The 144,179-nt window shown below is 39.4% G+C and overlaps 1 protein-coding gene across 5 annotated transcripts; it reads right to left on the bottom strand.

Moving 5' to 3' along the window:
- Positions 1 to 27,080: 27,080 nt before the first annotated feature.
- CNOT6 (CCR4-NOT transcription complex subunit 6) lies at positions 27,081 to 124,306 on the bottom strand. 5 transcript variants are annotated; one of them, XM_064279289.1, is made up of 13 exons: positions 124,046 to 124,299; positions 87,298 to 87,324; positions 76,468 to 76,581; positions 59,910 to 60,096; positions 58,195 to 58,280; positions 41,200 to 41,304; positions 41,050 to 41,118; positions 39,714 to 39,871; positions 38,917 to 39,071; positions 38,159 to 38,313; positions 37,043 to 37,273; positions 34,687 to 34,889; positions 27,081 to 31,167 (listed from the first exon to the last, which is right to left on the bottom strand). In XM_064279289.1, exons 3-13 carry the CDS (start codon positions 76,577 to 76,579, stop codon positions 30,955 to 30,957), a joined length of 1,674 nt encoding a protein of 557 aa, XP_064135359.1. In that variant the 5' UTR covers positions 76,580 to 76,581; positions 87,298 to 87,324; positions 124,046 to 124,299; the 3' UTR covers positions 27,081 to 30,954. The 5 variants fall into 5 exon arrangements, 4 of the variants coding, with proteins under 4 accessions (XP_064135359.1, XP_064135358.1, XP_023408175.1 ...); XR_010321038.1 differs by lacking the exon at positions 87,298 to 87,324 and adding an exon at positions 32,164 to 32,322 and having other exon boundaries at positions 31,054 to 31,167; positions 124,046 to 124,306; XM_064279288.1 differs by lacking the exon at positions 87,298 to 87,324 and having other exon boundaries at positions 124,046 to 124,298.
- Between the last annotated feature and the right edge of the window lie 19,873 nt (positions 124,307 to 144,179).

The following is a 144,179-nucleotide window of genomic DNA, read 5'->3' as shown; positions in this document are numbered from 1 at the left end:
GGGGGTGGAGCAGGTCTCTGTGCTTGTGCCGTACCTGACTGGTACGCTGGCTCCAGGCTCTGGAAACAATCGCTGCTTCCCCGTATTAGTTCGTTCTCCGTCTCTAAATCTGTGTTTGTTGTTCAGGGTTCGTAGATTGTTACGTATGTGATCGATTCACTTGTTTTTCCGTGTCTTTGTTGTAAGAGGGATCCGAGGTAGCGTCTGCCTAGTCCGCCATCTTGGCTCCGCCCCCCAGGCTATCAACCCAGTAGCTTTTGAGCAGGGTATTGTTCAGTTTTCAAGTGTTTGATTTCTTTTCCCTCCTTTTTCTGTTATTGATTTCTACTTTTATGGCCTTATGGTCAGATAAGATTCTTTGTAATATTTCTATGTTTTGGATCATGCTAAGGCTTGCTTTATGACCTAATGTGTGGTCTATTCTACTGAATGTTCCATGTACACTAGAAAAGAAGTATACTTGGCTACTGTTGGGTGGAGTGTTCAGTATATGTCTATAAGGTCAAGTTTGCTGATTGTGGCATTTAGATCTTCCGTGTCTTTATTGAGCCTCTTTCTGGATGTCCTGTCCTTCACTGAAAGTGGTGTGTTGAAGTCTCCTACTGTAATTGTGGAGTTGTCTGTCTCACTTTTCAGTGCTGATAGAGTTTGTATTATTTATCTTTTACCCCTGTCATTGGGTGCATAAATATTTAATATGGTTATATCCTCCTGGTATATTGTCCTTTTAATCATTATATAGTGTCCTTCCTTATCCTTTGTGGCGGATTTAACAGCCTATTTTGTCAGAAATTAATATTGCCACTCCTGCTGTTTTTTGATTGTTGTTTGCTTGTTATATTTTTTCCATCCTTTGAGTTTTAGTTTGTGTCTCTAAGTCTAAGGTGTGTGTCTTGTAGGCAGCATATAGATGGGTAGTGTTTTTTAATCCATTCCGTCACTCCCTGTCCCTTTATTGGTGCATTTAGTCCATTTACATTCAGCATAATTACGGATAGGTACGAATTTACTGCTGTCATTTTGATGTCTTTTTGTGTGTGTTGTTGACAGTTTCTTTTTCCCACTTAATTTTTTGTGCTGAGTAGTTTATATATTGTCTTTTCCTCATATTCTTTCTTCTTTATTTTGTTTCTGCTGAGTCTCTATTTTTTTCTTTTCTTTTGATGCTTAGGATATTTTGTCTCCTCTGTGGTTACCTTAATATTTACCCCTATTTTTCTAAATTTAAACCTAACTCTTATTTCTTTGTATCGCCTTGTCTTCCTCTCAGTAAGATCTATGACTACATTTTAGTCCCTGTTTCTTGTTTTAATGTTGTCTTCTTTTACATAATAACATTGCTGTTTCTCTGTTTTGAGTGTTTTTTTATCTTGACTTATTTTTGTTATTTCCCTGTCTAGGTGGACATCTGATTGCTCTGTCCTGTGTTCTAGTCTTGGGTTGATACCTGATATTATTGATTTTCTAACCAAAGAACTCCCTTTAGTATGTCTTGTAGTTTTGGTTTGGTTTTTATGAATTCCCTAAACTTATGTTTATCTGGAAATGTCCCAATTTCACCTTCATATTTGAGAGACAGTTTTACTGGATATATGATTCTTGGCTAGCAATTTTTTTCCTTCAGTGCTTTATATAAGTCATCCCATTGCCTTCTTGCCTGCATGGTTTCTGTCAAGTAGTCCAAGCTTATTCTTATTGACTGTCCTTTGTAGGTGACTTTTCGTTTATCCTTAGCTGCTCTTGAAATTCTCTCTTTATCTTTGGTTTTGGCAAGTTTGATTATAATATGTCTTGGTTACTTTCTTTTGACATCTACCTCATGTGGAGTTCGATGAGCATCTTCAATAGATATCTTGTCATCTTTCGTGATATAAGGGAAGTTTTCTCACAACAAATCTTCAACAATTCTGTCTGTATTTTCTATTTTCCCTCCCTATTCACGTACTCCAATCACTCATATGTTATTTCTCTTGATATTTCCCACATGAGTCTTACGGTTTCTTCATTTTTTTAAATTTTTTATTTGATTGTTCTTCAAATATATTCATGCCAAGTGCTTTATCTTCAAGTTCACCACTTCTGCCTTCCAGTTGCTCAATTCTGTTCCTCTTTCTATTGTCTAATTCTTTAATTTTATTGTTAATCTTCTCAATTTCTGATTTCTGTCTCCTTATGGATTCTTGGAGCTTATTAAATTTTTCATTATGTTCTTGAATAACCCTTTAATTACTTCAACTGCTTTATCTCTGTGTTCCTTGGCTTGTTCTTTGTATTGCCTCATTTCCTTCCTGATGTCTTGAAGGGTTCTTTATTAATCTTTTGTATTCTGCCTCTAGTAATTCCAGAGAGGCACTTTCATCTAGAAGATCCCTTGATTCTTTGTTTTGAGAGCTTGTTGAGGTAATCATAGTTTGTTTTTTTATGTGACTTGATATTGACTGTTGTCTCCAAGCCATCTATAACTTATTGTATTAGTTTATCTTATGTTTCCTCACTGTATCCTAGCATCTTGCTTTGTTTTGTTTTGATATGCCCAAACAGGTTGCTTGAGTGAGCTAGCTTGCTTATTTTCACCTTTGGAGCTCTGATGTCCTGTCCCCAGATGGCTAGAGCTGTTATCAAGTATATCAGTCTAGGAGTCCATTCACTTTTCTTGTATGACTTCAGCTCAGGTGTCCAGGTAGCTGATCATCAAATGTGTGGTACAGGCTCTGTCCTACAGTCTTACAGGGGCAGGGATAGTTGGCGTAGGTACTTGTACCTGGTTGCAGTAGGAGGTCAATCTCTGAACAAGGCAGGTGGCTGAGAATCATCCCCCAAGTGTCTCTGAGGAAAGCTTGTCCCTATTCCATAGAGTGTACAGGTGGATGGGTTCTGCAAGTGGACCATGGGCACCCAATGTTATTGGTTGTAAGGACTGGTAGGTACCAATTATTCCTGGACCCCTGTCATGGGTGGCTGGGTTACCTGAGTGGAGCCACCAGTCCTTAGGCCCCTGTTGTGGGTAGGTGAGGACCCTGTTTAATAGGCAAAGTGTTGTCAAACATCAAACACTCACCTCTTCACCACACAGCTGAAACAGTTATAGTCTGCCAACAAAGGCCTAGTCTCCTGAAATAGGCCCACATAGGTCAATGCAGTGGGGAATGGTACTCAAATTCCATGGACTGTTTATGCCTGGACAGGTACCACTTCTGTCCTGAGCTCTCCAGGTTAGTGGAGCTGGCAAATTATCTTTTCTTCCAGTTGTGAATTTATTCCTTCTCCAAGGCCAGAAGGATGGCTCCAGGTGCTCAACAGGGCCTATCTCAGGCCCAGGAAAATCAACAGCCATTGAAGCTGGCTTGGGGGCAGGGGACGAGGTACAATATATGCAAGTACTTAGCTTTTGCCGAGAGCACCATCCTTCTCTGGTTCCGGAGGTGTGAGTAGGCTGTGCAGCTGGCTGCTCCTCTTTGAGGAAACTGCAGCCTAACGCTACTACCGTCCTGCCACAGCCACTCCCAGTAATGGTGCATGAGGGAACCCAGCAATTCAGGTCCGGCAACTCCTCTCTGCTTCTGAACCAGCTCTCCCATCTCCTGCTGCTCCGTCCATTTTCTAACTTTGCCTTTGATGTTCAGGGCTCCTAGCTTGTCATAAATATAATTGTTTCACTGTTTTTTTCGGGTCTTTGCTGTAAGAGGGAATCGTTGGAAGTGTTTGGCTATTCTGCCATCTCAGCCCCGTCTCTTCATGAATTTGTATAGTCATGGTCTCACACAATATTTGCCTTTCTGTGGTTGACTTATTTCACTCAGCATAATGTCCTCCAGATTCATCCACGTTGTGAGATGCTTCAAAGATTCTTCATTGTTCTTTGTCATTGCTTAGTGCTCCATTGAGTGTATGTACCATAATTTGTTTATCCATTCATCTCTTGATGTTCATCTGTGTTGTTTCCATCTTTCTGCTACTGTGAACAATGCTGCAATGGACATGGGTATGCATATGTCTATTCCTGTGATGGTTCTTATTTCTCTAGGATATATTCCTAGGAGTGGGATTGCTGGGTCTTACGGTATTTCTATTTTTAGCTCTCTAAGGAAGAACCATACCATTTTCTAAAATGATTGTACCATTTTACATTCCCACCAGCAGTGCATAAGAATTCCAGTCCCCCCACAGCCTCTCCAACATTTGTTAGTTTCTGGGCTTTTTTGGTTTTTTATTCACTTCAGTAAAGCCAGGATGAGATAGTTTCTCTGGTGGTTTTGATTTGCATTTCTTTAATGGCTAGTGATCTTGAGCATTTCCTCATGTGTCTGTTAGGCACTTGAATGTCTTCTTGGTCAAGTGTCTGTTCATTTCCTTTGCCCATTTTTAATTGGATTATTTGTCTTTTTGTTGTAGAGGAATTGGGTTTTCTGCAGATTTTAGAGATTGGAACTTTGTTGGATTTGTCATAGCCAAAATTTTTTTTCCCAAACTGTAGGTTCTCATTTAACTCTTTTGGTGAAGTCTTTTGATGAGCATAAGTGTTAATTTTTAGAAGATCCTGGTTATCTAGCTTGTTTTCTGGTGTTTGTATGTTGTTAGTTATGGTTTGTATTCTGTTAATGTCATGTATTAGGGACTCTACCATTGATCTTATTTTCTCTTCTATGATCTTTGTAGTTTTTGATTTTATATTTAGGTCTTTGATCCATTTTGAATTAGTTTTTGTATATGGTTTGAAGTATGGGTCCTGTTTCATTTTTTCACAGATGGGCTTCTGGTTTTGCCAGCACCATTTGTTAAAAAAAGATGGCTTTTTCCCCATTTGATGGGCTCTGGGCTCTTCTTGAAGATTAGGTGACTACAGGTGGGTGGACTTACCTCTGGGTTGTCAATTCTGTTCCATTGGTCAATGTATCTGTCATTGTACCACTACCAGGCTGTTTTGACTACCGTAGCTGTATAGTAGGTTCTGCGGTCAGGTACTGCGAGTCCTCCTACTGTATTCTTCTTCTTCAGTAGTGCTTTCCTTATCTGGGCCCTCTTCCATTTTCATATAAAGTTAATGATTACTTTTTCCATCTCTTTAAAGAATGCTGTTGGCATTCAGACTGGGATTGCATTGTATTTGTAGACTGTTGTCATGGATTGAATTATGTCTCCCCAGAAATGTGTGTATCAGTTTGGTTGGGCTGTGATTTCCAGTATTGTGTGGTTGTCCTCTATTTTGTGAATGTAATTTTATGTTAAGGAGGATTAGGGTGGAATTGTAACACCCTTACTAAGGTCACATCCCTAATCCTATGTAAAGGGAATTTCTCTGGGGTGTGGTCTGCACCACCTTTTATCTTACAAGAGATAAAAGGAAAGGGAAACAAGCAAAGATTTGGGGACCTCATACTAAGAAAGCAGTACCAGGAGCAGAGCACATCCTGCGGACCCAGGGTCCCTGCACAGAGAAGCTCCTAGTCCAGGGAAGATTGATGAAAAGGCTGACAGAGGAAGCATCCCCTTAGAACTGACATCCTGAATTTGGATTTTTAACCTACTTTACTGTGAAGAAATAAATTTCTCTTTTTTAAAGCCATCCACTTGTGGTGTTTCTGTTATAACAGCACTAGATAACTAAGAATTTGGTACCAAGAGTGGGATGCTGTTCTAACAGATTCCTAAAATGTGAAAGTGGATTTGAAAGTTCGAATGGATAGAGGAGTGGCAGTGGCAGAGGACTAGCAGCAGCAGAGGACCAGCAGCAGCAGAGGACCAGCAGCAGCAGAGAACCTGCAGTGGCAGAGAAGTGGCAGCAGCAGAGAACCGGCAACAGCAAACCCAGAACACCAGCGCCAGACAGCCCTGGAGCCAACCCACAGAGTGACAGAGCTGAGTGCCTGTGTGCAGGAGGCTTCCTGGCAGAGAGAGGTGCCTCCAGGCACATATCAGTGGAGCTAGGCTTGCCTACTCACAGCACAAGAGTGCTGAGTGCCTATGTGCAGAAGACTTCCTGGTGGAGTGAGGTGCCTCCAGGCACTTATCAGTGGAGCTACTAAGCTTTGGAACACTTGCCCCAGAAGGGCAGATGTGGGTGTGAGGAGCGAAGAGGCCAACAAACCAGGAAGCAGAAGATGAAGAAACAAGGAACAGGAGGCAGGGCCAAGATGGCGGACTAGGTGGACGCTACCGTGGATCCCTCTTGCAACAAAGACTCGGAAAAACAAGTGAATCGATCACATACATAACAATCTACGAACTCTGAACAACAAACACAGACTTAGAGACGGAGAACGAACAAATATGGGCAGACAGCGATCGTTTTCAGAACCAGGAGCCAGCGTACCAGGCAGGTGACCTTCGGAGCCCGATCTGGGGCAGAACCCAGGGGGGCAGACGGCACAGACAAGGGGCCCAGCCCTACCCCCCGAACTCATCCCGGGAGGGAGCCTAGCCAGTTGGCGTGGGTGGCATAGTGGCGCAGCCAGTGGGAGAAGCACCCGGGAGGCAGTGACTGATCTTGGAGCGGGAAGAGCAGCGTCCCAGCCGGGGAGCCGTCCCGCCGGGAGTTTGGCGGGAAGCGGGCGTGGCGCAAGCGTGGGGATCAGCTATATTTCCCTAAAGCGACCCCGGGGGCGGGCCCAGCCGTTCGTGCGGGCCACGTCCACCCAGTTCGCGCTAGCGGTGCGGCGCACTGGAGGGAGAAGTCCCCGGAAGTGACTGCTCTCGGAGAGGGGAGAGCAGTATCCCAGTCGGGGAGCCGTGCTGCTGGGATTTTGGTGGGCGCGGGCGGGGTGTGAGCGCGTTCCCCTGAATAGACCCCAGGGGCGGGCCCAGCCATTCGTGCGGGCGACGCCCACCCAGTTCACTCGAGCGGAGCGGCGCGCCGTAGGGAGAAGTCCCCAAGAGGAAGTGACCGGTTTGGAGCGGGGAGAGCAGCGTTCCAGCCAGGGAGCTGTCCCGCCGGGATTTTGGAGGGTGCGGGTGGAGCGTGAATGCGGGGATCAGCTCTATATTCTGAGGTGCTACACTCCTAGCTCTCTGATCCCACCCCCACCCTCCCCAGGCGGCTCCATTAACATCCGAATACCCAGAGCCAGAGGGAGAATTCAGATAGGGATCTGACTGCATTTTTTTTTAGCTGATTACCTGGGAAAACTAGTTTCCCAGTGATGGCTCGGAGACAGCAGTCCATATCAAACCACATAAAGAAACAGACCATGACAGCTTCTCCAACCCCCCAAACAAAAGAATCAAAATCTTTCCCAAATGAAGATACAATCTTGGAATTATCAGATACAGAATATAAAAAACTAATTTACAGAATGCTTAAAGACATCACAAATGAAACTAGGCTAACTGCAGAAAAAGCCAAGGAACACACTGATAAAACTGTTGAAGAACTCAAAAAGATTATTCAAGAACATAGTGGAAAAATTAATAAGTTGCAAGAATCCATAGAGAGACAGCATGTAGAAATCCAAAAGATTACAATAAAATTACAAAATTAAGCAACGCAATAGGAAGTCAGAGGAGCAGACTCGAGCAATTAGAATGTAGACTGGGACTTCTGGAGGACCAGGGAATCAACACCAACATAGCTGAAAAAAAATCAGATAAAAGAATTCAAAAAAATGAAGAAACCCTAAGAATCATGTGGGACTCTATCAAGAAGGATAACTTGCGAGTGATTGGAGTCCCAGAACAGGGAGCGGGGACAGAGAAAATAGTTGAAGAACTCCTGACAGAAAACTTCCCTGACATCATGAAAGACGAAAGGATATCTATCCAAGATGCTCATCGAACCCCATTTAAGATTGATCCAAAAAGAAAAACACCAAGACATATTATCATCAAACTTGCCAAAACCAAAGACAAACAGAAAATTTTAAAAGCAGCCAGGGAGAAAAGAAAGGTTTCCTTCAAGGGAGAATCAATAAGTTCAGACTACTCAGCAGAAACCATGCAGGCAAGAAGGGAATGGGACGACGTATACAGAGCACTGAAGGAGAAAAACTGCCCACCAAGGATCATATATCCAGCAAAACTCTCTCTGAAATACGAAGGAGAAATTAAGATATTTACAGATAAACACAAGTTTAGAGAATTTGCAAAAACTAAACCAAGACTGCAAGAAATGCTAAAGGAGATTGTTTGGCCTGATGACCAATAATATCAGGTACCAGCACAATACAAGGTCACAAAACAGAACGTCCTGATATCAACGCAACTCAAATAGGGAAAGCACAAAAACAAACAAATTAAGATTAATTCTAAAAAATAAATAAACAAAATAATACACATAACAGGGAATCATGGAAATCAATAGATAAATGATCACAATAATCAAAAAGAGGGACTAAATATAGGAGGCATTGAACTGCCAGACGGAGAGTGATACAAGGCGATATAGGACGATACAAGTTAGGTTTTTACTTAGAAAAATAGGGGTAAATAATAAGGTAACCACAAAAAGGAATATCAATTCCATAACTCAAGAAAAAAGCCAAGAAAAACGTAACGACTCAACTAACATAAAGTTAAACGTTATGAAAATGAGGATCTCACAATCTACCAAGAAAAACGTCTCAGTACAAAAAAGTATGTGGAAAAATGAAATGGCCAACAACTCACATGAAAAGGCTTCAAAATGACAGCACTAAAAACTTATTTATCTATAATTACGCTGAATGTAAATGGACTAAATGCACCAATAAAGAGACAGAGAGTCACGGACTGGATAAAGAAACACGATCCATCTATATGCTGCCTACAAGAGACACACCTTAGACTTAGAGACACAAACAAACTAAAACTCAAAGGATGGAAAAAAATATATCAAGCAAACAATAAGCAAAAATGAAGAGGAGTAGCAATACTAATTTCTGACAAAATAGACTTTAGACTTAAATCCGCCACAAAGGATAAAGAAGGACACTATATAATGATAAAAGGGACAATTGATCAGGAAGACATAACCATATTAAATATTTATGCACCCAATGACAGGGCTGCAAGATACATAAATCAAATTTTAACAGAATTGAAAAGTGATATAGGCACCTCCACATTTATAGTAGGAGACTTCAACACACCACTTTCGGAGAAGGACAGGACATCCAGTAAGAAGCTCAATAGAGACACGGAAGACCTACTTACAACAATCAACCAACTTGACCTCACTGACTTATACAGAACTCTCCACCCAACTGCTGCAAAATATACTTTTTTTTCTAGCGCACACGGAACATTCTCTAGAATAGACCACATATTAGGTCATAAAACAAATCTTTGCAGAATCCAAAACATGGAAATATTACAAAGCATCTTCTCAGACCACAAGGCAATGAAGCTAGAAATCAATAACAGAAAAACTAGGGAAAAGAAATCAAATACTTGGAAAATGAATAATACCCTCCTGAAAAAAGACTGGGTTATAGAAGACATCAAGGAGGGAATAAGGAAATTCTTGGCTAGACTGACTAAAGAAAAACAGGAAAGGAAACAAATAACCCAAATAAGAAACGAGAAGGACCACATCACAACAGAGCCGAATGAAATTAAAAGAATCATTTCAGATTACTACGAAAAATTGTACTCTAACAAATTTGAAAACCTAGAAGAAATGGATAAATTCTTGGAAAAATACCACTTACCTAAACTAACACATTCAGAAGTAGAACAACTAAATAGACCCATAACAAAAAAAGAGATTGAAACGGTAATCAAAAAACTTCCAACAAAAAAAAGTCCTGGCCCAGACGGCTTCACTGCAGAGTTCTACCAAACCTTCAGAGAAGACTTAACACCACTACTACTGAAGGTATTTCAAAGCATAGAAAATGACGGAATACTACCCAACTCATTCTATGAAGCTACCATCTCCCTGATACCAAAACCAGGTAAAGACATTACAAAAAAAGAAAATTATAGACCTATATCCCTCATGAACATAGATGCAAAAATCCTCAACAAAATTCTAGCCAATAGAATCCAACAACACATCAAAAAAATAATTCACCCTGATCAAGTGGGATTTATACCAGGTATGCAAGGCTGGTTTAATATCAGAAAAACCATTAATGTAATCCATCACATAAATAAAAGATAAAAACCACATGGTCTTATCAATTGATGCAGAAAAGGCATTTGACAAAGTCCAACACCCATTTATGATCAAAACTCTTACCAAAATAGGAATTGAAGGAAAATTCCTCAACATAATAAAGGGCATCTATGCAAAGCCAACAGCCAATATCACTCTAAATGGAGAGAACCTGAAAGCATTTCCCTTGAGAACGGGAACCAGACAAGGATGCCCTTTATCACCGCTCTTATTCAACATCGTACTTGAAGTCCTAGCCAGGGCAATTAGGCTAGACAAAGAAATAAAGGGTATCCAGATTGGCAAGGAGGAAGTAAAGCTATCACTATTTGCAGATGACATGATCGTATACACGGAAAACCCTAAGGAATCCTCCAGAAAACTACTGAAACTAATAGAAGAGTTTGGCAGAGTCTCAGGTTATAAAATAAACACACAAAAATCACTTGGATTCCTCTACATCAACAAAAAGAACACCGAAGAGGAAATAAGCAAATCAATACCATTCACAGTAGCCCCCAAGAAGATAATATACTTAGGAATAAATCTTACCAAGGATGTAAAAGACCTATACAAAGAAATCTATAAAACTCTGCTACAAGAAATTCAAAAGGACATACTTATGTGGAAAAACATACCCTGCTCATGGATAGGAAGACTTAACATAGTAAAAATGTCTATTCTACCAAAAGCCATCTATACATATAACACACTTCCAATCCAAATACCAATGTCATATTTTAAGGGGATAGAGAAACAAATCACTAATTTCATATGGAAGGGAAAGAACCCCCGGATAAGCAAAGCATTACTGAAAAAGAAGAAGAAAGTGGGAGGCCTCACTCTACCTGATTTCAGAACCTATTATACAGCTACAGTAGTCAAAACAGCCTGGTACTGGTACAACAACAGGCACACAGACCAATGGAACAGAATTGAGAACCCAGATATAAATCCATCCATGTATGAGCAGCTGATATTTGACAAAGGACCAGTGTCAGTCAATTGGGGAAATGATAGTCTTTTTAACAAATGGTGCTGGCATAACTGGATATCCATTTGCAAAAAAATGAAACAGGACCCATACCTCACACCATGCACAAAAACTAACTCCAAGTGGATCAAAGACCTAAACATAAAGACTAAAACAATAAAGATCATGGAAGAAAAAATAGGGACAACCCTAGGAGCCCTAATGCAGGGCATAAACAGAATACAAAACATTACCAAAAATGATGAAGAGAAACCAGATAACTGGGAGCTCCTAAAAATCAAACACCTATGCTCATCTAAAGACTTCACCAAAAGAGTAAAAAGACCACCTACAGACTGGGAAAGAATATTCAGCTATGACATCTCAGACCAGCGCCTGATCTCTAAAATCTACATGATTCTGTCAAAACTCAACCACAAAAAGACAAACAACCCAATCAGGAAGTGGGCAAAGGATATGAACACACATTTCACTAAAGAAGATATTCAGGCAGCCAACAGACACATGAGAAAATGCTCCCGATCATTAGCCATTAGAGAAATGCAAATTAAAACTACGATGAGATTCCATCTCACACCAACCAGACTGGCATTAATCCAAAAGACACAAAATAATAAATGTTGGAGAGGCTGCGGAGAGATTGGAACTCTCATACACTGCTGGTGGGAATGTAAAATGGTACAACCACTTTGGAAATCTATCTGGCGTTATCTTAAACAGTTAGAAATAGAACTACCATACAACCCAGAAATCCCACTCCTTGGAATATACCCTAGAGATACAAGAGCCTTCACACAAACAGATATATGCACACCCATGTTTATTGCAGCTCTGTTTACAACAGCAAAAAGTTGGAAGCAACCAAGGTGTCCGTCAACGGATGAATGGGTAAATAAATTGTGGTATATTCACACAATGGAATACTACGCATCGATAAAGAACAGTGACGAATCTCTGAAACATTTCATACCATGGAGGAATCTGGAAGGCATTATGCTGAGCGAAATGAGTCAGAGGCAAAAGGACAAATATTGTATAAGACCACTATTATAAGATCTTGAGAAATAGAAAAAACGGAGAACACATACTTTTCTGGTTACAAAGGGGGAGGGAGGGAGGGAGGGAGAGGGTTTTTTATTGATCAATCAGTAGATAAGAACTGCTTTGGGTGAAGGGAAAGACAACACTCAATACAAGGAAGGTCAGTCTAATTGGACTGGACTAAAAGCAAAGAGGTTTCCGGGATAAAATGAAAGCTTCAAAGGTCAGCGGAGCAGGGGCTGGGGTCTGGGGAACATGGTTTGAGGGGACTTCTAAGTCAAGAGGCAAAACAATTCTATTATGAAAACATTCTGCATCCCACTTTGAAATGTGGCATCTGGGGTCCTAAATGCCAACAAGCGGCCATCTAAGATACATCAATTGGTCTCAACCCACCTGGAGCAAAGGCAAAGGAAGAACACCAAGGTCACACGACAACTAAGAACCCAAGAGACAGAAAGGGCCACATGAACCAGAGACCTACATTATCCTGAGACCAGAAGAACTAGTTGGTGCCCGGCCACAATCGATGTCTGCCCTGTCAGGGAGCACAACAGACAACTCCTGAGGGAGCAGGAGACCAATGGGATACAGACCCCAAATTCTCATAAAAAGACCATACTTAATGGTATGACTGCGACTAGAGGAATCCCGGAGGCAATGCTCCCCAGACCTTCTGATGGCACAGGACAGGAACCATCCCCGAAGACAACTCATCAGGCATGAAAAGGACTGGTCAGCGGGGGGGAGAGAGATGCTGATGAAGAGTGAGCTAATTAAATCAGGTGGACACTGGAGAGTGTGTTGGCAACTCTTGACTGGAGGGGGGATGGGAAGATAGAGAGGGAAGACGGCAAAATTGGCACGAAATGAGAGACTGAAAGGGCTGACTCAATAGGGGGAGAGCAAGTGGGAGAAGGCAGTAAGATGTATGTAAACTTACATGTGACAGACTGATTGGAATGGTAAATGTTCACTTGAAGCTTAATAAAAATTAAGTAAAAAAAAAAAAAAAAACAAGGAACACAAGAAGCTGAGCTGCCTCAGTCTCAAAAGGTATGGCCATGACTTCTGGGGTTCCAAAGGGTGGAGCCATGGCCTCTGATGTCTCTAAGGGTGTAGTCACCACTCAGATGGACTAGGAGAATGGCGTGCCTAAAGCCAAGGAGGCAGAGTTGCCGTCCCAGTAGGCCTGGAAAGTGGAGCTGAAGCCCAGAGCAGAGGGCCTCCACTCAGAATCCGTAGTATGGCCAATACCTAGAGTCTGGAGGACAGGGCTATTGTTTAAATTGTCTCAGAGAACAGAGGATTATTTTCAAAGCCTTGAGGGCTAATGTAATGTGTTCTGCTGACTTGCTTTGTGCCTGTTATCCCTCTTTTCCTCCAATTTCCCTCATTTGTAGTGGAATGTCTAGCCTATGCCCGTTCTGCCATTGTACCTTTGGAAGCAGATGATTGAATTCTAGATTTCACAGATGAAGTGGAATTTTTGGATTTTGGACTTGGAGTTAAGACTTTTGCTATGATATGATGTGATGAGTATGTTTCTACCGAGTAATCAGAGTGTAGTCTTATTGTTTTCCCTCTGTATGTGACTTTTCATATTTCTCGAGGTGCTCTCAGGATTCTTTCATTGTCTTTGGTTTCAGCAAGTGTAATTACGATATGCCTTGGTGATTTTGTTTTGGGGTCTATCCTATATGGGGTTTGTTGAGCTTTGTTTTTTGAATGGTCAGGTTTTCATCTTTCATGATATTAGGGATGTTTCCTGTCAGCAATTCTTCAGTGATACTCTGTGTTTTCCATTTTCTCCCCCCGTTCTGGAACTCCGATCACTCGTGAATTTTTGCTTTTGATTGTATCTGACATCATTCTCAGGGTTTCTTCATTTTTCTTTGTTCCTTTCTCTGATTTTTCCTCAAAGTGGTATCCAAGGGTTTGTTTCAAACCTGCTCCTCAGAGCTTCTATGACACCGTCCATTTCTGAAATCTTGTTTATCTTTTGGATTTCTAATTGCTATTTTTGTATGATTTCTAGTTGTGAATTTATTTTGTATTTTTTCCTGTATTATTTTCCTGAATTCTTCCATTTTTTTAGTCTGTCTTTTCCATGATTTTGTCTGACTTTTCATGATTTTGACTATTTTTTCCTCATTTTTGTCTGCTTTTTCCTTCAACTCTTGGATAGCTCTGAATATTAGAGAGTTGAATTCCTTATCGTTTAGTTCCAGTGCCTTTTCTTCTACTCGAAGGTCATCTGATGTTTTATTTTGGATACCTACTGGAAGCATTCTGTGCTGTAATATGTTTTGATATTGTCTGCTGTCTTTGGGACATTCAGTAGTTATTTTCTTCATTTATTGGCTGTAGATCTGTTTGTTTCATCCAGCTTTTTTGTTTTATTTGGTTATGTCTGAGCATGCGGGCTGGGCATTCTTTGTTGTTTTCTCATCTGTGGGGACAATACTTCTAACCTCCTTGTACAATGGGCAGGGCCAGTCGTTCAACTTGGTGCAGTAGGGCAGGTTCAGCAGAAGGGGAGGGGCTGGGATGGGTTGTTTGTAGCATTTACTGAGGTCGACAGGGTGAGGCCAAGGGTCAGTGCAGGGAAGGTTCTGGTATACCGTCCCTGTGCTGCTCGGTGGGTGATGTTCAGTGTACAGTGTAGATAGGCAGATAGGGAGGAGGTTGTGATGTGTGGAGCTAAGTGAGTGTGGGACAGAAGAGAAAGAGGAGAAAGAAACAGGAGCCAAAAAAAAAAAAAAAAAGTGCTAAGGGAGTCTGCCATTGGAGCAGTGCAGACCTGGGGAAGCCTTGTGCTGGTGGCTTTCTAGCCAGGCAGTGAGGCACAGCCTGTCAAGAAGGGACAGATATGCAACACACTGCTAGATGGGTGGGAGAAAGTAAAGGAAGGAAGGGAGAGAGAGATAAGAAACCAAATTTTAAAAATAAAGGAGAGAGAAAGGCGCATGCAGCTAGGTGATTGGGAGAAAGGAATGGGAGGAATGTAGAGAGACAAGAAACCAAGAAAAGAAAAGAAAAAGATGCCAGGTGGTTGGGAGGAAGGAAAGGAGGGGGGTAGACAGAGACAAGAGACTGAGAAAAAAAGAAAGTCAAGAAAAAAATGCCACAAGGGAGCCCACAAGAAGCGGGTCCCCAGCTGAGTGGCACTGTGCAGCCTGTCAAGAGGGAGCGGAGATGGCACACAGCATCAGGTGTTCGGGAGGAGGGTAAGGAAGGAAGGAAGGGAAATACAATAAACTGAGAAAAAAAGAAGAAAGAAAAAAATGCCCCAAGGGGGCCCACCAAAAGGGAGTCCCAAGATGAGTGGCACTGCACAGCCTGTCATAGAGGAGCAGAGATGGCACATGGTGCTAGGTGTCCAGCAGAAGGGTAAGGAAGGAAAGTAGAGGGAGACAAGAAGTTGAGGGGAAAAAAAGGTACCCTAAGGGAGCCCACTGGGTGGTGGCAAGGACCAAGGAAGTGGCTCCCCAGACGTGCGGCACTGCACAGCCTGTCTAGATGGGGTGGAGATGGCACACAGTGCCAGGTATTCAGGATACAGGAAAAGAAGGAAAGTAGAGAAATACAAAAAACCGAGAAGTGAAGAAAAACAGAAAGGCAGCATGGAGAGTAGAGGGGTTCCCCAGCCCAGCAGGGCTTCACAGCCTGTTGAGAAGAAGCAGAGATGGCACATGGAGCCAGGTGTTCGAGAGAAAGGAAGGGAAGGAGGTGAAAGAGAGAAGAAACCAAAAGAAGCCAAGAAAAGCAACAATAGCAATAAAAATTGGCACCGAAGAAGTCAGCCAGTGTGGGAAGGGTGAATCCAAGAAGCATGGACCCAGTGCCTCCCCCACTGAGTGACCATAGCCCACCAGGAAGCTGTGGAGGCCAAGCAGGGGGAAAATGGCTGGGGGGTGGGAAAGCATGTATTGCTGGTTACCAGGTGCTCTGTCTGATGCTGGGAGCTCCTTGAAGCTGTCTTCCCATACTTCTTGTCCATCAATCTCAGTGGCTGAGGAGTCCAAGATGGCGAATCCATGCTGCATTAGCTGATAGGGGACCTCCACTCTGTATCTCTCCTTTCTCTCTGTCCTCTGTCAGTTTCTTATTCCATCCAGTGCTTGATTGAGTTCTTTATCTCTTCTTTTGACACTTAGGGTTCCAGGATTGACTTTTGTCTCTGTTTTACTTAGTTTTTTGGGTCTTTGCCATGGAGGGAAGGTGTGGTGCTTCTGTCTATAATGCCATGTTAGCTCTGTCCTCCTGTTTGTTTAATTCTTTTAGTATAACTAAACACATCCACCATATGAACACACAACTAGGTAATTAGCCAAATGACACGAACTTCCTATTTTTGTCTTAACTGTCTAAAAATTTATAAATGAAATATTTGAGCCAGAACTAGCCAGAAAATTACTTCAATTGGGACAATTTTGCTTACTGGACTTAACATCATAGTCCTTATAGTGAATAGCTATGACTTACACAAAATCAGAGATGAGCCATACTCATACCCATCCACTCCTGGGATCACTAAATTTTTCGGACAACTGGGGAAATGTAAGCACAGATTGGGTATTTGATGATATTAATATTTTAGGTGGAATAATAGTATGCTTTCATTTTTTAAAAAAGAGTTCTTAACACTTTGAAATATATACCAAAATATGAAATAGGATGTCTGGCATTTGCTACAAAATAACCCAGGGTGTGCACAAAAGGTGAAGTTCTACTTGGCCACATACTGATAATTGAAGCTGGGTGATGGATAAATCAGGTTCACTAAATTGTTCTTCCCACTTCAGTAGGTGTCAGAAACATTTCAAAATATAAAGCTAAAAATAAAAACTTAAAAATACAACCGAGAGAATATACATAACTGATAAACGGTAAGTATCCAACACATGTAAAGAACTTCTATGAACTGATAACAAAAGGACAAAATCCCCAGTAGACATAAATAATAATAACATGAAACAGCAAATACGGAAAGACGCCCAGTAAAATGTAAATTGAAACCACAATGAAATATTTCATAACCACCAGATTGTCAAAAATTTGAAGAAAAAAAAAAAAGCCTAAATAAGACAAGCATTAGCAAAGCTGTGGAGCAATGAAAACAATCCTGTGAACTGTCAGTGAGAGTGTAAACTGAAACATTTTGGAAAGGGTTAAGCACATCGAGCAAAATTGAACACAGCCATGCCTATCGCACAGCAACACTATCCCTAAGATTTATATTTTACAGGAAGTCTGGAACACCTGCACCAATGAACACCTACCAGAATGTTCAAAGCAGAATAGTTTGTAAGAGGGGGAAATAAAAAAGGAAACTAGAAATAAAAATACTTGCAGAAAGACATCCTATGTTCATGGATTTGAAGACTTAATATTGTTAAGATGTCAATACTACCCAAAGCAGTCTACAGATTCAAAGTAATTCTTATCAAAATTCCAACAACCTTTTTTGCAGATATGGAAAACCCAATCCTTAGATTAATATGGAGTTGCAAAGGCTGTGAATAGCCAAAACAATCTTGAAATAGAAGAAAAAAGATGGAGGGCTCGCACTTCCCAATTTCAAAACTTACAAAAAGCTAATCAAAATAAGTGTGTGGTACTGGTATAAGGACAGACATACAGAACAAGGGAATAGAATTGAGACCCCAGTAATAAACCTATACATCTATGGCCAACGGATTTTTGACAAGGGTGACAAGTATATTCAATGGGGAAAGAATAGCCTCTTCAACAAATGGTGCTAGGACAACTGGATATCTACATGCAGCAAAGTATGAGGGTTCCAATTTCTCAACACCTTCTCCAACACTTATTTTATATTTCCTGATAATAGCCATCCTGGTAAGAATGAAGTGCTATCTCATCGTGGTTTTGATTTGTACTACCCTAATGACTAATGACATTGAGCATCTTTTCATGTGCCATTTGTCTATCTTCATTGGTGAAATGTCTATTCAAGTCCTTTGCCCATTTTTAATTATCTTTTTGTTGCTGAGTTGTCATTGTGGTTTTGATTCACATTTTTAAAATGATTAATGATGTTGAGCATCTTTTCACGTACTTGTTGGCTATTTGTCATCTTTGGCGAAACGCCTATTCAAGTCTTTCACCCATTTATTGACAGGGTTGTCTTTTTATTGTTGAACTGTAGTTATTTATGTATTCTGGATACTAAAATTTTATCAGATAGGGTTTCCAAATATTTTCTCTCATTCTTTAGGTTATTACTTCACTTTGTTGGTAAAGTCCTTTGATGCACAAAACTTTTAATTTTGATAAAGTCCTATTTATCTGGTTCTTTTGTTGCTTTTGCTTTTGGTGTTGTAAGAATTTATTGTCAAAAACAAGGTCTTGAAGACTTACCTTAATATTTTCCTCAAAGAGTTGTATGGTTTTAATTCCTACATTTAGGTCACTAAACCACTTTTACATCTGTCAGTTTGTCATACTGTTGTGGTTTGCATGCTGCTTGAGGCATGATGCTGAAAGCTATGCCACCGGTATTTTAAGTACCAGAAAGTTCACCCATGGTAGACAGGTTTCGGTGGAGCTTCCAGACTAAGACTAGGAAGAAGGACCTGGTGGTCTGCTTCTGAAAAAAATTTGCCAGTGAAAACCTTATGAATAGCAGCAGAACATTGTCTGATATAGTGCTGGAAGATGAGTGCCTCAGGTTGGAAGCCACTCTAAGTAAGACTGGTTAGAAGCTGCTGTTCAAAGTAGGGTTGACCTTAATGACATGGATGAACTAAAGCTTTTGGGACCTTCATATGCTGATGTGGCACCACTCAAAATGAGAATAGATGCAAACAGCCATTAATAATCAGAAAGTGGAATATGTTATGTATGAATCACGGAAAATGGAAAATAATCAAAAATGAAATGGAATGCATAAAAACCAATATCCTAGGCACTAGTAAGTGGAAATGGACTAGTATTGGCCATTTGGAATTGAACAGTCATGTGGTTTACTATGCTGGGAATGATAAATTGAAGAGGAAAGGCGTTGTATTGTCAAAAAGAACATTTCAAGATCTATCCTGAACTACAACACTGCCAGTGATAGGATAATATCCATACGTCTACAAGGAAGACCAGTTAATACGACTATTATTCAAATTTACGCACCAGCCACTAAGGCCAAAGATGAAGGAATTGAAGATTTTCACCAACTTCTGCAGACTGAAATTGATCAAACATGAAATCAAGATGCATTAATAATTACTGGTGACTGGAATGTGAAAGTTGGAAACAAAGAAGGATCGGTAGCTAGATGATACGGCCTTGGTGATAGAAATTACGTCAGAGATTGCATGATAGAATTTTGCAAGATCAATGACTTATTCACTGCAAATACCTCTTTTCAACAACATAAATGGCGACTATACATGTGGATGTCACTGGATGGAATAGAGAACAATCAAATCAACTATATGTGTGGAAAGAGGCAATAGAAAAACTCAACATTATCAGTCAGAACAAGCCTGGGGCCAACTGCAGAATAGACCATCAATTGCTCCTAAGTTCAATTCAAAGCTGAAGAAAATTAAAACAAGTACAACCTTGAGTATATCCCACCTCATTTTAGAGACCTTCTCAAGAACAGACTTGACACACAGAACATTAATGACCAAAGACCAGGTGAGTTGTGGGATGACATCAAGGACATCATACATGATGAAAGCAAAGGTCATTAAAAAGACAGGAAATAAAGAAAAGACCAAAATGGATGTCAGAAGAGACTCTGAAACTTGCTCTTGAATGTAGAACAGCTAAAGTGAATGGAAGAAATGATGAAGTAAAAGAAATGAACAGAAGATTTCAAAGGGTGGCTCAAGAAGACAAAGTAAACTATTACAATGAAATGTGCAAAGACCTGGAGTTAGAAAACCAAAAGAAAAAACATGCATGGCATTTCTCAAGCCCGAAGTATTGAAGAAAACATTTAAGCCTCAAGTTGCAATACTGAAAGATTCTATGGGCAAAATATTGAATGAAACAGGAAGCATCAAAAGAAGATAGAAGGAATACAGAGTCACTGAACCAAAAAGAATTGGTTGACGTTCAAACATTTCAGGAGATAGCATATGCTCAAGATCAAGAGTTGATGGTATTGAAGGAGTAAGTCCAAGCTGCTCTGAAAGCATTGGTGAAAAGCAAGGCACCAGGAATTGATGTAATATCAGTTGAGATGTATCAACAAACGAATGTAGCACTGGAGGTGTTCACTCATCTATGCCAAGAAATTTGGAAGACAGCTACCTGGCCAACTGACTCGAAGAGATCCATATTTGTGCCCACTCCAAAGAAAGGTGATTCAACAGAATGTGGAGATTAACAAACAATATCATTCATATCACACACAAGCAAAGTTTTGCTGAAGATAATTCAAAAGCGATTGCAGTACTTGGACAGGGAACTGCCAGAAATTCAAGCTGGATTCAGAAAATGACACAGAATGAGGGATATCATTGCTGAAAGCACAGAACACCAGAAAGATGTTTACCTGTGTTTTATTGACTATGCAAAGGCATTCAACTGTGTGCATCATAACAAATTATGGGTAACATTGCAAAGAATGAGAATTTAAAATACTTAATTGTGCTCATTTGAAACCTGTGCACAGACCAAGAGGCAATTGTTGGAACAGAACAAGAGGATATAGAGTGGTTTAAAACCAGGAAAGGTGTGCATCAGGGTTGTATCATTTCATAACATTTATTCAACCTTGTACATTGAGCAAATATCTGAGAGGCTGGGCTATATGAAGAAAAATGCAGCATCAGGATTGGAGGAGGACTCATTAACAACCTGTGATATGCAGATCACACAATCTTGTTTGCTGAAAGTGAAGAGGACTTGAGCACTTACTGATGAAGAGCAAAGACTACAGTCTTCAGTATCGATTACACCTCAATATGAAGGAAACAAAAATTGTCACAACTGGACCAGTAAGCAACATCATGATAAACGGAGAAAAGATTGAAGTTGTCAAAGATTTCATTTTACTTGGATCCGTAATCAATACCCATGGAAGCAGCAGTCAAGAAATCAAATGACATATTGCGTTGTGCAAATCCGCTGCAAAAGACCTCTATAAAGTATTAAAAAGCAAAGACGTCACTTTGAGGACTGAAGTACTCCTGACCCGAGCCATGGTATTTCCACCCACCGAAATGCATGCGGAAGCAGGACAATGAATAAGGAAGACCAAAGAAGAACTGACACCTTTGAATTGTGGTACTGACAAAGAATATTGAATATATCAGGGACTGCCAGAAAAATGAACAAATCTGTCTGGAAGAAGTACAGCCAGAATGCTCCTTAGAAGCAAGGATGGGGAGATTTTGTCTCATGTATTTTGGACACGTTATCAGGAGGGATCAGTCCCTGGAGAAGGACATCATGCTTGGTAAAGTAGAGGGTCAGGTAAAGAAAGACCCTCAACAAGATGGCGAGATGGACTGACACAGGGGCTGCAATGATGGGCTCAAGCACAGAAAGGGCTGTGAGGATGGCAAAGGCAGTGTTTCATTCTGTTGTACATTAGGGCAACTATGAATTGGAACTGACTCAATAGCACCTAACAACAAACAATTCATTTCCAATCAATTTTCATATGTGGTGTAAGGCAGGAACCAGGGATCCAACTTCATCCTTTTGCATGTGGAGATCCAATTTCCCAGCACCATTTGTTGAAGAGATTGTTCTTTTCCCACCCAATCAATGCTCTTAGCACCCTTTTCGATGGGCTTTTCTTTATGGGTAGTTTTTTCATTACTAATTCAATCTGTTTACTTATTATAGGTCATTTTACCCTTTTTTGTGTCATGTCTTTTTTGGCCCTCTTATTCCTTCTTCGGAGCCCTGGTGGCACAGTGGTTGAGAGCTACAGCTGGTAACCAAAACATCGGCAGTTCAAACCCACCAGCTGCTCTCGGAAACCCTTTGGGGAAATTCTACTCTGTCCTAGAGGGTCACTGTAAGCTGGAATTGACTCGATAGCAATGGGTTTGGTTTTGGTTTGGTTTGATTCCTTCTTTACTACTCTCGTTTACATTAAATATCTTCTAGAGCAATATTTTCTTTCTTTTCATGATTTTTGCACTAGATTTCACTCAATATATCATTTAAAAATAGGTTCAAACACTTCAAAGTTTTCCATTAAGTTCCAAAAAATCATTAAAACTTTTTTTTGATCCATATGAAAAGTGGGTTTCACTTCTTAGAATTGATTTAACTTTGTAGCAGCAAAAGCTTATGAGTTTTTCTCCAAGTTACGAACATACCTGTGTAAGTAAACTAATTCTTGTGCCAACTCAAGGCTATTAATAAATTCAAAGGCATACTGCATACTTGGAAGGGCAACTCTAAAAAAAAACTTACCAAAATGTTCAAATTTTTCTTGTAGTTCAGGCAGCCAATTTACAAAATGTTGTCAATTACAACTAAAATCTATAAATAATGTCAGAAAAACTGTAAAATCAGTATTCTTGATTGGTATTATAGTTTCAATTTCAATGTAAATTCATGAACCTATCTGTCAAGGTCACAAATAAGCTTTTCCTTTCCTTGAAGCTTCAATTTTTGTTCATTCATACGATATAGTAGTGAGAAAATATGTATCACATTACCATATTTTTGCTTTTGATTATTTAATATTTGGCCAGCATTCCTTCTGTTTCAAAATAATCTTAAATTGGAAATAAGAGTAATCTATAAAACTTCTCTACAATTCAACCAACAAAAACGAATAAAGACATCATCATTAAACTACTATTTCTTTGAACAATTTCAAAACTGGTGATGATGCATTGATCTCCACCTATACACCGAACAATTTTAACAACTGTGTCCATGACACTCTCAAAGATTCTCCTTCAGAACACTCAGCACAACTATTTTCAATGTGCATCATAGGGTGGAACAAAACATTAAAAGAGACATCAGTTTCATTTTAATTTCTAGTAAATTCAGATTTCCGAGCTAACTGGAGCACTGCCTGTAGTGATACACTAATTTTTTTCACATCTACCTGAAGTTCTTTGGCAGATATGAAAGATTTAAGAAATATCTATGCCATTTATTTGAATTTTCAGCCTGAGAATTCATTTTTTATAAAATTGGAAGTCTTTTAAGACAAACTATACCCAATGTATTAACTGGACAAGGTCTTTTATATCACAGAACTCATATAAAGCTAAAGAAAAGTTCTTTCAATTCTTCACTCTCTGAATTATCTGTGATCTTTAATATTTGCAAAGATTACAGTGATTAAAAAAGTGATCTTTAATATTGTTAGAAAGGCCCTGTATTCTACAGGTAACCAGTAGCTTAATTTGTAACTGACAGGCTTAAGTTATTCCCCCTCCTCCCATCACACCCACGGTCTGTGAGTTCCTGATAAGGTATTCTATGAGAAGCCCAAGGTTGTCTTACTTGCTCCTCTGCTCAAGGCCACTTCACTAGTGATTTTAAATGTAAAATGTCCGCACTTGTTTAACTAGAAAAATTAATTACATTAGTGAAAATGGTATCTCAATTTAAATACCAATTGTGACTTTCATAGGTATCACAGTAACTCATACTGACTATCCAAATAAACATTATAATGTTACTTTGGTGAGTAGTCATATATCATTAGAATCAATTCTTTGATACTGACTGATCATGTGTTCCACACAACACCATGTTATGTAACGCAAGTTTACGTGAAATGTCCTATCAAAATTCTTCTGTTAAACAGGAAAATATTTTGGTCACACTAGCCATATTTCAAGTGCTCGAAAGCCACATGTGGCTAGTGGTCACTATATTGAATAGCACAGATCCAATCCTTTCCCCTGGAGCCCTGGTGGCATAGTGGTTAATGGCTTGACTGCTAACCAAAAGGTTGGCAGTTCAAATCCACCAGCTGCTCCTTGGACACCCTACAGGGCAGTTCTACTCTGTCCTAGAGGGACACTATCAGTTGGAATCGACTTGACAGCAATGGGTTTGATTTGGGATTTAATCCAAGAGGAGAAACTTGACTAGGCTTAAAATTCTTGGATTCCTTCAATTTGTTATGTTTTGTTCTATTAACCCACTTCTAATTCCTGGTCTTACCAGTAACCTAGGAAAGGCAAAAAACCAAAACCTAACCCACTGCCATCGAGTCGATTCTGACTCATAGTGACCTCATAGAACTGCCTCACAGGATTTCCAAGGAGCACCTCGTGGATTCGAACTGCTGACCTTCTGGTTAGCTCTTCACCACTACTCCACCAGGGTTTTCTCATATGAAAGGCAGTCTTTTGCATTTAACATTTCAATAACAAACATTCTAAAGGAAACAGGCTAGAGAATCAAATTAGCATTAAATGCTATTTTTTGTTTTTCCACTGGAATTACTCAGTGGTTCAATAGAGACATACTGGATCTCTTCTGCAGACTAACATCGAAATTAAAAGACAATGAGAAATGAAGATGCAGCTTGAGAAGCAAAATTCTTTTGAGTAAACATTCTGTCAGGTTAATAAAGGAAAACAATGCCTTGGTGGTGAAGACACAGGAAATCCTGAGTCAGAGTCTGGCTAGTGAAAACAGTGAGTAGACTGGACTAAGAATCACTCAAGCAGCTTTTTCAAAACTCACCATCTTTTCAGGAATTGAGGTTCTCACTGCCCTCCAAGGCCTTCTGAGCTTATCATTTGTCAACTGGACCACTCCAGAAGCCAGGTAACTACACTGACATCAATTAGTCTTATTCTTTTAATCCATCCTCCACACTCCTGCTAGAGCCACCTTTCTAAAACACAAGTTTGGTAATGCTACACCCATCACCTTGTATGGCTCTCTACCACCACCTCCAGGATAAAGTTTAAACTTTAGCACGTGGTTCAAGGTTCAAAAGACTCTAACTTCACCCATCATATTGTATCCAACAATTCCACTAGTGGACTCTCCACCCATGTACTGACATCAGCTTCTACATCCATCCCATTCATAGCTATGCCGTATTTTCAAGAATTAAATAATGCTAGGAAATAAAGTTGTGCTGGCTAGGACTGTCATGAGGGGCAAAATACCAGAAGTCTAATTAAGCAATTGTGCAGAGTCAGCTCTCTGAGAGCCCAGCAGCTTAGCCTCATTTCGCTAAACCAAAAAACTAAACCCACTGCCATCAATTCTGACTCATAGTGACCCTATAGGACAGAGAATTGCCTCATACAGTTTCCAGGGAGCGCCTGGTGGATTCGAACTGCTGACATTTTGGCTAGCAGCCATAGCTCTTAACCACTATACCACCAGGGTTTCCTCATTTTGCTAGTAAGGCTGAAATGTATACCGCAGTAAGTGCTCTTGCAGCCGGCTTCAGATCACACTGATATAAAGCAAAGTTTCTTGTGACAGGCCCAAAATAATTTAATAATTGGAGTGATTTGAAGTTTGTCATTTGAAGAAAATGAAAAGATTGACATCTCTTTATTCATGTAATATATAACCTGTATATTAAAATTATCTTCACAATATTTATGGAAGCTTATTTTAAAATCAATTTAAATTTTAATGCCTAAGTAATACTTCAAGAAGGGAATTCTCTATATAACATTTATATCTAAAACCTAAAAACTTTAAATATATTTCAGTTCATGTTTCCTTAGGTACTTGTTCCGCTACATTTATACAGTAACGTGGGCATACTTCACTAATTTTACACTTTTGTGCATGCTTTAGGTGAGGTTACAGAGCAAATTAGTTTCTCGATAAATAGTACACAAATTGTTTTGTGACACTGGTTACCAACCGCGCAATGTGTCAACAGTCCCCCCTTCTCCACCCCAGGTTCCCTGTTTCCATTCATCCAGTTTTCCTGCCTTCTTGTCTTTGCTTTTGGTCTGGTATGCCCATTTAGTGTTGTACACATGATCGAACAATGCACATTCTTCATGTGTGTTATTGTTTGCCATACAGACCTGTCTAATCTTTGGCTGAAGGATGAACCTTGGGAGTGACTTCAGTACTGAGTTAAAATGCTGTGTGGTGGGGCGGGCCGAGGGCATACTCTCAGGGTTTCTCCAGTCTCTGTCAGACCAACAAGTCTGGTCTTCTTGGTGTGTGTGTGAATTTGAATTTTGTTCTATATTTTTCTCCTGCTCTGTCCAGAACCCTCTACTGTGATTCTTGTCAGAGCAGTCGTACACTTATCTTTTGACAATTATGAGGAGGAACAGAGTCTTATGGGTAGAGGTAAAATTATATATTATATAATTTTATTATATAATAAATTATATAATAAAGCATTAGGTTTCAAAAATGCCTACTTTAAAAACTGAATTTTCAGCAAATCTCCATCTTATCTAAACTGTCTTCTGAATTTAAATGTAAATGATTTTTTCCAGTATCTACATTAAAATAGAAGTAGCTTCTAAAAAAACAAACGGACTTAAAATTTTCCGCAACTGTAAGTCAACATCTCTCAGTATCTAAACAGCTGGAAATTCACACATTTTTAGTTTATACATACAACAAAATATACAAATAAAACATTTTAATGAATTAGTACAACCCCACCAACACAGTATTTGCTGCTATATTAAAAGCATTTATTTTAAATATGTCAACCCCCTTCCAAAAGATGGAGGACACACAAACTCACTTCTTATATTACGAGGTATATGGTAACAACAACAAAAACATCTTAAATGCAAAAAGACCATCAGTGGCCTAAATAGAAAATTGAACTTTGGCAAAGATATGAGTGTTATTCAGAATAACACAGCCAATAACGAAATACATACGTTTACACCACCTCTCCATACAATGGCCCTGTCCCCATTTACTTTTCCTTTGAAAGGGAGAGCTATAATGCTGTCCCAGACGACCTAAAATTTTAAATATGTGTCTGCTGATTAACATTTATTCTACTCAAACCTCAGAACTACAACTATAGAAATTACACTTTTAAAATACTTTGAACAGATACAGAATTTATTGGTTGGCTATGAGTAGGAAAATACATCAGTAAAGAAAAGAGACCCTGTATATAAATATAATAACTAGCGAGTTACAATTTGACCAAGAAGGTTCCACTGAAAAGAACAGTAAAAGCCCTTGTTACCACCAGCTCATATTGTACATATTCCCGTTTCCCATTACCCTTACCAAAGAGCTGCAGAGGCAAATGCAACATTCTTTGAGCTGAGTGCAGATACTGTGCTGGGTTTTGATATATGAATGGTAAACAAGAGTTAGTCCAGTGCATTACACAATATAACGTACTGTGAATAAAGACCAGATATTCTATTTTAGACACTAACATACAGAGATATCTGCATAATTAAAATTTATGTAACCAAAAAGAAGAGCAAAGTGAACTCTCTTAAAATACTGTTTACCTGGGGGAGACATTTGCACTAAAGGCGTTCTTTAAATTATCTGCAGCATTTGTACTGGATATTTGAATTGTTCCCTTTATTAAAAGAACAAACTGCTGTAGCTGTTTTCCCTAGGCTGGCTTTTGTCCTTATGTGATATAACCCCAACTAAAATAACTATGGAAACTGGTTCTACGAATTTAAATAGTTAAAAAAAAAAAAAAAAAAGGAACGCTAAACGTTGAATTTATTCTTGAAAACCTGAATCTTAGAAGAACTTTGAAATTTCCGTTTCAACATTTAGAAGTGCATTCCACCCAATTTAATAATGTCCTTAGGTTTCAAAGTGCTAACCCAAAATTCCTGGTTGTCATCAACTAAAATATAAAAACAAAAACACACTTCTTGGATATGTTTTTTGCCTATCTTCTGGGACTACAAAAGCTGTAACCAACAACTTATTTCTACAACTTTATGCCATAAATTAATTTTGATGAACATTATTTAAATTCTTAAAGCATAAATAACCACAAATACAATAAACCATATGTACTGTACTTCAAGAGACTTACAAGGAATTGAGTGCCGCCAAATTTCTGATATTTGAAACAGAAAACATACCCCAATTTTCTCTAAAACATTCATAAGATGGGTTTATCTACCAAGAACACTGAAATTATATTATGGCGGTAATACCATATTACATACACTTTAGTTACACAATTTTTGAAAAAAACCTGCACTGTGAAAACATGTAGTTTTTATTGCATTTTAGTAAGTATGGGTTATCAGAAATTATTCAGGACACAGAAAATAGTTAACGCACAAAACTTTGCTTAACAAAATTATTGTAGTCTATTTTGGTGTGACCATCTACTCCCTAGAGATTCAAAATACTTCTTGAAGGTTACAGTTGCAAATCTACATTCTTGGTTCCATTTATCACTATCTAACCCCTAAATAAGTTGGAGAAGCTGCTCAAACTGACCCACAGAACGCATTATGCCTGAAATAGGCAAGAACAAATATTTTCAACATACAACAGGCCGTTGTATCTTATTATGCTGCTCCCAAATTAAATATATTCAGACAATAATACAAGATGAAAATCTTTTGTGTAAAGCTCAAACCTTTATCACGTAACAAGTGCACTCTAGTTCCAGCATCTATGAAAAGAATAACATCTGCCATTAACAAACACAAAATGAGTAAGTGCTTCACCCTCTCCCCGTTCCATAAAGCTTTCTGGACCTGTTATTACATAATGCAGATCATAGGAAAAGCAGTTTCCTCCATCTGATCAGTACAACCAGCTCCAGCTCACCCTCACTGGAAATTGTCATGACGCACATTACCAACAGTGTTCAGGAAAAGTGAGTAAAAACACTTTGTATTCACACTTTACAAAAAAATAAAATAAACCCCCCCCCCAAAAGCTATATATCAGTTCTACATCAATAATACCAGCTTCCCAATGTACTGATTATAAACTGGACGTGTTTGGTGTCAGCACAACTTAACAAAAATCAAAACATAAAAAAGCATCACAACAAAATCTTAAAAAACAAAACAAACAAACAAAAATATCAAAGGAAAAACCAGGTCCCAGACAAAGATTCAAGATCAAAACCTCTCTGGAATATCAAAAAAAAAAAAAAGAATCTTTGAATTTTAACAGCATGTAATTTTATTTGCTCTTAAAAACAGAGTAATAGGCACATTTAAGTGCTGAACATTTTTCATAAATTTTAAGTCATTATCCAAAATGACTCATTCTCTGTATATAAAAATTGTTAATAACATTCAACTATTTTTTTTTCTTAATGCTCACATGGTATCTTTTGCTCCCCTGCCTGCAGCTGAAACAAAAGCAGTTAGACAAAACTCCCTCTGAATTGAATTCATATGATTTTTGAGAGAAGAATAAATGAACAAGAACAGAACACATCTGAGTTAACTCTGCAAAGTTAAAAGCTGGCTTTAAATCTCTGACCTACTAATGGCACTATGAGCAAAATACAGGGTACAATATAACTTTTAACTTGGTTGACGTATTGAAATGACTTAGTCACTTTAAAAATGATCTGAAGAATTGCCTTAGGGACCTGTTTTGTAAATACATCTAATTTATACTGCTTCATAAACGGAAAATTATTTTTCTTTAAAAAAAAGGGAATGATTAAAAAAAAAAGAGACTAAGGAATACATGGAAAACAAAAAGATTCACATGATAGTAGTATTTCTGGGTGATGAGCAGCACTGTGCAGTGACATCTAGAAGCAGTGCTTGGGTCTGGTGAGCAAAGACCCAAGGACCCACCGTCTGAACGCATTCCAAAATGTGATATCCAATGCTTCACAATGGAAAAAAAGCCATAGCTCATACAAAAGCACTTTTCGTAAAATTGTCACAAATGTTTAACAATATTTAAAAAAATACAAAAGAGGATGCACAGATTTTCTCTGCATGCACAGGCAGTGCTTGGTGAGAAGAAATGTAGGCAGGCACAGGGGAGACAGGATAAGAAGGATCTCAAAAAGAAGTTAAAAAGCTGTACCTTAGCAGCTACAATTTTTTAACTTAAAAAAGTTAAAAAGTTTTAAAAACATCAGAATGTACATATATCAGCCATTACATTCAGTCCATAAATGCCTACAGATCATTTACTGCTCAGCTTATCTGTCCTGGTAGATAGTTTTTGTAAAAATTCAAGAATTCATGGATAAGTTGTCTCTGGTCCCAGACAATGTCCTAAGTTTTAAACAGATTTAAATTTAAAAAAGCAATGTTCTCAATTTAAAAATAAAGTAGTACAAAAGGGCTAACAAAACCCTGACAGTGCAAATCATTAGCAGAGAAAGTCTGTTGCAACTTCTTTTACAAGCTGGCTTTTATAACATATGAAACAGGTAAAAAGAATTTGCCTTACTTTACAATACAATCATTTCCAAATCTGATTTTTTTTTAAAGTACAAAATTTCACAAATCAGGTCTTCTGTAGATCATATACAATCATAAAGGCTAAATTCAAATTCTGTATTTTACAAATGAGTCTGAGAAAGGAGTGAAGTATGGAGGAGTGATCTCTGGATGTTACTACTGGCCTCAAAAAAGTAGTGCTACAGAGTTCTGTGCAAAGAGAATATGCTGTTCAGACATTTTCCTATTTCAAGGCATGAAAATATTATATTGAATAGAAGAAACAGGAAAATTACTTGTGACAAATTAAAGATAGGTACAAACACACCAATCCCTGTCTAACAGTATATAAAGCATATTGGGCTCAGAATTTGTCTGTTGCTAGCACCTGGCTTTCATACTATCTTCCTTATCAAATAATCAGACTGAAAATTCAAATCATCATTAAAAAAAAAAAAAAAAAACCCTAGGGCCATACCTCACTCCCCTGTATTCAAATTTTTACAAGTTGACAAATGAAATTGAGGTTGTCTTCTGAAGGTATCTGACTACCTCCTGCCAGGAAGGTGAATGCCATTGACTTGGGGTAGGAAAGGCAGTAAAAGCTCCAGTTGTGCAAAAAGTGAGAAATGGTCAGAAGGGATGAGTGGGTGTGGACAGCCGCTGATGTTGTTCTCAAGTAGCCAATGGTGGTCCAGAGGTCCCAGGATGCCTAAAGTGTTCAGTTGAGGTTTAGAATAGAAGATGTAGTCAATTATACCCTGAAAAACAGGAGGGGAAAAAAAAAAAAAAGACAAGGAACGCACATAAGATATCACTGAAATACCGAGAGCTTTCAAGACACATCTGCACAGTCAAGGTTGGGAAACAAAACAAACTTCCTAGCTTGTAAGAAGAGGCAGTCCTACATAAACCAAATGGCCCCCTAAATGACAAATCCAGTACTAATGAAGAGTTTAGGGATGAAATCGTTCACCCATCCTCCTAGCTGGATCTTTACAGAATCTCACGAGTCCAAAAGGCCCTTTATGATATGGCCTCTGCTTCTCATTCCTAACTTACGTATGCCACTTCCCCCTGCTCACTACCCCGTTGCCATGCTATCCCTCCCTGCCCTGCCCATTTTTTTTTTGAAAAGGAAAATTCCTTGAAGGCGCCAAGCTCCTTCCTGCCCCAGGACCTCCATATATGCTGCCCCCTCTGCTTGGAACACTTTCTTCTACTTGCCATCTAGCTAATTCCTACTCAATGTTTAAGTATCAGGTTCATTCACTTTCCAAAGACCTTCCTGAATTCCGCCAGCCACCCACTTAATTCCTCTCATCACGTCCAATTCTCTTCCCTTGATAATGACTATCCCAGGGTGTAATGATAAAATACACATTTGTGTGTTTGATAGCTGTCTCCCCGACCAGACCATCAGCTCCAGGAGGAAGGGCTGTATCTCTAGCCACCCTGCCATAGCCTCAGCAGCACCTAGGCAGAGCGTCTGGCACACAGACAAGTAATTATTGCTTTGCCCCCTTCTGTACCTTCTCTGAAGGCATGTCTGATCTACATGCTCTTCGCCAAATGCATTTAAGCACATTCAAGCATCTTCTTCCTATCTCTATGCTAGCAACATGAAAAAAAAAGAAAAATCCCTTAATCACCCCCACCCTTTGGGCATCATCCCCTCCCCTCCTTTTCAATCATTCTGTTTGAAAGAGTAGAAGTTGTTTTTTATTACTGGATCTCCCAGTTATTCTTCAACTCACCACATTCTAGTCTCTCTGCCTAGCTCTCCAGGGAGACATGTCTCACAAGTATCTTTCTGAAGCTTCACACTGGCTCCTCTTCCCTCAAAAGGCTTTCTTTCCTTGGCATTATAGCTTCTACACCATCCTGGTTTTCCTCTTCCATCTCTGGTTATTCCTCTGTCACATAAATGTTAGTTTTCTCCACAGTCTACTCCAGTCCCTATTCATACTACACACTCATCTATTCCCAGTGTTAAATTACTATTTACAGTACTGTAGTACTAAAGTTGAATGACAGAAACAGGTCTCATCAGTTTCTCCAAGGGTTCTAAAATGCCTTTCCTTCCAAAATTAAGGACCAGTTAATACTATTAATTTCTACATCTCTGTCTCCAGTGCCTGTTTATCTCCTCAGTTCAAATCTGTATATTTTTAGGACGCCTTCCATCTTGGAAGAACAGCCAGAATGCTCCCTAAAAGCCAGGATGGTGAGACTTTGTCTCATGTACTTTGGACATGTTATCAAGAAGGACCAGTTGCTGGACATGGGCATCATGCTTAGTAAAGTAGAGGGTCAGCAAAAAAGAGAAAACCCTCAATGAGATGGACTGACACAGCAGCTGCAACAATGGGCTCAAACACAGCAATGACTGTGAGGATGGTACAGAACCAGGCCTTGTTTCATTCTGTTGTACACAGGGTCACTATGAGTTGGAACCGACTCAATAGCACCTAACAACACCACCTCCTCACCCATGCTGAATTCCAATATGCCAAGCCTCTTGTAATTCCTAATGCTTTTTCATAAGCTGCTTGTACTCTCTGCTTTAAGGAAGCATTCTGCTTACCAACTCTTAACCTGGCTAATTTCTTCAAGATTCAGTTTTGGCATCAGTTCTTGAGAAACATTCCATGACCTCCCAAGGCTAGGGGTTGCATGCTCCTGTGACACCCTTTGTCACATTAGACTGTAACAGCCTGTATACCGGCAGCCAGTCTTTAGCCTAAACTGTAAGCTAGGCTAAAAAAAAAAAGACCAAACTGAAGGAACAGAGACTAGTATATGAAGACCAGATAAAAGAGATAAGAGATCAGAGACTAAAATATCATCAGTAAATAGAAAGAATGTAAACAGTGGAATGAAGCAACACCACTTTGTCAGGGCAATACTGAGAAATAAGGGAAATAATTTAACGCACTGGAGCGTTAATCTGTCATTACATACTCCAACTCCAATCCAGGATGGACTTCAGTATTAAGGTAACAATTAATGAAAGAAAAGCTCAGAGGACTTTAACTCTAGTATTATATGAAGATGAGATACACAGAAAGGTAAACTCAAATTTACCTTCAAAATCTGATACCTAATTTTTCACTTAAGCACTTCCTACCAATACAGTTTTAACAGCAATTAATAAACTAATTTCAGACAAAAATTATACTGGGGAAGAGATTCAAGCAATGATGTACTGTACCTTATACCAATGAATTATACTTTCTAATGACGAGAAGGGAAACTCAGGAGGTACAGTGAAGATCAACTATCTTCACATTCTATAAAACCAACATGCTAATAAAAGTTTTGCTTGGCTTTTTTCCTTTAATATTAGAATTTACAGTGAGGCCTTCATTTTAAGTTCCAGTTACAATAGTGTTACCAACCTTACTGTTGTTATGGTATACTAACTCACTTTCCTGGAAATTACTCACTCAGCAGCCCAACCTCAACTACTGGTGTCACAGTGAGAATGATGAGAAAAAGGGGGCACTCGATGAACAAAGCAGGGGTCATAATCTCTATGCTCAAAGGTAGATGGGCTCCTAAGACTCTACCTCAGCTCTTAATTACACTCTAATATACAATCTAGTATGAATGATTACTTTACAAGAAGGCCAGAAACAAAAACTTAGGATTTAAGAGAGTAGAAGTGCAAACATGGCCAAAAAGGACAGTTGAAGGAAAGTGACACAGCCCAAAACAATCAATGATATTAAAAATGACAACAGAGTCACTGAGAAAAGGGTCCATACTGTAAAGAGTTAACTGCGTAAAAAGGCATATAAGTATAAAGCATATTGTAGAAGCATTTAAAAATAGTTAATACAAAACATTTTGGCACTAGAAGGAATACGGTTTCAATTAAATTAAATTAAAAAAGGAGAGATGGAATACCTCACCCAAACTGACGACAAATTAGGTATCATGAAACTACATATTCAGCTATTAGTATTGGGCATGTAAGAAATGTAATTGCTAAAAAAAAAAAAAAGGTGAAAGCTACCTCGGGAATTAATTTACTACCATTATTTCATCTGATTTCTTATCCTGGAAATTATCTTAATAAGTGTCTGTAAAGCTAAGAATGAGACACCACATCACCTGGAATTCCATAGAGGGGTAATAAAAGAATATTGGTGTCAACTAATGCAAGATTGCTTAATTCCAATGTGAATACACATCCATATTTTAAAGATATATGAAGTTAGAAGACTTTCTAGAAAAATGAAGGTTTTAAAAAGCTCATCAATCTTAAAGCTCACCTTGAAATCAAATGTATAATTTGTGTAAGGCATCAGGCCATTCTCGTAGGCACTCTTTAATTTAAAACCATGAGTGATCCTTCCATTGGTTGTTCCATTCTTCCCGTTACAGCTGAAGTTTGTAAGACTTTCATTATATCTCAGTTCCTTAAAGTCTTTATGATTTGTTTCTACTCCACCAGTGCTCAAATATTCCACAACACCTATAATAAGGTTTTTCACTGTCAAGTTATAATATATAGTGTACAAAAATAAAAAAGATCATACAATAGTAAATAGTTTTAAACACATATATCCTTACTTTCTCAAATGCTTCATTTTGTCTTTTTACATTTGTCAGTACTTGTCCAAATCCATTTTCACATACCTTCAATCAGTGTACTGAAAATATTCTTTCCATTTAATACCATATTATTCATGTTCATATGTATCTTCTCAATTATCTTTTTTTAATGGTTGCATATTGCAACAGGGCTGGTGTATAATATTTGATAAACTAGTTCTCTTATTTTTAAAATTTGAGTTGTTTCAATTTTGTTAAAAGGTCACACCACCATCAACTTCTTAGTGCACAGCTTTCTGCTTATGCTAAATCACTGGTATAAAATTCCAAGATCAGGACTGAATACAGTTATCCTCTACTTTCTGAAGGTTTGCTTTACTCCACTTTGCTTTTATGAAATGCCTACATAGTACCTGTTTTTAGTAGCCAAAAGAAACCTGAAGAGGATTTTCACTCTTATGAAAAAAGGTGAAAAGTGGAAGTAGTGTTCAGCATTTGTTTTGCAGTGAGCCATTAAAGAGGCAGTGTGCATCTGAGCATCGAGCCGCCATATCTTTGAACTGTGTCTACGAGCACCTGTGCTTTATCTCAATTTATTTTGTGCGTCCATTTGGAAGATATGTCCTAAAGTATCAGAAAAGCTACCATCATCGCCACTGCCACCTCTCAGCCTTCCAGTGTGCTTGCTGTCTTCCCAATTCTGGTTAAGTGAAACTACACTGTACATACATTATTTCTACTTTATATAGGTTGGGTTTATAGGTTGTGTATTTATATTATTCCTGCTTACTATATGTTGGTGTTATTTTAGGTTTTGTGTTATTTAGTATGATTTGGTAGGTTACTTTTTAGGTGAGGGAGTGCTCAAACATTCTTCCCATATAAATTAATGGTAATTACCTCTTCACTTTATGCCATTTTGGCTTATGAAAGGTTTCATAGGAACGTTCTACTTTTGGGTAGCGGGGGAAACGTGTATGCCATTTTATAATATCACAAACTATGGAAGAGGATGCTACCAGTTACTTACTGAGAAACTTCATTTCTGGGCACTATTTTCTAAGCGTAAGATGAGCACTTGCCCCTTGTATCGTTTTAGCTATATACAGCAGAAAGTATATAGAGATACTGCCAGAGAATAATCCTCAACTGCTTCAGTAGAAGTAATCCCCAGGTAACTTGATGACATAGACCTTAGATACCTTTACACTCCTGAAAAAAATTTTTAACATAGTTTCTATTTTCTTAATGGCTCATATCTACGATAGCAATGATGTGATATTGAATTTAACCACTCCAAAGTGTGTGTGTGTGCACGCATGTACATATGCATGCACATACAAGCAAAATCCCAAGAAAAGTATCCTTACGTGTATGAGAGAGACTAAACGAGGAGGTGAAAACAAAAAGGAAAAATATTTAGTGTCTTTTAGCTTATTATCATAAGGACTACAGTTTAGTCACTGTACTATCTATGGAGAAGAATTCAAGAATCAGGATTTCTGTAGTCTACAGAATTTTTATTGTGATAAAAATCAAGACCCTTGTTTTGTTGTTGTTGTTGTTAAAACTACTTGCATGATCTGTGTAATAAATAAAGGGCCTAAATTTCCACCTGAGGTATAGTTTTCTAATCAGACTCACCCAAAGTAATAAAATTTGAGATTCTGTATTATATGGCCAAATTTAAACTGTAATTATATTAACACATGGTAGAATCCCAAAGAAGCTGACCTAATAACTTTTTCAGAGTCTGGATTTCACTGGACTTGAAGATAATAGAATACAATTGTATGTTCTTTAATGAGGTATTTCAAGTTAACACCTACGTGCTCACCAAAGATGATTAATGTCCTTCCTCCACATTAGGTTTTCATAATACTGTTTGATTTTCAAAATAGTTCCCCATCTCACACACACACAAAAAAAAAAACTTTTTTTTTTTTAACCTGATTCATGACTGCCACTACAAACTCAATTTTTGTATGGACTAAACTTGGAATTATCAGAAATACATTACAAAAACATTTTGAGCTGAAAAGTCTTTCTATATAAAAAACATTCTTTTCTTACCAGAGTCTGGCAAAGAATTAAGATCTGCACATAAGACAAGTGGAATAGTTCCAAATTCTCCCAATACACTGGATTTGAGACTTCGAGAGGCTTTATCAATAATGTTCTTTACTTCTGAGAGGAACATCATAGTTTGTACCAGCTTCACATCAGAATATTCAGGGTCCCAATGCATATGAGCGTTAGCCACAAGAATAAGTTGTTTTTCTGTTCCAAGATGTGGCTTTCCGGCTATATTAGATAAAAAGAAAACAAGCAAACAAACAAAAACCCACCCATCAGCCCACATACCCTTAGAGTACCTGAAAGCTAGTGATCTCAGAGTCATAGAATAAAGAATTTACCTAACAATTTCCCAGAGAAACAGACATCTAAATCTCTGGTTGAACATTTCCACGAAAAGGCATTCACTATTTATATGAAGACAGTTCATTCTACTTGGGGCAGCTTTGATTCTGAAACAACTCTGTCCTCCGTAAAACTTTTGGTCTTAAATGTCCTAAATCACACCTCACGAAATTAAATCTACCTTTTTTTTCTTTCTTAGCTATATTTAAGACAGTTATTAAATTCTATTTTTCATCTTTTCTATCCTTCAGGTTAAGTATCCCAGTTCCAACTGCTCCTCAAGTGACAAGAAGTTTAAGTTCTTAACATAAGGTCATTCCAGATATACTCTTAACTTGAAACAAGTAGTCCATTTATCTAAAACTCAGGATCAGGAAGAGAAGCCTACAGGGTATTCCTGTCATCAAGAAGTTATGGAAGGGTATGGAGTTCTTATATCTGAACAGTTATTTTAACTAGTATTTACCTCAACATTTCTTTTCTGTGAAAAATTCTTGAGAAAAAAAAAAATGTATATATACATTTTCCTGCTTTATGCCCTTTAAGGTTTGAAATACTTTTCTGGGCAATGCTTTCTCATCTTAAACTTTACAGTAGAGAAAAAAGGACATGCTATTTTTAAAAGATTTAGAATTCTCACTGAGTTTCTTCAGGTGTTAAGACCATTAATACATAACGGATCTTCTGTTCTCTACTTTTTGAGAAGATCTTAAGCCTTACATTTAAATTTGGGAGGTCAATTTCACAGGAAGTGAAAGGATCACTCACATGACATTTCAATCAATTCCTTTCGAAGTTCTAGCAGTACTGCAACTCCAATGTTATCTTTTGTCATGACTCTGTTCAGCATAGCTTCAGACCCTTCTGAATTTGCCATTGCTAGCTGATTAAATTCAACAGTGTGTTTCTGAACCAAAGTAAATCTAAAACAAAAACAAAAACACACACACAAACACAGAATTGGGAATACCAATATATTAGCTTTGTGGGAAATGTAGTGCTCCCAAATTTCCTTAACAGATATGATGGCACTTAAATCACATCATGGAAAATCCTCTACACTTCACACCAAGCTTCCCATATTAACTTTTAAGTTGTTCTCAGTCTGTCACTGATACAAACAGCATCTCCAACACCTTTACTACTAAGATAATGTAGTCATCTTCTGTTTAGGTTTCATGTTGAAATACTCCAACTTGCAATTCTTAAAAACAATTCTTTTCCAAACTATGTGTTTAAGAGTCCCTCTACCACCCTAGAGGGAATGTTAGCTACATGGTGCTTCAATTAACAATTGGAGTTAAACCCTAGTAAACACCTGAAGAAACAACAGTACTTTAAACATGTCTCCAAAACAAAATTATTTCTGACTAAAAAAGAAACAAAAAACCCAAGTCGATAGAGTTTTTTTCTTGAGAAATAATTTGGTGTCTCATTCTCTTACTTGCCAACTAATTTCCACAATCTTAGTCCCAGCCTTGCAAATATTGAAAAAAAATTTCTTTTTTAAAAATAAAATGGCTTACTTTTCTGTCTTGAAGAATATTGCACAGCCATCAACATGTTTTCTTTCTTGTTCTGACATTGTTCGAGCTCTAGACTTAGGACTAAAGAATCCACTATAGCCACGTTCTTTCAGTTCTACCAGAAAAAAACTGTAATACTGTTCCGTTTCAACCTCCTAAAAATTGTAAATGGCAAGGTTATTTCATAAGACAAAAATTAGTTCTACGCATTAACATTATACACAGTTTGAGAGCTTAAAATAATTTCAAAGGACAGATTTGCTGAATAAATAACGTAGCATCTTTCCAATGTAATTTATCTGAAACTAATCAGAACACCTACTTGCCATATTATAGTTACTAATTGCTAGTTCTTTGGAGTAAAGGAGTGGAAAGACGCACTTCACAGATCACGATTTCAGGCACACAGGGAGAAAGTAACTTGGCTGAAGTCATGTAAATTAGTAACACTAGTGATAAAGCAAAATTCTATCTTGGCAATGTAGTAACAATTTCAATAACACTACCACCCAATTAAAAAAATGGTGTTGAGGGACATAAGGTGAATATTTAGTTGCCACAACAAATGCTCAAAACTCAACTTAGCCCATTTGCTTAATTTGGAAGCACAGTGCCGAGAAACAAACAGGTAGACAATGCTCCCAGGGTTCACTGAAAACTGAAAAAGCTATTGTTTTAAGAACTGCTAAAGCTGGGACTTTAAATCTGTCCGTGTAATGTACTCCAAGTTTCTGCTTGCTTTTATTAATGATGGGGGATTTGTGCAATTTAAACAGAAACTCGTCTGCATAACTTACCTGAAGACTTATGATATCAGCATTGCAGCTCACGATTTCTTGAATAATGGCCTTTTTCCTGTAGTCCCAATTTAGTGCCCATGATGGACAGTAGCCGTATAACTGCCGGGTTGCATATTTATCACAAAGAACATTATAGCACATGACAGAAAACAAGGCTGTAGGAAAGATAACTTTACTTATTCACACATGTGGCAGGAAAAAAAAAATTTTTTCAGTAATAGTTTCATTTAAATGCTTAAGTTTGACTTATTCATTCAGTGCATATTCACTGACAAGCTACATATTCACTAGTAAGCCACTATATACCAGACATGGGGGACATAAATAAAGATGGATAGCAAAAGGAGGATAGATATGTGAACAAATTACCATATGATGTGTTACCTGCTACAGAGGTACATACAGGAGGTTTGGAAGCTGTAAGACTAAGATCTTGAGCCCTTCCACATCTAAGACCAAGGCTTCTCATTTCTACCCTCCTCCCACCACTCCACCAACATTAACGTAGAATGTGGAAACTTGAAAAGCGGTCTGCTTACTAGCATGTCTAATTGTCTTCTATAGAACCAACCAGTTGCCGTTGAGCTGACTGACTTATGGTGACCCCATGTGTATCAAAGGAGAACTATGCTCCACAGGACTTTCAATAGCCACTTTTTGGGAAGTTTAAAACCAACTACTGTAATACATGCAAAAGAAATGGCTATCACAGATCAAATCCTATTATACACACCATGGAAGCTCCCCAAATATTTTGACAGAATTTAGGTTAAGAAGAAATGAGAGGTCATTAGTTCAATTTCTCTCTCAAGTGAGGGTTTTGGCTGTCTTATCATTTTGTAGTGTCAAATACACTTGGAACATGGATTTGTGTTAGGGTTTGGAAACTTCCAAGAAAGAATGAGTTTGGCGTATTTATATACAACTGAATTTAATCAATACTTTATAGCAGTGGCACTACTGACATTTTGAGCAGGATAATTCTTTGTTGTGAGGGACTGTTCCATGCACTACAGAATGTTTAGCAGCATCTCTGGCCTCTACACATCAGATGCCAGCAGCCTGCCCTCTCCCCCCCTCACCCCCTAGTTGTGACAACCAAAAATGTCTCCGGACATTGCCAAAAGTCCCCTGGGGGATAAAACTGCCCCCAGTTGAGAAGCACAGCTGTATAGCATACTTTATACCACATAAGCAAGAATCAAGTCATTTATTATTACCTTCCAAACCCAATCAACCTTAAGTATTCTACCTTAATGATGCCTATAATCTACATCATGTCAACAATAGTATCATGTTTATAGAGACCAAGGAAAAAAATAAGGCTACCAACCAGTTGGCCTTGTTCTGTCTGGTTCTTGTAACATAATCCAAGATCTTGGAGGTGGCTGTTCTGTTGAAACTAGTTGAATATACAATACAAAATTAAGCAATATCCTTATATGTCTTCGTAATAAAATAATTTAAACAAACGACCACTTACTTCTTTTTGCAGTACCTGCCAAATTATCAAGCAAATAGTTCAGTAGCCTTCTTGTGCCATCTGGTTCCTGATAGAGGTTCAATATATCCAGGGTAAGTGGATTTCCTGGAAATAGTTTAAAAATAGGTTAAAACGAAATGGAAAGAAGTATTAAAATATTTCTAAATTTAATAAGTACCAAAATTATCAGATCAGTTGTAACAATGTATATAGTTATTACACATTATTACCAACCTACCAAACTACAGAGAATATTTTTTTCAGTTTTTGATGTGAAGAATAAAAACGATTCAAAGCTTATTCCATGGATATATTCGCAAAAGGTAATTATTAATGATTGTTATCTACCTAGAACATCTACTAGTGCTCTGTATTTGATCCTGCCTGGTCAACCCTATCAATAACATAGATGGCATAACGATCAACAGCGAGTGAAAATGGACTGAGGGGGCAGGAAGAGGGCTTAGAGAAGGGAAAGATGACAGCTGGTATAATGAACCAGACCATCAAAATTCAAGAATGTGCCGAAGTTCATGAGAAAACACTCTAACTACAAATGCCATCTTGCACTTGGATATTTAAAGAACCTACTGAATAAAGTAACAAGATGTGGTAGACTTGGCTTAAGAGTTAACTTACTATGGGAGGGAGAAAAATCCCAGGGCCTTGAGCCATCTGTAAATTCAATAACTGTGTTTTAAGTGCCAAATGCAATGATTTACATAAATCTCTAAGTCTCAAATCCTTTCAGGATTTCTTAGGTGTTGCAAGGTATGGAATCACCTTGCAAAAAAGCAATCTTGTCTTTGTTTTCAGTTTGTTCTAGCTGGACCACCTCTGAGGCTAATCAATGGGGGCTGACCAGACCAAAAGGGACCACATGAGGACCTGATGCTGACCAAACCTCATGAGACACGGCCATATGGTAAGGCTGATAAGAACCCTGAGGCCTAAGGCTCAGATGGAGCCTCCTGAATGGTGACCAAGCACAGAAGAGGGTGGTGCGACCCTCTTTGGGACATGGAAGCTCTTCGCTGTGACTCCTGGACCTCAACCTATATGACTCTCCATTTGCACCCTTTTTGACTGTAATAAATCTGTAACCATAAGTATGGTATACTCTGTGAATACTGTGAGTTATTCTAGCAAATTAACAAGCTCACAAGGGCAGTGAGAGTCAGCAGAGGCTGGCATCTCCCTGTATGGCAGTCTGAAAGACAGTGTCTTTCTAAGAGATGAACTCTGACCTAGTTTGGGTGGCTAAGGTCTGAGAAATGCCGCATGGGCAGCTGGTCTGAAAAACAGTGCCCATCTAACTTGTGAGCTCTGACCCAGCTCTAGGTGGCTAGGGTTGGGGAGCAGGTGAGCCACATGAGGGGCTGGCGATGAGGATGGAGAAGTGGGAAGCTGAGGGCTGCATTTCTTTTCACCCTTTGAGAATTGGATTCATGCTGATCCTTAGCACAGTTAGTAATGAAAGCAGGATGTACCCACCATGACCCTTGCTTAGTATAGGTATATATGAGGACTAACAGTACCTTGATCAGAAGACCAAAGTTCCTATCCATACTACACAAGTGGTGTGTCATGCTTTGGATGCCACAGCCCTACTTTAAGAGAGATTAGATAAATTCTATAGATTGAAGAAAGAAACTAAAATGTTCAAAGCTCTTAATCATGTCAAATGAAGAAAAATGAAAGGATATGGGATATAAGAATGATCACAGCCCAGAGAAGAACTTGACTCAAATGGCAGAATGAGAACAGGAAAGGCAAACTCAGAATAGAAGAGGTTGGTAAACAGTAACCAGTAAACCGGTTGCTTCTGAGTCAATTCTGACTTACGGTGATCCCATGGATGTCAGAGTAGAACTGTGCTCCACTGGGTTTTCAACGGCTGATTTTTCAGAAGTAGATAGCCATGCCTTTCCTTAAAGTGCCTCTGGGTGGACTCAAAGCACCAGTCTTTCAGTTAGCGGACAATCTTGTTACACATATGCACCACCCAAGAACTCCTGGTAAACATTATAACTATTTAAAATGAAATAATATTTAACGATATTCTATCACCCCATGAGGTTGTGGAGTATCATCAGAAGAAGGTGGATGACATGGATGGGAAGAAAATCCAAGTTAGTTGACCTTTAAGATCTCTTTAAATTTTAGAATTCTAGGATTCTAGGAATTATAATAAGTACAACAGTGCTCAAAAAATGCAAAGTATTCTTTTACAGGAAGACAAATTACAATAGTACCATTTCCTTACATGTACACAGTTTTTTATTGCTATCAAAGCTCTTTCATATTTTCATTTAGTCACAATCTTGTGATACATGTGCAGTGAAAACTTGAAATTACCTGGACCCCGTGTTAGGGATGGCTTGAGAAAATGAAGTCAATTAAAATCCATCAGTACCAGTTATGTAGCACATTCTAATGTGACCTAAACTGGTGCTGCCTTATTACTTTCTAGTCAAAAAATGTTGATTTGAACCCACCTGGAGGTGCCTCTAAAGACAAGCCTAGTAGTCCGCTTCTGAAAGGTCACAGCTTTGAAAACCCTACAGAACAGTTCTACTCTGCACACATGAGGTCTCCATGAGTCAGAATCAACTCAACAGCAACTAACAAAAAATACTTACAGGTGACAACTGACTACTTACACTATGTAACTATGTAATCCTTCCTCTAAAACCCTTCTTTATAAATCAAAAACCATCTCAATAGTCATCTATTTATAACTCTCTAATAAATGCAATCAAAGCCAAATGGTATATTTCCCCCAAAGTCTGCTTGCTTTTTGGAGTTCTTTTAAATTAAATCTGCTCATCATTGCCTAGAAAAATAAATACATACAAGGCAAAATTAACAACAACAAAAAAGTTCTAGAATTAAAGCATGATATTGTGGCTTCAGAAGAAAGAAACAAAAGTGAATGAGAGATACCTGGTTAAAGATGATACACTTTTCTCTACCCTTCCTGCTACGTACAACTAAAAACACTGAACATTAGTATAAAATAAACATAAGAAGACTGGAATGTGGAGAAAGCTGACTGGCTAGAGGCCTCAGGATCCAAGGACAACATGGTGATGAGTTCTCTGGGTTTACTTTTTGCACACACATGGAGCTGAAGCAACATGGAACACCAGATGGATGCAGACAAAAAAAAAAATGTCCCAACAAAAGCTAAATGGCCAGGAAAGGGCAGCCTATCAGGATAAAACCTTTAAGCAATAATTGCTCTACTCCAGGAAACACTAAAGAAGGTGTGGCCCCATCCCTACCCATACCAGCAAAGGCAAAGTGAGGAGCCTAGACTTCCATATCAGCCCTGAAATGAGAAGTCTGTGTCTCAGGAGTCAACAGAGGCTGAGGGGAACCCAGACTTCCCCCAACATAGTAGTGTCAGAAAATGTCAGCTAAATACAGAAGGTTTAAATAAGATCCAGTCTCACAGCATAATATGACTATATCCCAATTTCAATTGGGAGAACCAGGAACATTTAAAACTGAATGAAAAAAGATAAGAGATTCTAATACCAAGATAAAAGAAATGTGAGAATTACCTGACAAAGATAAAACTACCATGATAAAAATGCTTCAATAAGAAATTACAAACACAATTGAAATAAATGAAAAACAAAAAATACAAAGACGCAGCAAAGAAAAAAATTCTCAACATGTAAACAGAAGATATAAAGAAACAAATGGAAATTTTAGAAATGAAAAAGACAACAAATGAAATCAAAGGTTCAGTAGATAGGCTCAACGCAGAATGTAGGGAGAGGGGGAAGAACAAGTGAACTAAAAAGCAAATTAGAAATCACCAAACACAAACAACAGAAAAAAGATGGGGGGAAAAAACAGAACTATCTCAGGGATCTGTCATTTGTGTCACTGGAACCCTGGAAGGAAAGGACAAAGAGAACAGGGATGAAAAAGTACTCCAACCTACAGATTCAAAAACCTGAACAAACCCCAAACAGGATTCCACATCAAAACTAAACTTCTGAAAACTAAAGACAGGGAAAAAAAAACACTTTAAAGGGAAAAACAACACTATTGGGGGCGGGGGCGGGGGGGACAATTCGAATGACAAAGGATTTTTCATCACAAATCATGGAGGCCAGAAGGAAGTGGCACAATATTTTTCAAGGCTGAAAGAAAAGAACTGTCAACCCAGAATCCTATACCCAGTGAAAATATCCTTCAGAGGGAAAAGGATATAAAGATATCCTCAGGGAAGGAAAATCAAGAATTTGTTGCCAGCAAACCTATGTCACAAGAACCACTAATGGAAGATGTCTAAATAGAAAATGATAAGGAAAGCTGGAATATTCAAAAAATAAAATACAATAAACAGAAAATACAGGCAATTTTTTTTTGCCCCTCCAAAAAAAACCTTTTTTTGGCCAAAGAAGGCTTGCCTTCTCTTGAATTTTCTAAATCATGATTCTCATAAAACCCGTTGCCATCGAGTCGATTCCAACTCTTAGCGACCCTACAGGACAGATGAGGACTGCCCCACAGGCTTTTCAAGGAGCACAATTCGAACAGCAGACCTTTTGGGAAACCCTAGTGGCATAGTGGATAAGAACTACAGCTGCTAACCAAAAGATCAGGAGTTTGAATCCACCAGGTGCTCTTTGGAAAACCTATGGGGCAGTTCTACTCTGTCCTATAGGGTCGTTATGAGTCGGAATTGACTTTACCGCAATGAGAAATCATGATTATGGACTAAAAATAATTTATAAAGAAATAAATGAAAATTTATAACAGATGTAGTTCTAAATATATGCAGAGAATACATTTAAGACAATTATAAATGAGAGAGGATAAAAGAACATAAAGAAAGTTCAGGTTTTTACACTTTACTCAAACTGGCAAAATGATGACACCGGTAAACTGTGATCAGTAATATATACATATATGTGTTTGTGTGTATGTATAATGTAATACCTAAAACAATCACTAAAAAAACCACATAAAGAGACACACTCAAAAATACTACTGACAAATCAAAATGAAACTCTAAAAAATGTTCAAGTAGCTCTACAAAAGAAAACAGAAACAAAAATAGGAAGAACAAAAAGAAAACGAACAAAAAAAAAATTAATGTAAGTGGTCCAAATATACCAATTAAAAGAGATTGGTAGAGTGGATTAAAACACATTACCCAACCTGCTGCCCACAAAAACTCACTTCAAGCATAACAATACAAACAGGTTCAAAATAAAAGGACGGAAAAAAGATACACTATGCGAACATTCATTGAAGGAAACCAGGAGCAAACAGTAATGAAAGGAAAGCAGGAGTAGCTGCATTAATATCAGATAAAGTGAACTCCAGAAGATATAAAATTATTAGAGACAGGGAGCAACATTATGTAATGATAAAGCATAATCCTCCAAGACACAGTAATCCTAAATGTGCATCCAGTAAACAAGAAGGGTAAAATATTTGGAAAAATGAAAAAACTAATAGAACTGAAAGCAAAATACATAAATCTACAATTATAGTTGGAAATTTCAACACCTCTCTCTCAACAACTGATAAACCTACACAGAAAACAAGCAAGCAAATAGAAGAACTCAACAACATCATCAGTTCAATAGATGTTACACTGATATACAGAACACAATAAACATTTATAGTACACTCCACCCAGTAACAGTAGACTATACATTCTTCTCTAGTGCCCAAGAAACACATACCAAAATAGGTTATATCCTGGCCGTAAAACAAACTTCAACCAATACAAAAGGCCTGAAGTTATATAGTGTGTGTTCTCCAATCATAATGGAATAAAACTAACAATCAGTAACAGAAAGAAAACAGGAAAATCTCCAAATACTTGGAAATTAAACAATATACGTTTAAATAATCCACTGGTCAAAAAGAAAGTCTCAAGGGAAATATAAAAATGCACTGAACTGAATGAAAATGAAAACACAAATATCAAAATTTATAGGACACAGCTAAAAGCAGGGCTGAGAGGCAAATTTATAGCACTAAATGCACAAATTAGTAAAGAGGAAAGTTTCACTTCAGTCATCTGTGGTCTCAATTCAAGAACCTAGAAAAAACAAAATAAAAGCAAGCAGAAGGAAATACTAAAAGTAAAAGGAGAAATCAATGAAACTGACAACAGAAAAACAATAAAGTAAATCAACAAAGAGCTGGTTCTTTGAAAACATCAATAAAATTGACAAACCTCTACCACGACTGCCAAAGCAACAAATAGAAAAGATAGAAATATCAGGAATGAAATGCGGTATCACTACAGACCCTACAGGCATCAAATGGATAAAGGAATACTATGAACAACTCTACACAAACTTAACAAAACAGATGAAATCAACCACATCCTTGAAAAATAAACTATAACTCATCCAATATGAAAAAGATAATATGAATACCCCTAAACTATTAACCCCCACGTGCCTGTCTGTCATACTGTGGGGGCTAGAATGCTGCAGTGATACTAGAAGTTACGCCACCAGTATTCATATACCAGCAAGATCACCCACGGTAGACAGTTTTCAGCTGAGCTTCCAGACTAAGACAGAGTAGGAAGAAGAATCTGGCAGTCTACTTTGAAAAAAAATTAGCCAGTGAAACTTATAAATAGCAGCAAAACACTGTCTGATATAGTGCCAGAAGATGAGTCTCTCAGGTTGGAAGGCACTCGAAAGGCAACTGGGAAAGAGGTGCCTCCACAAAGTTGAGTTGACCTTCATGACTTGCACAGAGTCAAACTTTCAGGATCTTCATTTGCCGATGTGGCACAGCTCAAAATGAGAAAGAAAAAAAAAAAAAGGCTGCAAAGATACATTAAGGAATGCACAAAGTATGAATCAAGGAAAATTGGAAATTGTAAAAAATGAAATGGAACACATAAACATCAGTACCCTACACATTAGTGGGCTGAAATGGACTAGATATTGACCATTTTCAATAGGACAATCATATGGTCTACTATGCTGGGAATGACAGATTGAAGGGGAAAGGTGTATTCATCATCAAAAAGAACACTGCAAGATCTATCCTCAATTACAATGCTGTTAGTGATAGGATAATATCCATATGCCTATAAAGAAGACCAGTTAATATGACTATTCAAATTTACACACCAACCATTAAGGCCAAAGATAAAAGAAATCAAAGATTTTTGCCAGCTTCTGCAGTATGAAGCTGATCGAACATGCAATCAGGATGCATTGATAATTACTGCCTTTTGGAATGCAAAAGCTGGAAACAAAGAAGAATCAGTAGTTGGAAAATATGGCCTTGATGACAGAAATGATGCTGGAGATCACATGACAGAATTTTGCAAGACCAATGACTTCTTCATTGCAAATACCTTTTTTCAACAACATAAACAGGGACTCTACTTTTGGACCTTGCCAGATGGAGTACACAGCAATCAAATTGACTACATGTGTGGCAAAGGACGATGGAAAAGTTCGATATCATCACTTAGAACAAGACCAGGGACTAATCACCAATTGCTCATATGCAGTTCAAGCTGAAGCTGAAGAAAATTAGAACAAGTCCACAGGAGCCAAAATACGACCTTGAGTATGTCCCACCTGAATTTAGACCCCATCTAAAGAATACATTTGACACAGTGACCACCAATGATCAAAGACCACATGACTTGTGGACTGACATCAAAGATATCATACAAGAAGAAAACAAGATCACAAGAAAGGCAAGACCAAAATGGATGTCAGAAGAGACTCTGAAAGTTGCTCTTAAACATCGAGTAGCTAAAGCAAACAGAAGAAATGATGAAGTAAAAGAGCTGAACAGAAGATTTCAAAGGGCAGCTCAAGAAGACCAAGTAAAGTATTACAATGACATGGGCAAAGACCTGGCATTAGAAAACCAAAAATGCTCGCCATTTCTCAAGCTGAAAGAATTGAAGAAAAAATTTAAGCCTAGGAATCTATGGGCAAAATACTGAATGACCCAGGAAGTACCAAAAGAAGTTGGAATGGATACACAGAGTCACTGTACCAAAAAGAACTGGTTGGCACTCAATAATTTCAGGGAGTAGCATATGATCAAGGACCAATGCTACTAAAGGAAGAAGTCCCAGCTGCACTGAAGACACTGGTGAAAAGCAAGGCTCCAGGAATGGACAGAACATCAATTGAGATGTTTCGATAAACAGATGCAGTGCTTAAGCGCTCACTCGTCTATGCCAAGAAATTTGGATTCTGTTAAGGCTTGCTTTATGGCCTAAATATGTGGTCTATTCTGAAGAACGCTCCATTTGCATTGGAAAAGAAAGTATGTGTTCCATTTGCATTGGAAAAGAAAGTATACTTGGCTGCTGTTGGGTGGAGTGTTCTGTATATGTCTATGAGGTCAAGTTGTTTGCCTGTTGCATTTGGATTTTCCATGTCTTTATTGAGCTTCTTCTGGATGTTCTGCCTTTCGCCTCACCTAAAGTGGTGTGTTGAAGACTCCTACTATTATTGTGGAGCTATCTATCTCTCTCTTCAATGCTGTTAGAGTTTGTTTTATGTATTTTGGAGCCCTGTCTTTGGGTGCATAAATATTTATTATTGTTATGTCCTCCTGGTATACTGACCCTTTAATCATTATATTCTTATCCTTTGTGGTGGATTTTGTTTTAAAGTCTATTTTGTCAGAGATTAATATTGCCACTCTTGCTCTTTTCTTGTTTGCTTGATATATTTTTTTCCATTCTTTGTGTTTTAGTTTTCTTGTGTCTCTAAGTCTAAGGTGTGTCTCTTGTAGGCAGCATATAGATGGATTGTGTTTTTTTTAATCCATTCTGCCGCTGTCTTTTTTGGTGCATTTAGTCCATTTACATTCAGTGTAATTATGGACAAGTGTGAGTTTAAACCTTTCATTTTGATATCTTTTTTTGTGTGTGTTGTTGAGAGTGTGTCTACTTAATTTTCTGTGCTGAGTTGTTTTTCATTATGTACTTTTCCTCTTTTTCATTGTTGTTGATTTTGTATTTGCTGAGTCTTCATGTTTTTCTTGTTTTTTATTTTGATGTGTAGGGTTGTTAGCTTCCTTTGTGGTTACCTTAATATTTACCCCTATTTTTCTAAGCTTAAACTAATCTTCTATTTCTTCATATTGCCTTAACTTCCTCTCCTATGAAAGAGCTATGATTTTTTAGTCCCTCTTTTTTGTTTTAATGTTGTCATCTTTTACATAATGATGTCTCTGTTTCCCTATTTTGGGTGTTTTAGCTTTTATTTATTTTTGTGATTTTCTTATCTGGGTTGATATTTGGTTGGTCTGTCCTGTGTTCTAGTTTTGTGCTGTTATCTAGTGTTAATGACTCTCTAACCAGAAGACCCCCTTTAGTATTTCTTGTAATTTTGGTTTGGTTTTTACAAATTCCCTAAACATCTATTTGTCTGGAAATGTCCTAATTTTGCCATCATATTTGAGAGACAGTTTTGCTGGATATATAATTCTTGGCTGCCAACTTTTTTCCTTCAACACTTTATTTATGTCATCCCATTGCCTTCTTGCCTGCGTGGTTTCTGATGAATAGTCAGAGCTTAGTCTTACTGACTCTCCTTTGCAGACCTTTCGTTTATCGCTAGCTGCTCTTAAAATTCTCACTTTGGTTTTGACAAGTTTGATTATAATATGTCTTGGTGACTTTCTTTTGGGATCTACCTTGTGTGGGGTTTGACGAGCATCTTGGATAGATATCTTCTCATCTTTCATGATATCAGGGAAGTTTTCTACCAACGAATCATCAACAATTCTCTCTGTGTTTTCTGTTATCCCCCTCCGTTCTGGTACTCCAATCACTTGTAGTTATTCCTCTTGATAGAGTGCCACATAATTCTTAGGGTTTCTTCATTTTTTAAATTCTTTCATCTGATTTTTCCTCAAACACGCTGGCGCCAAGTGCTTTATCTTCAATTTCACTAATTCTGAATTCCATTGCCTCTATTCTGCTCTTATGACTTGCTGTTGAACTCTCAAATTCTGAAATTTTGTTAATCTTCTGAATTTCTGTTCACTGTCTCTCCATGGAAACCCTAGTGGCGTAGTGGTTAAGTGCTATGGCTGCTAACCAAAACGTCAACAGTTTGAATCCACCAGGCGCTCCTTGGAAACTCTATGGGGCAGTTCTACTCTCTCCTGTAGGTTCGCTATGAGTCAGAATCGACTTGACAGCAGTGGGTTTGGTTTTTTTTTTTTTCTTTTGGTCTGTCCATGGGTTCTTGCAGCCTATTAAATTTGCCATTGTACTCTTGTCTAATCTGCTTAAGTTCCTCTAATGCTTTGTCTTTGCACTGCCTGCCTGATATCCTTCCTAACCTCTTGAAGAGTTCCATATATTAATCTTTTGTATTCTACCTCCAGTAATTTCCAGGAAGTTCTCTTCATTCGGAAGATTTCTTGATTCTTTGTTTTGGGAACTTACTGAAGCCATCATGGTCTGCCTCTTTATGTGATTTGATATTGACTGTTGTCTCTTAGTCATCAATAAGTTATTACATTTATTTATTTAATGTCTGCTTACTGTGTCTTAGCCTCTTGTTTTTTGTTTTGATATGCCCAAATAGGCTGCTCAAGTGAGCTAGTTTGATTATTGGAGCTTCTGAAGCTCTAATATCCTGTTGTCAGGTGGTTAGGCTGTTACTAGGTATATGAGCCCAGGAGTCCATTCACCTTTCTTGTATGGATTCAGCTCAGGTGTCCAGGTAGTCAGTCACCAAGTGTGTGGTGCAGGCTCTCACCTACAGTCCTAGATAAGTAGGGGTGATTGGTGTAGGCACAGGTATCTAGGTGTAGTAGGGGGTCACATACTGAGCAAGGCAGGGGGCTAACAACTGCCCGAGTGTCTATGAGGAAAGCGAGTCTCTGTTCCCTAGAGCATGTAGGTGGGTGGGTTTTGCAGCCAAACTATGAGCACCCAATGCTGTTGGCTGTAAGGACTGGGAGGCACCACTTATTCCTGGATCCCTGTTGTGGGTTGCCAGGTGTTGTAGGTGGAGCCACCAGTCCTCAGAACCCTATTGTGGGTAGGTAGGGACCCTTTTGTTCTTTTGACAGTCCCTGGTATAGTCAATATTCTTCATCAACACCATTATTAAAAGGTATCAATTCTTCTGTTTTCCTTATTCACTGTCCAGCTTTCGTACCCATATGAGGCAGAGTGGTGTCAAACGTCACGAATCTGCCTCCCTACTATGTAGCCGAAACAGTTCAAGTTAGATTTCAGATATATACCCTGTTGTATTGTGCTAATGAGGGCCTACGCTGTCGAAATAGGCCCACACAGGTCTATGAAGGGGTGAAAAGCATTCAATGTCTGTGGAGCCATTATGCCTGTGCCTAGGCAAAGGAGCTATTTCTGCCCTGAGTTCCTGGCATAGCGGGGGAGCCGGCAGATTATTTTTTCCCATTTGTTAATTTGTTCCTTCTCCAAGGCCAGCAGTACAAAGACAGGGAACTGCCAGAAATTCAAGCCGGATTCAGAAGACGATGTGGACTGAGGGATATCATCGCTGATGTCAGATGGATCCTGGGTGAAAGCAGAAAACACCAGTAAGATGCTTACCTGCATTTTATTTACTACGCAAAGGTATTCCACTGTGTGGATCATAACAAGTTATGGATAACACTGTGAAGAATGAGAATTCCAGAACACTTAATTGTGCTCATGCAGAACCTGCACACAGACCAAGTAGCAATCCCTGGAATAGAACAAGGGGATACTGAGTGGTTTAAAACCAGGAAAGGTGTACATTAGGGTTGTATCTTTTCATCATGTTTATTCAATCTGTACACTGAGCAAGTAATCAGAGAGGCTAGGCTATATGAAGAAGAATGTGGCATCAGAACTGGAGGAAGACTCATTAACAACCTGCGATATGCAGACGACACAGCCTTGTTTGCTGAAAATGCAGAGGACTTGAAGCACCTACTTGATGAAGATCAAAGACTATAGCCTTCGGTATGGGTCACACTTCAACATGAAGAAGACAAAAATCCTCACAACTAAACCAATAAGCAACATCACGATAAACAGAGAAAAGACTGAACTCGTCAAGGATTTCATTCTACTTGGCTCCACAATCAACACCTACGAAAGCAGCAGTCAAGAAATCAAATGATACATTGCGTTGGGCAAATTTGCTGCAAAAGGCCTCTTTAAAGTATTAAAAAGCAAACATGTCACTTTAAGGACTAAGCTGAGCCCTACCCAAGCCAAGGTATTTTCCATTGCCTCATATGCATATGAAAGCTGGACAATGAATAAGGAAAACAGAAAAAAAATTGATACCTTTTAATAATGGTGCTGACGAAGAATATTGACTATACCATGGACTGTCAAAAGAACAAACAAATCTGCTTGCAAGAAGTACAGCCAGAATGCTTCTTGGAAGCAAGGATGGCAAGACTTCATCTCACATACTTTGGACATGTCATCAGCAAGGATTAGTCCCTGAAGAAGGACATACGCTTGGTAAAGTAGAGTGTCAGTGAAAAAGAAGATGACCCTCAACAAGATGGACTGACACAGTGGCTGCAACAATGAGCTCAAGTGTAACAGAAGGATCATGAGGGTGGTGCAGGACCAGGCAGTGTTTCATTCTGTTGTACATGGGGTCATTATGAGTCAAAACCAACTCAACGGCACCTAACAACAACAATTATTAAGGACACTGAATTCATAATTTACAAATTACCCTCCCTCCCCCTCAAAAAAAATCTCCATGCCCAAGTGGTCTCGCTAAAGAATTCTAAAAACATAAATGGTGCCCTTGACTACTAACCTAAAAGACCTCTTTCAGGTGTTAAAAAGCAAAGATGTCACCTTAAGGACTAAGTTGCGCCTGACCCAAGCCATGGTATTTTCTAATCACCTCATATGCATGCGAAAGCTGAAAAATAAGTAAGACCAAACAAGAATTGATGCCTTTAAATAATGGTGTTGACAAAGAATCATGGGCTGCTCAAAGAATGATCCAATCTGTCTTAGAAGAAGTACAGCCAGAATGCTCTCCTAGAAGCAAGGACAGTGAGACTACTTACTCTGGATATGTTATCAGGAGGGACCAGTTCCTGGAGAAGGACATTATGCTTGGTAAAGTAGAGGGTCAGTGAAAAAGAAGAAGGCCCTCAGTGAGATGGCTTGACACAGTGGCTGCAACAATGGACTCAAACACAGCAACAATTGTGAAGATGGCACGGGACTGGGCAGTCTTTTATTCTGCTGTGCATGGGATCGCTATGAGTCGGAACCGATTCAGAGGCACCTAACAACAACAACTGACCTAAAGGTTGGTGGTTCAAACCCACCAAGTGACTCCATAGAAGAAAGGCCTGTCAACATGCTTTTGTAAGATCACAGCCAAGAAAACCCTATGGAGTAGTTCTACTGTTTAACACATAGGGTTGTCTTGAGTCAGAATCAACTCAATGGCAACAAGTTTGGTTTTCTCGTTTTTGTTTACCACCAATTTTATATAATCTCTTCTAGAAAACAGATGACGAGGGAACACTTTCAAATTCATTTTATGAAGCCAGTATTACCCTGACACCAAAACCAGACAAAGAAAGTAGAAAAAAGAAAACTACAAATACTGTTCATGAATACAGAGGCAAAAATTTTTAAAATAACTAAGAGAATAAAAAATTAGCACCAATCTACAAAAAGAATTATACACCGTGACCAAGTTTGATTTATTTCAGAGATACAAGTATGGTTCAATATTCAAAAATCAATTAATGTAATTCACTACATTAACAGGTTAAAGAGGAATTATTACATGATTGTATCAATCAATGTAGGAAAAAAATTCACAAAATTTGGCACCCAATCATAATAAAAAATTCTTCAAAAACTAGAAGGGGGAATTTGATAAAGAGCGTTTTCAAAAAATATACTGCTAACACTAAATGGTGAAAGACTGAATATTTTCTAAGATGGGGAACAAAGTAAGGATGTCTGTGCTCACCATTCTTATTCAAGATAGTGGTGGAAGTCCTAGTCAGTGCAATAAGAAAAGTAAATGCATATACATTGGAAAGGTAGAAATAAAACTGTCCCTATTTGCAGGTAACATGATTTTCTATATAGAAATCCAAGAAATCTTAAAACAAATGAACTAAAAAACCTTCCTAGAACCCCTAGAAGCAAGTTCAGCAAGGTCACAGGACAGAAGATTTAAAAAAAAAAATAATAAGCCTTTATAGGTCGGAAATGTTCTGTATATCTTAACCATATCAATGTCAATATCCTGGTGGCAATTATTGTAATAATAATTTTGAAAGATGTTATCACTGACGGTAACTGGGTAAGGAGTACAAGGGATCACTCTGCATTATTTTTTATATCACATCTGAATCTACAAGTATTGCAAAATAAACACTAAGTAAAAAAAAGGAATGAGTATCTAAGGTCAAAGTCCTTTCTTTCACTCTAAGCACAATTCTGAAGGGCATGGGAAAATGTTTAAAAAAAGTAAAACATGATAGCTAGCTCCATGCTATCAACTTTAAAAGAAAATAACATGAACTCATTCATGAGACAAACATTTTGGCTACGCGTGGATGTATTATAGCAAATAGACATTATTTTGAACTAAGTAATGACTTTAATGTATGTTCTCTTTTCCAAATAATTAATAGGTACCATGAGAAATCAATGATACAAGTTTCCAGAGACAGCAAGGATGACATAGTTGCTTTAGATAGCGAAGTAGCTGGCACAACATCAGAGTTCAAGTATAAGCTGCAAAAGCTCAAGAAAATAACATAGGGTTTGTCCAAAGATGCTGATATCAGTGAAAAGAAGACGGCTATTACAGACAGACGTGTAACACTGTACAAGATATCTGAGATAAAAAAAAGTCTATGAAACTATACTTCCAAGGAAGAAACATAAAAACTTATATCTTTCTGAATGAAAGTGCCAGGGTCACTGAAAACAACCAAAACCAGCTGCAGAGTTCATTCCAACTCATGGCGACCCCATGTATGTCCCAGTAGGACTGTGCTCCACAGGGCTTTCAATGACTGATTTTTTCAGAAGTAGATTGCCAGGCCTTTCTTCTGAGGTGCCTTTGGGTAGACTTAAACCTCCAATCTTTTGAGTTAGCAGCCAAGTCTGTTAACTGTTTGCACCATCTGGGAACTATTGAAAACAAAGGTACCATAAAGACTACCCCTTCCCAAGTGTTCATGTTCAAAGGCTTTTATGTACCTTAAAATTAGTATAAAAATTTGTGATTGATGACCCTAACTTCTAATAAAGTTTGTGGGTTCTTAACGGAATAAATATGGATTAAGGTTCATAAGAAATATACTATAAAATTATAAAACCTTGAACTGGAAGGACATACAATAGTAGATATCTCTGCAATGAGAAAAGGACAAGAAGAGGAACAAAGAGGCCCTCAACATTCTGTAATGTTCTATTTCTTTTGCATTAAAAAAATGGCACTAAAGTGACAAAATGATATTTGTTAATTTTGGTGGCCAGGATATGAACACAGTTTGCTACACTTTGTATTTTTCTGATCTTTAAACATGGGGAGAAAAAAAAAAAACCTTAGGCCTACAATAGGGAAATAGTATAGTAATAGGCATCTTTGGGTCACTTTTCACTGTCCTCCTTTTTAAAAAGCCTCAGCCAGTCCAGGCTATGCAGAAAAAAACTTTACAAAGAATCATTTTCAAAGATTATATTTGCTAAATATGGTTTTACACACTTTTGTAAAAATATATTTGTATTTTTTCATTTAGTTTGGGTTTTTGTGAATAATATTGTTATTTTTATGATATGAAATGGATTAACAGAAATAAAACTTCATTTTGTAACTGGATTTTTAAGAAATAAGTGTGTAAGTCATGATGACCTGATCTTGTTAGCTTCCTAGGAATCAATTATAGAATAAGTTGGACATACCTACCCAAGACTGGTGTTACAGAATGAATTATGTCCTCTAAAAATACAGGTTGTAAATCCTAACCCCTATACTTGTGGAGCCCTGGTGGCACAGTGGTTAAGAGCTCAAGTGCTAAGCAAAAGCTGGCAGTTCGAATCTACCAGTGGCTCCTTGGAAACGCTATGGGGCAGTTCTACTCTGTCCTACAGGGTTGCTGTGAATTGGAACTGACTTGATGGTTTGGTTGGTTGTAATCCCATTTGGGAAAAGGGTTTTCCTTGTTATGTTAATGAGGCCATGTCAGCCCTGTGTCTTAAACCAATCACCTTTGAGATATAAAAAGCAGACAGGCACAGAGAAGTAAGCACAAATGGAGGGAAAGATACATCCCAAGGAAATGAGGAATAGAAGCTGAAAATAAACAAGGATCTTTTCCAGAACTGATAGAGAAAGCAAGCCTGCTCCTTGGGTCGGTGCCCAGAATTTGGACTTTTAGCCTCCTAAACTGTGAGAAATGCTGGCAGCATAGTGGTTAAGTGCTATGGCTGCTGACCTGTCAAAGACTCACTTAATGTGATAAAAAATTTACAAGTACTAACACGTTGTTAAGTGACTTAAATCTTGCTGGATTTAAAACAATATTTCCTAATAGTTCTTACTGCACCAATAAATGTCCCCACACTCTAATAAATTAAATTCTCATACATCAAGTTTCAGAAAATATGCTCAAATCTATTTTTTAAGATTTGAATATATGGAAAAAAAGTTGTTTACATGATAAAGTACCTGAAGTATGGCCTCAGAAATGTACTGCCAGAACACAGAATTAATTAAAAACAGAGGCTACAGAAGCAAGGCTAGGCCATACGCAAAAGAATTTTCCCAAAGAATCAAGAACACAAAAACTAGTACAGCCCACAGCTAGACAGGCAAGAAAGACAACCACTGGGATATATCTAAGAAACAGATGAGGTTTAGGAATAAGTGAGCCTGTAAATCCTCTGGCAAAATCATTCTCTCTCTCACTGCTTCTCTAGATTCAAATACACCATAAAAAGCACAAACATGAAGTCATTACCTTTCAGGCCTAAAGTCTGCAACTGAAACAGTTTTCCCAGCTCAAAAGGTAGAACTCGTAACAGGTTGTTATTTAAATGGAGTTCCCTGTTGATGTAAAAATTACAGGAAGTCAAAAGACACATTAACTTTTAACTAACAGCTAAAATATACAATTTCTAGGAATATAAATTTCTAAGAATGACAAAATTTCATTATTATAGTCCATTGTCTAGCACAGTGTTCTCAAACTATACGTGGTAAAAGATCAAACTGTCACAGACTGATACTTTGAGAAAATATAGGGAAAAAAAAATAAGTTACTATAAAAATGAAATCAGAAAAAGACAGAAAATATATACCCTGATTTTTAAAAGTTATTAGATTCAATAGGTATAAAGTCACTCTCAATTGCTGTATTTATCTCACTGCAGACTGGAAACACAGCTTACAAATTGGTACCAGTCCACAGAGCACCCTATGACTCCAGGATCTACCATACTTGGGATCTACTGTACAGGTTTAAGAAAGTGAAAATGATTAAAAAAAAAAAAAAAAAACAGCCTAACATGAGAACTGTTAAAAGAGAATTCAAATGATCATATAGTACCAACTCAAAGGAGCTTGTGACAGCTGCACAATTACATTTATGATTCCTATTTTGCCAAATTTATTAAAGTTTCATCTTAGAAATAATAAACGACATGTTAACTACTAATGATTATTTTAATTATTCGTTTTGCATAGAAAGTCATAATATAAATATCAAAGAAATCTTCAGTAGAGGGGAAAATAACCAGACACCCAACATTGCAACAGTTGCAATTTTCTACATTTATTAATTTTTAAGTGTAAAGAACTATTTCTGTAATCTTTGTTTCTTAAAATTTAAATGAACACTGGTTACTCCTGAGCAAACCAGAGGATGGTGAGGCCATAACTAAACAAGAAAAACTGGTTCTGAATAACTGGTTCTGAATAACTTGTAAATGGCAAAGTCAAGATTCCAATCTGAACTATGACTCTGAATTCTATGCTCTGTCCTATACACCTGACTATATAAAAAAAAAAAAAATTTTTTTTTTTTTTTAATATATATAATCCCCCAAATTCAATTGAGGAAAACCCTAGTGGCGTAATAGTTAAGAGCTACAGTTGCTAACCAAAAGTTCGGCAGTTCAAATCCACCAGGCGCTCCTTGGAAACCATATGGGGCAGTTCTACTCTGTTCTATAGGGTTGCTATGAGTCAGAGTCAACTCAACAGCAACAGGTAATGGGTAAATGCAATTAATTTAGCTTCTTTCAAGTCCAGGCTTTAATGTTGTCATGCACACAAGCCCTGGGACAGCAAAAAGGTTTCATGGTTTCCTGGACCCTGTGTTAAGAATCCTACATTACCCCAGGATTTAGTAGGAAAAAAGCAGCACAATGATGAGAAATGTCTGTCATAGGTGAGTGTGTATGTGTGACTTAGCAAGTGCCTTATATTTGTTTACCCCACTTTATCTAAAAATTCTGGTACAAGAATAGACATAATAAAAAAATTTCAGGCAATAGATCTACCTGATATATTCCTAGCTGACATTCAATCATTCCAGAAAACTTTACACAAAAGATATAGTTTTGTGTACTTTTGTTCAACTATCATTAAATTGATAGTGTTTTTCATAACAAATTAATATCATTATTTTGTTTTAGGGAGCTTACAGTTACATTCTAAGTTGAATCTGTATACCTGAGTGATACCATGTTTCCGAGTTCTGCTGGTAAACTACGAATTTTATTAGAGGATAGGTCCAGATACACCAGATTGTGAAGCTTGGCAATGTCTGAAGGAATGCGGGACAGGGAATTGTCACTCAGATGCAAAGCTGTCAAGTGAGTTAGTGACCACAAAGATGAGCTTAAGCTTCTTACTTTCCCTGTAAGAGAAAAAAACGCAGGAGGAGGATTATACAATGTTCTCTACAATTTGGTCCCTAGATTAAATAAGATTTAGCAGTTTTGATGAATAAAAATAATTTATTATCCTAGGAACTGTGGGAAGTAACAGGGAAAACCTTACCTGTTCTACAACAATTCACTGCTATAATTATGTTATAAACTCTGCACCTAGCAGATTAAATTAAAGAAAAAAAAAAACAATACTTAGATTGCATTTTTATTTTTAAGAGCGCGATAAAAAAGGATTCCTTTTTTAAAACAATCTTGGAGTTGTGGACTGACATGTAAAGAGCTTGAAGGTTGTCACTCCCATCCTCACAAGAAAAAAGCTGAACAAACTGAAAATCAACAACTCTTCCTAGATCCGTCAGAGATTGAAATCACAGGGCAAACTGCTACCCTCAAAACTAGAGACAAAAAGCTAGATACAGACACAGCTTACCAGGAACAAAAGCCCACAGCTGGAGCCAGGACATGTCAGGACACTTACACTGTAAATGATGAATTGCTGGAGGCTCAGTGTGGACTAGCTTGGGAGTTAGGAAATGGCAAAGCAATGGGGAAGAGGAGGGACAGCCTTCAGACCCCCCCTTCCCCCACTTTACTGAGTTTTACCTACAGGAGTTCCACAGGCTATTCACTCTGAAGACCACAGTAAAATTCCCCCGTCCAACAGGGTAAGGGAATAAGTTACCATTTTGAAAAACACAGTGAAGTCTGTGAGAGCTGAGTCTCGTTGGGACTGCCTTGTTTTTCTGGGTCTCGCAAGTTTTCCACCTTTGACAGAGTGAAATCTTACCACTTTTCTATTGGAAAATAAATTTGAGTTTTCCTTCTCTAACAGGTTTCTGCCTTGCAAAAGTTCTGGCTCTTACAGGTTTTACTGTACCAGAACTCTCTATTCCCCTTGTTAGGCCTGGCTTCAAGGCAAAACTATTTTACCAGAGCCTACCAGACTTGAGGAAGCCCTGGGGGTGTAGTGGCTAAGCGCTACGGCTGCTAACCAAAAGGTCAGCAGTTCCAATCCACCAGGCACTCCTTGGAGCCTCTATGGGGCAGCTCTATTCTGTCCTTCAGGGTCACTATGAGTTGGAAATCAACTCAACAGCAATGGGTTTGGTTTTTGGTTTTTTTTCCTAACTTGAGTTTTACCAAAGCCTAACCAACCTGAAAGAACCCTAGTGGTGTAAACAGTTAAGCACTAGGCTGCTAACTGAAAGGTCGGCAAATTGAACTCACTCAGCGACTCTGCAAGAGAAAGACCTGGTGATCTGCTTCCATAAAGATTACAGTCAAGAAAGCCTACGGGGCAGGTCTACTGTCATATGGGGTTGCTATGAGTCAAAATCAACTTGACATCACCTAATAGCAACAACAATCAACCTGGGGAAAGGGAAATACCCAACTCTAGCCCCTCTAGACTCTGTCTTATCTAAAGAGGTAGGTGGGGGACCAAAAAAAAAAAAACTGAGACGTACTTGTGAAGGTCCTGGCCCAGAGAAACAGGCCCACTAAAAGACTTACATGTAATTATAGGGCTATAAAATGCTTTTCTTCCACCAGAACTTACCACATCAATAGGGCTCCTGCTCATGGACTCCAGACTTTCTAGAGCCATGGGGGCTAGATGAACCCCTGAAACTATTACCCTGAGATAATCTTTAAAAGTTAAACTGAAAATATCCCCTTAAGTCTTCTTAAAACCAAACAATAGTCTAGTTTAACCAGTAAAAAAATGTCTGCCTTGAGCATTATGGAGCCCTGGTAGCACAGTGGTTAAGAGCTCAGCTGCTAACCAGAAGGTCAGCAGTTCAAATTAATCAGCTGCTCCTTGGAAACATTATGGAGCAGTTCTACTCTGTCATATAGCATCACTATGAGTCAGAATCAACTCAACGGCAACAGGTTTTGGGCATTATGTTCTTTTAAGATCTATCTATGTGGGATCACACTGACAACAGCCAATCAAAAAATAGGAACTTTAGGGGGCAGCAAGTTTATGCTACTAGGGGAGGAACAACTCAGAAAACGAGGGTGAGAATGGTTGCACAACTCGAAGAATGTAATAAATGTCACTGAACTGTACATGTAGAAATGGTCAAATTGGTGTACGTTTTGGTGTGTATCTTCTCAACAACAAAAAAGTCTGCAAAAAATCAAATCAAATAAAAAAATAGGGCTCCTGTATATTAACAGGGGACAGGGCTAAAAAGAGCTGCAAGACTCAGAACCTATTTAAGAACGAGTCTCTATGGAAACCCAAGGAAAACAGAGGAGAAAAAAACAAGGACACTTGAGGAAATTTTAAATAATCACGCAAAATTTCAATAAACAGTAAATACAGTGAAACTCCTGGCCAGATAAACATAAAACTTCATACTAAACACGTATCTACCTCAGTTCCTTTTACCTGATACATCATGCAAGCTATCAAAAAAAAGTTACAAAGCATACCAGAAGGCCAAAAACACTGTTGGAAGAGACAAATCTAACATCAGAATCAGACTCAGATATGAGAGAAGTTTTTGAATTATCAGACCAGGAATTTAAAATAACTATGATAACATGGAGTCCCTGGGTGGCAGAAATGGTTAAGCGAGTGACTTGCTGAAGATTGACAGTTTGAACCCACCCAGAGGTGCCTTGGAACACAGGCCTGGCAATCTGCTTCTAAAAGTTCACAGCCTTGAAAATCCTACGAAGCAGTTCTGCTCTATACATATGGGGTCACCATGAGTCAGAACTGACAGCACCTAACAACATGACCCATATGCTAAGGACTCTAATGAGAAAAGCAAACAACATGGAAGAATAAATGTGCAACATAACAGAGAGATGCAAACTCTAAGAAAAAATCAAAAGCAAATGCTAGAAATCAAGAATGCTGTAGCAGAAACGAAGAATGCTATCACCAGACTGAACAAAGCCAAGGAAAGAAAAAATGAGCTTGAAGATACTTCCGAAACTAAAAATCAAAGAGAAAAAAGAATGAAAAATACAGAAGAGAATATCCAAGAACTATGAGTTCGAATCGACGCAATGGCAATAAGTTGTTTTTTGTTTCTTCTTTGGTGAGAGAATTAGAAAAGGTATGACATATGCATAATGAGAATACTGGAAGGAGAAGAAACAAAAGAAATATTTGAAGTGATAATGGCTGAGAATATCCCAAAATTAATGCTAGACACCAAACCAGAGATCTAGGAAGCTCACAGAACACAAAGCAGGATCCCCCCCGATCCCAGTGATGTCGAGTCAATTCCGACTCATAGCGACCCTGTAGGACAGAGTAGAACTGCACCATAGAGTTTCCAAAGAGCGCCTGGTGGATTCGAACTGCCGACCCTTTGGTTAGCAGCCATAGCACTTAACCACTACGCAAAGCAGGATACTGAAAAATCTATGACTAGGTGTATCATATTCAAACTGCAGAAAATCAAAGAGAAAACTCTGAAAGAAGTCAGAGGAAAAAAGTCACCTACAGTGGAACAAGGGTAAGAACTGTATCAGACTGCTCTCTTTAGAAACCGTGCAAGCAAGAAGACAGTAGAGTGAAATATTTAAAGTGCTGAAAGACAACAGGCACAAACATAGAACTCTGTATTCAGTAAAATTATCCTTCAAACAAAAACTAATTTATCACCAGTAGACCTGCCTTTTAAGAAATACTGAAGATTTTCAAAGAAAAAATGATACAGAGGTCAGAAAATTGGATCTACATAGAGTGTTAAGGAATAAATGAAGGTAAAGTAAATCTCAAATTTTTCTTATTCTTAACTGATCTAATAGATAACAATTTGTGTAAAAAATAAAAGCAACAATGTATTCGGTGATTACAGTACGGAAAATGAAATGAATGACAGTAATGTAATAAGGGATGGGAGGAAACTGGGAATACTCTGTTATAAGGTATAAGGGTCTTAAAAGCTTGTGAGTGGCCATCTAAGAGTCTCCACTGCTCCCACCCTATCTAAAACAAATGAGAATGAAGAAAATCAAAGACACAATGAAAAGATTAGTCCAAAGGACTAATGGACTACAACTACCACAGCCTCCAGCAGACTGAGTCCAGCACAACTAGATGGTGCCTGGCTACCACCACTCTGATGGGGATCATAATAGAGGGTCCCGGACAAAGCTGAAAGAAAAAGGTAGAACAAAATTCTAACTCACAAAAAAAGACCAGACTTACTGGTCTGACACAGACTGGAGAAACCCAATGAGTACGGCCCCTGGACATCCTTTTAACTCAGTACTGAAGTCACTCCTGAGGTTCACCCTTCAAAGATTATACAGGCCCAGAAAACAAAACTAGACTAAATGGGCACGCCAGCTCAGGGACAAGGACGAGAAGGCAGGAGGGGACAGGAAAACTGGTAATGGTGAACCCAAGGTCAAGAAGGGGAGAGTGCTGGCTATGCTCTGGGGTTGGCAGCCAGTGTCACAAAACAATATGTGTATTAATTGTTTACTGAGAAACTAATTTGCTCTGTAAACTTTCATCTAAAGTACACTTAAAAAAAAAAAAATCACGAAAGGAGATAATCTGAAGATAAACTGAATCAATAATTAATAACCTTCCAAAAGAGAAGACACTAGGCCCAGATAGTTTCTGGTGCTTGGTGAATTCTATCAAACATTTAGGGAGGAAACGATACCAATTCTCTATAATCTGTTCCAGAAAACAGAAGCAGAGGGGACACTTCCTAACTCATTCTATGAGGCCAGCATTACCCTAATACCAAAATCAGACAAAGAGATTACAAGAAAGGAAAACTACAGACTAAATACCTCTTACAAACACAGATGCAAAAATCCTCAACAAAGTTATTAGCCCAAGCGTCCATCGACAGATGAACTGATAAACAAATTGTGGTATACACATACAATGGAATATTATTTAGCCATTGTCATGGATTTAATTGTGTCCCCCCAAAATGTCTGTCAACTTGGCTAGGTCATGATTCCCAGTACTGTGTAACTGTCCATCATTTCATCATCTGATGTGATTTTCCTATACGTTATAAATCCTATCTCTGTGATGTTAATGAGATGGAATTGGCAGCTATATGTTGATGAGATCTACAAAATTAGATTGTGTTTTAAGCCAATCTCTTTTGAGATGTAAGAGACAGAAGGGAGCACTGAGACGGGGGACCTCATACTACCAAGGAAGAAGCACTGGGAACATAATGTGTCCTTTGGACCCGGGGTTCCTGTGCTGAAATTTTCTTGACCAGACTGATGACAAGTACCTTTCTTCAGAGCCAAGAGAGAAGAGAAAAACTTCCTCTGGAGCTGACACTCTGAATTTGGGCTTGTATTCTACTAGACTGCGAGAGAATAAATATCTCTTTGTTAAAGCCATTCACTTGCGGTATTTGTTATAGCACCACCAGATGACTAAGACAGTCATAATGACAAATGAAGTTCTGACACATGCTACAACATGGATGAATTTAAAAAACATTATGTTGAATGAAATAAATCACATACAACAGACATATGATCTCACTTTTATGAAATATCTAGAATAGGCAAATGTCTAGAGACAAAGGGAAAGGGAGGAATGAGAAGTTATTGTTTAAGGGGTACTGAATTTCTGGTGTTGGAAAATTTTATAAACAACGTAGTAGTGATGGTTGCACAACACAGAGAATGTAATTAATGTTCCCGATTGTGAACCTAAAAATGAGCAAAATGGTAAGTTTTGTTTTATGCATGTTTTACTACAATATATATTTTTTAAAACTAGCAATCCAACAATGTATAGAAAGAATTATACACCATGACCAAGCGGGATTTATTCCACATATGCAGGTTGGTTCAACATCTGAAAATCAATTAATGTTATTTATTACATCAACATGCTAAAGAAAACTTGTGATCATATTAAATGATGCAGAAAAAGCATGTGACAAAATCTAACATCCATTAATGACAAAACTTTCAGCAAACTAGGAACAGAGGGAAACTTATTCAACTTGATTAAAAAAACACAAAAAATACTACTGCTAACATCCTATTTAAATGGTGAGAAACTAGACACTATCCCTCCAAGACTGGGAACAAGGCTAGGATGTTCCTTCTCACCACGCCTATTCATTAAAAAAAAAAAAAAATTTTTTTTTTTTTTTATAGCTACTGAAAATCCTAGCTAATACAATGAGACAAGAAATAGAAATAAAAGGTACACAGATTGAAAAGGAAGAAATACAACTGTCTTTATTCACACATACGATTTTCTATGTAGAAAATCCCGAAGAATCAACAATTATAGCAAGGTAGCAGGATTGTGGTGCAGTGAATTACTTATTATGGTCCTTCTAGTCATAGTCTTTGCAACTGCCACACAATGACTGAGTGGGACCATGCAAATAAGGTGTACGGAACCCTAACAAGGTATAGTGGTTGGTGTGTGTTGGTTTGGTTAGTATCGTGCTGCTGCCCTCCCTTTCGTGATCTGATGTAATTATCTTAATTACCCTCCACTTTATATGTTGTAAAGCCTAATTTTATATTTTAATGAGGCAGGATAAGTGTGGGGCATATCTTGAGTGACAGCCTTGCAGGAGGATCAAGTTCCACCCTTACTCAAGTCACACCCTTCCCTGGGGTGTGGTCTGCATCCAGCATACGTATGTGGGTGCTCTGGTAGGGTTCTATCTGCATCTGGATCCTGCACCTGGCTTGTCATTATCTGATCTTTGGTTCTTAGGACTTTAGCCAGCGGCCTGCCATCTAACCTGCCAATTCTGGGGTTTGCCAGCTTCTGCAACCCTGTAGCCTATCATCTGACATTATTCATCAGCTTCCCCAACTTTGTGCACCAGCAGCCTGTCTTCTGGCCTGCCCACTGGGGTTTGTAAGCCTCTGCAGCCACGTAAGTCAGGAGAAGCCTATGCCTGACCCAAGGATTTGGGACTTGCCAACCTCCACAATTGTCTGAGCCATTTTCTTGGTATAGTTCGTGAATTCTGTGAGATTTCTGCAGTGAATTATGGAACCCAAAGACGAGAGGAAGAATACTGAGGGGAGGGGGAGCAGCTGATGTTAGAAACGATAGAGTGGTATAGCAATTTGGAAAAGTTGGACACTTGAGACATCTGTAACCTCTACTTCACAGGAACCAGCTTTGTGCTGCTCCTTTAAAAGAAATTATTCATTTAAGAATATTAGTATATAAAAGTCAATTGCTCCCATATACCAGCAATGAACAACTGGAATTTGAAGTTAAAAACAAAAAAATTTATACATATTAGCACCAAAAAACAAAACGAAAAAAAACCCTTAGATATAAATCTAACGAAATATGTAAAAAATCTACATGAGGGAAACTACAAAACTCTGATGAAAGAAATCAAAGAAGATCTAAATAGAGTTCATTGACAGAAAGACCCAATATTGTGAAGACTCAATGCACCCCCAATCAAAATCCCAGGAATTATACACAACAACAACAATAACCTTTTGGAAAAGGTCAATGAGCAAAAAAGAGTCATCTTTTGAGAATCTGATATGTATTTATTTCTTCTCCATAAAATTGTACATTTTCACATTTGCATTCGATTTTAAGCAGCTTAGTGACTTCAGGATAGCTGGGGAGTGTCCTGGTCACAGGTTAAAAAAGTGACTTCATCCTAAGGTAACTAGAATCCTTTATTACTAAATACCAAGAACAAGAGGAATCTAATTAGTGTTCCCTGAAATCAGAGGGGTGATTAGCAAACACTAAAGAAAGTAGGCATGATCAATGTTGTTGCTGAGTGCTGTCAAGCCGATTCCCACTCACAGTGACACCACGTGACAGAGGAGAACTGTGTCATCGGATTTCTTGGCTGTAATCTGTATTGAAGCAAACCACCAGGTCTTTCTGCTGTGGAGTCACTGGGTAGGTTCAAACTGCCGACCTCTCAGTAAGCTGCCTCGCACTTTTTTTTTTTTTTTTTTACCAGCATACCTACCAAGAAATCAAAATCACTACCTGCACATTTACAGAGTAGAAAAAAATAACAAGGAAGAAGAAATGTAGACTGAAAAAAACTCTGACATTTGGGAAGAAATAGGGGAATTAATTGGAAAAAGTGAGTTTAAGCTTTTCCCAAGTCACACTCCTGATGAAGTTAAAGACCATGATTTCAGACTCTTAGCAATGGAAACCCTGGTGGTGTAGTAGTTAAGTGCTACAGCTGCCAGCCAAAGGGTCGGCAGTTCGAATCTGCCAGGCACTCCTTGGAAACTCTATGGGGCGGTTCTACTCTGTCCTATAGGATCACTATGAGTCAGAATCGACTCGGTGGCACTGGGTTTGGTTTTGGCTTGGGGGCAAGGGAAATTACAATCTCACAAAAGGAAGGAAGACTATAATGAGACTTGCAAACTGGATTAAGAGGAAGAAAAGAAACCAGATTAAATTACACAAAGGGTACTAGGGAGAACACATGGCAGAATAATACCACAACAATGCTTAACTTAAAAGTAAAGTTGTTGAGGAAACTTAATATACCGAAGCATGTGAGTTAACAAATTGGAAGTAAACGCAACTGCAAAGGCACCTTCACTGAATATTTACATGGAAGGATACAGCTTGTTCAAATTAACAGCTCTAATTTAAGTAAAAGAAAATTAAAACTGAAAGTAAGAAGCCTAAAACCTAAGAATGGAAAGACTAAGGCGAGTATTAGGAAAAAGATAAAAGAAGAGAGAAAGGTGAGAATTTTACGCTCAAAATAAAATGAACACTGCAGTGTAATGTGGAAGAAAAGACTGATACATTCAGGTCAGGAGACTTCACATGTTATTTTGTGTTTTACCACTAAGTAGCTCTAGCTCTATCATTTAATAAGTGTTTCACCATAGGAAAAGGAAATTTTTAGAACAAAGTTCCATCACTAACATCTGAACTAGCTGCACTCTCTGTACTTTTCTAAAAAATCTACCTCATTTTTAAAATAAATATGCGTATTAAATAACTCAGCAGTGTTCAAAAGTACCCAAATTCTACCACCCAGATATAAGTACCATTACATCATTCCAGGCAACCGGGTATACATTAATATACAAAATAAACAGGTTCAGAAAAGGAGGGTGAGAATGGTGGTATAACCTGCAGAATGTAATCAATGTCACTGAACTACACGTGTACAACGACATAGGTAGAAATTGTTGAATTGGTGTATGTTTTACTGTGTGTATTTTCAACAACAAAAATTAATTATTTAATAAAATTCTTAAAAAAAAAAAAAGGGGGGGGCACAGAAATGGATTAAACTATAAATGCTACCATAATTTCATTTAACCAAAGGCGGGGGGATAATGGATCTATAAATCTTCAAACATTTTTCCCCTTAAGCTCCTCCAAATTAATAGGCATTCTAAAAGAAATTAAAGGTTAGAATCATCATAGTTTTAACTGCATATTTCTCTTTTATACCTGTTTCCCTACAATGAAAGATAAAAAGGTTATCATCTTACAAATACATCCTTGCTCCTGAAAAGTGATGACTTCTATAACTTCATGAGGGATAACTTTGACTACAAGAATCAGCATGAAACTGGTACCTATCAGAGATCAAATATACCACCACTTTCTGACTTTCCCGTTTATTTTTGACATCAGCCATCCCGCAGCACTCTTTCTCTACTGAGTTCGATAATTCATTACAATATCCACAAAACTCACAGGAACACCATAACTGTGATAACAACTTTAATGTAACAGAGAAGTATATAAACAAAGGATGCACAGGGCAAGACCCAGGAGGGGTCCCCCAAATCATTGTATTAATTTTTTCATCATCAAGAGTTTATAGCATCTCCAGAGAGGATAAGCAAATGTCCAATAAGCACATGAAAAGACGCTCAACATCACTGCCATCACAGGAAAATTCAAAGCAGAACCACAGTGAGATACCTCTTCATTCACACTAGCACAGCTAAAGTAAAAAAGATAATAACGTGTTGACAAGCATGTAGAGGAATCAGTAGCCTCATACACTGCTGGTGGTAATGTAAAATGGTGTAGCTGCACTGGGAAACAGTCTGGCTGTTCCTCAAACAATTAAACATAGCGTTACAATGTGACCCAGCAATTCCTTTTCCGGGTACATACTGAAGAAAAATGAAAACATATGTCCCCATAAAATCCTTATATGAATGTTTATAGCAATACTATTCTTAACAGCCAAAAGGTGGGACCAACTGAAATGTCTATCAACTGATGAATGGGTAAAAGAAGTGTGGTATACCCATATAAAGGAATATTATTCATCAGTAAAAGGGAATGAAGTACTGACAAATGCTACAAAAGATGGAACACTGAAAGCACTAAGTGAAAGAAGACAGTCACAAATGACCACATATTATATGATTCCATTTATACAAAACATCCAGAATATGCAAATCTATAGAGACAGAAAGTAGATTAGTGGTTGTCTAGGCTGAGGGGCTGGATGGAAATGGGAAGTGACTGCTAGTGAGGGTGGGGTTTCTTTAAGGGGTGATAAAATGTTTTAAAAGAGATTGTGGTGATGGCTGCACAACTCAGTGAATATACTAAAAACCACTGAGTTTTACACTTTAAATGGGTGAACTGTATAGTATGTAAAATATATCTGAATAAAAGTTATATTTAAAAAGTTTACGGCATAATAAAGACCAAAATTAATATACAGAAAACAATAATTTTTGTATACAGAATAATCAGATAAAAGAGTAATGGAAGAGAAGACACTATAATAAAAACTAATGTTGAAAGGGAGCCCTCATGGCGCAGTGGTTAGGAGCTCAGCTGCAAACCAAAAGGTCGGCGGTTCAAATCCACCTGCCGCTCCTTGGAAACCCTATGGGGCAGTTCTATTCTGTCATACAGGGTGACTATGAGTCACATGCGACTCGACGGCTATGGGTAATGTTGAAAGAGAAGAACAAAGGAGGAGGTCTCACATTTCCTGATTTTAAACATATAAATACAGCTACAGTAATCAACACAGCCTGGTACTGGTATAACAACAGACACACAGACCAATGAAACAGAACTGAAAGTCCAGAAATAAACCCACACATATATGGTCAACTGATTTTTGACAAGGGTGCTAAGTTCATTCAATGGGGAAAGAAGTCTCTTCAATAAATGGTGTTGGGAAAACTGGATTTCCATATGCAGAAAAATCAAACAGGACTCACACCACACACAAAAACAAAATCAAAACTGATTAAAAAATTGTGGCCTTAAATTCTCCAAATTAGATAAAACCTATAAACCCACAAATCCAAGTAGTTCAACAAAAGAAAGAAAAAACAACACCCAAGGGCCCATAATAATTGCACTGCTTATAACCAATCTTAAAAAGAAAAGCCAGAAAAAAAAGGTATTCTATAAAAGAACCAAAGAATGACAGCAGACTTCTCATCAGGAACAAGGCAAACAAGAAGACAGTGCAGCAACATCTTTAAAATACTAAAGAATAAAAACTGTCAACCTAGAATCCTATGCCCAATAAAATTATCTTTCAAAAATGAAGGCAAAATAAAGACCATTTTCAGACAAAAACCCTAGGGGGGCGGCGGGGGGGGGGGGGGGAACAGCCGATCTCTAGTATAACCAGAAATATTAAAAGAAGTCCTTCAGTGAGATGAAAATAACAGACAGAAATCTGCCTATACAGAAAGGAATAAAGAGCACTGGAAACGTAAGATATATGAATAAATAAAAAAGACTTTATTAACTGACTGTTTAAAGGAAAAATAACGAAGTATTGTGACATTTATACATAAATGACAACAAAAGCACAAACACCAGGAGAGGAAGTACACTGTAGTAAGAATCTTATACTATATGGAAAGTGGTATTATATTACTTGATAAGTTAAAGATTTATTAACTGATAAATACCTTAAACTAAAAAAAAAAAAAAAAAAACCCATTGGTCATCTAGTCAATTCTGACTCATAGTGACTCTACAGGACAGAGCAAAACTGCCCCACAGGGTTTACAAGGAGCTAGTGGATTCGAACTACCGACCTTTTGGTTAGCAATCGAGCTGCACCAGCAGGGCCCCATAAACACTAAACCAACCATTAATTACACAAAACAAAGAGGTATTGCTAATTAGCCAACAAAGAAGAAAAAATGGAATCTTAAAATATACTCAGTCTATTAAAAAAAAAAAAAAAAAGGAAACCAATATGAGAAAAGCAACAAAGAAGAGATAGGAGAAACAGAAAAGAAACTGCAAGGCAGCAGATTTAAACTCAAACATATAAATAATCACATTAAATGCAAATGTGTCTAACGGAACTCAAGGGCAGGGAAACTAACATGTATCCATTGGAAAGCACCAATTTGAGAACATCAGCTGCAAATGAGATGAGTCTACCCAATTCAACAACAAGTGACTGCAAAGTATCTGTGGTAAATCTAATAGTGTGGAACAATGGGCTCCAAACTGACCAACCAGGGCTCCATATTGAGAAAAAAATGCCAAGAATGGAATTAAAATTGAGCTGGACAGAAGTGAAAGGGATGAAGGAAAGAGAAGTTCCAGATAAAGGGGAAGAGAACAGAACAAGAAAGTCTTAAGAAGCAAGTTCCCACAGTTGTAAACAATCTATGAAAGCAACAGAAGAGGGAGTGCTGAAGCTAGAAAAACTATTCTGAATCACATCTCCTTCAAAAAATTCAGAAAAACTAAACTGAAATAAAAATGAGCAGCAGAAAACTATTGAAGTCAAATCCCATAAGTTATTATATACATATTAAAAGTTATTAAAGAAAAAAGAACATAAGGACCTGAGTAACTCTCTACAGACAATGAAAGCATATCACAGCATGCCCACAAATCTACATTAGCTACTATTTCAAAATATGCTAAAAGATATTAACAAATGACAGAAACAATACAAGAAAAACATAAATCAGATTTAGAAAAGCTAAACTAGAAGAACTTAATAGTAAATAACCACAAAAGAGAATGCTTTTAGAAAAATATCAAAGGAGGAAAAAATTTTAAATCATCCCTTCCCCCCTCAAAAAATGAAGAGAGAAGTAAGGATTAGAGAGAAAGTGACAAATATACAACATACAGAGAATAGACTTCTTTGAAGAAGAAAATCAAAGCAAGGGATCAGAACAAATACTAAAAATTGTAATTCAAGAAAATTTTACTGAAAAAAACATTTCAAACTACACACTGAAAGAACAGGCTGAGAATATCAACACAGAATAACCAACACCAAGGAATATTCTAGTAAAACAACTGATTTTAACAAAGAAAAAAAATCCTTTAGGCATGTAAGCAAAAACAGAAAGTGACTCATAGCGGTAAAAAAAGTTAGATTATCACCAAGCCTTGACACCAGACACCCCTCCATAAAACAAACACACAAAAATTGGAGTAACATATTTAAGATACTTAAGGAAATAACATGAACTGAGAATTTAACATTAGGCAAAACTGACTTTCAAATGAACCCTGAAAACATGCTGAGTCAAATAAGCCAATTACAAAAGGACAAATATTATATGACCTCACTTACATAAAATGACAAGAACAGGCAAATGTATAGAGACCAAAGTTTACTGGTGCCTTTACCAGGGGAGGAAAAGAGGGGTAGAAGGGGAACCACTGTTTAGGAAGCAGAGTTTCTGTTCACGGTAGTGAAATCTAGTGTTGATTAAGGGCAATGGTTGTACAGCCAATTAATGTAACTTATATAGCACTAAGGTATACACCTAAAAAAAGATGAACTGGCAAATGTGTGATACATAGTTTTACAGCAACAACAAAGAGCAGTTGCTGATGCTGCTTATATACAACCAAACACCTCATGGGATTTGATTTCTTGTGTCGGCGGTTTGCTGTTGTTAGGTGCTGTCGAGTTAGTTCCTACTCACAGAAACCCTACATATAACAGAATGAAATGCTGCCTGGTCCTGCACCATCCTGACAATCATCGTTATGCTTGAGCCCGTTGTGCAGAACAGCACATGTGATAACTGCAGGTCCAAGATTCAACAACCTCAGATCCCTAGGACTTTTTATTACAAGACCTTAAGGAACTGATGCTAAATCATGTACATAAAATAGTAACTATCCTGGCATGAAATGAATTCAGCCTAACTTCAAGACACAGGAGTTTATGTATTAAGGGCTGATTAAGACAATAAAGTGACCTTCTTGTTGGTGGCTTTTTTAATTACAAGGTCTCATTCTATAGACCTATTCAACCAGTAGTGTGTCTTCCATGAGGATAGCTGGTAGCAATATGACTGTCAAAAACGTTACTCTATCTTGTATCCCACTTCGATCTTGTACCCAAGGAAAATTTAGAATAAGCAAGAGACTCAAAACTGCCAAGGAGTCCCCGAAATGAGGTAGTGGGAGAGGGGAGTGAAGGAGAATCTCCTTAGCCTCAGAGATATAATCTCATTGACCTAAGTGAGTGAGTATGTTTCTAGTTTATCCTTATGTTGAGAAAGGGGAAACTTCCCCACAAGCAAAGGATCTGTAATTCAAAAGCTGCTAATACAGGCTGAAAAAAAAGACAAAAGACACAGTTAAATACCAATCCTGCAGAAACTAAAATGGAAAACTGGAGTGGGGACTACCTGAGCTTTAACGATAACTAGTAAATTAGGCCACCACTCATCTGTCAGTTCATCAAACTGTGATGGCTTTCACGCTGCTGTGATGCTGGAAGCTATGCCACCGGTATTTCAAATACCAACAAGGTCACCCATGGTGGACATGTTCAGCAAAGATTCCAGACGAAGACAGACTAGGAAGGAGGACCTGGTGCTCTATTTCTGAAAAAACTGGCCAGTGAAAGTAGGTGGTCAGTGAAAAAGAGAAAGACCTTTTTCCAAAAAGGTAGACTGACACAATGGCTACAACAATGGGCTCAAAGACAACAATGATTGTGAGGATGGCACAGGATCAGGCAGTGTTTTGTTCTGCCACACACAGGGTCATTATGAGCTGTAACCAACTCAATGGCACCTAGCAACAACAAAGTAAATGAGAGAGCATATTTCTCTTTGGGCTCCCCAGATACAGCAAGTCAAATTTTACAGGAGAGGTAGAAGAAGGATTTTTCACTCTCCACCACTACAAATCTACTTTATTTACTTGAACTCAACTTAATTAATGCCAGTACTCTAGAAATAAGAAGAGAGAAAAGAGGAGACCCACGTGGGTACCTACCTCTACTATGGAAGACATTTAAAGTCACCCAACAGGTGAACCAGAGTTTTGAGCTGTCAAGGGAAGAATGCTATTTTCATTACTTCCTTTTTGCCTCCTGTATAGGTCAGAATCGACTCAACGGCAGTGGGCTGTTTTTTTTATAGGACTTTTATTCTTAGGCTTGGCAGTTAGAGTTTATCTATAATTTTTTTTTATACTTGTACACTCCCTTCTTCTCACTCCCTAATATATCATAAGCTGCATAAGGATAGTAACTGTGTGTTTTCATCTATCTATTTTTTTTATCTTCCATATGCCTAGGACACCACCTGACAAAAATATTCTATACATAATATATGCTCAGTATGTTTACTGCATTAAATAAAAAAAAAAAAATCAATGGCAGTCAGATGGAAGAAAACTTTTTGGGTATTATTTCATAAGGCAAAAATCATGACAAGCTGGAAGGAAAGTATAAGGAGGCATATTAGACCAATGCTAAGAGAAAATTTCTTTAGGGTTGCCTCAAGAAGTAATAATATCCCTTCATCACCTCTGGAGTATTAAGGAACAGGCTGAATGCCCACTGGCAGGGATGCTGGGGAAAGGATATCTTCTGTGGGTCTGGGGGCTCATGTATTACTCTGACTGTGTCTAGACCGCATTAGTTGTACAAAGGAACTTTAAGATCTGCTTCAAACTCTTCAGATTTTGTGTTTCTGAAGAAGGCTGTCCTCAGAGACGCAGGCTGAAAAGCAAATGAAGAAAATAAGGAGACATGAATCTATCCCAAAACGCTACACTAGAACAGGCCTTTCCTATTCTCCTGGAAATCTATTATTTGATAATATAAAAACTCAATCCTACTTTATCAGAGAATTAAACATCAGAATAAACCTTTGAATACTAGGCATTTCACATGTGTTATTTTCATTTCATCTTTGATATTAATATTTCCATTTTATAAAAGATGAATACACTGATAGTAAGAGGTGAATAGGTTTTGAGCTTTGGCTTAAAACACATTCTTTCCACTGAATGTTCCTGCTTCTAAGATATATTTGTGAAATACAATCACTGCTTGTTTTGTGTATTAATATTAAAAAACTTAATTTTCTATCATATCTTACTTTCCATACCATAAATTCATGCTTCCATGTCTTACCACTTATTTCAAGCTCTGCCCAATGTGATTTCTTTCCATTTGCTGCCTCCTCAGAGGACATAATCGTGTACATCCTCCGAGGGTCAGGGGGCTCGTATTTTTCTTTGGGCATGTCTGTTGAATTAAGAAAAGAAACCAATCAGTATTCTGAAGAATCAAATAACCAAATCTAACAACAACTTTTTAAAAAGTAGACACCCATATTATGGTCTCTTAATACTCCTTGGGAAAATAGATGATTTCAGGTCTGGGACAGGAAAGATACAAAATAAGCCCGGGACGCTAAGGCATTGTGGTTGTGAAGGATATAGTTGCCAATGTGAAAAGGCTATCACTGGCCAAAGATAAAACAATGTGAATATTAAAAGAATGATGACAATGAGTCATTACGAACTGTATGAATTCATAATTTTAATCAAAAAAAGGTAGAAAGAAGAGTTCAATTACCTGAATATTGGAACATAAAGGGAAAGAATCAAGCATTTATCCTGCACTTCTGGCCAATGTGATAAGCAAATGTTCTTCTTAATAGAATTCCAGCTGATAAATGTAGTAGTTACATAACTAGAAAATCTTAAGTTTGCAACCCCTAATGAAATAATGAATCTAGACAATGACTATCAATGGTTGATAGAACCATTAAATGAAAAAAAAAATTTTTTTTTTAATGGCTAGGTCCGGTTCTAACACCTGAATCCAATATTAATCTCATCACTAGGACACCCAGTCATCATATGCCTCATGACATGATAAATAGGAAGGACACAACGTTACCTATGTTCTTGCCTCCTCACCAAAAAAAAAAAAAACTCTAATCAAATCAAGCCTCTAGATTTGCTAACAGTTTACAGAGAATGAGGCGGATAGAGGGACATGTTAAAAATTACACCACAAGAATATAGCCAGCCTGATGCAGAATATGAAAAGTTCTGTAAGACAAAAGATCCAGTTTCTTCGACAAATTAATGGCATGAAAAATGAGGAATGAGAAGAAAATGGTATGGATTAATTTAAGAGTTACAGCAATTATTGGTTGATTTGTGTCCCCCAAAAAGATACATTCCTCATCCTAACCCCCAGTACCTGTGAATGTGACCTTAATTAGAAATAACGTCTCTGCTGATGCAATTAGTTAACGTGAAGTCATTAGGGCTTTAATCCAATACGACTGGTGTCCTTATAAAAAGAAGAAACGCAGACATACAGGACAACAGCTATATGAAGGTGAAGACACAGAGATTAGGGTTATACTGCCGCAAGTCAAGAAACAGTTGGGACCACCAGAAACAATAAGAGGCAAGGATTCTTCTCCTAGTGCCTTCAGAAGAAGTATGACCCTACAGACACCTTGATTTCAGAGTTCTAGCCTCCAGAACTGTGCGAGAATCAATTTCTGTTGTTTTACGTTACCCAGTTACTGGTACTTTTAAGGCAGCCCTAGGAAATTAATACAGCAATCAACTGTAACGTGTAGACCTTATTTGGCTTCTGATTTGAACGAATCAAGTTTAAAAAGACATTTTTGAGAATCAGGGGAAACTGAAAATGGACTAAATATTGTCGTTGTTATGTGCCATCAAGTCAGTTCACAGTGGCCCCATGTACAACAGAATGGAACACTGCCTGGTCTTGCACCATCTTCAGAATCGTTGCTATGTTTGAACCTGTTGTTACAGCCACTGTGTCAACCCATCTCGCTGAGGGTCTTCCTCTTTTTCACTGACTCTTCTTTACCAAGCATGCTGTCCTTCTCCAGGGACTGGTCCCTTTTGATAACACGTCCAAAGTACGTGAGACGAAGTCTCACCATCCTTGTTTCTAAGAAGCATTTTGGCTGTACTTCTTCCAAGACAGACTTGTTTTCTCTGGCAGTCCATGGTATATTCAATATTCTTCATCAACGTAATTCAAAGGCATCAGTTCTTCTTAGGTCTTCCTTATTCATTGTCCAACTTTCACATGTATATGAGGCAACTGAAAATGCCATGGCTCGCGTCAGGTGCACCTTAGTCCTCATAGTGAGATCTTTAAAGATTTTTAAACAGGTCTTTGGCAGCAGACTTGACCAATGCAAAACATCATCTGATTTCCTGACTGCTGCTTCCATGGGTATTGATTGTGGATCCAAGTAAAATGAAATCCTTGACAACTTCAATCTTTTCTCCATTTATCATGATGATGCTTATTGGCCCATGTGAAAGACTTTTGTTTTCTTTAAGTTGAGGTGTAATCCATACTGAAGGCTGCAGTCTTTGAACTTCATCAATAAGTGCTTCGAGTCCTCTTCACTTTCAGCAAGCAAGGTTGTACCATCTGCATAACTTAGGTTGTTAATGAGTCTTCCTTCAATCCTGATGCCACATTCTTCTTCATACATAGACCAGCTTCTCAGATTATTTGCTCAGCATACAGACTGAATAAGAATGGTGAAAGGATACAACTCTGACACACGCTTCCTGATTTTAAACCATGCAGTATCCCCTTGTTCTGTTTGAACAACTACCTCTTGATCTATGTTCAGGTTCCTCATGATCACAATTAAGTGTTCTGGAATTCCCATTCTTCACAATGTTATCTATAATTTGTTATGATCCACACTGTCGAATGCCTTTGCACAGTCAATAAAACACAGGTAAACATCTTTCTGGTATTCTCTGCTTTCAGTCAAGATCCACCTGACTTCACCAATAATATCCCTAAATGTTCGATGATATTAAAGAAGTATCGGTCATTTTGCATATGATTTTTTCTTTTCTTAATCCTTATCCACTATATACGTACATTGCAATGTTTAGGTGAAACGAAATATCACTCTCTTGCATTTTCCTTCAAATCCCTCGCCCTTCTCATTTTATATTATTCAGTTGGATAAATCATAACCCTGGGTTAACCAACTTTCTACCTACTTTATCAATCTACAAAGCTAGACACAGGTGGAGAAAAACTTACAAACGTGAACTAAAAGTAAAAAAAAAAAAAATTTTTTTTTAGCCAGTCAGAAATTACCTCAAATGGGCTCTTAACACTGCCCAGAAATTATACTGTAAATTTTCCTAGTCTATCCATCTCCTGTACAACTTCTTTCTTCAAACATCTAACATCTCCTCCCCCACTTGACCCCTCATCTAAGGACCTTACTTCTATTTTCTCAGTGAAACAAGAAACTATAAGAGGCCTTTCTATGATCTCCCACCTACTGAACTCTTTTACTATTGACAAACTGCTTGCTCTCTAAGCACTTAATCCCCTTATGCACTGAATCCTACTGTATCATCTTGCCTGTTTAAGGACATTACTCCAGGAATTCTGTCCTACCTTAATTAATTTTCCCCTCCCTACAAGGCCTTTTCCCTCAGCACATATACACAGCATTGTTTCCCCTATTAAAAAGTCTTGACTCCATTTACCGCTCTAGCTACCACCCTTTTTGCCCCTCATTCTCTTTACAGCAAAAATCCTCAATAGAGCTGTATGTGCCTTGTCTCCTATTTCCCTCTTTCATCTTAAACCCATTCAAATCAGTAAGTGAAAAAACAATATCCAAAGATACACTGTATTTTATCAACTTTAAGAAGCAAATTTTCATTTTTAATATCTCTTAAGTGGGAATGCATTCTATAATCTATGGTGTTAATCATTAAACTTGTAGTTACTTCCCAAAATTATTGCCGAGATAATCTTTAAAAACCTTAAACTTTAAACAAAGACTATCCCATGCAGTCATCTTTAAACCAAACAATAGTTTAGTTAGCTTAATTAGTAAAAAATGTTCACCTTATAACATTGTGCTTTTTTAAAGAATTATCCATATGCGATTAAACTGATAACAGCGATTCAAAAGGTTAGAGGAGAAGCTTAGGGGGCAGTGAAATTATGTTAATGAGGTGGAATAATTCAAAAAAGATAGCAAGGACGGTTGCATAACTTGAAGAATGCAATCAATGTCGCTGAATTTTGCCTGTAGAAATTGCTGAACTGATGTATGTTTTGCTGTATACATTTTCATTAAAAAAAAATTAAAAATTAAATTGCAGATTTTTTATCCTAGAGGTATATAAAATAATGATGTATTTTACTATCAATGACATCTCTGATTTGATTTTTCAAAAATGATAGAATAAAATTTTCCTAAAATACAAGAAGAACTTAATCTGTAGGTTTAAACAAGCTAACTACACACTAAAGAAAATCACTGTCAGTGATTTCTCATCTATAACACTGTCTTAGTTATCTAGTGCCTCTAAAACAGAAATACCACAAGTGGATGCCTTCAACAAACAAAATTTATTTTCTCAGTTTAGGATGCTAGAAGTCCAAAATCAGGGTGTCAGCTCTAGGGGAAGGCTTTCTCTATCAGGTCTGGGGTTGTAAGGGGGACGGGGAGAGCTGACACTTGGAAAGAAGAAGAGACAAGAAGTGGTGACATTCCTCATTAAGATGGTCCCTACATAGTTAAACCTTAAGCCAAGGAACTAGCCTCCACAGGCATTCCTGTCCTGGCTTTTAAATGTTAACAGAGACAGATAAGAGACAAGAAGGGTATAAAACCATAAGAAAAGGACTATCAGGGCACTTCGATTCTTTCTCTGAGTAGCCCACTTGACACTTCCTAGTCAAGTGTACTTTTACTGCTAACCCCCTGCTTGCTAATAAACCTCTGCTCGCTTGGCACTATTTGTCTCCGTGTTTGAATTCTTTCCTACACTGAAGACAAGAACCGAGGCCATTCTCCGGTAACAGGGTCACTGTCATTGTCTCTCCAGCTTCTGTCTCCTGGTTCCTTGGAGATTTCCATGTGGCTTGGCATCAATCTTCCCGCATCTCTGCTTGCTTGATCTGCTCATTTTATATTTTATAAGAGACTGACTCAAAACACACCCTACACTAATCTTGCCTCATTTAACTTAACAACAAAGACAATCCATTCCCAAATGGGATTATAACCAAAGGCACAGAGTTTAGGATTTACAACACATATTTTGGGGGACACAACTCAATCCATAACAAACACTGAATGCTGGAAGACAATGAAACATTTATAGAGTGCTGAAGGGCAAGGATTATGACTTTAAAATTCTATAGATTTCTGGTTCTAGTAATGGCAGAAGAGCTTGAATTGGATTAATCCTCTGCAGGTAACAATTATCAATTTGAACAAATTTTAACAACTCTCTGAAGGAACCAGAGAGCCCCCCACCCCAAAACAAACAGAAACTACATGGGATTTGACCCTTGAAAGAAAGTAACTGCAATCAGTGAGAGCCCTGAACTGTAATGAGTGAGAGCCTTATCTATTCAGCATTTCCCCTGAAGGTAATTTTCAGTCCAGGAAGCATGTAGCAACAAGAAATCAAGCACAAAGACGCAGTTTTCTAGCCTGAGGTAACAAAGATAAAATTCAGTGTTGCCAGACCACCTGAACTAACGAGGGGAAACGCTGGAAACCAGGGAGTTGCCCTAAAATCTGCACAGAAATGTCTCAATTCTTTGAATGACCCCTGAATTATACATGCATGGAGATTCCAAGGTGCCCTGTGAAAAGGTGCTAGCAGGTTGAGAAGGCTGAGAAGAAATTTCTCTGGCTGCCCACAAGGGTGAAAAAGTTTGGAGTTTGCAAAGTTAGAAGGGCCAGGTTTACACGTTCCAGTTTCCCTTTGAAAAACTTCAAAAAAGGCCTCACCTTAGGAATAAAGATCACATACTAGCACTAGGAGGAGGAGATCTGCCCTAAGACTAAGATCAAATTTAACTGCCCAGTAGAATAGAAATCAACACTTCAGAGGAAAACAACACAATCCTGAGTCTCTGTAACATATAATCCCGTAATATCCATTAATCAAATGATGACCCACAACCAAGAGAAAAGGCAGTTAATACAAAATGATCATAAGATGACCCAGATGTTGAAGTTAATAGCAAGAACTGTAAAGCAACTAGTAAAATTTGTTTGATGACTTAAAGGAAAAGATGGTTATAATCACTGAACAGATGAGGAATCTCAGCACAAAATATAAACTTTTTAGAACTAAAAAATACAATGTCAAAAAGGAAAAAAAAAAAAAACCTAACAGCAGATTGGACGTTAAAGAAAGGGTGAGTGGACTGGAAGACCAGTCAAAATTACTCAACCTTGAGAATGATTCATGTAATAGGAGCCCCAGTTAAGAGAAAAGACAGGCAGAAAAATTACTTTAAAAAATGTCAAGAAACTTCTCAATAGAAGCAATGCAAACCAGAGGGCAATGGAAAGACATATTTAAAGTTCTGAAAAAGAAACAAAAGTGAGGGCAGGGGAAGGTTAATCTACAATTCTATATCCCATGAAAATATTCTTTAAAAAATTAAGGTGAGACATAAAGACAAAAGATAAACAAAAGCTGAAAGAATTCATGACCATTGTTGCTGTTGTTGTTAGTTGCCGTCAAGTCAATTCTGACTCATGGCAACTCCATGTGTTACAGAGCAGAACTGTTCCAAAGGGTTTTCTCGGCTATAATCTTTACGGAAGCAGATCGTCATGCTTCTTCTTCCGCTGCACCGCTGGGTGGGTTCAAACCACCACCCTGTAGGTTAACACCTAGGGACCTTCATCACCATTACACCTGGACTATAAGAAATGCTAAAGGTAATTCTCAAGGCTAAATGACCTGGATAATAACTATAAGGACTGATGAACACTAAAATGATGGTATATACGTGGAAAAATATATGTTCTTTTTTAAAGTTCTATTAAAGGAACTCTGTCCATTGCAAAAAATTACAATATGTATTTTTAAGTTTATAAAGTATGTAGCTTTAAAATACATGTCACAATAGCTCAAAAGACAACAGTGCAAGGTGAGTAGAACATTGCTGTTGTAAGGTTTTTACATTTAATGTGAAGGAGTAGCTTAATATCAGCTCTACTTAGACATGGATGTATATTATAATCCTTAAATTAACAGCAAAAATACTAAAAGGTATAGCTAAAAAAAATAAAGGAATTAAAATAGGATACTAAAAATAATTTGGTTAACCCAAAAGAACAGAAGAAAGGAAAAACAGAGGGGGGGGGGGGAAAACAGATGGGCCAAACAGAAAATAGCAAGTGGCAGACTTAAGTTCAACCATATTAATAATTACCTTAAAGATAAATGGAATAAAATTTGAAAAAATGGAATAAGCACACCAAATCTAAGGCAACAACTGACAAATGATTAAAAAAGCAAGTGGAATTCTTATAAACTGCTGGTCAGAGGGGAGAATGGTCCAATCGCTTCAGAAAACTGATGCTTTCTTATACAGTTATATACACACCAACTCTGTAACTCAGCAAATCTACCCTTAGGTATTTACCCAAGAGAAATAAAAATGTATGTCCACAAAAAGATGTGCACATAAATCTCCTTACAGCCCTACTCACAACTGCCAAAAACAGAAAACAACTCAAACGTCTACCAACAGTGAACGGATAACCAATTTTGATACATCCAGGTGAATACTACTAAGCAATAAAAAAAGAATGAACACACAACAATGTGGATGAACCTCAAACATTATATCAAATTAAAGAGAACCAAGAGATTCCATTTATATGAATTTATGGTGATAAAAGGAGCCCTGGTGGCACAAGTTAAAGCACTCAGCTGCTAACAGAAAGGTCAGCAGTTTGAACCCACCAACCTCCAAGAGACAAAGATGTGGCAGTGTTGATTCCGTAAAGATTTACTGCCTTGGAAGCCCTATGGGGCAGTTCTACTCTGTCCTATAGGGTCGTTCTGAGTCAGAATCTACTCCACAGCAGTAGTTGCTTAGGAGGGGTGACAAGAATTTTCTGGAGTGATGAAAATATTCAATATCTTGACTGGAGTATGGCTTATATAGTACGTATATTTATCAAAACTCAAACTGTATACTTAGGGTCTGAACATTTCATGTAAATTTTACCTGAATTAAAGAATATTCTATACTCAAACACTTGGTCAGGTGTGATGACAAACAAAAGGACATTTTCAGATAGTCAATAAGAAAACATACAACCCATGTGCTTTTTCTAAAAAAAAAATTACTCTTTACTACAGCATTGTTTATGTCAGAAAACGTACAAATAACCTAAATGCTCATCAATAAGAATATATAGATAAGTAAGTCACTGGGGAGGAGCCTGGTGGCACAGTGCTCAGCTGCTAACCAAAAGGTTGGTGGTTCAAATCCATCAGCCACTCGACAGGAGAAAGATGTGACAGTCTGCTTCCGTAAAGATTTACAGCCTTGGAAACGCTACAGAGCAGTTCTACTCTGTTCAATAGAGCCACTAAGAATCGGAATCAAATGTTCATCATATGACATATGAATAAGTAAGTTATTGTACAGCCACACTACGGAAAATCATACAGCTATGAAAATAATGACATTAGTAGGCTGTTGGTATTATATTTATTTACTTCATATTGTAGGATTAAGCAAACAAGCACCGTTCATGATGTTAAGAATCAAGATTTTCAGAGTAAGAGAAAAAAAAATCAAGGAAATTAAATGAAAACAAACACCAATACTAAAATTGACTGGAGAATATCAATATAAACTCATTAATTTTTAATTTGTTTCTAACTACCCACTGATATGTGCTAAAAGCAGCATTACTTCTGGAATTACATGGGTTGGAACTGACTCCACAGCAATGGGTTTGATTTTTTCAATCCTTAATTTTGATCCCTACTACCAAGAAAGCAAAGTTCTTTGTAAAAATGACCAATTCCAAGTCTAGGGAAGAAAAATGCTTAAATTGAGCATAAGACAAAAAAGCTAAGTCCCACAGACTCATCATGTCAACGTGACACAGAAGCCAGGTGGGAAGAATCCCCACTGGCCAAAGTTGTGACAATATGAGCAAAAAAGTCATAATTGCAACGGATAAAACACACTTAATGAATAAATGTCTGAGTCCCTCAAAAAAAAAAAAAGCCAAAATAGAAGAGGGAAAACATGATCATATCTGTGCTGTAAAAAACAGAGCAGGCAGTGATGTAAAAGATGGGTAAATACCAGAGGAATCATGCAGTAGTTAAGGCAAAGAGAAGAATGAAAGAGAGAGACAGACAAACACAGCAGTGCAAGCTAGCCACCATTTGAGGCAGCTATTAAACTATGAAAATTGGTAATTGAAAGATAAAGATTTAAGCATTTATCTTTTCAGTAGAAACTGTATTTCAGAGTAATCAAGCAGCCCAAGTTGAAGGAAAGGCCTACGTTACAAAAGTACAATAGCTACTAAATGAAGAATTAAAAAAAAAAGCAACATCATTTTGTAATTCCTTATTCAAGTAAGAACAATAAATTGGGTTAAAACCATTAGCTGAATCACTGACACTTATGCAATGCTTAAGTAACACCACCACCCAGACTACATTCTGATAATAAGATAGAAAATGTTTAATGGAGAAACAAATTATTACTTCCTTCAATCTTAGCATCACTAATGGTGGGACAATCACATACTTTGTCTCTTACGTGATGAAATATGAAGTATGCATCAATATTTGCCTTGATTAAGAACTAGAGGAACTGACCAGACGACACCAAAGAAGCAAAGCAGGTGGGACTTTCTGCAAGATAACCGGTCTGCTTCGTTCAACAAGCTGGTGTCATGAATGTTCTGGATTTGAAAAGAATTTTTTAACGGATGTAATCAGATGCAGTGAATGATGCCTACACTGGGTCCACAAGTCAGCAACGAAGGACATTTTTTGGACAAGAGGCATTTAGTATCTAGCTTGTATTTATAATATTGAAGAATTATGATAATATTATTTTGGCCATGTATGAAAACACGTTTTTGTTAAAAGCCACTCTGAACACCTGTAAAAAGCTGAACTGGCAAAAGCTGTGTGAAAGATATATTTACAACAACGATCCAAAAAACAAAAAAAAGTGGCTGTTGAGGCTGCTTATATACAACCAAAAACCTCAAGGGATTTGGTTCCTTGGTTTGGAGGCTTACGGCCATGGTTTCATGGGATATCACAGTTCATTGGCCCAATAACGTGTGCTTCTGTTATACTTCTTAATTCCCTGCATAGTGCCTGGGGTCTTAAAAACTTATAAGCAGTCATCCAAGGCACAACAGTTGGTCTCTATCTACCTGGGGCAATAGAGAAAGAAGGATATAGAACGTGTGGCTAATTGCCTCCATGAACAACTGTCTCCTCTGCCATGAAACCAGAACTGGATGGTGCCTGGCTACCATTACTGACCATTTTGATCAAAGATTCTCTAGAAGAATCATGATCAAAAGGGGGAAAATGTAGAACAGAATTTCAAATTCCCAAAGAGTTCAGGCTTTCAGGAGCCACAGAGGGTGGATGAATTCCTGAGATAATCTTTAAATCTTAAAACAAAAATATCCCCTGAAGTCTTCTTAAAACCAAACAATAGTTTTGCTTAACTAGTAAAATATGTCCACCTTGAGCATTGTGTTCTTTTAAGAACTATCTATATATGAGATCAAATTGACAACAGCAACTCAAAAGATTAAATAGGAAACTTAGAGGCCAGTGAGTTTATGTTAATGGGGGAGGAACGACTCAGAAAAGGAGAGTGTACAATGATTGCACAATGATTGGAATCAATGTCCCTGAATTGTACATGTAGAAACCGTTGGATCGGTATATGTTTTGCTATGTATATTCTCAACAACAAAAACAAACATTTTTTTAAAAAGTCAATCTGAATTAAATAATTTATATTAATTATATTGGCCAAATTTTTTCAAGGAAAATGAGGCTGGATTATTGCCAATCTCAAATGACAAAATGCTGAATTTGACATCTCTCTTTTCTTTTACATGCTCACCATTTTCTCTTCCGTTCTTTGTGTTTACTTCTTTCCCAAACGTAACGGGGGGTGGGGGGAGGATGTAGAGGAAAGGAAGAGAAGAAAAAGGAACAAAATTAACTCCTGTGCAAAAATACCCGTTTATTTGACTTATCAGATTCCTCGCACAGCTACTACAAGTTAGGGCATGTATGAAAAGGTAGCATCACTAACCTTTGCACCGATTTACTTCTAATCCAATTTTTTAACAGCTATTAACCAGTTTTTCACTAAATTTTAATTTTTGCCTCCTGAGGATGTCTTAACTTGTCTTCCCTATCTTCCCTGTTACCAAAGTTAATTTAGACCCTCCTCATTTTTTGACTTCAACTATTAAGCAACCTTCTATTTGAATTTCTGGACTCTACCCACGCAATCCAACCCCCACAATACCGTGGATTATCTTCCCCATATATGCCTGCTCATGTCACTCTCCTGCTTAAAAACCTAAGGTGGCCCTTCCTGTCTACCCAGAGTTCAAACTTCAAAGTCCTTTACAATCTGGACTTCAAACTAAACCAAATTCACTGCCGTCAAGTTAATTCCAATTCATAGCGACTCTGTAGGACAGAGCAGAACTGTCCCAGGGGACTTTCAAGGTTGTTATCTTTATGGATAAGGAGCCTTGGTGCCGCAGTAGTTAAACCCTCAGCTGATAACTAAAAGGTATGCGTTTCAAACCAACCAGCCGTTCCAAAGGATAAAGATGTGGCAGTCTGCTTCCACAGTAACTATGACTGGGATGGCAGGCCTATCACATTCTTTAAATTATTCACCTTCTGTTTTTGGCAAATGTATTCGTTGAAATTGACAAGTTAAACATGTGTATGATGGGACTCTAAGAAAAACCAACTAGCTCCCTTGGACTACAGCTCTAAGCCTTTTTAAGCCTCGATTCAGTTAAGGTCCTTCTATATTTCACTTTAAATCAAAACCATCTTAATTCTCAATTTCATCAAACTTGTTTCCTTCTCTTTCTACCCAAGTTTCCACCATGTAGTAGCCAGTTAATGATAAACCTCATTCAGGAGCCATCCTTAGTGGTCAAACATTTATCAAGGTATTGTGGCAAAAAAAAAAAATTTTTAAGGGCAAACTAACCCTTTAAAAAAAAATGACTGAGGCGGGGCCAAGACGGCCAAATAGTCAGATGACTCCTTTGGTCCCTCTTACAACAAAGGTCTGAAAAAACAAGTAAATCAATTATATATGATAATCTAGGCGTACTGAACATCAAAGACAAAGTTGAGGAACTGGACTGAGCAGCAGGGGAACAGAGAGACAGTTCAGAAGTAGCAAAGTGCCAGTCTGACCTAGCTGGCACCCTGCAGGCTGGACCATTTGGTGTACACAGGCTGAAACGAACAGTAGCACTTGGGACACATTTTTACCACACTGGGAGAAACTGAACAGCAGAGAGTCTGCACAAGCCTCTGGAGCCAGGAGGAAAAGGTGCTGGATCTGCAAAAGTTAAGTGGAAGCATCTAACCTAACACACGGGGTCAAAATAACCCTTTTGCCTCTGGGAGTGCCTCTCGTTCCCTCAATCACCCGTTTCCAGCTCTACTTGTCGGTGCCGATGCAGCAGTGTTCAGCCATTGCTGTCCCCCCGGGCTGGAAGTGAAACTCCTAGTGCCCCAGCGAATCTCTCGCTTTGGAGAGGGAACAAATAAACAAATGAACAAACAAAAAAGGAAAGCCCCAGCTCATCTAAGCTGGGACCTCAGGGTAAACCAAATCCAAACCACTCTCCTGCCTTAAAAAAAAATCACCACACCCCCTAAGCAGGTAGGCACTGCCCCTTTGCCTAGGCACACGCATAAGGGGTCCATGGACTTCAAATACCTTTAACCCCTACCTAGACCTGTGTGGTCCCATTCAACAGCGCAGGCCCTTATTAGCATAGTACAGCAGGGTATATACCTGACGCCTATTTTAAGCTGCAGCAGCTAAGGGGGAATGGCAAATTCGTGACATCTAACATCACCCTGCCCTTTAGTTAAGCGGGGTTCTCACTTACCCACATCAGAGTCCTGAGGGTTGGCAGCTTAAGCTTAACCCACTATAACTAGCTAGCCACGACAGGGGTCCAAGGATACTTCCAGCTCTACTTTGGTCCCAGTCCTTACAGCCAACAGCATGGGGTATCCAAAGTCCAGCTACAAAACCTACCTGCCTACACACTCTAGGGAACAGGGACAAGCCTTCAACCTAGGCACTCAGCCCTCCACCTTGCTCCGCACATAACTCCCTACTGCAGCCAGATACCTTTGCCTGCTCCAGTCACCCCTATGTAGCCCTGCCTGTCTAGGATGGAATGTGACAGTCTACACCACACACTTGATGACCGATGACCTGGACACCTGAGCTGAATCCACACAAGAAAAGTCAAAGAACTCCCAGGCTCACATATCTAGTAGCAGCTCTAACCACCTGGTGACAGGATGTGAGAGTTTCAAAGACGCCAATAATCAAAACAACTCACACAACCAGCCTATCTGGGCATATCAAAACAAAACAAGAAGCTAGGACACGGTAAGCAAACATACAATAAATAAATTTAATAGCTCGTTAATAGCTCAGAGACAAAAGTGAATATCAAATCACAAAGTGACAAACCATGATGGCTCCAGCGAGCAGGCAAAACAAAGAACCAAGAAACATCTCAGAGAAAGATAAGATCTTGGAATTACCTGAGGTAGAATTCAAAAGATTACTCTACAGAGCTCTTCAAGAGATCAGGAAGGAGATCAGGGAAAACACAGACCAAGCCAAGGAACATGCAGACAAAGCAACAGAAGAATTTAGGAAAGGTATTTAAGAGCAAAATGACAAATTTAACAGGCTGCTAGAATCCATAGAGAGACAGCAAACAGAAATCCATGAGATTAATAAAATTTCAGAATTAGACAACTCAATACAAAGTCAAAGAAGCAGAGCTGAGGCAATGGAAGTCAGAATTAGTGAGACTGAAGATAAAGCACTTGAAAGCAATTATTTGAGGAAAAATCAGATAAGAGAGTTTTAAAGTTGAACAAACCCTAAGAATTATGTGGGACTCTACCAAGAGAAATAACCTACGAGTGACTGGCATACCAGAACGGGGGGTGGGGGGGGGTGATAAGAGAAAATACAGAGAGAATTGTTGAAGATTTGTTAGCAGAACTCCCCTGATATCTTGAAAGACGAGAAGATACCTATCCAAGAAGCTCATCAAACACTACACAGGGTAGATCCCAAAAGAAAGTCACCAAGACATAATCAAACTTGCCAAAACCAAAGACATAAAGAGAATTTTAAGGGCACCTGGAGATAAACGAAAAGCCCCCTATAAAGGACAGTCAATAAGACTACGCTTTGACTACTCAGCAGAAACCATGCAGGCAAAAAGGCAATGAGATGACATATGTGAAGCCTTCAAAGAAAAAAACTCCCAGCCAAGAATCATATATCAAGCAAAACTGTTGCTCAAATATGAAGATGAAATTAGGGCATTTCCAGATAAATAGAAGTTAAGGGAATTCGTAAAAATCAAACCAAAATTACAAGAAATACTAAAGGGAGTACTTCAACTAGAGAATAATATCAGATAACAACTCAAGACTAGAACACAAGACAGAGCAATCAGACATGGTAGTCACAAAAATAAGTCAAAGCTAAAACACTAAAATAGGGAAACAGAGATGTCAATACGTAAAAGATGACAACATTAAAACAAGCAAGAGGGCCTAAATACTGTAGTCATAAAACTTTCATATGGAGAAGTTAAGGTGATATCAAGAAATGAAAGACTGGCTTAAACTTAGAAAAACAGAGGTAAATATTAAGGTAACCACAAAGGAAAATAACAAATCTACATATAAAACAGAAGACAAACATAAAGATTCAGCAAATACAAAATTAACAACAATGAAAAAGATGAAAAGAGAATACATAAAGAAAAATGACTCAGCACAGAAAATGAAGTGGAACAAAGAAATTGTCAACAAAAACACACAAAAAATACACGTATATCAAAATGACAGCACTAAACTCATGCCTATCAATAATTACACTGAATGTAAATGCATTAATGCATGAACAGACAGAGTACCAGAACGGATTAACACTATCCGTCTATATGCTGCCCACACAAGACACACCTCAGACTCAAAGACATAAACAAATGAAAACTCAAAAGGATGGAAAAAAAAAATTATCAGGCAAACAACAATCAAAACAGAGCAGACGTGGCAATATTCACCTCTAAATAATAGACTTTAAGGCAAAATCCACCACTAAGAATTAGGAAGGACACTATATAATGATTAAAAGGTCAATACAACAGGAGGCCATAACCATAATAAATATTCACACACCCAATGAAAGGGCTCCAAAACAAACTCTAACAGCATTGAAAAGAAAAATAGACAGTTCTACAATAATAGTAACACACTTCAACACACCAATTTCGGTGAAGGACAGAACATCCAGAAAGATGCTCAAAAGACACAGAAGATCCAAATGCCACAATCAACCAACTTGATCTCATAGACATATACAGAACACTCCGCTCAACAGCAGACAAGTATACTCTCTTTTCCAATGCACATGGAACATTCTCCAGATAGGCCACATGTTAGGCCGCAAAGCAAGCCTTAAGAAAATCCAAAACATTGAAATATTACAAAGTATCTTTCGAACAATAAAAGTAGAAATCAGTATCAGAAAAAGCAAGGAAAACAAATCAAATACATGGAAACTGAACAACACCTTGCTCAAAAACTAATGACTGGGTCAGGGAAGAAATCAAGGACAGAATAAAGAAATTCACAGATATCAAATGAGAATGAAAACAACTTCTACCAGAACCTTTGGGACACAGAAAAAGCAGCACTCAGAGTTCAATTCATAGCAATAAATGTACACATCCAAAAAGAAGGGCCAAAATCAAAACATTAACACTACAACTCAAACAAATAGAAACAGCAGTAAAAGAAGCCCTCAGGCACTAGAATAAAGGAAATAATAAAAATTAGAGCAGAATTTAATGAAATAGAGAACACAAAGACAACTGAAAGAGTTAACAAGACCAAAAGCTGGTTCTTTGAAAAGATTAACAAAATCGATAAACCACTAGCCAAACCAAAAAAAAAAAAAAGAAAAACGGAGAGGAACCAAATAACCCAAAAAAGAAATGAGATGGGTGTTATTACAACAGACTTAACTGAAATTAAAAGAATCATTACAGAATATTACGAAAAATTGTACACCAAAAAATTTGATAACCTAGAGGAATGGACATATTTCTGGAAACATGCTAACTACCTAAACTAACATGAAGCGAGGTAGAAAAACTAAATTAATCTGTAAAAAAGAAGAGACTGAAGAGGTAATTAAAAAAACTCCCAAGGAAAAAAAGCCCCAGCCCTGACAGCTTCCCTGGAGAACTCTACCAAACTTTCAGAGAAGAGTTAACACCACTACTATTAAAGGCATTTCAGAGCATAACCAAACTCATTCTATAAGGCCAGCATAACCCTAATACCAAAGCCAGGTAAAGACACCACAAAAAAAGAAAATTACAGACCAATATTTCTTAAGAACATAGACCCAAAAATCCTCAACAAAATTCTAGCCAATAGAATTCAACAACGCATCAAAAAAATAATTCATCAAGACCAAGGGGGATTCATACCAGCTATGCAAGGGATAGTTCAATATCAGAAAAACAATCAACACAATCTATCACATACATAAAACAAAAGATAAGAACCACATGATCTTATCAGCTGATGCAGAAAAGGCATTTGACAAAGTCCAACACCCATTAACGATAAAAACTCTCAGCAAAATAGGAAGAGAAGGGAAATTCTTCAACATAATAAGGGGCATTTATGCAAAGCCAAGCATGCAAAAGCTGGAAAATGAATAAGGACTACTGAAGAAGAACTGACTCCTCTGAACTGTGATAGTGACACAGAATACTGAAAATACCATGGACTGCCAAAAGATCAAACAGATCTGTCTGGGAAGTATGACCAGAATGCTCCATAGAAGCAAGGATGGCGAGACTACATCTCACATACTTTGGACATGTTGTCAGGAGGGAGCAGTCCCTGGAGGACATCATGATTGGTAAATTAGAGGGTCAGCGAAAAAGAGGAAGATCCTCGATGAGATAAATTAACACAGCAGCTACAACAACGGGCTCAAGCATGGCAAAAGCTGGGAGGATGGCACAGGACCAGGCAGTGCTTCATTCTGTTGTGCATAGGGACACCATTAGTCAGAATCGACTCAACGGCACCTGTCGTGGATTGAGTTGTGTCCTCCAAAAACATGTCCACTTATCTGTGCCATAAGTCCCAGTACTGCGTGACTGTCCACCATTTTAAGTGATTTCCCTATGTGTTGTAAGTCCTATCATTATGATGACATGAGATGGACTAGTGGCAGTTATACGATTAGATACTGTCTTAAGCCAATCTCTTTGAGATACAAAAGACAGAAGTGAGCAGAGACAGGGGACCTCATACCATCAAGAAAGCAGTGCGGGGACCAGAGGGTATCCTTTGGACCTGAGGTTCCTGCACTGAGATGCTCCCAGATCAAGGAAAGACTGATGACAAGGACCTTCCTCCAGAGCCGGCAGAGAGAGAAAGCCTTCCTACCCCTGGAGCCAGCGCCCTGAATTTGGACCTCTAGCCAACTGGACTGTGAGAGAATAAACTTCTCTTTGTTAAAGCCATCCACTTGTGGTACTTCTGTTATAGCAGCACTAGGTGACTAAGACAGCACCTAACAACAACATGCAAAGCCAAAGCCAACATCATCCTAAATGGAGAGTGTCTGGAAGCATTCCCCTTGAGATCAGGAACCAGAACAGGATGCCCTTTATCACCACTCTTATTCAACATTGTGCTGGAGGTCCTAGCCAGAGTAATAAGACAAGAAAAATAAAGGGCATCTAAATTGGTAAAGAACAAGTATCTCTATTTGCAGATGATACGATCTTATACACAGAAACCCCTGAAGAATCCACAAGAAACTACTAGAACTAATAGAGGATTTCAGCAAAGTATCAGCATACAAGATAAACGTGCAAAACTCACCTGGATTCCTCTACACCAACAAGAACAACTCTGAAAAGGAAATCACCATAAATAAATAATGATATATTCACATAATGGAATACCACACAACAATTAAGAACAACGATGAATCCGTGAAACATCTCATAATATGGAGGAATCTGGAAGGCATTATGCTGAGTGAAATTAGCTACAAAAGGACAAATATTGTATGAGGCCGCTACTAGAAGAACTCAAGAAAAAGTTTAAACACAGAAGAAAATATTCTTTGATGATTACCAGGGTGGGAAGGAAGGGAGGGAGGGGGGTATTCACTAATTAGAGCGTAGACCAGAGCTATTTTAGGTAAAGGGAAAGACAGCACACAATACAGGAGAGGTCAGCACAACTGGACTAAACCAAAAGCAAAGAACTTTCCTGAATACAACTGAACTCTTTGAAGGCCAGAGTAGCAGGGGCGGGGGTCTGGAGGGAATGTATTAAGAAAACATTCTGCATCCCACTTTGGTGAATGGCCTCTGGGGTCTTCAACACTAGCAAGTGGCCATCTAAGATGTATCAAATGGTCTCAACCCACCCAGACCAAAAGAGAATGAAGGACACCAAAGACACGAGGTAAATATGAGCCCAAACAGAAAGGGCCACATACACCACAGTCAGTATCAGCCTGAGGCCAGAAGAACTAGATGGTGCCTGGCTACCACCAATGACTGCCCTGACAGGGAACACAACAGAGAAACCCTGAGGGAGCAGGAGAATAGCGGGATGCAGGCCTCAAATTCTCATAAAAAGACCAGACTTAATGGTCTGACTGAGCCTAGAAGGACCCCAGTGGTTATGGTCCCCGGACCCTCTGTTAGCCCAAGACTGGAACCATTCCCGAAGCCAACTCTTCAGACAGGGATTGGACTGGACTATAAGACAGAAAATGATACTGGTGAGGAGTAAGCTTCTTGGCTCAAGTAGACGCATGAGACTATGTGGGCAGTTCCTGTCTGCAGGCGAGATGAGAAGGCAGAGGAGGACAGGAGCTGGTTGAATGGACACAGAGAATACAGGGTGGAGAGGAGTGTGCTGTCTCATTAGGGGGAGAGCAGCTAGGAGTACATAGCAAGGTGTATATATGTTTTTGTATGAGAGACTGACTTGATTTGTAAACTTTCACTTAAAGCACAATAAATAAAAATAAATCACCAAATCAATACTATTTACAATAGCCCTTAGGAATAAGGTAACCAGAGACATAAATAAAGAAAACTACAAGACACTACTGCAAGAAACCAAAAGAGACCTACATAAGTGGGAAAATATACGATGCTCATGGATAGGAAGGCTCAACATTGTGAAAATGCCGATTCTACTCAAAGTGATCTACAGATGCAATGCAATCCCAATCCAAATTCCAATGACGTTTTTTTTTAAGGAGACAGAGAAACAAATCACCAACTTCATATGGTAAGGGAAGAGGCCCTGGATAACTAAATCATTACTGAAGAAGAAGAACAAAGTGGGAAGCCTCACACTACCTGATTTTAGAATGTATTATACTACCACAGTAGTCAAAATAGCCTGGTACTGGTACAACAGATACATAGACCAATGGCTCAGAATTGAGAATCCAGACATTAATTCATCCACCTATGTGCAACTGATACTTGACAAAGCCCCACAGTCTGTTAAATGAGGAAAAGACAGTCTCTTTAACAAATGGTGCTGGCATAACTGGATATCCATCTGCAAAAAAATGAAACAAGACCTCACACCATGCACAAAAACAAACTCAAAATGGATCAAAGACCTAAATATAAAATTTAAAACAATAAAGATCAGGGGGAAAAAATAGGGACAGCATGAGGAACCCTAATACATGGCTTAAACAGAATACAAAACATAACAAACAATGCACAAACACCAGAAGAGAAACTAGATAACTGGGAGCTCCTAAAAATCAAACACTTAACGCTGATCAAAACACTTCACTAAAAGAGTAAAAACACAATCTACAGACTGGAAAAAAAATTTGGCTACAACATATCCGATCAAGGTCTAATCTCTGAAATCTACAAGATACTGTAACACCTCAACAACAAAAAGACAACCCAATTAAAAAATGGGCAAAGGATATGGACAGGCACTTCACCAAAGAAGATACTAAGGCGGCTAACAGATACATGAAGAAATGCTCATGATCATTAGCCATTAGAAAAATGCAAATCAAAACTACAATGAGGTACCATCTCACCCCAACGAGGCTGGCACTAATCCAAAAATCACAAAATAATAAATGTTGGAGAGGTTGTGGAGAGACTGGAACACTTAGGCATTGCTGGTGGGAATGCAAAATGGTACAAACACTTTAGAAATCATTTTGGCACTTTCTTAAAAACGAGATATAGAAGTACCATATGACCCAGCAATCCCACTCCTTGGAATACACCCTAGAGAAATAAGAGCCATCACACGAACAGATACATGTATACCCATGTTCACTGCAGCACTGTTAGCAATAGCAAAAAGATGGAAACAACCTAGGTGCCCATCAGTAAGTAGACCAACAGATAAATTACGGTACACACACACAATGTAATACTACACAACCATAAAGAACAATGGAGAATCCGCGAAACATCTCACAAGATAGATTAATCTGGAGGGTATAATGTTGAGTGAAATTAGTCACAAAAGGACAAATGTTGTGTGAGACCACTATTATAAGAACTCAAGAAAACATTTAAACAAAGAAGAAAACATTCTTTGATGGTTACAAGGGTAGTGAGGATGGGAGAGGAGAATTCTCTAACTAGATAGTAGACAAGAATCATCTTGGGTGAAGGGGAAGCACAACACACAATACAGGGAAAGTCAGCACACTTGGACTAAACCAAAAGCTAAGAAATTTCCTGAACACAACCAAACACTTGGAGGGACAGAATAGCTGGGGCCAGGGTCTGGGGACCATGGTTTCGGAGGACATCTAGGTCAACTGACACAACAAAGTTTATTAAGAAAATGTTCTGCATCCCACTTTGGTGAGTGGCCTCTAGGGTCTTAAAAGCTTGCGAGCAGCCGTCTAAGATACATAAATTGGTCCCAATCCACTTGGAGCAAAGGAGAATCACGAACATCAAAGACACAAGGAATATATTAGCTCAAGAGACAATACGGCCACATAAACCATCAGCCTGAGAACAGAAGAACTAGATGGTGCCCAGCTACCACCAATGACCGCCCTGACAGGGGACACAACAGAGAGTGCCTAACAGAACAAAACTTAAATCCACATAAAAAGACCAGACTTAATGGTCTGAGACCAGAGAAACCCCTGAAGTCATGGCTCCGGGACACAATGTTAACCCAGAACTAAAACCATTCCTGAAGAGTACTCTTCAGACAAAGGTTAGACTACACTATAAAAAATAATACTCATGCAGAGTGTGCTTCTTATTTCAAGCAGATACATGAGGCCAAAGGGGTAGCTCCTGTCCAGAGGGAGGATGAGAAGGCAGAAAGGGACAGGAGCTGGCTGGATGGACACAAGAAACCCAGGGTCAAAAGGGGGAGTGTTCTGTCACATTGTAAGGATTGCAACTACTGTCACATGACAATATGTGTATAAAATTTTGTATGCGAGATTAACTCGAGGTGTAAACTTTCACCTAAAGTACAGTTTAAAAAAAAAAAAAAAAAGGACTATTCTTGTCGAAAAAACAAAACCTAAATTCCAAACGGGAGCTCTGCTGGCAAAGTGGTGAAGAGCTCAGGCTAGTAACCACTCAGTAGTTCAAATTCACCAGCCCCTCCTTGGAAACCCTATGGGGCAGTTCTACCCTGTCCTATAGGGTTGCTATTAGTTTGAATGGACTCCATGGCACACAACAACAACAAATCTCCAATGTGGATTTTGTGATTACTATTGTAAAGAGTAGAGCCCTGGTGGCACAGTGGTTAAGAGCTATGGCTGCTAACCAAAAGGCTGGCAGTTTGAATCCATCAGCTGCTCCTTGGAAACCCTATGGGGCAGTTCTACTTTATCCTATATGGTCGCTACCAGTAGCAATTGACAGCAACAGGTTTTTTGGTGTTGCTGTTGTTTGTAATAAATAGCTGATGATACTAGGGCAGGTATCTTACAACCCATGATTAATCTTTCAAAGCAGGGTATATAAATTGCATAGGAAGGATAAAATAAAAAGAAGCTAGGAAAAGAAACTAGGTATCAAAGAGATCTCGATAAAAAGTAAAATTATCAACCTTAGTCTCCACATCTGCCCTTTTTTCTATAGTGCCCACTCAGTTTTCCAAGCCAGAAATATATCATCGTTGACTCTTTTCCATCTAACCACAGCATTCCCATCCAGTCTCTAATTCTAGTCCATTTTACCTCCTAAATCTTTCTCTCATCCACTTTGCCTAAATTCCATCTTCTCTCAACTGAGCTACTCCAACACTCTCAGACCTGTGTTCTTCCCTCTCTTCTTCTACCCTGGTGGCACAGTGGTTAAGTGCTACAGCTGCTAAACAAACGGTCAGCAGTTCAAATCCACCAGGCACTCCCTGGAAACTCTCTGGGGGAGTTCTACTCTGTCCTATAGGGTCACTATGAGTCGGAATCGACTTGAAGCACTGGGGTTTGTTTGTTTTTTTTCCTTAACTGAGCTACTCCAACAGTCTCAGACCTGTGTTCTTCCCTCTCCCCTTCCTCCCTAAATATCATTCAAAGTGATCTTCCTAAAAATACCAGCACTTACTCGATGGTCCAGAAACCACACCTAATTTACCTTTGTTCCCTTCAAATTTGGCATGGCACCTGATGCAAGAGGCACAAGCAAGTACTGAACTAAATAAAGGAAACCTATTTACACAACATCTAAGGTATTTTTATGACCTGATCCCTGTGTGCCTCTCTAGCCTCATCAACTGGGTCTCCACAATTCTTACCTCTCACAAACCTCAATACTTTAGCACATGCTGTTGCTTCTGCCCAAAATGTCCTATCTTCCCTTCTTCCCTAGTCATCCTTCAATCTCAAACTCAAATATCACCACCTTCAAAAAGACCTTTACAATCTTCTTCTCTATCCCTCCCAAAGGAGCTTATCATTCCTGCTCTGGGCTATTCTGAACCTTGAAACTATTTCTACTGTAGTATTCATTAACTGTACCTTAATTTTTTTTTATATGTTTCACTCACCTACCGTTGTAATATAGGATCCTTGAGTTTGTATTGTAATAAATATGTTTATATCTCCACAGTCTGACAAATAGTAAGTACTCAGTGAGTGCTTATATGAATTCGAAGAGAAAAGCTATGATAGTGAAAAAAGCAAGCATTCTGTAATAACAGAAGCAATGCCCATCTCATTAGGAATAAGACAAACTAATATCTAAGCTTCTAATCTTGAAGGCAAAATCTAGAGGAACCAGACAGAAAAAGACCTTAGTGACCAAGGGAGCTAAGACCATTGGTTCTAGGATAAGATGCAAGGGGAAGAACGAAGAAGCTAAACTGTATAAACCTACTCTTAGTGACAAGCTGTTTCAAAGTAAGAGCAAACCTCAGGGTAATGGGAAAAAAACGTGCTGATCACCTATCTGCCAGGCACTGCGTTAGGCACATAATAGCTAATATTTTTTGAGAACTTAATTTTTGAAACTTACTTGTCAGGCGCTGTACAGGTACTTTATACACATTATCTCATTTAATTCTCAATACTCTTGTAAGTAGATACGATTATTCTCCCTATACAGATAAAGAAACTGAGGTCCAGAGAATGAGTTACTTGTTTGAGGTCACAGAAATACCAAGTGGCACAACTGAGATTCTAACCCAAGTCTAATTCAAAAGCCTGTGCTTCCAACACTATACGATAATTTACCTATAATAACCCAATTTAATTCTCATAACCCATGAAGTAGATGCTATTCTCATTTCGTAGATGAGGAAACTGAGATCCAGAGTTTAAATAACTTGCCCAAGGTCACAAATTCTTAGCAAGTAGTAGAGCTGGGATTTGAACCTGGGGCAAACTACTTCCAAAGCTGCAGTTTTTCTAGTACATCACTGCTTCACATGACTCTGCAATTTAGTCACTGACAAAACCAAGACCTTATGTTCATTCTCCACATACTGTGTTGCTGGGACCACAATCACTCTCGTTTAACTCACAGATATATCACCTTTTCCAAGCTACCCTCCTCTCCTGTACTCTTTACTCCCATACCTTCCCCAACACCCTTAAGACAGCAGATCTCAAACTATCACCTCAGAACCCTTTTGAACTCTTAAAAATTAACAAGTACCTCAAAGGGCTTTGGTTTATGTGGGCTACATCTATCAATTCTTACCATATTAGAAATTAAAAAATATTTGCTTACTAACTTGATAAAAAAAATAAGCCTAACACATATTAACATAAAGTACATTTTTATGAAGAGTAATTATTCTCAAAAATGAAATAAAATTTAGGGAGATGAGTGACATTGTTTTATATTTTTGTAAATGTCTTTAATATCTGACATAAGAAGAAAGTTGGATTCTCTTATCTGCTCTGCATTCAATCCGATATCACACATCATTTTGTTAGCCTCTGGAAAACTCCACTGTATACTGATGAGAGAATGAGAATGAAGAAAGAAAATAATGTCTTAGTATTATTTCTAAGAAACTTAAGTTTTCTATAGCCAATGCTTCCCCTCCCATCCAAAAAACTTCAAATAAAATTTTCTCAAATCTTTTTTGCAAGTAGTACAAAAAGAAGTTTCAGTCCAAATTGGCTTAACTATAAAATTTCAAATCAATGAAGCTCTGCAAAAACAGAGATTTTTACTCAAAAATATAGAAAACTAAACATCAGATGTCATAGGCAATACTAAGTTCTAAAAAGAAAAGACTGTAATGCCCGCCTGCATCCCCAGCAGCTGGCACATAATGGACAGACTCTGACAGTTTATTAAAGGCTGCTGTTAAATACGCATTTCTAACCATGTGCATGTTCCCAATAACACCGAATCAAATATAAGATACAGACAGAGAGAAGTACAGTGTGTGTTGCAACAGTCCAACCATTAGGTTGAACTCACAGGAAACTGCCAATTTCAAAGGCCAAAAATGGCCCAATATCACTAATTTTATTTGGTTTGACCCAATAAATCAACTCAAAATACAAGTACAGAAGTAACCAAATGCAGGTCATCCACAAATTTCAATTCAAAATAAATACCAATATTTGTTAATTTCAAAAATTTAATTTCTATATTTTAATTCAAATATAAAATACAGATCAAAAGAACATATTAAGTAGATCGGGGGACATCTAAGTCAACTGGCGTAACACAGTTCATAAAGGAAATATTCTACATCCTACTTTGGTGAAGTATCTAGGGTCATGTCCTTGCCACATGCAAAAGACATCCACCCCATCACAGCATAGCCAAAGTGTTAACTCCAAGTTCAAAATCCAAAAATGCCTCTTCATCTGTGAAATATAGAATACAAGTTATCCAAAGTACAATGGTGGAACAGGCAGGCACAAGCTAGGTATTTCTACTACAAATGGGAGAAACTGGAGGGAAAGAAGGCATAACAGGCACCGAGCAAGTCAGGAGAACACATTACACTAACCCGCAAGGCTTGAAAATAATCCTCCGTTCTCTGAGACCATTAACACAATAGCCCTGCCCTCCAGACTCTAAGCATTGGCCACACTCTCCAGATTCTGAGCAGAGGCCCCTTAGCTCTGGGCTTCAGCTTCACCTTCCAGGCCCACTAGAATGACAAATGTGCTCCCTCAGCTTTAGGCAGCCCCATTCTCCCAGTCCATATGAGTGGTGGTGACTCCACCCTTAGAAACTCCTGTCTTAGTCATCTAGTGCTGCTATAACAGAAATACCACAAGTGGATGGCTTTAACAAAGAGTTTATTGTCTCACAGTCCAGTAAGCTAGAAGTCCAAATTCAGGGTGCCACCTGGAGGAGGCCACTTTCTGTCTCTGTTGGCGCTGAAGGAAGGTCCTCATCATCAGTCTTCCCTTGATCTGGGAGCATCTCAGCACAGGAACCTCAGGTCCAAAGGACACACTCTGCTCCAGGCACTGCTTTCTTGGTGGTATGAGATCCCTGTGTCCCTCTGCTTGCTTCTCTCTTTTATATCTCAAAGTGATTGGCTTAAGACACTAATCTTTTAGACCTCATCAGTATAGTTGTCACTAATCCACCTTATTATATCATAGTGATAGGATGTACAACACACATAGGGAAATCACATCAGAAGATAAAATGGTAGACAATCACACAACGGAACCATGACCTAGCCAAGTTGACAGATATTTTGGGGGGACGCAATTCAATCCATGACATTCCACCCTTTGGCCCCCCAAAATTCATGTCCTTGCCGCATGTAAAACATATTCAACCCATCATATCATAACAAAAGTCTTAAATCAAGTCAAAGCCCAAAATCCAAAAATTCCTCTTCATCTGTGAAATCCAGGATATAAGTTATCTGCTTCGAAAGTACAATGGCAGAATGAGCACAAGCTAGACATTTCCATTACAAATGGAAAAGTCTGGAAGGAAAGGTGTAACAGGCACCAAGCAAGTCAGCTGCACACATTACATTAGCCCTCAAGACTTTGAAAATAATCCTTTGTTCTCTAAAACAATTTACACAACAGCCCTGCCCTCCAGACTCTATGTATTGGCCATACTCTCCAGATTGAGTGGAGGGCTCTCAGCTCTGGGCTTCTGGGACAGCAGTGGGCTTCAGGCCCACTGGGACAGCAACTCTGCTCCCTTAGCTTTAGACACACCTCCATCTCAGTGGGAACTCCACCCTTAGAAACACCAGAGACCATGGCTCCACCCTTTGAAACCCCAGAGGCTGAGGCCATACCTTCTGAGGCAGCTAACCTTCTTGTGTTGTCTCTTCAGCTTCTGCTTCCTGGTTTCTTGGCCTCTTGGATACTCGGGCCTCACGCCCACACCTGCCCTGCCTGGGGAAGTGTTCCAAAGCTCTGTAGCTCCACTGATAAGTGCCTGGAGGCACCCCAGTTGGCCAGTAAACTTTGGCCAGAAGGCACTCAGCTCTCTTGCTCTGTGGGTCAACAAGTCTAGCTCCATCAGTAAGTGCCCAGAGGCACCCCACTCTGCTAGGAAGCCCCCTGCACACAGGCACTCAGCTCTCTCGCTCCACGGGTTGGCAAGCCTGCCTCCACTGATAAGTGCCCAGAGGCACTCCACCCCACCAGGAAGCCTCCTGAGCACTGGCACTCAGCTCTCTCATTCAGTGGGTTGGCTCTAGTGCTGTCTGGCGCTGGTCTCCTGGTTCTGCTGCTGCTGGTTCTCTGCTGCTCTGCTTCTCTCATACTGCCTAGTTCTCTGCTGCTGCTGGTCCTCTACCCATTCAGTTTCAGAACTGCTTCCGTATTTCAGGTATCTGTCATGGATTGAATTGTGTCCCCCCAAAATATCTGTCAACTTAGCTGGGTCATGAGTCCCAGTATTCTCTGATTGTCCACCATTTTATGTGATTTCCCTATGTGTTGTAAATCCTATCACTATGATGAAATGGGATGGATTAGTGGCAGTTATATTGATGAGATATACAAGATTAGATACTGTCTTAAGCCAATCTCTTTGAGGTATAAAACAGAGAAGTGAGCAGAGAGACAGGGGGACCTCATACCACCAAGAAAGTAGTGCCAGAAACAGAGGGTGTCCTTTGGACCTGAGGTTCCTGCACTGAGATGCTCCCAGACCAAGTGAAGACTGATGTATCACAAGGACCTTCCACCAGAGCAGACAGAGACACAGAGCCTTCCCCTGGAGCCAGTGCCCTGAATTCAGACCTTCAGCTTGCTAGACTGTGATAGAATAAAATTCTCTTTGTTAAAGCCATCCACTTGTGATATTTCTGTTATAGCACCACTAGATGACTAAGACAGAATTTGTTAGAGCAGCACCCCCACTCCTGGTACCAAATTGTCTTTGATCATCTAGTGCTGCTATAACAGAAATACCACAAGTGGATGGCTTTAACAAAAAGAAGTTTATTCTCTCACAGTCCAGTAGGCTAGAAGTCTGAATTCAGGGTGCCAGCTCCAGAAGAGAGCTTTCCCTCTCCGTTGGCTCTGAAGCAAGGTCCTCGTCATCAGTCTTCCCTTGGTCTGGGAGCATCTCAGCACAGGAACCTCAGGTCCAAAGGACGCAGTCTGCTCCAGGCACTGTTTTATTGGTGGTACGAAATGCCCTTGTCTCTCTGCTTGCTTCTCTCGTTTATATCTCAAAGAGATTGGCTTAAGACACCATCTAATCTTTTAGACCTCATCAGTATAACTGCCACTAATCCATCTTGTTACATCATAGTGATAGGATTTACAACACACAAGGAAATCACATCAGAAGATAAAATGGTAGACAATCATACAAGGGAATCATAACCTAGCCAAGTTGATATTTTGGGGGGACACAATTCAATCCATGACAACTCCAGAGGTTGTGGCCCCACCCTTGGAGACTGAGACAGCTCTGTTTCCTACGCTACTTGTCTCTTTGGCTTCTGTTTCCTGGGTCCTTGGCGTCTTGGCCTTTCAGGCCTCACCACCCCCATCTGCCCTGTTGGGGGAAGTGCTCCTAATCTCTGTAGCTCCACCAATAAGTGCCTAGAGGCACCCCACTCCACCAGTAAACATTGGCTGGATGGCACTCAGCTCTCTTGCTCCATGGGTCGGCAAGCCTAGCGCCACTGATAAGTGCCTGGACACACCCCCACTCCACCAGGAAGCCTCCTACACAAATGCACTCAGCTCTCTAGCTCCATGGGTTGGCTCCAGTGCTGTCTCCTGGCTCTGGTTCTGCTGCTGCCAGTTCTCTGCTGCTGCTTCTCACGATCTGCACCATCTCCAGTGTTAACAGTCTCCTCACTTCCTTCTGAGTCCTCTATCCATTCACAGTTTCAAAACTGCTTCCACACTTTAGGTATCTGTTAGAGCAGGTACCAAACTCTGTCTTAGTCATCTAGTGCTGCTATAATGGAAATACCAGAAGTGGATGGGTTTAACAAAGAGAAATTTATTTCCTCACAGTAAAGTAGGCTAGAAGTTCAAATTCAGGGCACCAGCTCCAAGGGAAGGCTTTCTCTCTCTGTTGGCTCTGTAGGAAGGTCCTTCTCGTCAGTCTTCTCCTGGACTAAGAACTCCTCCACACAGGAACCCTGAGTCCAAAGGACACACTCTGTTCCCAGGACTGCTTTCTTGGTGGTATGAGGTCCTCCCCCTCTCTACTCCTCTCTTCTACATCTCAAAGGAGATTGCCTCAAGACACAATCCAATCTTGTAGACTGAGTCCTGACTCACTAACACAACTGCCGCCTATTCCACCTCATTAACATCTTAGAGGTAGAATTTACAATACATAGGAAAATCACTTCAGATGACATAATGGTGGACAATCACACAATACTGGGAATCATGGCGTCACCAATTTGATACACATATTTTGGGAGGACACAATTCAATCCATGACATCACTATATTTGTGTTGTTAGCTGTTGAGCCATCCTGACTCACGGTGATCCCATGTGTGCAGAGTAGAACGGTTCCACAGAGTTTTTCAATGCTGTAATCTTTCAGAAGCAGATAGCCAGGCTTGTCTTCCAAGCCACTTTGGATTGGGTTCAAACTGCCAACAGTCAAATGCTTAACTGTTTGCGCCACCCAGGGACTCCTTGTCCACTATATGCAGAGTACTAAGTCAAAACCATAATTTGTGTGGTAAAATCTCACCAAGAATAAAAAGGTAAAGAGAGGGAGGCCATCAATCCTAAATCTCTTCCCTCAACATGAGACAAAGGAGCCCTGGTGGTGCAAACTGTTAAGCACTCAACTGCTAACCAAAAGGTCGGCAGTTCTAACCCACCCAGCGGCTCTGTGGGAGAAAGACTTGGCAATCTATTTCAGTAAACACACAGCCAAGACAACCCTATGGGGCAGTCCTACTCTGTCATGTGAGGTCTCTATAAGTTGATATCAACTTGAGGGCACCTAACGACAACAGCAGCAGCATAAGAAAGGCTTACAGCTTTAACACCAAATGACGGCTGTCAGTATAAATCTTTTCATTTTTTTTTTTACCTTCTGCCAGATTTTCCATATCTGTTTGTTCCCCACTCTCTTACAATGAATTATAATATTCTAGCTACTATTATCTAGTGGAAATTTTGGCCTTTTGAAGCACTCAACAATTATTCTAGCGCTAATTCACATATACAATCATTTGGGAGGCTCTAAAAAAAAAAAATTTTTTTTTTTTTTTTTAATGTACTTGTGGATCCCTGGTGGTACCGTGCTTAAGAGCTACAGCTGCTAACAAAAAGGTCAGCAGTTCGAATCCACTGACCACTCCTTAGAAACTCTATAGCGCAGTTCTGTCTTGTAGGGTTACTATGAGTCGGAATTGACTTAACGGCAACAGGTTTGGTTTTGTTTTTTTTTTTTTAATGTACTAGTGAAAACAGAAAAACTGATACATTTGAATTGTGGTGTTGGCAAAGAATATTGAATATACCATGGACTGTCAGAAGAATGAACAAATCTGTCTTGGAAGAAGTTTAGCCAGAATGCTCCTTACAAGAAAGGATGATAAGACTTCAGCTTGCTTACTTTGGACACATCATCAGGAAAGACCAACCACTAGAAAAGAACATCATGTTTGGCAGAGAGTCAATGAAAAAGAGGGAAACCCTAAATGAGATGGGCTGAACAACAGCCACAACAATGGACTCAAACATACCAAAGATCACAAAGACAGCACAGAACCCAGGAACGTTCTGTTCTGTTATACTTAAGGCTTCACGTGTCAGAGCCAACTTGAAGGCAACTAACAACAATGTATTAGTAATTAGACTTTTGATCCACTAGTTTTACCCCTCAAAAGTAGAAAGAAAACATTCATGAAATGTTCATGAAATGCCTTTAACAACACTAGACATCACCAATGAGTAATGTTTCAGTGAATTTGAACTGAAATCTAAAACAACTATCCACATGGTATTTATACACTGCTTTTTGACTGCAGATGCAATAAGCAATAGCCTTTTCTGAAAATAGTGAAAAGCCTTAAAGCTGGATTTTAGACCAACATGAACAATACTCTTATGTGGACTCTAATAAGGTTTACGTTCCAAAACCACAAAGGGAATCACAAATATTAAGCAACATTCTACCAGATAGCTCTATTATGCCAAAATAGATCAGTGTTAATCAATATTAATCAAAATAGATCAGTATTATCAATATTAGATCAGTAACATTAAAAAAAAAAAAAACCCCACTGCCACTGAGTTGATTCAAACTCACAGTGACCCTATAGGACAGAGCAGCACTGCCTCATAGGAGCAGCTGGTGGATTCCAACTGTCCACCTTTTGGTTAGCAGCCGAGCTCTTAACCACTACACCACCAGAGCTCCATCACTAATGTAAGTGGTATAAATTTGGGGCAGCAATTCAGTCTCCCTATATTATTAAATCTCTATCAGGAGGCGAAGCCAAGATGGCAGAGTAGTCAGACACTTCTGTGGTCCCTTACAACAAAGACCTGAAAAAACAGGTGACTCTATTTTAAATGACAATCTAGGAGCCCATAACAGCAAAGACAAAGTTGAGGAGTCTGACTGAGGGGCGAGGGAAGTGAGAAAGTTCAGAAGCTGCCAGGATTTGCCAGACCTGACCTGGCTGCCACTCTGCAGGCTGGATCAGCTGGCGCTCACAGGCTGAAGCAAGCAGTAGCACTAAAGGACACACTTTCCACGTCGGGAGAAACTGAGCAGTGGAGAGACTGCTCAAGCCTCCAGAACCAGAGGAAAGCAGCACTGAATCAGGGAAAGGTAAGTACAAGAATCTAACCTACAATGCAGATCAAAAAAATCCTTCCCCCTTTGAGAAGTATACCTCTCTCCCATTTACCTGACCCCTGCCCACTCTGCTCCAGTCCCGATCTGGCTTCAGCGATTGCTGCACCCCCTGGACCAGAAGTAGGACCCATCACATGCCCCAAGCCATTCTCCCAGCTTTGGAGAGGGAGTGAATTGAACAAACAAGAAAAAATAATCTGCCAGCTCCCCTAAGCCAGGAACTCAGGGCAGGCACAGCGCTTTGCCTAAGCACAGGCATAAGGGTTCCAGGGACTCAGAATGCCTTTCACCCCTGCCTAGACCTGTATGGGCCCATCTCAACAGCACAGGCCCTCATCAGCACAGTACGACAGGGTATATACCTGAAGCCTATTTTAAACTGCAACAGCTAAGTGGGAGTGGCAAATTTATAACATTTGCCACCGCCCTGCCCCTTAAGCAGGGTTCTCACCTACCCACGTCAAGGGCCTAGACTAGTGGCTCCACCTACTCCACCCAGCCATGCACAACGGGGGTCTGAGAATAAGTGGTGCCTCCCAGTCCTTACACCCAACAGCACTGGGTGCCCAAAGTCCAGCTGCAAAACACACCCACCTGTGTGTTCTAGGGAACAGGGACACACCTTCCACCCACGCATTCAGGTACAGCCATCAGCCCCCTGCATTGCTCAGCACATGACCCCCTACGGCAGTGAGATACCTGTGCCTACTTCAATCACCCCTGCCTGTCTAGGACTATAGGCGAGAACCTGCACCACGACTCCGTGACCGACAACCTAGACACCTGAGCTGAATCCACACAAGAAAAGTAAACAGACTCCTGGGCTCACATAGTAACAGCTCTAACCACCTGATAACAGGACATGAGAGCTTCAAAGACGCCAATAATCAAAGCATCTCACACAACCAGCCTTTTTGGGCATATCAAAACAAGAAGCTAGGTCACGGTAAGTAAACATAAAATAAATGAATATAAAAACTTACTGATGATGAATTAGATAGTATACAAGAACTACTTTAGGTAAAGGGAAAGACAACACACAATACAGATGAGGTCAGCACAACTGGGCTAAACCAAAAGCAAAGAAGTTTCCTGAATAAACTGAATGCTTCGAAGGCCAGCGTAGCAGGGGCAGGGGTTTGGGGACCATGGTTTCAGGGGACATCTAAGTCAATCAGCATAATAAAATATATTAAGAAAACATCCTGTATTCCACTTTGGAGAGTGGCATCTGGGGTCTTAAACGCTAGCACGTGGCCATCTAAGATGCACCAATTGGTCTCAACCCACCTGGAGCAAAAGAGAATGAAGAACACCAAGGACACAAGGTAATTATGAGCCCAAGAGACAGAAGGGCCTGCATAAACCAGAGGCTAGGTCGGGTTTTACAACAGCCTGAAACCAGAAGAACTAGATGGTGCCTGGCTGCAACCAAAGACTGCCCTGACAGGGAACACAACAGAGAACCCCTGAGGGAGCAGGAGAGCAGTGGGGTACAGACCCCAAATTCTCATTAAAAGACCAGACTTAATGGTCTGACTGAGACTAGAAGGATCCCGGTGGTCATGGCCCCCAAACCTTCTGTTGGCCAGGACAAGAACCATTCCCAAAGCCAACTCTTCAGAAAGGGATTGGACTGGACAACGGGACGGAGAGGGATGCTGGTGAGGAGTGAGCTTCTTGGATCAGGTGGACACTTGACACTATGTTGGCATCTCCTGTCTGGAGGGGAGATGAGAGGGTAGAGTGGGTTAGAAGCTGGCAGAATGGACATGAAAAGAGACAGTGGAGGGAGGGAGCAGGCTGTCTCGTTAGGGGGAGAGCAACTGGGATTATGTAGCAAGGTGTACGTAAGTTTTTGTGTGAGAGACTGACTTGATTTGTAAACTTTCACTTAAAGCACAATAAAAAATTTTTAAAAACTTATTGATGGCTTGGACACAAAAGTCAAAATCAAATCACGTAAAGAGGCAGACCATGATGCCTTCAGCAAGCGATCAAAACCAAGAACCAAGAATCCTCCTGGAGGAAGATAAGGTCTTGGAATTACCTGAGGTAGAATTCAAAAGATTACTATACAGTGATCTTCAAAAGATCAGGAAGAAAGTCAGGCAAAATGCAGACCAAGGCCAGGAACACAAACTAAGCAACAGAGGAACATAAGAAGGTTATACAAGAGCATAATGACAAACTTAAAGGGCTGCAAGAATCCAGAGAGAGACAACAAACAGAAATCCAAAAGATTAACAACAAAGTTTCAGAATTAGACAACTCAACAGGAAGTCACAGGAGTAGAATTCAGGCAATGGAAGTTAGAATTAATGAGACTGAAGATAAAGCACTTGATATCAACTTATTTGCGTAAAAATCAGATAAAAGAATTTTAAAAATGAACAAACTCTAAGAATTATGTGGGACTCCATCAAGAAGAATAACTTACAAGTGACTGGAGTACTAGAATGGGGAAGGGATAACAGAAAATACGGACAGAATTGTTGAAGATTTGTTGGCAGAAAACTTCCCTGATATTGTTGTTAAAGACGAGAACGTATCTATCCAAGAAGCACATCAAACAAACCCCACAAAGGGTAGATCCCAAAAGAAAGTCACCAAGACATATTATAATGAAACTTGCCAAAACCAAAGATATAGAGGGACTTTCATGAGCACCTAGGGATAAACGAAAAGTCATCTACAAGGGAGAGTCAATAAGACTAAGCTCTCACTACTCAGCAGAAACCATGCAGGCAAGACGGCAATGGGATGACATATATAAACCCTTGAAGGAAAAAAATTGTCAGCCAAGAATCATATATCCAGCAAAACTGTCTTTCAAATATGATGGTAAAATTAGGGCATTTCCAGATAAACAGAAGTTTAGGAAATCTGTAAAAACCAAACCAAAATTACAAGAAATACTACAAGGAGTTCTCCAGTTAGAAAATCAATAACATCAGATAACAAGCCAAGACTAGAACACAGGACAGAACAACCAGATATCAACCCAAATAGGGAAGTCACAAAAATAAATCAAAGCTAAAACACTGAAAACAGGGAAACAGATGTCAATATGTAGAAGATGACAACATTAAAACAAGTAAGAGGGACTAGATAATGTAGTCGCAGAGCTTTCATATGGAGAGGAAGTCAAAGCGATATCGAGAAATAAAAGATTGGTTTAAACTTATAAAAACAGAGGTAAGTATCAAGGTAAACATAAAGGAAACTAACAATCCTACACGTCAAATAAAAAAGAAGAAAAACAAAGACAGCAAACACAAAATCAACAACAATGAAAAAGATGAAAAGAGAATACATAAAGGAAAACAACGTAGAAAATCACGTGAAACAAAGAAACACCAACACAAAAAAAGACATCAAAATGACAGCACTAAACTCACAGTAATTACGCTGAATGTAAATGGACTAAATGCACCAATAAAGAGACAGAGCATGCCAGAATGGATTAAAAAACACTACCCACCTACATGCTGCCTATACGAGACACTCCTTAGACTCAAAGACACAAACAAAAACTCAAAGGATGGAAAAATATTTATCAAGCAAACAACAATCAAAACAAAGCAGGTGTGGCAATGTTAATCTCTGACAAAACGGACTTTAAAGCAAAATCCACCCCTTAGAATTGGGAAAAACGCTATATAATGATTAAAGGGTCAATACACCAGGAGGACATAACCATAATAAATATTTATGCATCCAACAACAGGGCTCTGAAGTACATAATCCAAACTCTGATAGCACTGAAAAGAGAAAACAGCTCCACAATAAAAGCAGGAGACTTCAACACACCACTTTTGGTGAAGGACAGAACATCCAGAAAGATGCTCAGTAAAGACACAGAAGATCTAAATGCCACAATCAACCAACTTGATCTCATAGATGTATACAGAACACTCCACCCAAGAGCAGACTAGTATACTCTCTTTTCCAATGCACATGGAACATTCTCCACAATAGGCCACATAGCAGGCCACAAAGCAAGCCTTAAGAAAATCCAAAACATCGAAATATTACAAAGCATCTTTTCTGACCATAAAACCATAAAAGTAGAAATCAGTAACAGAAAAAGCAAGGAAAAAGATCAAATACATGGAAACTGAACAACACCTTGCTGAAAAACTACATGGTCAGGGAAGAAATCAAGGACTGAATAAAGAAATTCACAGAATCAAATGAGAACGGCAACAAATCCTACCAGAACCTTTGGGACACAGAAAAAGCAGTCTTCAGAGGTCAATTTATAGCAATAAATGCACACATCCAAAAGGAAGAAAAGGCCAAAATCAAAACTAAGACTACAACTCGAACAAATACAAAGATAGCAGCAAAAGAAGCTCACAGGCAGAAGAAAGGAAATAATAAAAATTAGAGCAGAAATAAATGATAACACATCACGACGAAGAAGAAAGAAAAATGAAATAGAGAATAGAAAAACAATTGAAAAGTTAACAGGACCAAAAGCTGGTTCTTTGAAAAGATCAACAAAATCGATAACTCATTTGCCAAACTGACAAAAGAAAAGCAGGAGAGGAAGCAAATAACCCAAATAAGAAATGAAATGGGTGATATCACAATAGACCCAAATGAAACTAAAAGAATTATAACGGAATACTATGAAAAACTGTACTCCAACAAATCTGAAAACCTAGAGGAAATAGACAAATTTCTAGAAACACACTACCCACCTAAACTAACACAAACAGACATAGAGCAACTAAATAAACCTATAATGAAAGATTAAAAAAAAAAACTGACGGCTTCATTAGAGAATTTATGAAGCTTTCAGAGAAGAGTTAACACCACTACTACTAAAAATGTTTCAGAGGATAGAAAAGGATGGAATACTCCCAAACTTATTCAATGAAGCCAGCATAACCCTGATATGAAAACCAAGTAAAGACACCACAAAAAAAAAAATTACAGAACAATATCCCTCATGAACACAGACACCAAAATCCTCAACAAAATTTTAGCCAATAAAATTCAACAACATATCAAAAAAATAAGTCATCATAACGAAGTGGGATTCATATCAGATATGGAGGGATGGTTCAACATTAGAAAAACAATCAATGCAATCCATCACATACATAAAACAAAAGATAAGAACTACATGATTTTATCAACTGATGCAGAAAAGGCATTTGACAAAGTCCAACACCCATTCATGATAAAAACTTTCAACAAAGTAGAAACAGAAGGGAAATTCCTCAACATAATAAAGGGCATTTATAAAAAGCCAACAGCCAACATCATGCTAAATACAGAGTCTGAAAGCATTCCCCTTGGGAACAAGAACCAGACAAGGATGTCCTTCATCACCACTCTTATTTGACATTGTGCTGGAGGTCCTAGCCAGAGCAATTAGGCAAGAAAAAGGAATAATGGGCATCCAAATTGGTAAGGAAGAAGTATCCCTATTTGCAGATGACATGATCTTATACACAGAAAACCCTAAAGAATCCACAGGAAAATTACTGGAACTAATAGAAGATTTCAGCCAAGTATCAAGATAGAAGATAAACACACAAAAATCAGTTGGATTTCTCTACACCAACAAGGAGAACTTCCATGCGGAAATCACCAAATCAACAGCATTTACAATAGCCCCCAAGAAGATAAAATTCTTAGGAATAAATCTAACCGGAGACATAAAAGACCTATACAAAGAAAGCTACAAGTCACAACTTCAAGAAACCAAAAGAGATCTACTTAAATGGAAAAACATACCATGCTCATGGATAAGAAGACTCAACATTCTGAAAATGTAAATTCTTTACTCAAACCAATCTACAGAAACAATGCAATCACAATCCAAATTCCAACAACATTTGTCAATGAGATGGAGAAACAAATCACCAACTTCATATGGAAAGGGAAGAGGACCCGGAGAACTAAAGCATTATTAAAGAACAAAGTGGGAGGCCTCACACTACCTGATTTCAGAACCTATTATACTGCCACAGAAGTCAAAACAGCCTGGTACTGGTACTGGGACAACAGACACATAGACCAATGGAACAGAATTGAGAATCCAGATATTAATTCATCTGCCTATAAACAGCTGACATTTGACAAAGGTTGACAGTCCGTTAAATGGGGAAAAGACAGTCTCTTTAACAAATAGTGCTGGCATAACTGGATATCCATCTGCAAAAAAATGAAACAAGACCCATACCTCACACCATGCACAAAACCTAACTCAAAACGGATCAAAGGCCTAAATATAAAATCTAAAACAAAAAAAAAATCATGGGGGCAAAATACGGACAACGCTAGGAGCCCTAATACATGCCATAAACAGAATACAAAACATAACTAACAATGCACAAACACCAGAAGAGAAACTAGGTAACAGGGAGCCTCTAAAAATCAAACACTTATGCTCATCAGAAGACTTTACCAAAAGAGGTAAAGGACAACCTACAAGCTGAGAAAAAAATTTTAGCTACGACATACCCGATATGAGGGTCTAATCTCTAAAATCTACAAGACACTGCAAAAATTCAACAACAAAAAGACAAATAACCCAATTAAAAAGTAGACAAAGGATATGAACAGGCCCTTCACCAAAGAAGACACTCAGGCGGCTAACAGATAACATGAGGAAATGCTTAAGATCATTACCCATTAGAAAAATGCAAATCAAAATGAGATACCATCTCACCCCAACAAGTCTGGCAGTAATCCAAAAAACACAAAATAATAAATGTTGTAGAGATTGTGGAGAGAATGGAACACTTATACACTGCTGGTAGGAATGTAAAATGGTACAACCACTTTGGAAATCGATCTGGTGCTTGCTCACAAAGCTCGAGATAGAAGTACCATATGATCCAGCAATCTCACTCCTTGGAATATATCCTAGAGAAATAAGAGCCATCACACGAATAGATATATGCAACCCACGTTCACTGCAGCACTGTTCACAACAGCAAAAATATGGAAACAACCTAGGTGCCCATCAGCAGATAAACAAATAAATTATGGTATATTCACACAATGGAATACTATGCAATGATAAAGAACAATGATGAATCTGGGAAACATCTCACAACATGGATGAATCTGGAAGGCATTACGCTGACGTAGCACTTAACCACTATGCCACCAGGGTTTCCTGACTGAAACTGTTCATTTAGAAAAGGACAAATGTTGTATGAGACCACTATTATAAGAACTCAAGGAAAGTTAGTTTAAACACAGAAGAAAACATTCTTGATGGTTACAAGGGTAGCGAGGGAGTGAGAGGGGAAATCGTTAACCAGAGTGTTAGACAAAAATCATCTTAGGTAAAGGGAAGGACAACACACAATACAGGGGAAGTCAGCACACCTGGACTAAGCCAAAAGCTAAGAAGTTCCCTGAACACAACCAAACACTTAGAGGGACAGAGTAGTAGGAGTGGGGATCTGGAGACCATGGTTTTGGGGGACATCTAGGTCAACTGGCATAACAAACTTTATTAAGAAAATGTTCTGCATCCCACTTTGGTGGGGGACTCTGGGGTCTTAAAAGCTAGCGAGCGGCCATCTAACATGCATCAATTGGTCCCAACCCACTTGGAGCGAAGAGAATGAAGAACACCAAAGGCACAAGGAAAATATTAGCCCAAGAGACAAACAGGGCCACAAAGAGGCTCCATCAGCCTGAGACTAGAAGAACAAGATGGTGCCTGGATACCATCACAAACCACCCTGACGGGGAACATGACCGAAAAGTCCCTAACAGCGCAGGAGAAAAGTGGGGTGCAGAACTCAAATTCACATAAAAAGACCAGAATTAATGGTCTGAAACTAGAAGATACCCAGAAGACCTGGCCCCCAGATTCTCCGTTAACCCAGAACTAAAACCATTCCCGAAGCCAAGTCTTCAGACAAAGATTAGGCTGGACTATAAAACAAATAATACTCACGAAGAGCGTGCTTCTTAGTTTAAGTAGATACGCTAAGACTAAATGGGCAGCTCCTGTCTGTAGGCAAGATGAGAAGGCAGAAAGGGATAAGAGCTGGTTGAATGGACACAGGAAATCCGGGGTGGAAAGAAAGAGTGTCACTATTTAGGGATAGGCAACTAGGGTCACATGTGTATAAATTTTTGTATGAGAAACTAACTTGAGCTGTAAACTTTCACCTAAAGCACGATGAAAAAAAAATCTGTGTTCCATTCCATGCCATTGTACCATGAGACTGTATTATGAAGAAAGTGGGGAGAGTAGAGTACCATGTCATTAAGAACACACACCAGAGAGTCAAAAGGACCTATATCAAGTCCTGGCTCTGCAACAACATGTTTACGCTCATCTTTAATGCTTAAATTTCTGCATTTATAAAATGGAGATTGTAATATCTACCTCATGATTTTGGTGTGGGATTAAATGAAATAACACATACGAGGCAGTGCCCATCACATCATCAGCATTCAATAAATACTTTTTCTTTCTGTGACTAAAATTAAACCCGTTACCATCAAGTCGACTCCAACTCATAGCAACCTTGTATGACAGAGCAGAACTACTCCACAGGGTTTCCAAGGAACAGCTGATGGATTATAACTGCTGACATTTCAGTTAGCAGCCAAGCTCTTAACTACTGCGCCATCAGGGCTCCAATACCTCTAAATCTTTGAGTTTCTGTAATTTTCCTAAAACTAGAAACCAAATGACAAGTCTTTAGATGTCCCAAATAAACTATATAGTTTTTTTCCAGTTAATTTTAATTATTAAAATAAACAAGGAAAGCTACAGATCTAAAATATGGCAGCTCAATCTGACATTGCTTTATGATGCTGCCGTGTTTATTTACAACTATACAAAACCTTACAGAAGAAAAAAATTTACCTCTCAGAAAGCTGAGAGCAAATAAAAATCTTTGACTTAATTTTAAGAGGCTGTATCTTCTGTTCGATCTTTAATTATCAGGGACTCCTTATATCTTGTCTCTTCCCCCCCCACCCCGTTTATCTCTCCACACCTCCCCACACAAAATCTCCCACATAAAAATCTATACACGGCCATTCAAATGTAACTAGAGAATCACCAGTATCCACTGCCTAATTTCTGTTTTAAGACTCCACATGTTTACTTTATGACGTATATATTTGTAGCAAATAACTCTGAAAAAAAAAAGACAAAGTCTATTTTGTAGGCTCATCTCAAGCCATTCCTATTGTTTCAGACCATCAAGATATGTATAACCTTTAAAGCTTGGTAGCTGACTTCTGGTGAGCATAGGGCTGATTTTTCAGCTCAAGCTCTACAGTCTGCCTGAGCGTAATTCAGAAGACACGTTCTCAATGCCTGAACTTTCATGTGTAACACTGTATAGTCTTCATGATTTTGACTGCTTTTAATCTCTCCTTGCTATTGTTCTACATTAAAATGCATCAAATAAATAACTGAACTTTGGGCTCCCGAGTATGGCATAGGCACAAACCTAACAGTAAATATGAAAAGCAAATTCTAGTCTTCTAGTAACTGAAGACTAAAGGTTCAAATATTATGATTTTACATCAGATAATCTCCACCTCCAGTAAAGAAGAATTTCCTTCACTATTTCTGATAACACACAAAATTTAACAAAAGCTAATCATTTCAATCAACATATCAGGGGAAAGTATGAAAATACGTATTAATATTTAAAAAAAAAAAAAAAAAACCTGTTGCCATCGATTCCGACTCATAGTGACTACCTTACAAATTTATTTCCTAAGTCTTAAAGAGAACAGAAGGCTGGTAACTAACACAGGTATCTACCTTTTTTGACCCTGTCTCCTCTTCAAACTTCCCTTCTCTTCTAAACTCTTCAAAAGAGCAGTCTATAACCATCTTCATCTTAACCTTTATTTGCTCCCTAGCCCCATCTACAATCTGACTTCTACTTTCCTGGTCCCATAAAAATTTGTTCTGCTTGTATTAACCTATCCTATCAACCCATTTTCAGACTCTGGCACCATTTGTCACTTGTATTAACCAAATCCTATCAACCCATTTTCAGACTCTGGCACCATTTGTCACTGCTGAAAACTCCCTCTTTCTCAGCACTCTTAACTGTCTTAGCATCTGTAATGTTAGCATCTCTTGGTTCTCCTCCTACCTCTTTGACCACTTTACCTGCAATCTTGTCAGAAACAAAATATTGGCTGTTAAAGAATAGGATTCTCTCAGTCCTCTCCTCTTATCCTATATTAATCTGTAATCCATGGGTAAAATTTATACTTGTATACATGCATACTTTCATTCTTTTCAGCAGGGTCCATAATTTTCAACTGCTTCCTAACGGGGACCTTTTTTGTTTTTCTCACTCAAATGAGTGAAAAGCCTTTGTCCACACGCTCTTGCTAAGTACTCTCATGCATTCCCCTACGTCCAATGCCAATTGCATGACCAAATCTATCAAATTCCCACTACTCTTTGGTCTATAAAGATACCTATTAAACACCTCTACCTAAATAACCTACAGTCATGTCAAACTTAACAGAATCAAACTCTTCCAATTTCCTTCCCAAATCTGCTCTTCTTCCTCTATTTCCCAAGTTAAATCTTACCAACATTTCCTGAAGCTAAAGAACTTCTGAATCATACTCAACTTCTTCCTATTTTTATAATTCACTGGGGACTTGAGCTTGTCTGTCCCTAATTCTGATATCTTTCAAATTTATCCTATGCTTTTCTATCCCCTCTGCTGACGCCTTTATCATCTCTCACATGAACTAAATGAACTCTCCAACCCCAGTTTCTTGAGCCCTTTAATCCAACCTCCATGTTTGTTCTGTGTGTCTTCCTAAAAAGCGTGTCACACACACAATTTCCCCATCTCCCTCCACCTAAACTATCAATGGATTCCCATCATTAGGATTACTCACAAACTTTCTGGCCACTCCCCTTGTCCCTCACATTCTTGATATCTTATGTTTCACCACTCTAGTTTTATACAATTTTACCTTGCATATGTTCTTTCTCCCTGGAACGTTCTCATCAGCCTGACAAACTCTTATTCACCCTTTGAAACTCAGCAGAAGGTCCTCTGACATGACTCCTTCAAGTTTCCCAAGCAGAATTAACTGCTACTTCCTTAGCATGCCCAAAGTGTTTTGTATATTACTAATTTGCTATATAACCTGATGAATACTTCAACGGTCCATTTGTCTTTCTCCCCACATCACTGTAAACCCACAGGAGACAACAGACCATAGCCCCATAAGGGTAGCAAATCTATATACGGTACCTGATACATTTGTGTTCAGCAAACACCTCTAATTTAAAATTGTGTTCAAGTATAGTTATGCTCTAACACTGTTTTGAAAATATGAATTTTGCTCCAACATGACTGATCTATCACAGAACAATTTGAGCATAATACAAATTATTCCTCTATGTACAGCTTCGACTATGAAAAGTACTAAGTGAAGGCAGAAAATGGTGCCCAGCTGAAATGAGCTGTGTAGAAATACACAGAACACACACACCTCAAATATCTACCAGCTACCTCAGTTCACTATGTGTGTTATGAGACACATTTATCCACATCTGGTGTTACAACTTTCTGATTTCAGATAACCCTCCTGCCACCACTTTAAAATAACTCACAACCTGCAACCCTTCTGATGCCCACTTCCACAAGCAAACGAGGACTTTTTCAAGGTAAACTGCCACATTTATTGAAGTATTTATGCATTCTTAACTATCTAATGTGTTAAACTGTGCTCCCATTTTTATTAGGTTCCCTTTTGTTTAATGTGTCACTGAAAGTTTTTGAGTATTATGGCCCAATCTCATTTTTCCAATAAACTGGCTTCTACTGTGTGACTTTGCAGAATGCACGGCTTTTAGGAACCCATATGTTGCTTTAGGACAGAACTGATTGTAAATTCACAGATGTATGAGAAGCTCTTAGGCTTTAACAAAGTTTTAATATTCAAATTTCAATAATTTACTGGAGAAAAAAAACTCAGCCTTCCTGCAAAATTTCACAAAACACTTATAGCCCATATCCTCACAGATCATCAGGATATTTATAGTCTTTAGGTTTGGTGGTTCTGACATCTGGTGGGCATAGGGTCAATTTTTCCAGCTCAACCTCTATAGTCTGCCTAAGCCTAACTAAGAAGACAAGTTTTCAAAGCCTGAACTTCTGTGTGTACCACTCTATAATTTTCATGACTTTGACTGCTTTTAATCTCTCCCAAAACACTGTAATTTTAAATGTCTCTGTATTACAGAGCAATAGGGAAGAGCCCTCAAGTCCCTACATAAGAGACTACTGACACAAGACACTATCCAAGTTAAATATATTCAGTTACTAACTCCACACTATCTTAAACGTCACTTTTGATTTTTACATTTAAGCCCCCCAATCTATCCTCCACACTGATGCCAAAAAAAAAAAGTAATGTCTAAATCACCTTACTCCCCTAGTAAAAATATGCGGTTCCCTCCTTTGCTATGGCATAAAGGTATAAACTACTTTTAGCTTAGCAAGCAGCATGGTCTTTAAAATCTAGGCAAGACACACCTTTGTAGGCTCATCTCAAGCCATTCCCACTGTTCCAGTAACACTAACCTCTGGCCTTACCCCTACACTTGACACCTCAGTACACGCACTGTTCCCTCTGGTTAAAATGACCTTCCATTTTCATTTTGACAAACTCCAGTGTTACTTTCTGAAAACTGTTCCCACATCCTCCACAAATTTGACCATTCTCTCTTCTGTTCTCCCCAGCACTTTGTACAGCTATCAAGCCTATACACTGTGAGAATTCATCTTTGAATTCTCGGTGTCCAACACTGTCCAGCATATATTGTTCCTTGACGTGCAACTTATGTTATCAAGAAAATATAAATGGATTAGGGGAAGATAAAGTTCAGAGAAGGGTAAAGTTAAAGCAGCCAAAATGAATCTTCATCTTGGATCCAAATAACACTACTTTCTCCTCTTTAACTACTTATTCAAATACCAAAATATGGTGTATTCCATTGTACTCTAATGCATACAGGCTCTGGGTGCAATATGTTTACAATTTTCTGATTTACTCAGCATTTCTTAACTCCATATATGTATTTTGATTAATGCTTTTACTAGTCATACTTCATTGTAAAACGGCCACCTTCCTAAAGCGGATAGTGGGTAAAGTATGTAAAGTTAATCAGTAAAAAATTTTGTGAAAGCGAGGGGATTTGGAAATTAAAATGGAAACCTTCTTTTCTAAATACATTAAGTTCCACTCACAAAGAAAGTGTAAATAGCATTGCATCCCCAGAAATCCAAGTCTCTTCTAGATTAAAATATGTTCTTAGCTGAATATATTTGGATTTTTCCAAAGTAATAAATGCCTTAACCCTTTCATGACCTAATTATTTTTTCCTTTTAATTTTTTGTTGATACTATGCATTTTCAGTAATAGAGAAATAGAGAGCAATATGAATCTATAATAGAGAGCAATATGAATCATTGAGTGTATCTGGATTTTTGGTAGGTATTACAGTTTTTGTTTTATGCCTCATTCCACAAATCGTACCCTTGGAATCCAGAGGTACATAATGTGTACCAAATAAAAATTTTCAAAATTCATGCTTCTCCTGCCAAAAATTCAATGATTCAGCACCACCTCACACAATACCCTGTAAAAACAGTAATTTGCAGTACACACCTGTTTTTTCCTTTCAAACTGTTGCATAGGGCCCTGCCTGCCAGCAGCACACATTATTAGTGAGTCAGCAGCTTCCCAATAAACCCCAGAGGTACAAAAAGTGGTCCTGAAAGGGTTAAGGTAGCTGAGACTGGTTAATTCTCCAGTGAATAAGCAGATTAATGAAATGGTCAAAAAAGAGGATGTGATCAAATACATAAATTCTCTTGTGTGACTCTGAAGTTTCTCTTGGAACTCTACCCTTGTATAATTATTAAAAATGTCTTGATCAGCAGCAACATAGCTTAAGAAAGTTCTTTTGAATGCTTATTTGTAGATGAAACTTGGTGGCAAAGTAAGACTACAATTATTGAGAAATCTCAGACTCTTAACTTTTGAACAGACACGAAGTGAACTGATAGTATTTGGTCCTGACTGTAAATGAAGGTGTTGTAGTAATTTGCCCATTGAACTCATAATATGCATGTATTTTGGTTAATGGTTAAGCATCTCACTATACTCAGCTTTCTTATGTTCTGTAAAGCATAAACATTTTTTCTGTCATAGCACAGCATAAAAGGATAATATATCTAAGATATACTGAGATAAATGGTCAACGCTGCTCACAGCTAGAGCCTTTGGCACACAAGGGCTGAGGGGATCAGTATCTTCAGCACACTTGTAACCCATTCCTATATGCAAGGCACACTGGTTGGGATGCTTGCTTTAAATAACATGTGTCCATTAAAACAGATCTCCAGCAATTTTATCACAATCTCATGCACTCATACACAAAACCTAGTCCTACCCTCTTTAAGTACAGTATCCTGGGCAAGTCGCTCTAATCTTCCTAGGTCTCAGTTTCCTTAACAGTAGGTAATCAAATATTTTGTCTAAAGCAAGATGACCGGACTACATCACTAGTCTAAAAAAAAATTAAGCAAGTTTTATTCTAAAATTTATCACATTCAGAAGACTGTGATACTGATCTGATATTACAAAACTTCAATTCCTACAGCCTACAAAACTGCTTTGTAACGGTAAATTCTACTGTAACGTGAAAAACACTAAGTCCTGTCACACACCTTTTTTCTCTTATTCATAATTCACTCTCTTCCCCTCCAAAATTCACACTCCCAGACATCAAGAGGCAAGAAAATTCGGCACTAGCAATAATGAGCCAATCCATCCGGGAAACAGGTAAGCATGGGAACTCAAATTCAAGCAAATTATTTAAACAATTTCAGCTCAGCACAATAACAAATCCAAGAAGGTCAAGCAATATGATCATTCACAATGCTGTCATTTGCAGTAACACTTGAAAATACAGGCCCTTTGGGGAAGGTGAAAGAGTTGCGGGGCGGGGGGAGGAAGGTTTCCAAAGAATATACCGACTATGGTTTAAAAATAAGAAGACGAAAAGATGTGATGCCGGTTATTACAGAAAACTGTTTCCAGTAATTAGTATCGTGGAAGACCATCTCCGAATCCTCAGCAACAGACTACAGGAAGAAATTTCAACTGATGCTAAGCGTTTCGTTAACAATGTCATTGTGCCCCATCCCCAAAAACGTCTGTCTCCCAACTGAATTAATTTTAAATAATTGATGGGGGAGGGGTGTAACAGTTGGTTTCCCGCTTTGTGGTAACTGCGGCCGCGTAGTGCGAAGTTCCACACTTCCCCAGCTCGCAATCCTAGATGAACGCAGCCACTCCGCTCAAGTTACCACCCACCCTGACTACGAGTCCTGGGACAGGGGCTCGCGTCCTCCGGGTGGCATGAGCCCGGTCCCGAAACCAGACGCGCCAGTCCCCGACCCTCAGCGCGCCGCCGCCACCGCCGTCAATCAACGCCCCCCCGCCCCAGATCCACGCGGGGGCGCGGCCCGGCGAGGGGCGGGATCACAACCGCGGCGCGTCAAGGGGGAGCCCCAAAGCCAGCAGCTCGGTCACGCAGGGGGGACTGCCACCCACAAAAGTTGCTTTCGACAGACACCGGCGCGCACCGGCTCCGGTCCCGAAGGCAAGACTGGACAGGTGCCTCTGCGCGGCCAGTGCGGGGAGCAGCGCCAGCCAGGCCTCGGGCCGTCTCGCTCACCTCTCGGGGTGCGCCGCCTTCCTCCGTCGCTGCCGCCGCCTCCTCCCTCTGAGTGCAGCGGGGTCTGACCTGTGGAACCACCATACCAGTCCCGCCCGCTGCTGCAGCGCCACTGCCGCTCCTCAGCCGCCGCTCTTTGTTCCCCTTCCGAGCGCCACCGCTTCAGCTGCCCGCCTCAGCCGCCTCAACTAGTCGCCACTATGCCCTCCTGCCTTCTCCGCCTCCGGCTTTACCCCCCTCGCTGCGTCCACCGCCGCCTTCGCCTCCGCGCCGCCGACGCCGCCGCCACCGACGCCGACGCCTCCTCTTCCGCGCCCCCCTCGTTTTCATTGAAAGCAAACAAGCATCATGGCGGCGGCCGCAGTCCCCCAGCCAGCGAGCGCCCCGACTGCGGCCGCCGCTCCAACATCCCGGTCGCCCATTGGTCGCCGTGGCCGGACGCTACCATTCGGCGTCCGACGGGGGCCGCCACCCGCATGCCGTTTCTCCAGGCTCCTTCACCCCCGCGCCGGGGAGGGTGAGCCGGCCCGGAGCGCTCCCCCGCCTGCCCTCCGTTTCCTCTTCCCGCTCTCTTTTCTGGTCGCTTCTGTTTTCTCCGTTCTTCCGTTTTCCATTTACCTTCTTTTTTTGGGACCCCTGGTGGTGTAGTGGTTAAGTGCTACGCTGCTAACCAAAAGGTCAGCAGTTTGAATCCACCAGGCGCTCCTTGGAAACTCTGGGTCAGTTCTGCGCTGTCCATAGGGTCGCTATGAGTCGGAATTGACTGGATGGCAGTGGGTTTGGGGTTTTTTTGTTTGTTTTTCTCTTTTTGTCTCAGACTGTTCACTTTTGCTTCCTCTTTTCCTTCTTTTTCCTTGATCTCCCCACCCCCCCCTTCGTTTCACCTCTCCCTTTTCCTTAGGCTTTCTGTCCATCACGTGGAAACACCTTAATGTGCCCCAAAACTAGAAATTCGGTCGTGAAGAGTCGCTTAATTCTTCCTGCCTCAATTATGCAGAAAAATTAGTGAGCCGTTTCAGTCCATTAATAGTAATTCAGCCCTGTAAATTAACAGACAGTTTGGGCGGAGCGGTCCTAGCCTGAGTAACTGTATGCAGGACCAACTGTGGTGACCTAAGGTTAGCAGAGAAAGAATTGGCACCGGAGCCCTGATGGCGCAGTGGTTAAGAGCTCGGCTGCTGACTTAAAGGTCAGCAGTTCGACTCCACCAGCTGCTCTTTGGAAACTGTGTGGGGCCGTTGTACTCCGTCCTATAGGGTCGTTGTGAGTCAGAATCGATTCAAGGGCAAGGGGTCGGACAGGGTAGAACTGCCCCGTAGGGTTACCAAGGAGCACCTGGTGGATTCAAACCGCCGACCTTTTGGTTAAGCAGCCACTGTATTAACCACTACCCCACCACACTAGTTGACTGATAGTTGAGGCCCCGCCCTATGCGTCTCCACTTGAATAGAGAAAGTACTTTTACTAATTGTTGTTAGGTGCCACCCACTCTGCTCTGAGTAAGCCCACCATATTGGGGCAAGAAATACCTAGAGTCCGTTGGAGATGCATGCATGGCGTGAGGGAAAAGAAATAGCTTCCCACTCACCTAGATGACAAACTAAGGGCTACTGGTCCTTCCCAGAAAATCAGCCTTTAAGAAGTGAAAGTGAAACAGTTCCAGGTACTAGCAATAGCAACAAATCGATAGGCACACACCCCTCACTGAAACCTGTCTTGATCTAGTGTGGGAAATGGAGTGGCTGCTCCCCAGGGTAGGGGGGCAGGAGGCTGGAAGGGCAATGAAAAGATTAAGGGACAAAAGCTATTTGAGTTTTGTTCTTACCTCTCCCAACATGGCCTTGTGATGGTCCTTGCCTGCTATCTGGCAAGAAATCACCAGTAACAGCATAGGCCCCTAGTGCTGAGAACAATGGGAAAAGGCAGGGCAGTGCAAAAGCCTAGTAGAGCTAAAGGGTTGATAAGAACAAATACAGATGCACCAGCTGCCTGTGGGCATCCCCCCACAACATCCAGCCTCCAGGACTAGTGGACACTGGGGTTATGCAGCAGGTGTCCAATATAAAGTATCACTAAGCTGTGGGGCCAAGTGATGCCTTTCCTCCTTATGTGTGTTCTGAGCCCTGGCAACCTGTACTCCAGCCTTTTTGCAGTTCATCCTTCCAGAGTGGGCTACTTTTTGTGATTTGATTTGCGGAGTTTGTGTGTATTGGCGGCAAAAAACAATTTAATTATATCACAATTCTGGAGTTCAGCTGAACATTTCTTCTACTGGTCTCACTTGAGGTGTTTCATACCCATGCCTCAAATGGTAGCTGGATTGGAAGTCTGGCACATTGGTGCTACCCAGTGAAGCCTCTCATTGTAGTATCTCATCCTCCTGGCCTTTCTGTGTGGGCTCTCTCCAGCAGGTGAGCCTGGATTTCTTACATGGTGACTCAGAGCTCCAAGAGGGAAGAAGTGGACAGTCAGGCCTTCACTTCTACTGTATTCTATTGGTCAAAGCGGTCACAGCCTCAGTCCACATTCAAGAGGAGGGACAAGAGAGCTGTGAAGGAGCTGAATGCACACATGGGGAGTGTTGGACTTATTTGGGGCAAACTGAGTAGACTGGCTACCACAAGAAGGGCACTAATGGTGGCCTGCCTGTGCATGTCCTGGTCTTCCAGAATATATGAAGAGAACCTGACCAAATGCCTACTCACCTTTTCAGATACAGATCAAAATTCCTCTCATGTTAGGCAAGACCTCCCATTGCAAGTTGTTGTTAGGTGCCATCGAGTCGCTTCTGACTCATAGCGACCCTGTGCACAACAGAACGAAACACTGCCCTGTCCTGAGCCATCCTTACAATCTTTGTTATGCTTGAGCTCATTGTTGCAGCCACTGTGTCAGTCCACCTCGTTGAGGGTCTTCCTCTATTTCGTTGACCCTGTACTCTGCCAAGCATGATGTCCTCCTCCAGGGACTGATCCCTCTTGACAACATGTCCAAACTATGTAAGACGCAGTCTTGCCATCCTTGCCTCTAAGGAGCATTCTGGCTGCACTTCTTCCAAGACAGATTTGGAGTGTCACATAACTGAAAAGTTGAGGCAACATAGGTGTCATCAGGATCAATCTCATTCCCCCACCCTCCACTCGGCTCTCCTTTCTGCTTACCTCCTCAAACAGGCTTCATCTTAGGCTGGGTTCTCTACAGAAGCAAAACCAGTGAAGAGTATAAATACATATAGAGAGATTTATATCAAGGAAATGGCTCACGCAGTTGTAGAGGCTGTAAAGTCCCAAATCCGTGGATTAGGCTGAAGGTTTCTGACTCATGCAGCTGCAGGGGCTGACAAGCCCAAGATTGGCAGGGCAGCAGGCCTCTGGCTCAAAGGCTGCAGAAGTTGGTGAATCCCAAGATCAGCTGGTAAGCTACTAGCTCAAGTCCCAAGAACTCGAGGTCAGATGAACAGGAGCCAGCTGCAGGATCCAGAGCGAGCAAAAGACAGTGAGCTTTGCCACAAGGTCCACCTATATTGGATGCAGGCTACACCCCCAAGGAAGCTCCCTTTCAACTGACTGGCTGATCATAACAGATTTCATCTTGGAGGTAATTACATTACATCAGATCTCAATGGAGGTGATAACATCATCACAGAGCTGCCAAACTACATCACAACTGCAAAACCACAGAATCATGGTCGAGTTAAGTTGATACCCAACCTTAACCCTCATAGTCTTCAAGGTCAGGTAGGAATTGTGGCCGACAACACTTGCAGGCTTAGATTCTATCAGCGACTCCACTTGAATAGAGAAAGTACTTTTCCTAATTGTTGTTAGGTGCCGCCCAGTCGGTTCCAACTCATACCAACCCTATGCACAACAGAGTGAGACACTGCCAGGTCCTGCGCCACCCTCATAATTGTTGCTGTGCTTGAGTCCATTGTTGCAGCCACTGTGTCAGCCCATCTCGTTGAGGGTCTTCCTCTTTTTTGCTGACCCTCTGCTTTACCAAGCATGATGCTCTCCAGAGACAGATCCCTCCTGATAACATGTCCAAAGTTTGTGAGACATATGCTTTCTTCTCAAGGGCATTCTGGTTGTACTTCCAAGACAGGTTTATTCATTTTTTAGGCAGCCCGTGGTAGATTCAATATTCTTCACCAGTGACACAATTCAAAGGCATCAATTCTTCATTCCGCCTTATTTAGCATCCAGCTTTCAAATGCATATGAGGCGATTGAAAACACCATGGCTTGGGACAGGCTCATGTTAGTCTTCAAGGTGACATCTTTGCTTTTCAACACTTTCAAGAGGTCTTTTGCAGCCAATTTGCCCAATGCAATGTGTCATTTGATTTCTTGACTGCTGCTTCCGTGGGTGTTGATTGTGGAGCCAAGTAAAATGAAATCCTTGACAACCTCAGTCTTTTTCCCCATTTATAATGATGTTGCTTATTTCCAGTTCTGAGGATTTTTGTTTTCATTATGTTAAAGTGTAATCCATACTGAAAGCTATAGTCTTTTTTTTCTTTTTTTTAATAATTTTTATTGTGCTTTAAGTGAAAGTTTACAAATCAAGTCAGTCTGTCACATATAAGCTTCTATACACCTTACTCCATACTCCCACTTACTCTCCCCCCAATGAGTCAGCCCACTCCCTCCTTTCAGTCTCTCCTTTCGTGACAATTTTGCCAGTTTCTAACCCTCTCTACCCTCCTATCTCCCCTCCAGACAGGAGATGCCAACACAGTCTCAAGTCTCCACCTGATACAAGTAGCTCACTCTTCATCAGCATCTCTCTCCAAACCATTGTCCAGCCCCTTTCATGTCTGATGAGTTGTCTTCGGGAATGGTTCCTATCTTGGACCAACAGAAGGTTTGGGGACCATGACTGCCGGAATTCCTCTAGTCTCAGTCAGACCATTAAGTCTGGTCTTTTCATGAGAATTTGGGGTCTGCATCCCACTGTTCTCCTGCTCTCTCAGGGGTTCTCTGTTGTGCTCCTTGTCAGGACAGGCATTGGTTGTGGCCGGGCACCATCTAGTTCTTCTGATCTCAGGATGATGTAAGTCTCCGGTTCATGCGGCCCTTTCTGTCTCTTGGACTCATAGTTATCGTGTGACCTTGGTGTTTTTCATTCTCCTTTGATCCAGGTGGGTTGAGACCAATTGATGCATCTTAGATGTCCGCTTGTTAGCATTTAAGACCCCAGAAGCCACATTTCAAAGTGGGATGCAGAATGTTTTCATGATAGAATTGTTTCGCCAATTGACTTAGAAGTCCCCTTAAGCCATAGTCCCCAAACCCTCGCCCTTGCTCAGCTGACCTTTGAAGCATTCAGTTTATCCCGGAAACTGCTTTTGGTCGAGTCCAGTTGACCTGACCTTCCGTGTATTGAGTATTGTCCTTGCCTTCACCTAAAGTAGTTCTTATCTACTAACTAATCAGTAAATAACCCCCACCCACCCTCCCTCCCTCCCCCTCCCCGTAACCACAAAGGTATGTGTTCTTCTCAGTTTATACTATTTCTCAAGATCTTATAATAGTGGTCTTATACAATATTTGTCCTTTTGCATCTGACTAATTTCACTCAGCATAATGCCTTCCAGGTTCCTCCATGTTATGAAATGTTTCACAGATTTGTCACTGTTCTTTATCGATGCGTAGTATTTCATTTTGTGAATATACCATAATTTATTTAACGATTCATCCGTTGATGGACACCTTGGTTTTTTCCAGCTTTTTGCTATTGTAAACATGGGTGTGCATATATCTGTTCGTGTAAAGGCTCTTATTTCTCTAGGATGTATTCCGACGAGTGGGATTTCTGGGTTGTATGGTAGTTCTATTTCTAACTTTTTAAGAAAACACCAGATAGATTTCCAAAGTGGTTGTACCATTTTACATTCCCACCAGCAGTGTATAAGAGTTCCAATCTCTCCGCAGCCTCTCCAACATTTATTATTTTGTGTTTTTTGGATTAATGCCAGCCTTGTTGGAATGAGATGGAATCTCATCGTAGTTTTAATTTGCATTTCTCTAATGGCTGATGATCGAGAGCATTTTCTCACGTATCTGTTAGCTGCCTGAATATCTCCTTTAGTGAAGTGCGTGTTCGTATCCTTTGCCCACTTTTTGATTGGGTTGTCTTTTTGTGGTTGAGTTTTAACAGAATCATATAGATTTTAGAGATCAGGCGCTGGTCAGAGATGTCATAGCTGAAAATTCTTTCCCAATCTGTAGGTGGTCTTTTTACTCTTTTGGTGAAGTCTTTAGATGAGCATAGGTGTTTGATTTTTAGGAGCTCCCAGTTATCTGGTTTCTCTTCATCATTTTTGGTAATGTTTTGTATTCTGTTTATGCCTTGTACTAGGGCTCCTAACGTTGTCCCTATTTTTTCTTCCATGATCTTTATCGTTTTAGTCTTTATGTTTAGGTCTTTGATCCACTTGGAGTTAGTTTTTGTGCATGGTGTGAGGTATGGGTCCTGTTTCATTTTTTTGCAAATGGATATCCGGTTATGCCAGCACCATTTGTTAAAAAGACTATCTTCTCCCCAATTAACTGACACTGGTCCTTTGTCAAATATCCGCTGCTCATATGTGGATGGATTTTTATCTGGGTTCTCAATTCTCTTCCATTGGTCTATGCGCCTGTTGTACCAGTACCAGGCTGTTTTGATTACTGTGGCTGTATAATAGGTTCTAAAATCAGGTAGAGTGAGGCCTCTGTCTTTCTTCTTCTTTTTCAGTAATGCTTTACTTATCCGAGGCTTCTTTCCCTTCCATATGAAGTTGGTGATTTATTTCTCCATCACATTAAAAAATGTCATTGGAATTTGGATTGGAAGCGCATTGTATGTGTAGATGGCTTTTGGTAGAATAGACATTTTTACTATGTTAAGTCTTGCTATCCATGAGCAAGGTATGTTTTTCTGCTTATGTAGGTCCTTTTTAGTTTCCTGCACTAGTACTTTGTAGTTTTCTTTGTATAGGTCTTTTACATCTTTGGTAAGATTTATTCCTAAGTATTTTATCTTCTTGGGGGCTACTGTGAATGGTATTGATTTGGTGATTTCCTCTTCGATGTTCTTTTTGTTGATGTAGAGGAATCCAAGTGATTTTTGTATGTTTATCTTATAACCTGAGACTCTGCCAAACTGTTCTATTAGTTTCAGTAGTTTTCTGGAGGATTCCTTAGGGTTTTCTGTGTATAAGATCATGTCATCTGCAAATAGAGATAATTTTACTTCCTCCTTGCCAATCCGGATGCCCTTTATTTCTTAGTCTAGCCTAATTGCTCTGGCTAGGACCTCTAGCACAATGTTGAATAAGAGCGGTGACAAAGGGCATCCTTGTCTGGTTCCCATTCTCAAGGGAAATGCTTTCAGGTTCTCTCCATTTAGAGTGATGTTTGCTGTTGGCTTTGTATAGATGCCCTTTATTATGTTGAGGAATTTTCCTTCAATTCCTATTTTGCTGAGAGTTTTTATCATGAATGGGTGTTGGACTTTGTCAAATGCCTTTTCTGCATCAATTGATAAGATTATGTGGTTTTTGTCTTTTGTTTTATTTATATGGTGGATTATATTAATGGTTTTTCTAATATTAAACCAGCCTTGCATACCTGGTATAAATCCCACTTGGTCGTGGTGGATTATTTTTTTGATATGTTGTTGAATTCTATTGGCTAGAATTTTGTTGAGGATTTTTGCATCTATGTTCATAAGGGATATCTGTCTGTAATTTGGTTTTTTTGTGGTGTCTTTACCTGGTTTTTGTATCAGGGATGTGCTGACTTCTTAGAATGAGTTTGGGAGTATTCCATCATTTTCTATGCTTTGAAATACCTTTAGGAGTAGTGGTGTTAACTCTTCTCTGAAAGTTTGGTAGAACTCTGCAGTGAAGCCGTCCGGGCCAGGGCTTTTTTTTGTTGGGAGTTTTTTGATTACCTTTTCAATCTCTTTTTTTGTTATGGGTCTGTTTAGTTGTTCTGCTTCTGATTGTGTTTGTTTAGGTAGGTAGTGTTTTTCTAGCAATTCATCCATTTCTTCTAGGTTTTCAAATTTGTTAAAGTACAATTTTTCATAATAATCTGATATGATCCTCTTAATTTCAGTTGGGTCTGTTGTGATGTGGCCCATCTCGTCTCTTATTCAGGTTATTTGTTTCCTTTCCTGTATTTCTTTACTCGGTCTGGCCAATGGTTTATCAATTTTGTTATTTTTTTCAAAGAACCAGTTTTTGACTTTGTTAGTTCTTTCAATTGTTTTTCTGTTCTCTAATTCATTTAGTTCAGCTCTAATTTTTATTATTTGTTTTCTTCTGGTGCCTGATGGATTCTTTTGTTGCTCGCTTTCTATTTGTTCAAGTCGTAGGGACAGTTCTCTGATTTTGGCTGTTTCTTCTTATTGTGTGTGTGCATTTATCGATATAAATTGACTTCTGAGCACTGCTTTTGCTGTGTCCCAGAGGTTTTGATAGGAAGTGTTTTCATTCTCGTTGCATTCTATGAATTTCTTTATTCCCTCCTTTATGTCTTCTATAACCCAGTCTTTTTTGAGCAGGGTCTTGTTAGGTTTCCAAGTATTTGATTTCTTTTCCCTGATTTTTCTGTTTTTGATTTCCACTTTTATGGCCTTGTGGTCTGAGAAGATGCTTTGTAATATTTCGATGTTTTGGATTCTGCAAAGATTTGTTTTATGACCTAGTACGTGGTCTATTCTAGAAAATGTTCCATGTGTGCTAGAAAAAAAAGTATATTTTGCAGCTGTTGGGTGGAGTGTTCTGTATAAGTCTATGAGGTCAAGTTGGTTGATTGTAGCAATTAGGTCTTCCGTGTCTCTATTGAGCTTCTTACTGGAAGTCCTGTCCTTCTCCGAAAGTGGTGTGTTGAAGTCTCCTACTATAATTTTGAAGGTGTCTATCTCACTTTTCAGTTCTGTTAAAGCTTGTTTTATGTATCTTGCAGCCCTGTCATTGGGTGCATAAATATTTAATGTGGTTGTATCTTCCTGGTCAATTGTCCCTTTAATCATTATGTAGTGTCCTTCTTTATCCTTTGTGGTGGATTTAACTTTGAAGTCTATTTTGTCAGAAATTAATATTACTACTCCTGCTCTTTTTTGCTTGTTGTTTGCTTGATATATTTTTTTCCATCCTTTGAGTTTTAGTTTGTTTTTGTCTCTAAGTCTAAGGTGTGTCTCGCATAGGCAGAAAGCTGTAGTCTTTGATCTTCATCAGTAAGTGCTTCTAGTTCTCTTCACTTTCAGCAAGGAAGGTTGTGTCATCTGCGTAACACAGGTTGTTAATGATTCTTCCTCCAATCCTGATGCCCTGTTCTTCTTCATATAGTCCAGCTTCTCAGATTATTTGCTCAGCATACACATTGAATAGGTATGGTGAAAGGGTACAACCCTGACACACACCTTTCCTGACTTTAAACCATGCAGTATCCCCTTGTTCTGTTTGAACGACTGCCTCTTGATCCGTGTACAGATTCCTCATGAGCACAATTAAGCGTTCCAGAATTCCCATTCTCCACAATGTTATCCATAATTTGTTATGATCCATACAGTCGAATGCTTTAGCATAGTCAAATAAAACACAGATAAACATCTTTCTCGTATTCTCTGCTTTCAGCCAGGATCCATCTGACTTAAGCAATGATATCCCTGATTCCACATCCTCTTCTAAATCTGGCTTGAATTTCAGGCAGTTCTCTGTCAATATACTGCTGCAGCCACTTTTGAATGATCTTCAGCAAAATTTTGCTTGCATGGGACATTAATGATATTGTTTGATAATTTCCACATTTGGTTGGATCACCTTTCTTAGGAATAGGTGTAAATATGGGTCTCTTCCAGTTGGTTGACTAGGTAGCTGTCTCCCAAATTTTTTGGCATAGGCTAGCGAGCATTTCCAGTGCTGCCTCCATTTGTTGAAACATCTAAATTGGTATTCCATCAATTCTCGGAGTCTTGTTTTTCGCCAGTGTCTTCAGTGCAACTTGGACTTCTTCCTCACTATCATTGGTTCCTGATGTATGTTACCTCCTGAAATGGTTGAACATCTACCAGTTCTTTTTGGTATAGTGACTGTGTATTCCTTCCATCTTCTTTTGATGGTTCTTGCATCGTTTAATATTTTCCCCATAGAATCCTTCACTATTGCAAGTTGAGGCTTGAATTTTTTCTTCAGTTCTTTCAGCTCGAGAAATGCTGAATGTGTTCTTCCATTTTGGTTTTCTATCCCCAGGTCTTTGCGCATGTCATCACAGAACTTTACTTTGTCTTCTCAAGCCGCTCTTTGAAACCGTCTGTTCAGCTCTTTTACTTCATCATTTTTTCCTTTTGCTGTAGCTACTCTACATTTTAAGAGTAAGTTTCAGAGTCTCTTCTGACATCCATTTAGGTCTTTTCTTTCCTGTCTTTTTAATGACCTCTTGCTTTCTTCATGGCTAAGGTCCTTGATGTCATTCCACAACTGGTCTTGTCTTTGGTCATTAGTGTTCAATGCGTCAAGTCTGTTCTTGAGATGGTGCCTAAATTCAGGTAGCATATACTCAAGGTCGTACTTTGGCTCTCATGGACTTGTTCTAATTTTCTTCAGTTTCAACTTGAACTTGCATATGAGCAATTGATGACCTGATCTGCAGTCGGCCCTGGGCCTTGTTCTGACTGATGATATTGAGCTTTTCCATCATCTTTTTCCACAGATGTAGAGGATTTGATTCCTGTGTATTCTGTCCGGTGAAGTCCATATGTATAGTTGCCATTTTTGTTGGTGAAAAAAGATATTTGCAATGAAGAAGTCATTGATCTTGCACAATTCAATCATACAATCTCTGGCATCATTTCTGTCACCAAGGCCATATTTTCCAACTACCCATCCTTCTTCTTAGTTTCCAACTTTCACACTCCAATAACCAGTAATTATCAGTGCATCCTGATTGCACGTTTGATCAGTTTCAGACTGCAGAAATTGGTAAAAAATCTTCAGTGTCTTCATTTTTGGCTTTAGTGGTTGGTGTGTAAATTTGAATAGCCGTATTAACTGGTCTTCCTTGTAGGCATATGGATATTATCCTTTCACTGACAGCATTGTACTTAAGGATAGATCTTGAAGTGTTCTTTTTGATGATGAATGCACTGCCATTCCTCTTCAAGTTGTCATTCCCAGCATAGTAGACCATATGATTGTCCAATTCAAAATGATCAACTCCAGTCCATTTCAGCTCACTAATACCTAGGATCTTGATCTTTATGCATTCCATTTCACTTTTGACAGTTTCCAATTTTTCTAGATTCATACATTCCAGGTTTCGATTGAATGTTTGCAGCTGTTTCTTCTTATTTTAAGTCATGCCACATCAGCAAAGGAAGATCCCGAAAGCTTGACTCTGTCCACGTCATTAAGGTCAACCCTTTTGTGAGGAAGAAGCTCTTTCTCAGTTGTATTTTTTGAGTGCCTTTCAACCTGAGGAGCTCATCTTCTGGCACTATATCAGACAGTGTTCCACTGCTGCTCATAAGGTTTTCACTGGCTAATTCTTTTCAGAAGTAGATCACCAAGTCCTTCTTCCTAGTCTGTCTTAGTCTGGAAGCTCAGCTGAAACCTGTCCATTATGGGTGGCCCTACTTGTATTTGAATACAGTAGCATAGCTTCCAGCATCACAGCAACACACAAGCCCCAACAGTACGACAAACTGACAGATGCATGGGGGACTTTTCTTAATAGTTCCAGCAAAAGACCCAGGGCAGTCTCATTAGTCTGGCTTGAGCCCTATCTCCATCCTAAAGCTAGGAGAGAGGTCAGACCTATATGAACCAGAGATATTCAGAGTCAGGGAAGATGTTTTCTCAAGGAAAGTTGGGGTGGTCATCAGAAGAAGGGGGTCAGATTCACCTCAGCCCTCATCTGTGAAGGATTCCCTGGAAGTTGCTGTCTCCTTCAGGCTACCCAGCCCCTTGTCCCTTTGTCATAGCACTTGCCAGACTGTGGTTATCATTTACTTCTCCACCTCTCCCATTAGGCTATGAGCTGCTCATGGGTGGGGACAGTTGTCTAACTCGTGTTTGTGTCTCCATGCAACCATTTGGGGTTGCTTTTGCATCTTTTTTTCCCACAGGCTTTCCCAATTCCTTCTATTAAGAGCCTTGCCTCTCAGCCCCAGGAATGAGCATGTGACCCAAGCAGGACCAATCAAATCGATATGTGGATGTTGGGAGAGAGTTTCTGCTCCACTAGGGTGCTAAACTGGGCAGTATGAATCTATGGCAGCCAGCCACCTTCTTCCCACCACATGGAGAAATGAGAGAATGATTCATAGAGGCTGTCTTGGTGACACTGAGTCTCTGTGTCCAGTGCGATGGATTGTTTTTACATGGCCTTTCTCGCCATGGTCTTGTAACTCCCACCAAATGATTGAGTGAGACTACACAAATAAGGTGCTTGTGGCCCACCGAGGGGATTGGAGAGCTTGTTAATAATACAAATAAAGTGTATGGCACCCTTGTGGGGATGGGACCATGCAAATAAGGTGTATGGAACCTAATGAGTGAATTAGTGCATTTTGCCATCCTACTAGGCTTAAAATGAGCCATCCCAGAGGTAGAAAGGGGAGACATCACTACCACCAAGAAGAAGAAATGAGAGCAGAGCACATTCTTTGGACCCAGGGTCCCTGTGCTGAGAACTTCCAAGACTCAGGAGACAGACAGAGCCGTAACACCAGAGGTGGCACAAGATGGTGAGATCTGGCAACAGCAGAACCAGAAGACTGGTGCGAGACAGTGCAGTGGGCTTCCTAGCCCACAGAGTAAGGCGGTTACAGTGGGTATGCCAACCCACAGAGCGAGAGAGCTGAGTGTCTTCAGGCAGGAGGCCTCCTGGTGGAGTGGGGGTACTTCTGGGCTCTTATCAGCAGAGCTAGGCTTGCTGATCCATGGAGTGAGAGAGCTGAGTACCTTCGGGCTTATTGGTTGAGTGGGGTGCCTCTGGGCACTTAATGGCAGCCGAGCAGGGCAGAGGCTGGGTCAAGGGGCAGAGAGACCTGTCTGCAGGCGCAGCTGAGGAGAGGCTGCCCTGATTGAAGTACTATAGCCTGAGTCATTCCTGATCCTGAATTGTAACCTGTTACTTCCCTAATCTCATAACTGTGAGTATGGTCTGTTAGTTCTGTGTGGCCATTGCAACAAATTATCAAGCCCAGCAGAGAAGTAGAGAGTGCTGTGGGAGGGACTGCTGGTATCAGAATTGGTAAAAAGTTTGGAGAGAGGAGATCTGTCTGATCTCTGCCTCATAGGAATCAGCCTTGGGATGTTGATCTTGATCCTTCTTCCGCCTTGTGAAGTTAGAGGTCAGATGCCCACATGCTGCCGTTTTTTGCGCAGCACCTGGTCCTGAGATCCTGATGCTCATTAATTTTCTTTTGAGTCTAGGACCTATCCCAGGTGTGAGTCAATTAATTCATTTTTTGCTTGAGTTAGTTTGAGTTGAACTCTGTCACTTGCAATCAAAATAATTCTAATTTGATGCTCAATAAATGGAAACATGGATGGATAGATGAAAAATGAAGATTAACAACCAGGTGGAGTCATGATCATCGATTTTGCTGTGGAATCTATTGTTTGGACATGGCTGGAGCATTAGAATTCCAACCAAGGGCCGATGTAGAATGTAGACCATAATTTTTGGAGTCCAGAAACTGGAGTTGCCAGGGTCCTTAGAGATAGGAAGTTTTGATCAGGCTGACTACAATAACTGAAACTCACAGGAGAGTGCTGAATTGAGCAGGCCTCATGGTTTATTTGCAATGGCCAGAATGCTTGAAGTAGAAGGTCCCAGCAGGAAAGATACTTGGGAAGCCAAGCCATGCTCAGTGTTCCTTGGTTAGCCTGGAATAGGAGCCCTGAAGAATCATTCAGCTCTGATAGTCTGACACTTCTTCCCTGGGAGAGGAGACTTGATGGCCAAGGACCAGCACTGATGACCAAAATTCCTCATACCTGCCCAGTGCCAAGGACATGGGCACATTCTGGCCTTCTGTCTCCCATTCTCTAAGTTTGAGGCCTCTAGGCCACAGTTTTCTTCAGGTAGGGCCCAGTACAACAGATAAAATTTCAGATGCCACTGGGTCCTTTGCTTCTGGGTCCACAATATTAGCATACAGTTGATTGAAAACTCAAGTGGTTTTAAGAAAAAAGAAATGAGTGGGCTTAAATAGCTTTAAAAAGCCAGGAAGAGTCTACAGTTTCAGGTGTGACTTGACTTGGGGGCTAATGCCTCTAAGCTCTGCTCACTTCCTTTATCATCAGGCACCAAATAGAAACAAAATGGCTGCCTAGCAGAAAACAGAGAGATTCCCTGAATAGCTGAACAAACATCCTGGGCCTAACTCATTTCCATCTCACGCCAAACACCATATTCAGAGGAATGTCATACCCTGGCCGGGAATAAATCGTGTGCCTACTCCTCAAGCTGGATTATCTCCAACCTCACCCAACATATACATGGAAAGAGTTGGGGGCTCCTAGAGAAAAATCGGGGAAGACAGAGGAATAGTTGTTGAATGGCAAAAAGAAGCAGAGATTCACTCTCAAGCTATATGCAGACCCCTGGTGGCTGCTTCTCCAGACATTCATCTCACCTTGGTTTCACCTCTAGTCCGCAGAGGCAGGAGAAGCTGCTGGATACCTAAGAATGAGGAAGACAAAGGTGCCACCCCCATTTCAGGGCTAAGATGTTCTCCCTGCAGACTCACCTTAGGGAATATTTTTAAATATGCTATTTTTTTCTAAGATTAAATCACCTTTTTGTTGTTATAAAATGATTTGTGGTCACAGTTAAAAAAAAAAATCTGAAAAGCAGGGAGAAGAAAGTAGATATCTCAGGTCCTGGCTGCACCCCAGCCCCACTTCCCAAAGACAAGCAGTTGAATTAATTAGAATGCTTTGGCCTTAAATAACAGAACAAAACAAAACAAAACAACCTCAAACATGTTTTCTAGATAAGGATACTTACTGATGCATGTGACTGGAAGTCCAGATTTAGGGCAGCCTTTTGGGTTGTTTGATTTAAAACTCAATACCAAAAAGAAAAAAACCACATTGCCATCAAGTTGATTCTAACTCCTAGTGACTCTATAGGACAGAGTAGAACTGCCCCATAGGGTTTCCAAGGCAGTAATCTTTACAGAAGCAGAGCTGCCACATTTTTCTCCCACAGAGTGGCTGGTGGGTTTGAACCACCAACCTTTCAGTTAACAAGTAAGTGCTTAACCACTGCACTACTGGGGCTCTTAGCAATGGGTAAGAGTTTCAGTTTCAACACATCCTTGCCAACATTAGTTGCTTTCTGGTTTTTTGGTCTTTTACTTACCTCTCCCCATGGCTAATGATGTTGCGCATATTTTAATGTACTTGTTGGCCATTTGTATATTTTTTTAGTGTGTAGGAGATTCTCGATCCTATTTAAATCTTATGTTTTAGCAGGCAGTCACCCTATTTAATGCGTAGGTTCTATTTTGGAGGGCTTTTGTTCTCATGACACTTTAGTTTTCGGAGCCCTTCAAATGCTTTGTTCATCTGGTGCTCCTGGGCTCACTCAGTCCTTGCTGGTACCTTCTGTGGGGCCAGAAGGTACTTCGCTGGTTTGCCTGCTGTTGCTGGGTGAACTTTGTGGGAGGAGGCAGAAGTCCCTGGGCCTGGGTCTACTTATGCCACTACACGGAGGGAAGGGAGACATGGGGCTTTGTTGATTCTGCCACTGCAGGGCCTGCCAGTACCCCCAGTTGTGGAGCAGGGTAGGTGGGGTTGGTTCGGGACATCACTGCTCTGCTGCTGGTGGTGGATCTTATGGCCCTCTGGCAGGGGCAGATTAACCGGTAAGCAAGGTACACACACACTGGTTTACTTATGCTTACTTAACTAATCTGTAGTGCACAATTTCACCTGTTTTTCATTGTGCACTACAGATTAGTAAATAAGTACAAGTGAGTTCGTGCATACCTTGCTTATTAGGTAATCCATCCCCACAACTCTGGCCTAGGTTGTGATGCAGGGGCTGGATTTTGAGGGTTTAATCCAGTAGTTTCTCAAATTTCTCCACTCCTGGCTCAGTTTATACTATCTGGAGTCTAACTCAGTTACAGCTCAAGTAAGTATCTACTTTCCAGCTTCCAAAATTTTATTCCTATTGGTCCCTCTTTGGTCTCCCCATTTTTGTTTCATGGGTTTATTTACCTCTCCCCATCCTTTTACTATAGTTTTCATGGGGTTTTGAGAAATGGGATGAGTAAAATCAGATAGGTGTAGTCAATACTCTATTTTAAACAGAATTCTTATAATTTTTAATTTCCTATGTATCTGTGGTTATATCTCTATCCTTATTCCTAATATTGCTTATTTCTGTCTCTAGCTTTTTTTCTTCTTAAAGTCAGACTTGTCAGAGTTTTATCTACTTAAAAAAAAAAAAAGTTGCCATCGATTCAATTCTAACTCATAGCAACTTTATAGGACAGGGTAGAACTGCCTCATAGGGTTTCCAAGGAGCAGCTGGTGGGTTCGAACTGCCGACCTTTTGGTTAGCAGCAAACACTTAACCACTGTGCCACCAGGACCCCTTTGTCTACTTTACTGGCATTAAAAAAAAAAAAAAGTTATTTTTGGAGGTTACTTTTGTCTTGTATTCTGTTAATTTATTTTTTATTTTTATTAATTCCCTCTTTGTACTATTCTGGCATCTATTACTCATTTTATTTTTAGAAGTGAGAGGTTAGTGCATTTATATTCAATTTTTTTGTTTTATAAAATTTCACAAATTAGGGTCTGATGGAGATTGGAGGAACCCCCGAGACTATGGACCCCAGACATCAGAAATTCAGAACTGAAGCCACTCCAGAAGTTCACCCTTCAGCCAAAGATTAGACAGGCCTAGAAAACAAACAATAACACGTGTGAAGAACGTACTTCTTAGATCAATCAAGTACATGAGACCAAATGGACAACACCTCCCAAAAACAGAGATGAGAAGGCAGAAAGGGAAAGCAAAATTGGTCTAATGGAAACAGGGACCCTGGAGTGGAAAGGGGGAGAGTGCTGACACACTGCAAGAATTGCAACCAATGTCATGAAACAATTTGTGTATAACTTTTTGAATGAGAGACTAATTCTCTCTGTAAACTTTCGCCTGAAGTGCAATAAAAAAAAAAAATTCTTAAGAATATTTCTGCATTTTCCTTTAGTTGTATTTAACAGTCTTTAATATATAATATTCTCATGAATAGAACCCTGGTAGCACAGTGGTTAAGAGCGCAGCTGCTAACCAAAAGGTTGGCAGTTTGAATCCACCAGCCGCTCCTTGGAAACTCTAAGGGGCAGTTCTACTCTGCCTTATGGGTCACTATGAGCCATAATCAACTCAGTGGCAATAGGTTTGGTTTATTCTCATGAATGTTACTTTATAAACAATATTTCACTTTATGCTTTTTAACAAATGGTTAAATTGCAGCTCTTAAAAAATAACTAATAAGTATTGAGTACTTATTATGTGTAATGCAGGATTTCTCAATCTTGGCACTGTTAGGATTTAGAGCTGGGTCTCTGGGTGGTGCAGATGGTTAACATGCTTGGCTGCTAACCCAAAGGTTGGAGGTTTGAGTCCACCAGAGTTGCCTTGGAAGAAAGGCTGGCTATCTACTTCCAAAAAGTCAACGACTGAAAACCCTATGAAGCACAGTTCTACTCTGATACACGTGGAGTTGCCATCAGTAGGAATCGACTCGACCATAACTGGACTGGAATTCTTCGTTGTGAGAGTCTGTCCTGTGCATTATAGGATATTTAGCAGTATCCCTGCCCTCCAGCTACCCACTAGATGCCGGTAGCCCACCACCCCCACCAGAGTTGTGACAACCAAAAATGTCTTCAGACATAGCCAACTGTCCCCTGCGTGCAAAATCACCCCGTTGAGAACCAGTGCACTGTTCTAAGGGTTTACATTTATTAATTCATTTAATCTCATCACAAACCTATGTGGAAAATTCTACTGATATCTCCATTTTACAAATAAGTGTCTATAAACAGAGTAAGTATCTGTAAACAAGTCCAGCAAAGTTAACAGTAACTTAAGAAGAGCACAGGGCTACTAAGCAATATTTATAATGGTGGGGGGCTGGAAGGTGGTGGAGAAAGAAATCAGCCTAAATGTTATTCAATAAATTGTGGAACATACATGCAAAATAATTTAAAGCAAATTAATGACTTTATTTATTTATGATCAACCTCAAAAACAATATTGAGTAGAAGAAGCAAGTCGCAGATATTTTATGTGAGGATAAAATACTCAATACCATCTGTAATCTGAGGATTCAAACTAGAATTTTCTTTTTCAATTTCTTTTCCATACTTGGATTTGCCCTTCTGTCCCTCTGGGTCATGTTTTGGGTCTCTTTGACTTGTTCTTCCCCTTTCAGGAAGCTGGCGCTCCTCAAGTATCAGGTGGCCCTTGCTCTTATATCCACATGCATGAGGAAGAAACTAAAATGTCAACCGGAGGTTAGGGTGGATCTTGCTGACTGGCAGCTGCCACCACAGGGCTGACTCTGCCCAGAGGATCACATATGGAATGCGGACACCTTCCTCCTAGGTTCGGCCAGCTTGGCACTGTCTCTCTGGCCAGGCAGCTGGGAAGATCACCAGGACTCCTCCATGGCTGGGCGGCCTTGAGGATCCCAGGAGGTGCTGCCTCAGCCCAGCTCACCCACTCCCATACTCCACGCATCTGTGGAAACCTTTAACTGTTGTTTCCCCTTTTATTTGTGTTAGGGGCTGTTGTGGATGAAATTGAAGTTCTAATCCTTGTATCTGTAAATATGACCCTATATGGAAATGTTTTTGTTTGGTTAATGAGGTCATACTGGTGTAGGGTAGGTCTGAAACCTATTCCCTTCTGACTGGTGTTTTATAAAAAGACACAGACACAGGGCAAAGAGACCACATGAGGAACTGTTTACAAGCCAGGAACGCCCAGGGCTACCAACAAGGAAGGACCATCCCCTAGAGCCGATGCCCTGACTTCTAGTCGAATTGGACTTCTAACCTCCAAAACAGTGCGGCAATATATTTCTGTTTTTTACATCCATCCACTTGTATTTTTGCTACAGCAGTACTAGGAAACTAAGACAGGGGCTCATAAGAACTTTATTCCTTTGCTCCCATTTTAACAGTGTCTTGGAAAAGCAGCAGCCATTTAGTCAATGCACACTCAGTCACCACTCAAGTATGTGCTTTCCGGCTTTCAAAGTTTTATTGCTGTTGTTTCCTCTTCTGTTCCCTGCATGCTTCCATGTTGGTCTTTAAAAAAAAAAAAATTGTATCAGTTATTAAAATATTGAAATATTTAAAACCTCAGGATTGTTGGGCGGATGGTAAATAGGTGTTGCCTTGAGCCCCCCAAGTGTCCCCCGCAGCCTCAGCCCCTTTCTTGGGGTCTGCAGGATCTCCCCACTATCCAGCATCCAATGGGATAAGACCTGGTTTAGCAGGTGGGAGCCTTCAGAGCCCACTCCTGCTCCAGGTTAGCCTCAGTTCTGGGTGGCCAGTCTTCCCATGATTGCCAATTTTGAATGTCGCCTTTCCTTGGGAGCGGGAGGAGCCACAGCATGTGGGTGATCCTGAAGTCCTCATCTCTAGCGTGCAAAGGATCACCAGGTGATTTTGGCTATCAGTCAGATTTACAAACCACTGGTATAGATGACAGGGCTGGGGTTCAGACAGGAGTCTGGAGTTTAATCCTGACACCTCCAAAACCTGAAAACAAAACAAAACCATTGTCGTCGAGTTGATTCCACCTCGTAGTGACCCTACAGGACAGAGTAGGACTGCCCATATGGTTTCCAAGGAGCAGATGGTGGATTTGAACTGCCAATCTTTTGGTCAGCAGCCGACTGCTTAACCACTGCATCACCAGGACTCCAACACTTCCAAGATGGGTGATTTTGGAGATGTCGCTTCTGTTTTCTGAGTCTCAGCTTCTTCCTCAGTGAAATGGGGATGAGGATCTCTGCTGCAAAAGGTTGTTGGAGAAATTAGAGGAGATACTATGTGATAGACCCTACTATCCTTTAGCACAGGAGCCCTAGTG

Source organism: Loxodonta africana, chromosome 2, assembly GCF_030014295.1.
Source record: "Loxodonta africana isolate mLoxAfr1 chromosome 2, mLoxAfr1.hap2, whole genome shotgun sequence".
Lineage (NCBI taxonomy): Eukaryota > Metazoa > Chordata > Mammalia > Proboscidea > Elephantidae > Loxodonta > Loxodonta africana.
The sequence above is the reverse complement of the archived record's forward strand: the minus strand, read 5'-3'. Positions and strand labels throughout refer to the sequence as shown.

What these genes read in the sequence shown, in the direction of transcription:
- CNOT6 (XM_064279289.1), bottom strand. Translation starts at nt 76,579, where the DNA reads ATGCCCAAAGAAAAATACGAGCCCCCTGACCCTCGGAGGATGTACACG. An exon ending in GCAGACTTTAGGCCTGAAAG is followed by an intron (nt 41,305 to 58,194) that starts GTAATGACTTCA and finishes AACTATTTCCAG; the next exon opens with GAAATCCACTTACCCTGGAT. An exon ending in ATTATACATTTGATTTCAAG is followed by an intron (nt 31,168 to 34,686) that starts GTGAGCTTTAAG and finishes CCTGTTTTTCAG; the next exon opens with GGTATAATTGACTACATCTT.